General features: G+C 53.8%; 9 protein-coding genes and 1 pseudogene across 15 annotated transcripts; 8 read left to right on the top strand and 2 right to left on the bottom strand.

The window, feature by feature from the left end:
* The first annotated feature begins 4,815 nt into the window (after positions 1-4,815).
* On the top strand, positions 4,816-7,100 carry LOC144273739 (immunoglobulin lambda-1 light chain-like). The gene is made up of 3 exons (XM_077832437.1): positions 4,816-4,866; positions 5,269-5,634; positions 6,571-7,100. The coding sequence occupies exons 1-3, from the start codon at positions 4,824-4,826 to the stop codon at positions 6,900-6,902; spliced, it is 741 nt and encodes a 246-aa protein (XP_077688563.1). The 5' UTR covers positions 4,816-4,823; the 3' UTR covers positions 6,903-7,100.
* Positions 7,101-11,206: 4,106 nt separating this feature from the next.
* Positions 11,207-27,241, top strand: LPCAT4 (lysophosphatidylcholine acyltransferase 4). The gene is made up of 14 exons (XM_077831863.1): positions 11,207-11,340; positions 17,266-17,408; positions 17,537-17,757; positions 21,950-22,062; positions 22,162-22,222; positions 23,301-23,359; positions 23,442-23,476; positions 23,758-23,812; positions 23,924-24,006; positions 24,692-24,817; positions 25,021-25,144; positions 25,697-25,795; positions 26,230-26,386; positions 26,821-27,241. Exons 1-14 carry the CDS (start codon positions 11,251-11,253, stop codon positions 26,958-26,960), a joined length of 1,506 nt encoding a protein of 501 aa, XP_077687989.1. The 5' UTR covers positions 11,207-11,250; the 3' UTR covers positions 26,961-27,241.
* Positions 27,242-27,993: 752 nt separating this feature from the next.
* Positions 27,994-32,799, bottom strand: NUTM1 (NUT midline carcinoma family member 1). The gene is made up of 7 exons (XM_077831750.1): positions 32,342-32,799; positions 31,986-32,114; positions 31,736-31,872; positions 30,549-30,820; positions 30,005-30,121; positions 29,650-29,883; positions 27,994-28,359 (listed from the first exon to the last, which is right to left on the bottom strand). The coding sequence occupies exons 1-7, from the start codon at positions 32,797-32,799 to the stop codon at positions 27,994-27,996; spliced, it is 1,713 nt and encodes a 570-aa protein (XP_077687876.1).
* A 3,421-nt stretch (positions 32,800-36,220) lies between these two features.
* On the top strand, positions 36,221-37,126 carry NOP10 (NOP10 ribonucleoprotein). The gene is made up of 2 exons (XM_077831964.1): positions 36,221-36,379; positions 36,798-37,126. The coding sequence occupies exons 1-2, from the start codon at positions 36,326-36,328 to the stop codon at positions 36,936-36,938; spliced, it is 195 nt and encodes a 64-aa protein (XP_077688090.1). The 5' UTR covers positions 36,221-36,325; the 3' UTR covers positions 36,939-37,126.
* A 2,567-nt stretch (positions 37,127-39,693) lies between these two features.
* Positions 39,694-62,056, top strand: SLC12A6 (solute carrier family 12 member 6). Of its 4 annotated transcripts, XM_077831615.1 has the most exons (26): positions 39,695-39,855; positions 41,009-42,146; positions 50,645-50,689; positions 52,283-52,371; positions 52,815-52,946; positions 53,221-53,367; positions 53,777-53,831; positions 54,054-54,184; positions 54,345-54,586; positions 54,779-54,993; positions 55,425-55,583; positions 55,760-55,858; positions 56,078-56,135; positions 56,612-56,786; positions 57,284-57,402; positions 57,607-57,705; positions 57,887-58,006; positions 58,555-58,659; positions 58,739-58,907; positions 59,409-59,604; positions 59,687-59,856; positions 59,980-60,111; positions 60,337-60,444; positions 60,526-60,710; positions 60,945-61,078; positions 61,157-62,056. In XM_077831615.1, exons 2-26 carry the CDS (start codon positions 41,873-41,875, stop codon positions 61,246-61,248), a joined length of 3,450 nt encoding a protein of 1,149 aa, XP_077687741.1. In that variant the 5' UTR covers positions 39,695-39,855; positions 41,009-41,872; the 3' UTR covers positions 61,249-62,056. The 4 variants fall into 4 exon arrangements, with proteins under 4 accessions (XP_077687740.1, XP_077687741.1, XP_077687743.1 ...); XM_077831614.1 differs by having other exon boundaries at positions 39,694-39,855; positions 60,337-60,710; XM_077831617.1 differs by lacking the exon at positions 41,009-42,146 and having other exon boundaries at positions 39,697-39,855.
* On the bottom strand, positions 61,701-64,443 carry EMC4 (ER membrane protein complex subunit 4). Of its 2 annotated transcripts, XM_077831620.1 has the most exons (6): positions 64,335-64,443; positions 63,835-63,920; positions 63,302-63,416; positions 62,948-63,101; positions 62,417-62,577; positions 61,701-62,276 (listed from the first exon to the last, which is right to left on the bottom strand). In XM_077831620.1, the coding sequence occupies exons 2-6, from the start codon at positions 63,912-63,914 to the stop codon at positions 62,241-62,243; spliced, it is 546 nt and encodes a 181-aa protein (XP_077687746.1). In that variant the 5' UTR covers positions 63,915-63,920; positions 64,335-64,443; the 3' UTR covers positions 61,701-62,240. The 2 variants fall into 2 exon arrangements, with proteins under 2 accessions (XP_077687746.1, XP_077687748.1); XM_077831622.1 differs by lacking the exon at positions 64,335-64,443 and having other exon boundaries at positions 63,835-63,994.
* A 404-nt stretch (positions 64,444-64,847) lies between these two features.
* LOC144273135 (granzyme B-like) lies at positions 64,848-70,102 on the top strand. Of its 2 annotated transcripts, XM_077831618.1 has the most exons (5): positions 64,848-65,875; positions 66,177-66,324; positions 67,753-67,888; positions 69,402-69,662; positions 69,806-70,102. In XM_077831618.1, exons 1-5 carry the CDS (start codon positions 65,785-65,787, stop codon positions 69,953-69,955), a joined length of 786 nt encoding a protein of 261 aa, XP_077687744.1. In that variant the 5' UTR covers positions 64,848-65,784; the 3' UTR covers positions 69,956-70,102. The 2 variants fall into 2 exon arrangements, with proteins under 2 accessions (XP_077687744.1, XP_077687745.1); XM_077831619.1 differs by having other exon boundaries at positions 65,712-65,875; positions 69,402-70,102.
* Positions 70,103-73,536: 3,434 nt separating this feature from the next.
* On the top strand, positions 73,537-80,328 carry LOC144273627 (mast cell protease 1A-like). The gene is made up of 5 exons (XM_077832296.1): positions 73,537-73,922; positions 74,912-75,059; positions 75,826-75,961; positions 76,957-77,211; positions 79,880-80,328. Exons 1-5 carry the CDS (start codon positions 73,847-73,849, stop codon positions 80,024-80,026), a joined length of 762 nt encoding a protein of 253 aa, XP_077688422.1. The 5' UTR covers positions 73,537-73,846; the 3' UTR covers positions 80,027-80,328.
* A 4,303-nt stretch (positions 80,329-84,631) lies between these two features.
* On the top strand, positions 84,632-101,296 carry LOC144273628 (mast cell protease 1A-like). Of its 2 annotated transcripts, none has more exons than XM_077832297.1 (5): positions 84,632-84,701; positions 96,029-96,176; positions 96,945-97,080; positions 98,126-98,380; positions 101,037-101,296. In XM_077832297.1, the coding sequence occupies exons 1-5, from the start codon at positions 84,638-84,640 to the stop codon at positions 101,181-101,183; spliced, it is 750 nt and encodes a 249-aa protein (XP_077688423.1). In that variant the 5' UTR covers positions 84,632-84,637; the 3' UTR covers positions 101,184-101,296. The 2 variants fall into 2 exon arrangements, with proteins under 2 accessions (XP_077688423.1, XP_077688424.1); XM_077832298.1 differs by lacking the exon at positions 84,632-84,701 and adding an exon at positions 94,852-94,981.
* Positions 90,213-93,970, top strand: LOC144273760 (cathepsin G-like; annotated as a pseudogene).
* Positions 101,297-137,515: the final 36,219 nt, after the last annotated feature.

Genomic DNA, 137,515 nt, shown 5'->3' on the forward strand with positions numbered 1-137,515 from the left:
CTGGGTTGTCATTTCTCTACATGGTTTGGATTCAAGACTCCTGGGTTCCATTGCTATTGGAGAGGGCAGTGGGGTTTAGGGGTTAAAGCGGGGAGGGCCTGGGGGCCCAGACTCCTGGGTTCTACTCCCAGCTCTGGGAGGGGATCAGGGACTAGTGGTTAGAGCAGGGCATCTGGGATCCAGGACTGCTGGGTTCATCCCCACCACTGAGAGGTGAGTTGGGGCTAAGAGTCCTGTGGCACCTTATAGACTAACAGACTGTTTGTCTATAAGGTGCCACAGGACTCTTTGCCGCTTTTACAGATCCAGACTAACATGGCTACCCCTCTGAGTTGGGGCTAGTGGTTAGACCAGGTGGCAGTCACTGGGCACTGCCATCTCTCTGTGTGACCTGCTGCCCTTCCCTGTCCTGTTGGTGCCTCGCTCTCACCATATTTATTTCCCCGTCCCACACAGAGAGGGTCCGGCAGCACCCCTTGGGGCTCAGATCCTGGCTCCCCCCTCCTGGGGGTCCCACTCACAGCTCCCTGGGCTCTGTGCTGACCCCCTCACTCCCCACGACACTGAGCTGCAGCTTTGATCCCCACTCTCTGTGCCCCACAGCTCCATCCCACCCCACCCACCGCCAGGCGCAGGAGGGCACCTGCATGAGGACACACACACACACATGCTCCGGCCATGATACCAAGGAGCAGGTCTCTCCAAACTCCCCTTCCCTAGCCCTCTTTCCTTCTGCCCGATGGCTCCATCCCACCAGATGCAGTTACCCCCATGGGGTAGACTTAGAGCTGTGCAACACAGTCTCGGTTCGGGCACCGACATGGCTGAAGGAGCCCGATCTTCCCTGATACTTAGCGGTGGGGAGATGAGAAGGGTCCCCAAGTCTCAGAGGGGCCCAGACCCATGGACGGGCAGAGGGATAGTCCAGGAGGAACAACCTGTCAGAATAACCCCGAACATTGACGGGTCTGTGAGCTAGGGATCCTTCCCCCATGGGAATACACATGTGTCCTCCTGCTCCATTGGTGTCCATGGGAGTTTGGCCATTGCCTGCAGTGGGGCCAGGACTGGGCCCCCTGTGTCTGATCCCGGTGGCTCTGCAGACGTCCCTGTCCAAGGGGCCAGGGGGAGAATGTTCCTTGGGCTACAGATGGGTCTGAAACAACAACAGCCCAGAGGAAGGAGGAGATGCGGCTCAGTACACCCCGGGGTTATTAGCAATAACAGCACTGAGCACTCACCCCGCATGGTGCCCCTCCCCATAGCACGAGGACTGAGCAGAAAGCCAGCACAGCACCTGGCAGCCCGATACGGGACAGCTAATATCCATCTGTCCATCCGTCCGTTCTCTGTGGAATTATCTGTCTCTCTAGCTCTCTGGCTGTGTGTCTGTGAATCTATCCATCTGTCTGTTCTATGTGGAATTACCTAATGGTCCCCGTAAATGAACATCTATTTATCTATCTGTCCATACTATGTGTAATTACATCTATCTATCTATCTATCTATCTATCTATCTATCCCCATACCCCCCTATCTATCTATCTATCTATCTATCTATCTATCTATCTATCTATCTATCTATCCCCATACCCCCCTATCTATCTATCTATCTATCTATCTATCTATCTATCTATCTATCTATCTATCTTATGTGGAATTATCTCTGTCTATCTATCTGACCATGCTATGCAGAAATATCAATCCATCTATCTGTACTACATAGAATTATCTATCTGTCCATGTTCCTGTACTTGTATTTTTAGTATCTGAGTGAACATTTGCCTGGTGCTAGTCCAATTAATTGAAAACCCTGTCTCGCTTATTGTTCTTTTAATCCAATTGCTTTGTGTTGTATTTAGAGCTTTCTTTCTATGTAGAGATTCGTGTAACATTTCACAAGTCTTTGTAGAAAGATTACAGTCCAAATATTTCACTTAGGTATTTTTAGAATGAGGTAAAGGATGGTAAATGTTACGCAGTTCTTGTAAATAAATGTATATTAATAATGACTATGTTTATAAAGCAATCCTGTTCATATCAATAGCTTTGAAATCATGTCTTAATAGTTATAACAGTTATGAAGGAAGCTGTAGGTCTACATATTGATCTCTTGTAATCATACAAGATAACATGATACTATAACATCATATTATAAACCAGTAAAATAACATCATATTATAAACCAGTCAGATATTATTCATTTTCTTTATAAATAAGTTTCAGTAGCAACTGTATTGTTTATAAACCTAATACTTGATCACCAGTTTATATACCTTTATTAAAAATATCATTATCATTTAAACAATCTACTATTATTTCAAACTCTTTCTACACTAATAATAAACAGTAACATTTGATCTTTTACAAACACACACTGATAATAGGAATATATTTACAGAGTAATCTGATCTGACTTTCTCCTCCTTCTACGTAGCCACTAAGATCACTCCATTTTTCCTATATCTCTTCTGAAGTAAATATGCATCTCTCTATATGTATTTATGAATAATTATAATGTTGTATATGTGGCACATTTGCTTATACAGAAATCTCATTTTTCTTCATTCTCTATATGTTAACATGAATTCTTGTACAATTAATATGTATAAAGAGATCCTAATCACATTCAATGAAATAGAAAATACATTCAAATTAGAAAACTAAAATTTCAAGTTAACCTAATAAAATGTAGATCTCTTTTTAGTCTTACCACTTAGATTACTGTACGCAGATACCTTTCTCTTTAATTGTTAATGTTTATAACATTGTAAAATCAGGAGAAAAAAGAAAAAGAGAAAATAAAAATATTATTATTGTTATTATTGCTATTATTAAATAATGAAGAAATCACATAATAGCAAGAAGTAGATCATGCCTTTTTCTAAGCTAGCTCTTTCTAAATCACTTCAGAACAATAAAGATTCTATTAGAAAACAGATTTGGCCATTATTGTCTCAGCATCTAGCCGATACTATTTATTTTCAAAATCAAACTCTTCCCTGAGAGATTGGGATAAAGAGAGATGCACTGTGATCATTTTCACACAGCAGCATTTCAGACTGAAATTCTCTTCAATCGTTTATATTTCTCTTACACACAATGGAGTCAAAACTAACACATAGGGTCACCGATCTCTGTTAAAATTATTTTATCTGTGATCAGTTAATACTAATTGTTAATCATGATCTTTAACGCCTAATTACTGGTTTATTAAAGAAAGATAAGGCATTTCCCATCACGAATTCAAAACTCATATGCAAGTATTATTCAATAATCAAACTTAGTAATTCATTGAAATACATTTGGCATTTATATTCATACTTCGTAGTAAGATTGTTGCATATATCTGGCCCAATAATTCTATCTCCTATTCTTGATGTGTCTCTCATATAAGGGACGGAAGGGGATTAATTAATAATGATAAAATTATTATTAATAACTAACAAGTAATGAAGCATTCATAATTTTGTCATACTTTTAATTAAAACATGTTGGTCATTTACTATAATTTCCTGTTCTCAGTGACGTATACGTAAAAACATTATTATTATTTTATTTCACATTGATATGATATGTATATTATGTATTAGCTATTAATGAGGAGCTAATATTACCAATTATGATTAGTTACTCATTTATTAGCTATTAATGGTATTAGCCATTGTGGGTCTCACCCCAAGTGCAAGAGACAAGCAAGTTATGAACAGACACAAGGATCTTACACTCTTGGAACCCTACATACATCCCCAGTTTGACACCAGTTTAACTGACAACTATTTCAGCTAGTTCAAAGGGAGGGATTCCACCCTTGCCCAGAAAGTGATTTTGGCATTAAGCTGTGTCTCAAATGCCTTCTGGGGTTGAAGAGTGAGAAGATAATCCCTGGTTTGACATTGAAACACACTGAGGGGTTATAAACAGTGAGAAGAATTTCTTCATTTCTTCACTCTATCTGGTACCAATGTGCAAGGCTCATTAAAATCCCAACTACAGCATCATCCCTATGGGTCACCACACAACGGTGCTAGCTGCTCTTTAGTATAATAACAAAAACATTTATTGGGCTGGACGCCCAGCTGGCGTGAATTGGCCGCAGCTGGGTTGGAGTCAATGGACCAGATCCCCAGCTGGTGTCGATCAAAGCTCAGCTGAGTTACACCGCTTGAGGAGTTGACCCTATATTTTACACAGCACTTCTCGCCCAATGAATGCCAATGTGTTCCCGACAGGGACGCAGAGGCACCAAAGAAGTTATGTGATCTGCTCAAGGCTGCATCGGAATAGAGCCCAGAGGACCTGTCTCTCAATATCCCCTTCTCTAATGCATAGCCCCCCGCTGCGTTCCTGTGGGTGGGCATGGAACCCAGATGTGATGACTCCCAGCCTCCCTGCTCCACCCAGGAGCTAATTTCCCAGCTCATCATCTGGTATCATGAAGCCCGTTCTCTGCTCTCCAGCTCCCGGGGCAGTACCTTCAGGATCTCCTAAGTCCCCAGTCCTCAGGCTGATAACTCAGGTGACTATTGCTCCTCAACTGGAGGGTTACGATCTAAGCTCAAATACACCCAATGGCAGCAACAGGTCGTTTGTGGACATGACAGATGCAGACCGTCCAGCTCAGGCTGGGGGAACCCATAGGCAAATCTCCCACCCATGCCCTGATGCCCATTGGTTTGGCCGCTGCACCGGAGTTGCGGCCGAGCCAATGAGGAGCTTCCTCGTTTCCCATCGGCGGCTGGATTTGAATACGCAGCCTCATAAGACGCGGCTTCTCCCTGGACTGTCTCAGCTCTGCCCTGAGGACAGCGTGAAGGTCGGCCATGCATCCGCTCCAGGGACTCATCCTGCTGCTCTCATTGGCCTGTGAGTAACCCACACGGATGCTCCTGCTCCTTCCCCTGCCTGGAGGAGGCTCTGGACCATATGATCCAGAGCAACCAAGGAAATCTATCTAACTACCTAATCAATTTATCTATCTATACCCATGCATATCTGTCCCCCATCCACCCATCCATCCTGATGCACATCTAATCTATCTATCTATCTATCTATCTATCTATCTATCTATCTATCTATGTGCAGTATTTATTTTCCATCTCTCCATCTCCAGAATCTCTAGCTATCCATTCCACCTCTCATTGGTAGTATCTCTCCATTTCCATCTATTCTTCCACGCATCTACGGTCTCTCTGTCAGTCTACCAACCTACTGCTCTGTGCATGAGCAAAAAGGAGTGGAGATGATGTTCCGGTTTCTCTCATGCAGGTGGATGGTGCCAATATGCCTCCTTCAGCCAAAGCCCCTCTGAGATCTCAGTGTCTCCTGGACAGACGGTGGCTCTGGAATGTGCTGTGGCAAATGTCACAGCAGACAAGGTCAACGTCAACTGGATCCGGCAGAGCCCTGGACAGAAACCCGAAGGGGTGCTGCTCTTCAAAATAGATCTGTCCATTTACCGAGCTCCGGGGATCCCGGAGCGATACGTCCCCTCCAGAGACGCCTCCAACAAGAAGTTCCTGCTCACCATCCGCAACGTCCAGGAAGGAGACGACTCCATCTATTTCTGCTTTGCCTTCTATGGTTCAGCTGGAGTCCAGACGTGGGGAGAGGGGACCCGCGTGCGTGTGCTGAGTGAGTATGGAGCTGGTTGCTGCCATTAGAATAGAAGGATGATCCAGGGGTCAGGATCTGGTTTTGAAAGATCTGAATTTGATGCTGCTTCTGCCACTGCCTCCATGTCTAACCTTGGGCCAGCGTCTCTGCACCTCAGTTCCCCCTCTCAGCAATAGGGAACCAGCCCTTCCCTACCTCCCAGAGGTCACGTGGCTCAGTGAATTGGAGAAGCTCCGATATTAGGGTGATGGTGGCCAGACAGGGACCTGTCCCTTAGATGAGCACATTGAGGTTGGTGGAGGAGGCCCAGGTGGGTAACAGAGGCGTTCTCCATAGTGCCCACAGAAACCAGAGCAGGAGTTTCTGTTATGGACGGGGTTTCTCTTGCTCCCCGCCTCCCCCGAGGAGATGGGTGAGGGGGCCAGACTGGGTTGCCGTGGGAGAGGGTGGTGTGTGGTGCGCCATTGGTTCTTCCTACGTGTATTTTATCTCCAGACTATGTCACATGCTCTTCAGGGAACTGCTGGGTTTGTTTATTCCATAGTGATATTTTCAAAAGATGACAGAGGGGCTGGCTGGGGAGGGGGCGGGGGGCTCATCTACTGTTAAGTAGCCAAATCGAAATAAACTACACAAGTTAATTAATCGGAGCAACAATAATGAACCCATAACTAAGGGAGGGGAGATTGGTCTTGTCATGAAGACAAAGAATTGAGAGGCAAGACACTTGACTCTGGGAGGTGGGAGGGGTCTAGTGCTTTAGAACAGAAAAGGGTTGGGAGCCAGGACTCCTGGGTTCTATCCCTGGCTCTGGGAGGGGAGTGGGGTCTAGTAGCTGGAGCGGGCAGGCTGGGAGTCAGCACTCTATCCTGGCTCTGGGAGGGCAGTGAGGTCAAGGGGTGTGAGCCGGGGTTGCTAGCCGCCATCTCCAATGCCCTCTTTGTGTGTCTGCAGGGAGCAATCTGCCCCAGCCCCAAATCCAGCTGTTCCCTCCAGCCCAGGAGGAAATTGCCACCGGCTTCGCCACCCTGACCTGCCTAGTGAGCGGCTTCTTCCCCGGCTACATCGACGTGCTGTGGAGGCGAGACTGCCAGACCCAGGCCCAGGGGGTGAGAACGGGGCTGGTGGCACTGGGAGAGGACAAGACCTACTCGGTGAGCAGCTACCTGACGGTGCCGGCCAGCGAGTGGGGCTTGGGTGCCAGCTACAGCTGTGTGGTCAAGCACGAATCGCTGGCATCCACGCTGGAGGAGAGCATCAGTGCCAAGGACTGCAAAAGGCAGTAGCCCAGTGGGGAGCCTCTGCTCCCAGATCTCAGGGGCCCTGCCAGGTACAACCTCCCCCATTCCCATCTGCCAGGCTGGGAAACCCCCTCGGCTTGGAGGAATACGGTCCCTTGTCCAGAGCAACCTCCCCCTGCAACCTGACACTCCCTGAGATCCCACCCAGCAACACCCCTTCAACAGCAGCAGATCCACTTCTGCCTTGCTTTTGAGGGGGGCAAGGACCCAGCCTGCGCTGGGGGCAGAGCTGAACGCAAGATGCAAAGCTTCAGTCCTGGTTCTCCAGACCTGGTTCCTTTTGCAAATCTGTCGAGCCTACTATCCCTTCTCCTACCCCCCTGTCTGTCTGTCCGGCCCCTCTTGTTTCTTTTCACACGCACTCATCCCTCCATACACAGCCCTCCTCTCTCTCCATCCAGCCATGTACACCCCTCTCCCCATGGTTTTACGGATCTACGTATCAGTGCTGCTTGTTTCCTCTCTACCAATTCATCTCCCCCCACTATCGACCCAATGTACACGTCTATTTACCTACCAATCCGTTCATCCATCTAATCTCCACGCATGCTCCCTTCTCAGCAGCAGTTTAGTAATCCAGCATTTATAAAATGGTAGAAAAAGCAAAGACAATAAAAGAAAACTTGATACCAAATTCATTGCTTTGTACTTTTTTTAAAGCAAGACAAACATATCTGCAAAAGGATTATAATAAAATATGAATTAAAAGCATATCTGTGGGTTGTCCATGCTGTGTAATGGGCACTAGGGGGCAGCAGAGGGTGGGGGTGGGGAAGGGGCAGCTATACTGTATAATGGGCACTAGGGGGCAGCAGAGGTAGGGGTGGGGAAGGGGCGGCTATACTGTATCATGGGCACTAGGGGGCAGCAGAGGGTGGGGGTGGGGGAGGGGTGGCTATACTGTATAATGGGCACTAGGGGTAGCAGAGGGTGGGGGGGAAGGGGTGGCTATACTGTACACTGGGCACTAGGGGGCAGCAGAGGGCAGGGGCAGGGAAGGGGCGGCTATACTGTATAATGGGCACTAGGGGGCAGCAGATGACAGGGGTGGGGAAGGGGCGGCTATACTGTATAATGGGCACTAGGGGGCAGCAGACGCAGGGGTGGGGAAGGGGTGGCTGTACTGTATCATGGGCACTAGTGGGCAGCAGTGAACAGGACAATATTCGACTAAATAGCTTCCACCCATTGTTCAGACCCTTTAAAATAACTCTGTATGCTCCTATCCACCCTCAAACCTCCCCTGCCTAGGTCAGGATGGGCCCTTCCCCTAGGCAGAGCCATGAGACACACACACACACACATGCCCTGCGTAGCCCCATCCCCCAGGGCAGGACCAGCCCCAAAGGGCAAGTCCATCTTTCCCTAGGGAGATGCCCTTAGACCCCCCTTGGCCCTTTTGGGGCCAATCCCTTCTCTCCTCCTGACAGTCCCATCCTCGTTCCCATCCCACCACATCTCCCCACGGGAGTTCCCACCCCTCGGACTCCCACGCTGACCCTCTCTCGCCCATCACTTTGCCACCCCGCCTGTTAATTGCCCGCCACAATTATCTCCTTGGCTTGGGCCCCATCGGAGCAGGGTGCTGGCTGGTGCCTCCTGGGTGGGTGCTGGGACTGGCGAGAGGCCGGTCTGACAGCATAGCAGGGAGGGCCTGCCCAGCTCCCTGGGAACAGGTCGGGCCAGGTACCTCTGCACAGCACAACAGCTGCCATTCATGCAACCACCCTTCGTTCTCCTGGCTGCGTCTGCTTGACCCCCTCAGTCCGTTCAGCGTCCGTCTGTCCGGCTAACTGCTGCATCTGACCTCTATCTATCGATCTGTCCCTCATTCCAGCGACGCTATCTCCAGACCTGTCTGTCTAGACACTGTGTATCCATCTGTCTCAGCTCCATCCATCTGTCCATCCAAGCTGTGCCTAGCTCAGCGCCGTCAGTCCGTCCATCCTACCCCATATCCCATTCTCCAGCCCGTCCCCCCACCTGAGGCTGGATCAGAGCTCGCTCTCCTGTAGCCTATTCCCTGCCCCCTGGAGCCAGCCAGTCCCCCTATCCCAGGGCTGGATTTGAACCAGGACTCCTGGGTTCTATCCCCAGCACTGGGAGGACAACTGGGTCTGGTGGGTTAGAGAAGGGGGCACTGGGAGTCAGGACTCCTGGGTTCTGTTCCCAGCTCTGGGAGCGGCATAGGGTTTCATGGTCAGAGCAGGGGGGGAGGGGGCTGGGAGCCTGGACTCCTGGGTTCTATCCCAGCTCTGGGAGAGGCGTGGAGTCTGGAGGGTTAGAGCAGGGGGGGCTGGGGAGCCAGGTCCTGGGTCCTACAGAGGATACTGAATGACTCCAGCCTGGGCCCTGTGCAGGATGCACATTCCCAGGGCTTTCCAAGATCTGGTTTTCACCCCAGGCTGGCCACAGCTACGTAATAATTCCCCCACCCCGCTCGCGTGTAACCCTCCCCTAGCCTCAGTGCCATGCACCTGTTCCCAGCACAGCTCGCAGCTAAATCTAATCAGGCCAAGATAAAGACAGAGCAGAGTGTGCCTGGCTCCAGCATCCTGCCCAGCCAGGAACCAAGGACCAGCACGGAGCCTCCACTCAGATACCACTTGCCTGGGCACATGGGGCGGGGAGTGCTGGGGGTGTGAAGAGGACAGCCAGGGACACCAGCAGACAGCCAGCTGGGGTCAATCAGCTAGTGGCGGGCATGCTGGAATTGTAACCATCTAAACCTAAGCTTCCTGGAGGGGGTGGGGTCTAGTGGTTAGTGCAGGGTGGGCTGGGAGCCAGGACTCCTGGGTTCTACTCTTAACTCTGACCCTGACTCACCGTGTGACCCTGGTCCAGCCCTCTCTGTGCCTCAGTTTCCCCACCTGTAATAGGGGAGAAAATCTACCCACTCCCAGAGGGGCGCTCTCTCTTTAGGGCTGGCTGGAAGGTTGGGACTACATGGAGAGACCCAGTGGCAGGGTGGGGGGTGTTTATTCTGGGCAGACCAGATCAACCGGATAAACCAGGCTGGGATCAAGACACAGTTTGTGACACCACAGGCCCCTGGGGCAACAGATGCTCTCCAAGCAGCACTGGCTGCCACTGGGGAAGCTGGGGCAGGCGGGGAGGGGGGCACTGTGATCTGACCACTAGACCACACTCCAGTCTCAGGGCCCAAGGGAGAACCCCAGAGTCCTGACCCTTAGCCCCCTTCACTAAACCCCACTCAGGACTCCTGGGTCCCATCTCTGGCTCTGGAAGGAGAGTGGGGGGCTAGTGGTTAGAGCAGGGGTGGGGGGGCAAGGTCTCCTGGGTTCTATCCCCAGCTCTGGGAGGGGCATCGGCAGAGCTGTGGAAGGTGGGGGCAGGGCTGGGCTAGCAGGGGGCTGCAGGTCGCGAGTGAGGGGCACCCTCAAGTCTGGGTTGGGGGGACTGAAGGCAGGAGAAGGAGAGAGGCAGGGAGGGGAAGAACACGTGTGGGAGGAGGGGAGAGATAGAGACAGACTCCGGGTTTTGCCCCTTGCTCCGGATGGACAGACAGACAGGGGACTGGATGGACAGACACAGGGACGGACAGACAGAGGGGGGGGGCAGGGGCGGATGGATGGACAGACAAGCAGACAAATGGGGGGTCTGGAGGGACAGATGAAGGGACACACAGAGGGACAGATGATAGATAGGCAGACGGGGGTGGGGCTGGAGGGACAGATGATGGGCTGGAGGGACAGACTCAGGGACAGGCACAGGGATGGACGGACAGACAGGCAGACAGGGGGCTGGATGGACAGACACAGGGACACACACAGGGATGGATGGACAGACAGGCAGACACAGGGCTGGAGGGACAGATTGGCATTGATGGACAGACATGGGGCTGGAGGGACAGACACAGCGATGGATAGACACATGGGGATGGATGGACTGGGGTGGGGCTGGAAGGGCAGAGGCAGGGATGGATGGACGGACAGACAGGCAGACAAAGAGCTAGCTGGACAGAAGGGGCACACACAGGGATGGATGGACAGACAGGCAGATGCATTGCTGGAGGGACAGACAGGGGGCTGGAGGGACAGAAGGGGATGGATAGACAGACGTGGGGCTGGAGGGACAGACACAGGGATGGATAGACAGACAGGGGGGTGGAGGGACAGACAGGGGGGTGGATGGAGCGGTGCAGGAGTGAGATGCTGCCTAAACCAGCCCGTAGCCCAGCCCCTTGAGCCCGGGACACCACGCCCTGGTCCCGCCCCCCCCTTGTCCGTCTGTCCGTCCCTCCCATCACTTAGGCCCTGGCTCCGGCGGCAGCCACAGCTCCCAGCCCGGAGGGGGCGGGGTGGGGGCAGCGATGGAGGGGGGCAGCGGGGGCCGGGACGGGGGGGGCGCCCCCAACCCCTTCGTCCACGAGCTGCGGCTGACGGGGGCGCAGAGAGCCAAGGTGAGGGGCAGGGGGGTGGGGCTGGGGGGTGTTTGGGAGATGTCTGTGTCAGGGGCGGGGGATGGGGGCTCCCAGTCTCCGTGGGGGGATGGGAGGGGATGGAGGTGTATTGGGGGCATCCCAGTGTCTGGGGGGATGGGAGGGGATGGAGGTGTACTGGGGGGCTCCCAGTGTTTGGGGGGATGGGAGGGGATGGAGGTGTATTGGGGGCATCCCAGTGTCTGAGGGGATGGGAGGGGATGGAGGTGTACTGGGGGGCTCCCGGTGTCTGGGGGGATGGGAGGGGATGGAGGTGTACTGGGGGGCTCCCAGTGTCTGGGAGGATGGGAGGGGATGGAGGTGTACTGGGGGGCTCCCAGTGTCTGGGGGGATGGGAGGGGATGGAGGTGTACTGGGGGGCTCCCAGTGTCTGGGGGGATGGGAGGGGATGGAGGTGTACTGGGGGGCTCCCAGTGTCTGGGGGGATGGGAGGGGATGGAGGTGTACTGGGGGGCTCCCAGTGTCTGGGGGGGTGGGAGGGGATGGAGGTGTACTGGGGGGCTCCCAGTGTCTGGGGGGATGGGAGGGGATGGAGGTGTACTGGGGGGCGCCCAGTGTCTGGGGGGATGGGAGGGGATGGAGGTGTACTGGGGGGCTCCCAGTGTCTGGGGGGATGGGAGGGGATGGAGGTGTACTGGGGGGCTCCCAGTGTCTGGGGGGATGGGAGGGGATGGAGGTGTACTGGGGGCATCCCAGTGTCTGGTGGGGGGGGGGGCGGCAGTGTCTCGTGGGCTCGGGGGTGCGGATGCGGCAGCCTCCCTGGCTGGTTTTTAGCGCAGGCTGCGCTGGGGGGAGCCGGGCCCAGCGCAGGGGGGCCGGGACCGCCCCAGATCTGGGGGGCCCGGGTACTGGGGGGCGGCGGTCCCGCTGCCGGGCCGGGGGAGCCGGGCATCTGCTTCCATTTCCCTTTCTGTTTCGTTTTCCTCTAGTTTATTTACATCCTGTTTCTCTAGAGGCTCTTCCCGAGGCAACGCCCCAGCCCTGCCCGGTGCCCCTCACTCCCGACCCGCAGCCCCCTGGGATCGCAGCCCCGGCCCCCCCCCCCCCCAACACACACAGCCCCAGGGCTGGCAGGATATTCCCACAGGCTGTACAGTGGCCCCTCACATGGCTTTAGGATCTGTAGGCGTCAGTTCTGCTGGAGGGTTTGGCATCTCTGGCTTGGGGCCTCCTGTCTCCAGCCAGTGCACTGAGGGCCAGATCCCCGCGGGGGGGGGGGGGGGTGTCAATGGGCCCTGGCTGCACCCGGGTCCAGGGGCCGGTCTGGACCAGCTAAGCAGCTGTGTCTGGTTTACCTCCTTATTTTACTGTCACTATTAATTATTAATCATTAATCCATCCATCCGCGTGGCCCCATCTCTCTGTCTCTCTCTCTCACTGTACACCTCCTATGCATCCCATGAAGTGAGCTGTAGCTCACGAAAGCTTATGCTCAAATAAATTGGTTTGTCTCTAAGGTGCCACAAGTCCTCCTGTTCTTTATACACCCACTGCATTTATCAATCTTTCTCCATTCTCAGCCTCTCCATTTCCGCCTTCCAACTTCCCATATCCTCTCTGTCCCCCCTCACAGCCCCCCTTGTTGTACCCCCTGCCTTCCCCTACGGGAGAGGGCTTGCTCTGCTCTAACAGGCCCTCTGCTCCAGGGTTATTATAGGTCAGACCTTGAGGGGGGTCCCTTGGGGGGGATGCGGAGGAGCACATGCCAGGGATGCTGTATTCCTAATTAGTAGACTTAATATTTCTGTCTGGGAGTGTTGCTATGGGGCCTAAGGGGGTTAGGTGCTATGGGAGCCTGGATTATATTTGCTGGGAGCAGCCATCTGCCATTCCAAAGAATCCCTATTAGCAATAACCATAGATTATTATGAGCAACATATCAATATTATTCCAGAAAAAAATATTTCAGACATAAATAAATCAAATGTATTCATTTTGACAGCTTTGAAGCAAACCGTTTCAGTCTTTTCAGGATTCCCAGGGTGCTAGCTGCAACTGACAATCAAAAATCTCTATTAATCATAGCGATGAATACAATCATTAACTGTATCCATTCTTTTAATTTGCAGCCATTGGGATCAAGTCAAATCCTAGAGTTTCCATTATTAAGAAATTATAGAGTTTCCCTATTCTAAGCCCTAATAAACAGATTATTTCCACTTGCCATTAGCTGGGAAATTCCTCTTATTAATAAATAGGGTTAATATTCATACTGTTAGTCCATTTTTAGCAGACATGGGTAGCAAAACTCTGCTCAGATAATATTGAGGGCTAATCCTTGATTTCGAACCCACGGGGGCTAAGTCAAATCTAGAGATCCCCTATTAATGATGAATTAGCCTTAATACGCCAATTATTTCCATTTGGGGTCATCTAGGATCCCACTGTGTAAAATCCCTGTTAATAATCATTATTTCTCTAATTCATATTGCTGTTTAATTTTGAGTCATCTGACATTGACACTAAAGATGGATAATTATTCATTTGGTTTGCGTCTCTTGGGGTGACATGAATTATTATTTATTAGGTGTATTACGGTAGCACTATCAGACCCAGTCATGGACCAGGACCCTGTTGCGTCAGGCTCTGTACATTGTTTATTAGGTGTATTACGTAGGAACCCCAATCGTGGCCCAGGACGCCAGGTTCTGTTAATTATTTATTAGGTGCATTACGGTAGCGCCTAATAGCCCTGGTTGTGGGCGATCTCTGCCCCAAAGAGCTCAGAGTCAATGGTTCTTATCCAATGACTCGGGTTTCTGCATTAGTCATTATTAACCTTAATATTTGTATTACTGCAATTGGGCTTCAGCTGGCCTGGCGTGTCTCACTGGGCTGCTGTTAATGACAGAGAGGGAGGGTTGGAGCGTTACTGAGTGTTATTCATTCGTGTGGTATCTGCAGGAGTTGACCGGATGAAATTGCCCCAGAGTTATTAACCTCTCCTTAGCCCATCTCCCAACTTTATGCTAGGATGCCTCACCCTATTGACGAGCGTGGGGTGCCCACTTTCTGGAATATGACAATTTATCATTACTATTACAAGTGTTTATTTCCACTGCAGACACTTGGCCTCGGGCTCACCTTTGTGGCTGCTAGTAACGTCGAGCTCCTGTGTAGGTGCAGGCAGAATTCAGCATTTACTTTTGCATCCATTGAGTTTGAATACCGCAAGTCCTGGAGTGTCTCTAATCATAATTATTGGCCTCAATATTAATATAATTTCCATTTGCCATTAGCTGGCATAGACTGCCTCCTATTCTGAGAACCCTCTAGTATTAATAACTGTTTAACTTTGAATATTAGTATTATTATTATTATTATTAGGTATTAGCGTATTAATTTGTTAGTTTTGCAGACAGACAAACTTGTTACTAATCAATATCCTGATTATGAATTGTATTTCATTTTGTATTGGCTTAGATCAAGGGCGGAGACTCGACCTTAAAGTTAATCATACTAATTATTCTTGGTGCTAATTAGTTATGCATCTTCAGGGATCGAATGGGTCACATCCTGAAGTTTGTGTATTAAGAACAATTATCCGTAAAAAAAATATTTCCATTTGGAGTCAAAGTACCTTAGCCATTTCCTATTCTGATGAAACTGAACTCACAATATTTATCTTTATTACTAACATTATTAGTTCATGTTGTGTCAGGTGGGACTGGCCACAAAGATGCTGAGTTTATTAACTATTATTAGAGCTGGGTTTTCAGCTGAACCCTTTTTCAGTGAAAAATAACACTGAAATATTGAGTGGATTCATGTCGATTTGACCAAATTGTTTCTTATAGCAACAAACAAACTGAACAAATAAAAATCAAGTTGGGTTCATGCTGACGTTTTGGAAACACAATGTTTTGATTTTCTGGGTCTCGCTTTGAAATGTCCTTTCATTTTAGTTTCTTGTTTTTATTTTATTGTTATTTTAGAAAAGAGCCAAAAGTGTTTAACCATGGTCAGAATATACACAAAATGGGTCGTTTGACCCCCAACAAAAAGAATGGCCATTTTCGGTCTAATCGAACCAAATTACTTTTCCCAAAGAGATGCCCAAATCCCTAATTCTTCCCGTTGTAATTATTATTGTTAATCATTTAATTCAGCAACTGCTAGGGTTGTCTAGATCAAATTTTGATGTTTCTCTATGAAAAATGGACTATTATTGTTTATGAAATCTCAGTGCTGCAAAGGTGTATTCAAAGTATATAAAGTTCGGAACAAGGACGAGATTTCAGAGCCCTTAAAAATGTATCCTTTGGTGCCTCAGTTTCCCTCTGTGCCATCATTTAAGGTGTGCAATTTGAGGCAGTTCTGACTATTAAAATATAGGAAATGAAAAGTTATAGCAACGTAAAATACACAGCAAGTATCCCAGAGTAGGTTATATTGACAACATCTATTGTTTTATTATTAATGCTAATAAAGTTTTGTGTGAATTGGAGGTTGATCCAGTGATAGCCGAGAATTTCTACTTTAATAATATTTATGATGATGATTAGTACAGGCCTTGAATTAGCAAAGTACTGACGTAAGCATCTTGTATTATTATTTATTAATCATTAACTGGGGTTGCACCTGGCTGCGTAGGGGACTGTGTGGAGCTGTGATTAGTATAATTAGCATATGTATTAATAAAGATGCAAACGGACAGAAGGAGATTGATGAATCTGGCCCCGGATGTCAAATCGTTTTCAGAAAACGGACCACAAAACACAAACCGTGCAAAAAAGCCAAAAGAAACCCAAAAGAGCCCCAGATCAAATGGAATCAACAGCATCCCTATGTACCCAGTGAAGGAAAACACACATGCAAACAAGTACAGAAAATAAACAAACACACAAATAGTAAATCACACCATACACAACACACACATAAGCTGTTTGTGTACTAACAAACAGAAAATGACACAAAATATTCAAACACACAAACATCCACAGTACACAAAACAGCTAAACACACAAACAGGAAATAGCACAGTACACACAAAACATACACAATAAACACATGACAATAACAACTAAACAAGAAAACAGAAAATAACATAAAACATCCACAGTGCACCCACAACATCCATAATACACAAAACAACTAAAAATGCAAACAAAAAATAACACAATACACACAAATCCACAGTACACAAAACAATTAAACACAGAAACCGAAAATAACCCAATAAACCAAAAACATTCACTGTACATAAAAAATGAAACAAACAGAAAATAACATGACACACAAAACATACACAAACACACAATGTGCACACACAACAACTAAACAAACAGAAAATAACACAAAACATTCACAAGACACAAAACATTCACAGTGTACAAAGTACCTGCACACACAAACAGAAAATAACGCAATACACACACAAGACTTACACAGTGCACGCACGCACACACACAGAGCAACAGGCATGTGTAACCCAAGCTAACATAGCATGGCTCAAAATCACTGTGACTGTGTTACATGTACTCAGGCCTTTGGAACTCCCTGCTACATGATCACAACCCCTGCCCAATCCCCTGCTGACAGCTGCCCCTTGGCTGCCATCTTGGGCCTGTAACTCCTCCCTGGGGCTCCCCTTCTCTGCCCTGTGGGCGTGAGCCCCAGGACAGTACACACTAAGGAGACAGTGCTCTGTGTGGTGTGTTGTGGGGAGTCCTTGGGCTTGGTTCCTTTCAATGAGGCCAGGCCCAGGAAAACCTGCCAGGCTGGGTGAACTCTGTGTGTATGTGTGTGAGTGCGGGACCCTGCTGCCTCCTGCTGGTGGAGATAAGCCCTACAATGCTGACCTGAGGGGATCCTGTCACCCGCACTGCCCAGAGGCGCCCGGGCAGTCAGTGTTGGGGGGTTGATGTTTCTCCCATTGGTTTGCAGTTCTACCTACTGGGAACGGTGCTGGCCCCACTCCGCGTGGCCCTGGCCTTCATTGTCCTCTTCCTCATCTGGCCTTTCGCGCTGCTCCAGGTGCTGCACCGATCCGAGGAAGAGCTGAAAGAGCCGCTCATGGACTGGAGGAGGTAAGAGACCACCCGCCCCCTCACCCCCACCACACACTGCTGGTGTCCCTCAATCCTGACCCACAGCCCCCTGCTAGCCCAGCCCTGTGCTTCCCTCACATCCACCATTTCCATCTCTCCTGTTTCAGCTCCGTCTCCTACAGCTCCGTCTACCTCCTGAGCCGCTTGATGTTCTTCCTCCTCGGCTTCATGCAGATCCGGGTGCGGGGGCAGCGGGCATCACGCTTGGAGGCCCCGATCCTGGTGGCCGCCCCCCACTCCACCTTCTTCGACCCCATCATCCTGCTGCCGTGTGACATTCCCATGGTAGTCTCCCGCACGGAGAACCTCCATGTGCCTGTCATTGGAGGTGAGGGGCTGCGAAGATGGGCCATTCCCTTGCATGGTCTGTCCATTAGATGATGCCAATGGGCGACGTTAGGGTCATCGGATGGAAGGGTCCATTGGATGATGCCTGTTGGGGTCATTGGATGGACGAGAACCCTGGGGTGGGGAGGGGAGATGGGCCCTTCCTTTGCATGGTCCCCATGGAGCACGGTGGGGAGGCGGGCCCTTTCATTGCATGGTCTCCCCGTTGGATGATGCCATTGAGGGACCTTGGGGTCATCGGATGGAAGGGCCCATGCTAGAGTGGGGTGGGGATATGGGCCCTTCCATTGGATGGTCTCCCCATTGGATGGTTCCCCCCATGGGACCCTTCCAGAAGGAGCATCCCAGTCATGGGTGGGAATGGGGAGCAGGGTCCATGGGGCTCCAGCTACAGGGGGATGGGGCAGGAAGTGGGTGTTACCAGCGTTGCCTGTTAGTTTGGGGTATGCTCATTTATTAGGGTTACTCTTCTGGTTGGGGGTAGGGGGGTTCTCTACTTCTATCAATGTACTGCTTGTGTCACTTGTGTTCTCATACGGAGCTCTACTTCTCATACGGAGCTCCCTCCCAATGGAGCCATCCTGCAGGACCGAGGTTCCCCAGGGCTGGGTTCTTCCAGCCCCAGAATCAGACAAACACACACACACACATTAACAGAGCATTTCTGAGAGGACCAGGTTAATCAGCACTCCCAAGCCGACCCCTTATATGTCCCTGTACCTAGCAGGCTGGGTCGAGCAGCACTTCCAAGCTGCCACCCTCATACATCCCAGGGTCAGCACGTCTCTATCCCCACTTTCACATTACAATTGTTCTGGTTGTAACCCACTTGATGAGCAAACCCCCCCAGCGTTTTGGGCACTTCAGGGATCTTTTAGCTTAGGAATGAGGTGTGTTGCAGCAGAGCGAATGAGGAAACCAAAAAACACCCACGAGAGAGAGAGAGAGAAGCAACCAGTTTAACCATGGAAGTTATTAACCATAGGGGAGCCAAACAAACAAAACAGTTATAATATTAAATCTAACTTCATTTTGATTCTAAAAGTCATGTTTAGAAAACTATAACTGGTCACACAAGGCAGGGTCAGAAGGCTATACCTAGAGAGAGAGAGAGAGAGCTGGGTTCTCACCACTCCATGAAGTTGGAATCGATTGGGGGTCCCAGGTGTTGGTGGTAGCTGAGGGTCTGGAGTGCTGGAGACAGGCAGAGCCCCCAGGAGATCAGTCAGGAGACGATGAAGTCCCAGTGGAACTGCTACAGAGTTTGGATCCAGGCATCAGAACACTTACTTGAGCATGGGTAGGGGGTTTTGTAGAGAAACAACAATGGTTCAAGGGAGACACTAGATTTATGTGTAAACTGATGGCACAAGGGAGTATAAAAAAAAAAGAAGCTTACAAGAAGTGGAAGACTGGACAAATGACCGGGGAAGAGTATAAAAATATTGCTCAGGCATGCAGGAGTGAAATCAGGAAGGCCAAATCACACCTGGAGTTGCAGCTAGCAAGAGATGTTAAGAGTAACAAGAAGGGTTTCTTCAGGGATGTTAGCAACAAGAAGAAAGTCAAGGAAAGTGTGGGCCCCTTACTGAATGAGGGAGGCAACCTAGTGACAGAGGATGTGGAAGAAGCTAATGTACTCAATGCTTTTTTTGCCTCTGTCTTCATGAACAAGGTCAGCTCCCAGACTGCTGCACTGGGCAGCACAGCATGGGGAGGAGGTGACCAGCCCTCTGTGGAGAAAGAAGTGGTTCGGGACTATTTAGTAAAGCTGGACGAGCACTAGTCCATGGGGCCGGATGCGCTGCATCCGAGAGTGCTAAAGGAGTTGGCAGATGTGATTACAGAGCCATTGGCCATTATCTTTGAAAACTCATGGCGATCGGGGGAAGTCCCGGACGACTGGAAAAAGGCTAATGTAGTGCCCATCTTTAAAAAAGGGAAGAAGGAGGATCCTGGGAACTACAGGCCAGTCAGCCTCACCTCAGTCCCTGGAAAAATCATGGAGCACGTCCTCAAGGAATCAATTCTGAAGCACTTAGAGGAGAGGAAAGTGATCAGGAACAGTCAGCATGGATTCACCAAGAGCAAGTCATACCTGACTAATCTAATTGCCTTCTATGACGAGATAACTGGCTCTGTAGATGAGGGGAAAGCGGTAGACGTGTTGTTCCTCGACTTTAGCAAAGCTATTGACATGGTCTCCCACAATATTCTTGCCAGCAAGTTAAAGAAGTATGGGCTGGGTGAATGGACTATAAGGTGGATAGAAAGCTGGCTAGATTGTCAGGCTCAATGGGTAGTGATCAATGGCTCCATGTCTAGTTGGCAGCCGGTATCAAGTGGAGTGCCCCAAGGGTCGGTCCTGGGGCCGGTTTTGTTCAATATCTTCATAAATGATCTGGAGGATGGTGTGGATTGCACCCTCAGCAAGTTTGCAGATGACACTAAACTGGGAGGAGAGGTAGATATGCTGGAGGGTAGGGCTAGGATCCAGAGGGCCCTAGCCAAATTAGAGGATTGAGCCAAAAGAAATCTGATGAGGTTCAACAAGGACAAGTGCAGAGTCCTGCACTTAGGACAGAAGAATCCCATGCACCGCTACAGACTAGGGACCGAATGGCTCGGCAGCAGTTCCGCAGAAAAGGACCTAGGGGTTACAGTGGACGAGAAGCTGGATATGAGTCAACAGTGTGCCCTTGTTGCCAAGAAGGCCAATGGCATTTTGTGGTGTATAAGTTGGGGCATTGCCAGCAGATCGAGGGACGTGATCGTTCCCCTCTATTCGACATTGGTGAGCCCTCATCTGGAGTACTGTGTCCAGTTTTGATCCCCACACTACAAGAAGGATGTGGAAAAATTGGAAAGAGTCCAGCAGAGGGCAACAAAAATGATTAGGGGACTGGAACACATGACTTATGAGGAGAGGCTGAGGGAACTGGGGTGTTTAGTCTACGGAAGAGAAGAATGAGGGGGGATTTGATAGCTGCTTTCAACTACCTGAAAGGGGGTTCCAAAGAGAATGGCTCTAGACTGTTCTCAGTGGTAGCTGATGACAGAACAAGGAGTAATGGTCTCAAGTTGCAGTGGGGGAGGTTTAGGTTGGATATTAGGAAAAACTTTTTCACTAGGAGGGTGGTGAAGCACTGGAATGCATTATCTAGGGAGGTGGTAGAATCTCCTTCCTTAGAAGTTTTTAAGGTCAGGCTTGACAAAGCTCTGGCTGGGATGATTTAGTTGGTGTTGGTCCTGCTTTGAGCAGGGGGTTGGACTAGATGACCTCCTGAGGTCCCTTCCAACCCTGATATTCTATGATTCTATGATTCTACCAAAGTTGTTTTGTTCAGGCTAGACAATGGGAACTGATCATTCCTGGCTTTGGGCAGTGTTCCTTGGAGGGAGCTCACAATGCAGTTAGGGAGCTTCACTATTTTGGATACCAATAAAGGATTGATTACTAGAATTGGTCTGATAACTACCTAGCTGGGTATGTACAGGTGTGGGTTCATTAACATCTGGAGCAGAGATCCCCCATCATGCAGTGCGCTTCCCTGGTTTTCTGGTCCCAGAGTTCCATGCGGTTCTTGCCTTGGAATCTCTATTCTCCATTCTGTATGCTAATGGGGATGCCTCCCTGTCCCATCTTCAATGCAAATGAGGCTAGGGGAGTTTCCTTAATCCTGTTACCCTTATTCCAGGGGTTTAGGTGTGTCTCTCACTGCCTTTTCATTGCTTTTTATCTTTCTTCTGATCGATTTTGGTTCAAGCAGAGGCTGGCGGGGGGTCAGACAGGCTTGGTACTGCGCCCTGGTTCCCCAAGAACACAGAGCTGATAGGTAACAGTGGGGTACAGAGCTGGGTCCAGCGATATCTCATCCTCCCCATTTTGGTGGGTGTCTCCCCTAATGGGGACGGCACCATGGGTTTGGGGCAGGAGGGGGAGGGGTTGTGAAAGGAGGAGATGGGGAGTGGGTAAAAGAGGAGCTCGTGGATGGCAGCAGGGCAGAGGAGAGGAGGGAGGAGAGGGGATGGGGAGTGAGGGGAGGGGGAAGAGGCGGCCCCAGGGTGAGGACCTGTGGTGGATCCATTGGGGTTGGGTGGCAGCAGGTGGTGGTGGGTCTGTCCCCTTCCCAATGGCCTGCCCCCCTCACCCATTTCTCTGCCACCCTCAGCCTTGCTCCGGTTCAACCAAGCCATCTTGGTGTCCCGCCATGACCCAGCCTCTCGCAAGAAGGTGGTAGAGGAGGTGAAGAGACGGGCCACATCCCAGGGAAAATGGCCACAGGTGAGACTGGTCCCCCCCGCCCCCCCGCAATTCCCATCCCTTCCCCTGGATCACCCCCCCTCCCGGGTATCTGACACTCTCCCCTTTACTCTCCCCCAGGTGCTCTTCTTCCCCGAGGGGACTTGCTCTAACAAGAAAGCCTTACTGAAGTTTAAGCCAGGTATGAGGCATGGCAGCACAGCCTGGCTCACACAAGGGTGTGGGGGAGTAGGGCGACCCCCACCCTGGGACCTCCTTCCCGCTGGCCAAGCAGGGCCTGGGTGTAATGACTCTCGAGCCCAGAGACTCCTCCCTGCGGGGTTGGGCCTGGGGGGGTGAGATTGGCAGTTGGAGCTGCAGGAAACTCCAGTGTGAGCAGCGCAGTTGCACTGGGTGTGGTGGGAGGAAACGTCGTTGTGGAACACAGTGTAATCCCCTGTGTATGGTAAGGGTAAACCTGGAGTAATCTACAGCATGGATTGAGAGTAGCGATGCCATTTGAAGCACAGACTTAAACCTGGAGTAAACCTGGAGTAACACGCTGTGTGTATTGAGAGCGGGTGCTCTGTTTGAAGCACAGAGTAAACCTGGAGTAAACTTTGAATAACATGCTGTGTGAATCAAGAGCAGCAGCTCTGTTTGAAGCACAGAGTAAATCTGGAGTAAGATGCTGTGTTTATTGAGAGCAGCTGCTCTGTTTGAAACATAGAGTAAACCTGGTGTAAACCTGGAATAACTCACTGTGTGGATTGAGAGTAGCTGCTCTGTTTGAAGCACAGAGTAAACCCAGAACAATCATCAGTGTACATGTGGCCAGTCTCAGGGCAATTCTAGAGAACCAATCTATGTAAACTGAAATGTGAACCTCAATGTAAATGTAGAGCAGCCTTAGTGTAAATGCTGGCTAACCCCCAGTGTGTGAAGCTAGAAGAAGCAGAGAGTAACCTCAGTGTCAATCTAGAGTAACCCTCCAAGTAAATGCTGCAAAAATCCACTGTAAAGCTAGAATCAGTGTAAATCTGGAGTAGCCATCCAAGTAAACACTGTGTAAACTTAGAGTTACCCAAGTGTAAACCCAGAGCAAATGACAGTAACCCACAGGGTGAGTCTCAGTGGAAAGGCTGTTAACCTCTCTGTGCCTGACATAACTCCTTGCGTGCATGCAGGTGACTCTGTAACACCCTACACCTCTCTCTGCACCTCCGTGTAAATCCAGAGTGAAAGCCTTGGTGTAAACAGGTTGTCTCTCTCTCTCCCAGGTGCCTTCATTGCCGGGGTTCCTATCCAGCCCATCCTTGTCCGGTACCCCAACAGCCTGGTGAGCGTCTGGCAGGGATAATGGGCTGGGTGGATGGTGTGGTCGGGCCGCACAACCAACGCCTCTGTTCTTCTCTTGACAGGACTCGACAACCTGGGCGTGGCAAGGCCCCGGAGTGTGAGTTATGCATGGGGGAGGGGGTCTGTCTGTCTCTTGCCCCTTGCTGGAAGGAATGAGCCCTGCTGTGTATCTGTCTGTCTGCTGCCCCTTACTGGAGGAGATGAGCCCTGCTGTGTGTCTGTCTGTCTGCTGCCCCCTGCTGGAGGGCATGAGTGCAGCTGTCTGTCTGCTGCCCCCTGCTGGAGGGCATGAGCCCTGCTATGTGTCTGTCTGTCTGTCTCCCTGCTGTACTCTTGGACTGCTAACTTGGGGTGTCATGTCTCTCTCACCCTCGCCAGGCTCAAAGTCATCTGGTTGACGGCATCACAACTCTGCACCACCGTGGAAGTGGAGGTGAGATTGCACAGCACCCCCTAGTGCCGTTCCAGGGCAGTAGGGCCAATGCCCCACAGCTGAGCTCCCCACACACTCCCTGCTGCCCCCTAACCCCCTCGTCTTTTGCAGTTCCTCCCCGTCTATCAGCCCAGCGCTGAGGAGAGCATCAACCCCACCCTTTATGCCAGCAATGTGCAGAGAGCCATGGCCCGGTGAGTGGCCCTGTTGGGGGGCTGACTGGGCTCCCCTTGGGGGTCACTGCAGGGGGGCAGGATGGGGGGCCCCCATGGGGTTTGGCAAGGGATATTGGGATAAGGCGGTGGTGGGGAGGTTGGCGTGAGGCACCGGGGGGTGGGCCTAGGGTGTCTGGGTTATGTGGGGTGTGGCGTTCATGGGAGGGGCACGGCGTTCATGGGAGGGGCACATGGTACCAGAGAGTTGGTGTGAGGGGGCCGTGGGCAGCAATTGTCACAGGATCCCTGGAGGCAGGTGAGGGGAGCATGGGAGGGCATGGGGGGGTTGGTGTTTGGGGCCTCAGGGGATTGGCATGGCTACAATGTAGGGGATGGTGGGTTATCAGGGTACTCAGATGGGGTTGAAGCAGGGGATATGGGGGTTGGGCCATTTAGGAGTATGCAGATGAGTTGGCATGGGGGTCCTTGGAGGGGTTGGCAGGGGGGTTGTGGGGTCAGCATGGCCACATGGAAAGTTTTTGGGGAGGTTATGGGGGGTCAGTGCTCTGAGGGGTATGCGAGGGGTATGTATGAGGGGTTGGAGGGAAGTACATGGGTTGTTTGGGGTATGGGGGTTGGGGCACTGTAGTGGGGGGACACAATGGGGGGCTCGGTGTGGGGGGGAGCCCTCGGTCTGACCACTACCTGCCCTTGTCTCCCGCAGGGCGCTGGGCATCCCGGCCACCGAGTGCGAGTTGGTGGGGACTCTGCCGGTGCGGGCGGTCGGGCACCTGCGCGTGGCGCTGGAGCCCCGGCTCTGGGAGCTGGACAGGGCTCTGCGGAGGGCCAGGTGTGGGGCCGGGAGACAGAGGGAGGGAGGGAGGAGGAGGTGGGGGGAGGTTGGGAGAAGAGGGGAGGGGTGGCAATAGGGGCGGGGGAGGATGGATGGGCAGTGGGGAGGGACAGACAGAGGGACAATGCTATGTTGGGGGTGGGGCTGTGCTGCCCCGTGTCTCTGACCCCTCTCCCCCCCCCATCGGGATCCCCCTGCAGGTGGGTCACGGGGGGCCCCCTGCCTGACGGTGGAGCAGGGACTCTGGGGTGCCAGGAACTCGCCCGCTGGCTGGGGCTGCCCCACCCTGAGGCGCCTGAGGGGCTCTGTGCCTACTTCCAGCAGGTACCGGGGGGCAGGAAGGGAGCAGGAGAGAGCTGAGGAGGAGAGCTCCCCAGGAGCGGGGAATGGAAGGGGATTGCCCAGGGACTGGGGGAAATTGCCCCTGGGTGGAGAGGGGAGAGGAATTGCTCCAGAGGTGGGGGACTGGGATTGCTCAGGGGGCGGTTGTGGGAGGGGAATTGCCCCAGGGTTGGAGGAGGGGAGGTGAATTGCCCCAGGGGTTGGAGAATTGCCCCGGGGTCAGGAAGGAGAACTGATCCTGGGGTTGGGGGAGAGGGGGAGAATTGCCGGAGGGGGTGAGGAATTGCCCTAGGTGTGGTAGGGGAGAAGGGGATTGCCCCAGAGTGTGGGGAATTGCCCCAGGGTGGGAGAGGGGAGGGTGATTGCCGCAGAGGTGGAGAATTGCCCCAGGGGGTGGGAAATTGCCCCAGGGGTGGGGGAGGGGGAGGGAGGGGGATTGCCCCGGGGTGCATAGGAGTGCACCCTGGGCAGAGGAAGGGCTTGTGGGGGGCTCTGTGTCCAGAAGTAATCCTCATCTGTGTGTCTGTCCTCAAGGACCCAGGGGGTGCCGTGGATGCCCGGGCAGTGCGGCTGGCCCTGCAGGCGCTGGAGGGGGGACGCAGCCCTGAGGACCTCACGCTCCTGGCCTTCGAGGTTGGGGGCAGGGAGTGGGGGGTGGGGGAGGGGCTTTGGCAGGAATCGGGCAGGGATGGGGCTATGGGGGGATGGGTTGGGAGTATGGGGGGGAGGGGTCTGGGAGGGTATGTGTGGGGATATAGAGGGTGGGGGGAGGAGGCTGGGGTTGGAGGATGTGCAATGGGGGAGTATGTGTGGGGGATATGGAGGGTATCTGGGAGTGCGGGGGGATCTAAGGGCTGAAGGGAGATATGGGGGCTGTGGGTGAGGGTATCTGGGGGATGTGGAGAGGATGAAGGGGCTGCGGGGGGATATGGGGCTCTGGGTGGCGTATATCTGGGGGTCATGGGCGGGGGGATATGGGAGCTGTGGGGGGAGTATTGGGGGACTGGGGACATGGGGATTGTGTGCGGTCTTTCTCCCGCTCACACCATCTCTCCCCCTCCCCACAGCTGTTCTGTGAAAGGGGGGCGGGGCAGGGGCCCCCACGCCTGCCCCGGGAGGGTTTCTGTGCCATCCTGCGCCTGCTGCTGGGGACGCCCTGGGCCGACGGAGCCAAGCTCTACACTGCACTGGGCGGGGCTGAGCCCCACCACGGGCTGAGCATCGGTGAGCACCCCCGGATAGATGGGGGGCCTGGCAGACAGACAGATGGGGGTGGACCGGCAGACAGACAGCTGGGGGGACCCAGAAGACAGACAGACAGATGGGTAGACAGAGAAACTGACACGGGGGGAAGAAGAGAGAGAAAGAGAGGGAGGCTAAACATGCAAGGCAGACAGACAAACAGACAAGAGGATAGGGCAGAAAGATGGACAGACAGACAAGAGGGCAGATAGATGGACGGAGAGACAGACGAGAGGGCAGACAGATGGATGGACGGTCAGACAGACAGATGAAAGAGAGGGCAGACAGACAGAAAGGTGGATGAACAGACTGATGGACGGGGAAGGGGGCAGATAGACGGACGGACAGATGGACAGATGGGTGGCCGAGCCAGCCCAGTGGCTATTTCTCCCTCTCCTTCATTTTCTCCCTGCCAGGTCAGTTCCAGGATTTCGCCCTGTGTCACCCCGACTATGCTCCGCTGTTCAGCACCTACCTGTGCCTCCCGGTGCCCGCCCGCCGAGCCCACGCCCCCCATGCCAACGGCCTCTCCCCCGCCAAGAGTAAGGCAGACTGAATCACGCCCCACCCTCACCATACAGTGACACCCCTTCCCCAGCACACTCGCTACCCGGGACACACCCAGCAACTCAGGGCTTCAGGAAATGGGGAGGAAACAGCCAATTTTGGGGGGAGGGGAGGTTATTTTATTTTCATTATTTTGGAATTTATTTTATTTTTTGGAGTGAAGCGGATGGGCTGGGTTTTTTCTTCTGTTTTGTAAAATGCAAACAAATGCTATTTTATATATCAAATATCTATATCTCTATGAAAATATTATATATATATACACACACACTAACTTTTAAAGCAAAGGCGGTTTTGATCGGCGTTCCTTGGAAAAGAGGGTGTCGGAGGGCCTTGTGGCTGGGCCTTCACATTTAATACAGTGGTTTCAAGGTCATCTTCATGCCACATCGTGAAACTTCAATGGTGGTTTCAAGGGGGCCCCTTGGAACAATACCGAAGAATTTCCAAATCTAAGGTAATTACCCCGATCCAGCCCCAGGGCAGGGGGCTGGCTGGCTCGGGGGGGGGCGGGAAAGGGACACAGCCCTGGGTAGCCCCCTCAGCAGGACCCCAGTCTCAGGGTTGCCAGAGATGGAGCCGGATTCATGACATCATGATGGGGCCAAAATATTGATCCAAATCCCTTTAATCAACTCAGTAAATGACAAGGTTGCTCTGCCCCCGGCACCGTGTTTCCTAATGGTGGGTCCATTCAACAGGAAGCAAATCAGTGTCCTCTGCTTTACCTTCTACGCTCCAGGAGGCGGGACTTTGAGAGTTGGGAGGAGTCGGCTCCTCAGATGCCAAGGGATGGGGCGGTTTTCTAGCCAGTGAGGACTCTCCATTTCATCCTCAACGTTCCACAGGACAGGGGGATCAGCCAGAGTGCTCTTTGTTTCATCCTCAACATTGAAAAGGGTGGGGCTTGGGGGAGAGAGGGCCCAGCAATTGGCTGAAGAAGGAATTTAAGGCATCCACAAATATCCCTAGCTGGAGCTTTTCGGCCAATTGTAGCCAATCCTCATCATGGCCGCCCTCTCTCATTGGCTGCACAGGCGCTTGCTCCTCCTGGCGGCCATATTGTCGCTCCTCCTCTTATGGCTGCGCCGAACGCCTGTGTCCATGGCATGTGACCCGTCGAGCACCCCATCTGGGCACAGCCGTGTGGAGCGTCTCCTCATGGGATCCCATCTCACTGGCTCCCAAGTCGGGGAGAGGACTCTGCCGTGGGACCCCACTCGGTCCCTCGGGGCAGGGGCAGAGCCAACAGGTCCCTTGGGACTGGAGAGATGGAGTTTCGATGCCAACAGAGAGGAAAAAATGGACAGCTCTTCATCATCTCCATCATCATTATGATGTTTCCCAGCATCCTCCATGCCCCCCGGGGGAAATTCTGAGCTGGCCATCTTGGAAGGGCCATCGCCCATGGCTGAACTGGCCTCTCCAGCCTCCTTTCCATCATCCCTTGAACTGGTCCCATTGCCACAGCTCCTGGTAGCTCCTGCCTCACATTGTCCTGGATCTCCAGGTCTGGCCATGGTTCTGACTCCAGTGCCTTCACTGTTGCCACCATCTTGGAGGTGAGGCTGTCTTGACCCCATCTCTATTGCGAATCTCCATTCTAGCTCTGCTCGGTGACTGGACTCAGTGTCTGAAGCCACCCGGGCCTCAGTAGGTCCCTTCAGGCCACTCAGGCCAAGCAGAGATGGGTCAGGACGCTGGCCGTGAATGTTGGACACTGGTGGCAATTTACCCTCCCCTCGCCCATCAGCACCCAGAGGGTCAGCAAAGAGGCCTAAGGGCTGCCCATTGGACCTGCTGAGTAGTAACACTGTAGGGTGGCCGCCACCCACCCTAGACTCCACTTTGGTTGGTTGACCTGCTTGACTGCCATCTTGTTCTCCAGACCCAGTGGGAGTTGATGCTGGGCTTTCTTCTCCTTTCAGGTTGTTCCCACTCAACTTCATGCTCCCAGGCTGGAGGTCACGCTCTCTCAGGGTGGCTTCACTCCAATCAGCCTCCTTCTTGTTTTGACCTCTGACCTTCTCTTCTAGGCCACCATCTTGTTTTCCATGTGCATTGAGAGTTGACTCTAGAGCTCTTTGTTTCACCAGCTTTTCCCTGTGTGACCTCATCGTATTGGCTTGGCCTCTGGCACTTGGGATGTCTCCCAATGGTTGCCATCCAACCTGGGGTTGGCCTTTGACCATCTCTCCTTGACAGCAATCTTGTTGCCTATGTCCATTGAGAGTTGACTCTCGAGCTCCTGCTTCCACCAGGTTATCTCCTTGACAATTACACTTTGTTCCCATTGGCGCATCTCTTAGTTCTTCCCCATCAGCACTGGCTTCAGATTGACTTTTGACCTTCCCTTCTTGGCCACCATCTTGTTTTCTGTACCCGGTGGGAGTTGATGCAAGGTTTGCCAATCCTACCAAATTGTCCCCTTGTGACCTCACGCCCCAGGCCTGGCTGCCAGGTTGTATTGTGCCCAGGGGGACTGCTGACTCTTCCATTCGGCTTCCATCCTGGCCCTGCCCCTGAGGCTGCTGGGACACCCTCTCAACTCGACTCCTCAGTGAGACTAATAGTCTCCCTTCACCGCCACATTTGCGAGGGGACAGACATCTTGGAGCTGCCACGTCCCCTGGTGCCACATCTCCTGGCTGCCATTGGCATGGCTGGGATGTCCGTACAGGTGCAGGGTTGGGCACCTCTGGTGGCTCTGTCCCCAGAGCCCTGCCCTTGGCCCCGCTGCCCCTGGGGGGTGAGGCTCCGCTTATGGCCTGCCGACGGCTGGCTGGTCCCTTTTGGCTGCTGCCTTCATCCTCCTCTTCGGACTGGGAGGGGGTGGAGTCCGAATGTTGGGCGGGGCACGCCGGGGGGCTGAGCTCATCCTCCGAAAGGGCTAGGAGACGTTTCTCAACCAACTGTGGGGAGAGAGAAAAAGCGGTCACCGGCAGGGGGCGGGGTATTCTGTGTAAATGGGGCAGGGAGACAACTGCTCTCCCTTGGGTCTGGCTCCCCCTCAGTGGCCGTGTGGTGTGGTACCTGGCTTGGGGTGAGTCCCAGCTCTTGCTCCAGCTCCTCGCTGAGATCCAGGGGGTCACGTCTCTTCTCTGGAGAGAGCAGCTGGGCCAGGAATTGGGGGTGGATCACGGCTTCTACCTGCCGAGCCAATGGGCAGGGGAAGCGGGGTGAGAGCGAAGCCCTGGTGTAGTGCTGCCAACCGGGATGCCTGGGTCCCATCTCCTGTCCTAGTCTCGCCTCCTGCGGGGTGGGAGCTATGGGTCCCCCTTGGGATGAGCACCTTACACTGCTGACCTGGACACCTGGGTCCCATCTCCTGTCCTGGTCTTTCCCCATGTGGGCTGGGGAATATGGGGAACCTTGAGGGTGAGCACCTGGCACTACCATCTTGAACGCCTGGGTCCCATCCCTATCCTGCTCTCTACCCATGGGCTGGGAGCTATGCAGCCCTGCCGTGCCATCCCGGACACGTGGGTCCCATCTCCGTCCCAGTCTGTGCCCCCTGAATGCTGGGAGCTGAGGGCCCTGCGGGTGGGATGTGGTGCCCCCTAGGGGAGCCGCTCACCTTGCAGACAAAGCTCTCGTCCTCACAGAGCTGCTCGACGTACTGCAGGAGCGTGGGGTCTGGGAGCGCCCCCTGCGCCTGGCTCTGTGGCTCACCGCGCCCACCGGCCTCCTCCTCCCAGCTGGGCCGCAGCCCCTCCATGATCTCAGCGTACTGCCGCACGGCCTCAGGTGGGATCTCCCGCGGCTCCCCTGGGGCCGGCAGGCCGGGAGGACGGCGCTGACGGCGGCGGGGCTGGCGCCCCTTGGATGCCGCCTTCTTGGGGATGTACACTGCCAGGAAAAGGGAGAGCGCCGGGCAGAGACTATGGGGATGTCCACTCAGAGCACTGTGTCTTCAGGAACCCCACCCAGTGACCGAGCACCCTGTATCCCCAGGGACACCCCCACCCAGCGCCACCGTGGACCGCCCACCCAGCGCCCCCTGGTGCAGGGATGTAATGTCCTCCGTGACCTCCACCCAGCCAAAAGGAACATGCAATGGCACCAGGCTAGTAGGGAAAAAATGTACAAAGGTTCTCGGTCTGTGCAAAAATATCTTGTGCGAAAGTGCTGGATGTGTGCAAATGTTTTAAGTATGTGCAAAAACTGTGCAAAAGTGCTAGATGTGAACAAAAAAAAAACCATGCAAAGATTCTGGTCCACGCAAAAAAAAAAAAAAAAAAACAACGCAAAAGTGCTGGGTATGCGCAAAAAATGTGCAAAGGTTCTAGGTATGTGCAAAAACTGGGCAAACGTGCTGCGTACATGCAAAACCTGCAAAGCTAGGTAGATATGAAAAGTGCAAACGTTCTAGGTACTGTAAGAGGCGCAAAGGTTCTAGGTATGTGCAAAAACATGCAAAGATTCTAGTGCATGCAAATTAACATGCACAAATGCTAGGCATGTGCAAAAATTATGCAAGAGTGCTGGGTACACACCAGAAAACCCAGGCCAAGTCGCTAGGTACATGCAAAAACCTGCACATTCTACATTCTAGACATTCTAGGTACGTGCAAAAGCCAAAGGTGCTGGGTGTGTGCAAAAACCATGCCAAAGTGAAAGGCTTGTGCAAAAAAAAAAAATAAAAACAAAACCTGGGTGTGTGGGGGGAGCCCTGCAGTCAGTCAGTCAGTGACTATCTCCTGTCACCTGTGAAGGGGGGGTTCCCTCCACCCTTGGGTATTCTGGGGGTTAGAAGGGAAGTACCTTGCTGCTGGCCAGCATCGGGGGCTGGCGGGCTGGGAAGCTTGGGAGGATCGGTGGGTGGGGGCTGGAATTGGGAGCTGTTCAGGAGCTTCATTTTCTGGATCTGCAGCTCCTCTTCGGCCTCAAACTCCATGAACCTGAGGAAGAGGAGGAGGGTCGGGCTCGGAGTGGGGGCGACATCCCCAGGATGTCCAGCGCAGTACTCGGGGGGGGCGGGATCCCCAGGGCCAGCCCCAGGGGGAACACTCACTTCTCGGCCATCTCGTAGAAGATCATGCGCTCGAAGTTGCTGCTGCGCTCCCATTCCTGCACAGCACGTGGCACCCCCTCCTCCAGAGCCAGCTCGGGCCGCAGGCGGGTCAGCGACCGCAGGACAGGGCTGTGGGGGAGCCCAGATCAGCACCGGAGGGAGGTCCACACTCCCGACCCGCAGCCCCCTGCTAGCCCAGCCCTGGGCTCCCCGCCCAGCCCCAGCTCTGCTGGTGCCCCTCACTCCGGACCTGCAGCCCCTGCTAGGCCAGCCCTACCCCTCCAGCTCTGCCGGTGCCCCTCACTCCCGACCTGCAGCCCCCTGCTGTCCCAGCCCGAGTCTCTCCAGGCTCTCACATGAAGAAGCAGGCCAGCGCCTCGGCGTCGGGCGTGCCCGGGAAGTGCCGCCTGGCCAGGGCTTTGTAGCGCTGCCAGCGCCGATAGTTCTCGTAGACACCCTTGGAGGTGCAGGAGGCGGAGGGGTCGCTGGTGGGGGGCGCCCGGACCAAGGGTGCTGGAGGAGTTTCCCTGGGCCCTGGTTCCTCCCCGGCCTTGCTCAGCAGGACGGTCCTGATCCCAGTGGCCAGCTGGAGCCGGAGGGGAGCCCCATCCCGGCGCAGGGGGGCCCAGCCCGTCGGCGTCCCCGTCAGGATGATGGTCTGTGCCTGGGGCAGCTCCTGGGCCCCCTCCGGCTTCAGCTTGACAATGAGCTTGCCCCCGGGGACGTCGGGCGAGGTCAGGAGCAGGGCGGCACCAGGGAAGGTGGGCAGCAGGAGAGGGGGCAGCGGGGGGCCGTGGCGGGGCTGGGAGGTCATGGCAAGGAGGGGTGAGAGGGTTGGGGAGCATGAGGGGGTAGGGAAAGGGGAGGCCGTTCTCTGCAGAGGGTATCGGCAGCACCCGCCAGAGAGCAAGGGCTGCTGGGAAACTCAAACCCCAATCTGGCCCCGGGGCCGCTGCCCACCCACCCCCAGCTGCCAGCTCAAATCAAAACAAATCCGGAACCCTGAGACATTGGGGGTTCCAACCTGGGGGGGCATTCAGAACCTGATCCTGAGGTTCCCCTTCCCCAGCTCTGCCTGTGCTCCTCAATCCTGACCCACAGGCCCCTCCTACCAGACCTGGGCTCCCAGCCCCCCAGTTCACCTGGTACCCCCAATTCCGACCCACAGCCCCCTCTATTCCAGCCCTGGGCTCCCCATCCCCCAGCTGTCCCGGTGCCCCCCAATCCCAACTCATCGTTCCCTGGTTTGCTCCTATGGCTTTGAGGTGAACATTAGAGCAAGCAGGGCACCCTCCAAAAAATGTACCCAGCTGCCAGGCTTTCAGTGTGGCCCCCCGATACTAAGGAAAGGAGCTGCATGGACATACTCATGTCCAGACCAGAAGGAACCATTGTGATGATCTGTATTAGGGTCACTCAGAAAAGGTCCAGCCGGACCTATTTAAGGACATGGTGGGGCAGAGGGCGCGGACTTCTGCTGGCGCCGGTGAGTGCTCAGTCCCCCTCTGCCCTGGCCCTGCCCTGCCCCGACTCCACCCCTGCCCCACCCCCATTCCAACCCCTTCCCCAAAGTCCCTGCTCCGGCTCCGCCTCTTCCCCTGAGCACGCCGCATTCCTGCTCCTCCCCCCTCCCTCCCAGAGCCTGTTACGCTGCAGAACAGCTGTTTTGCAGCAGCAAGTGCAGAGAGGAGAAGCGAGGACTGGCGTGCTCAGGGGAGGAGGAGGAGGTGAGGGGGGGGGAGGGGAGCTTGGCTGTTGGTGGGTGCTCTCCAGCCCCGGAGCACCCACAGAGTCGGCGCCTGTGTGCTGTGGCCCAACAGATTTCACAGACCAAGGTGCTGACGCTTCGATGCATCTCTTTACCAGAAGACAGTTTTTCACCTGTGCAGAACATGTAGGGAGTCAGTCACTAAAGATCTGAAAAATTGAAAAGACTGAAAATTTGGTATAGAGCAAGTACCTGCATAAGAACGTCTTGAATGCATAGGACATCCATGAGGATCGGGGGGGAGGCAGAATGCTGGGAGATGGTGCCACCATAAACAGTAGAGCTGCTGAATTTAAGCAAGAGCGAATCAGCACAGAGGGTAAGCCAGAGTCAGGATGTCTCAGAGATGCCACTACACTAGAAGGACAGAAGAACAACAATCAGGTGCACAGTTGACTGAAGACTCGGGCACAAGAAAGGGGTCAGCAAGGCAGGTGCCCCGAACATGAGAGCACGACCTGATGTTTCCAGGGATAATCTGGAGTTTTTTGCTTCTTCAAGACAATGTGTCACCTTACATGTCCCAGTGGCCACAGCTAGCTAATGTGGCTTTCAACTGCTTCCCATCCAGCCTCTGCGGCAGATCTGGCTCCCTTAGATGTCCAGCTGTTCCCCAGATTGAAGAAGGACCTTCATGGGTAGAGTTTCAACTGTGATAATGAGGCGGTCGCAGCAGTGCAGGCATTTCTGGCCATGCACAGCAAGAACTTCTCCAAGAGGGGCCCATGCATTGGCATCAAGGGGAATTATAATAAAAATAAATAAACAGCCGAACGCAAATGGGTTTTTTTTTCTTTGTCAGGCTAAAAATTTCTGAATACCCCTTGTATTGCACTGGCCAGAGAATGTCCCCCAAATAATTCCTAGAGCGGATCTTTTAGAAAAACATCCCATCTTGAGTTAAAAGTCGCCAGCGATGGAGGTTCCACCATGACCCTTGGTCAGTCATTCCAGTGCTAATTACTTTCACTGTTTACACCTTCTTTCCAGTCTGAATTTGTCTAGCTCCAACTTCCAGCCATTGGATCCTGTTAGACCTTTGAGCTCATCATTAAATATTTGTTCCCCTTATAGGTACCTATATAATGTAATCGAGTCACCCCTTTACTTTCTCTTTGTTTAGCTACATAGCTTGAGCTCACTGAGTCTCTCATTCTAAGGCATGGCTTCTAATCCTTTAATCATTCACACACCTGCTCAATGACTATTCCCTATTTACAGTATAAGGCTAATTAAAAGGATTAGGGGATGACAACGCTCACAGTGCATTGGGATGCGGGAAATACTACAATTCCCAGAATGCACTGGATGTTAGACTACAACTCCCATGGATCAGTGGGAGCTAAGAGAATACATGTCCCAGGGTGTACTGGGGAGCTGAGAGACTCCAATTCACAGGGTGTAGTGGGGCAGCTGCAGAGTTTGTCTGGGGAGCTAAGAGGGGGCAAATGGTTTAGGTCGGGGTGGGCAAACTGTGGCCTGTGACCCATTTTAAGCCAGGGTCCTGGGTCAGAGGCTGCACCACGCGGCTCAGCCCGACTCCAGCCAGGGAGCAGGATCAAGGCTGCTCTGCGCTCCAGCTGAGGTGCAGGGTTGGGGGCTGCACCACGCGACTCCCGGAAGCGACGGCATGTGTCCCGCTCTGGTTCCTACGTGCTCCAAAGGGAGCTGCAGTGGCGGTGCTTGCGGAGGGGGCAGCGTGCAGAGCTGCCTGGCTATGCCTCCATGTAGAAGACGGAGAAGGGACATGCCACTGTTTCCGGGAGCTGCATGAGGTAACGGCCACTCTGAGCCTCTCCCCATGTCCCACCCCTGTTCCCCCTCCTGCTCTCCAAACCCCTTGATCCCAGCACAGTACACCCCAAACCACTCATCCCTAGCCCCATCCCAGAACCCACACCCCCAGCCAGAACCTGCACTGCTTCCTGCACCCGTGCCCAGCCCTGATCCCCCCCGCCCTCCAAACCCCTTAGTCCCAGCCCAGAGCACCTTCCTACACTCCAAACTCCTCAGCCCCAGCCCCAACCCAGAGCCTGCACCCCAACCCCAATTTTGTGAGCACTTATGGCCCACCATATAATGTCTATTCTCTGATGTGGCCCTTGCGCCAAAAAGTTTGCCCACCGCAGTTTAGGTCATGGGGATGGAAGAGCTATATTGGGAGCAGAGAGGTTAGAAGCCCAGAAAGGACATATCCCAAAATGCACTGGGGTGCAGGGCATGGGCGTGCCAGAGGGCTAAGAAACTACAACTCCCATAATGCACCGGGTTAGCCAAACAACTACAACTCTCTAAAGGTTTTGGGGGCAGAAAGAGAATGGCTCCCAGAGTTCATTGGCGCTGAAACACGCTACAACTCTGAGGGTAGACACCCTGCCGCTCTCTTAGGGCATTGGGGCAGACTGCACTACAACTCCCAGAGTGCACTGCGGGCAGCGGGCGGTCCCTCTCCCAGAGCGCATTGGGGCTAGAGCGCACTACCGTTCCCAGCGTGCGCTGGGGCTGGCCTCCTTCCAGCGCAGGGTCCCGGGGTTAGCAGCACGTGCGTTGCGGGGCGGTCCGGCTGTGCAGCATGTTCCTGCAGTATTATCTCAACGCGCAGGGGGACAGGGTCTACACCCTCAAGGTGAGTCCCCTCCTCCTTCCCGGGTGCAATCCGGATTGCAGAGCTGGGCGACTCCCGTCCAATCCGGAACCTTCCGAGCCTTCCCTAGTGCTCGCACTCCCGGCCCTGCCCCAGCCTACCTGCTGCCTGGCTCCAGGGCTCGGCATGCAGCAGCTGAGGAAGCCCAGGGCTGGGCTAGTAGGGGGCTGCGGGTCGGGAGTGAGGGGCACCGGCAGAGCGGGGGGCTGGGGGGGCAGGGGGCTGCAGGTCGGGAGTGAGGGGCACCGGCAGAACTGTGAGGGGCAGGGCTGGGCTAGCAGGAGGCTGCAGGTCGGGAGCGAGGGGCGCGGGAGCACAGGGCTGGGATAGCAGGGTGGCTGTGGGTCAGGCCCGGGTTGTTCTAACATGTCTTGTCCTTCCTCTGTCCCGTCCCTGGCAGAAAGTGGACCCCTCTGGCCAGCTGACCTGCTCCGCACACCCTGCCCGCTTCTCGCCAGATGACAAGTACTCCCGCCACCGCATCACCATCAAGAAACGCTTCGGCGTCCTGATGACCCAGCAGCCGCAGGCCATCTTGTGAGCCAAGCGCCCAGCCTGCTGAAGCTGCAGCTGAGCCGAGATGGGGTCAAGCCGCTCCCGGAATCCAGCCCCTGGCTCCCACAGACCCTGTGCTCTGCCCCCCTGTGAGAACCTGGGTTAGATTGCCCATATCGAGCTCCAACTGGATATGCTGTTCCTCTGGGGTGCAAATAAATTGTATTGATCCCATATCATCTGTCAGGTTTTGATCATAGACCCCTAGATTTCAAGGCCAGAAGAGGTCATCTAGTCTGGCCTCCAGGGTAACACAGGCGGGGGAACACCCCCAAAATAATTCCTAATAAACCTGCCTAGTGGTGATGCTGGGCCAGTCAGTTTCATGCTAGGGGATCTCTGCCTTATTTAGCAGGCAGAGATCCCCTTCAGGAGAAGGTGTAGGGGAGAGGGGGCTGATTTTCCATCTCTGGCGAACTTTAGAGGGAGACAGGGTTGTTTTTCACAGCAGATTTGCTCCAGGTAAAGCAGGAATTAATTTGGCCCGTGTCACCAGTAGGATTAGACCAATGGTTCTCAAGCTTTCGAGACTTCTGTAGCCCTTTCAGGAGTCTGATTTGTCTTGCTTACCCCCAAGTTACACCTCACTTGAAAACTACTTACTTATACAAGCATACATAAAAATACAAGAGTGACTTAGCACACTATTACTAATTGCTGACTTCCTCATTTTTACCATATCATTATAAAATAAATCAATCAGAATATAAATATTGTACTTACATTTCAGTGTATAGTATGTAGAGCAGTAAGAACAAGTCATTGTCTGTATGACATTTTAGTTTGTCCTGACTTTGCTAGTGCTTTTTATGTAGCCTGCTGTAAAATGAGGCAAATATCTCAATGAGTTTATGTACTCCCGGAAGACCTCTGTACTCCCAGGTGTACATGTACCCCTGGTTGAGAACCACTGTACTAGACAATCATCCTCTGTAGGAATCGCTGATCTCGGCCTCAAAGATTATAGAGACTGGCAGCGTGTGCGAGCAAATTTGAAACGGGAGAGGGACTGGCAGGGTAATGGGGCTGATTTGGGGAGAGGTGGCTGGACTGTGGGACCACTACGAGGGGATCTGTGGGGAACGCTACAGGCCTGCTGGGAGGGGAGGCTGAGGGGCGATTTGGATAGGCTCTCCAGCTCATCTTACTTAAATCGTGGAGAGAGGAGTAAATTCATCTCATCCCCAACACCTCTTGGGGAATGATGGCCCCTGGTGTCCTGCAGGGGGCAGCATCTGCCTGGCATAAATGGAGATGGGCATTTTGGGTGGAGCACCAATCGGGCAGTAGGAGGGTATGAAAACAAGCCCTGGGGTGCTGGGGACACAGGGCAGATTAATGTATGGCAGGGCACAGGATGCGGTAGAAGCAAGCACGGAAAGCCCTGCTTGATCCGCTGCGAGAATGTGGAGGGAACCCAGGAGTCCTGGCTCCCAGCCCCCTGAGCTGGCCAGGAGACCCCGCTCCTCTCCCCAGTGCAGGAAACCCAACTGGACACGTCCTACATGCTCTGTCTGCTCCCTCTGGCCCTGGGCCAGCTTTGCTCACTTCGCAGGCAGTGGCAAGGGACCAGGGCTTGGCAGAGGGTAAAGGGGTGTCACCTTGGTCCCAACGCCACGCTTGGCACTGGAAGGCTGCAGAGCTGTGGGGGAAAGCCCTGGGCTGGGATAGTGAAGGGCTGCAGGTTGGGAGGGAGTGGCACCAGCAGAGCTGAGGGGGAAAATCCCAGGGATGTGCGGGTCAGGAGTGGGACACTGCAGAGCTGCGTGTGGTGGGTGGGATCAGGGCTGGCGGGAGCTGTGCTCCCTGCAGTGCCTTTCACGGGGCCCCAGGACAAGCTCTGATGGCCAGCTGGAGCTGTTGGCGGTGGGTTCGATGCCTCAGGCCCCTCGGTGAGTGCCAGCAGGGGAGGCGGCATGTCAGTAACCCTGGTGCTGGCTCTGTGGGCTGTGCCAGTCCAGCTCCTGCCAGGAGAGGAGTGAGGGCGGCATCCATCCCTGGCACGAGCGGGAAGGGGCTCAGCCTGGGGCCCCTCACAGGACAGCTCACGTCTACAACAGCCTGATCCCTGGAGAGACCACGAGGATGGGGGCTTTGCTATGGGGAAGGGAGCTGGGGGCACCACTCCCACCTTGCTCTGGGGGTGGGGGGATATCAAAACCCTGTCAGGCTGGAGGCAGGAAGTTGGGGTGACCCCCAACTGCCTTCCCTTCCCCACACCCTGCTCCCCCCTTCTCTCAGCAGAGACTGCCAGCTCCCCAAGCCCCTTGGTTTGCCCTTCCCCTCCTCTGTCTCCCAGATAGCCCCTTCCCCACAGTTACCCCACCTCTCCCACTGCCCTCACCCCCAAAGACCCCCCTCCTCCTGCATTTGCCTTTTCTTATCCCTCAAATGCCCCCTCCTCTAATTTGCCCCAGCCCCTAATGCCTCAAATGCCCCTTCCCCCCACATTTGCCCTTCTAATGCCCAAACCCCGAATTTGCCCCTCCCCATGCCCCAAAATGCCCCCCACACTTGCCCCCATTCATCCTGACCCCTAATGCCCCTCCCCCACATTTTCCCCTTCCACATGTGCCGTTGCCGCTAGCTCGCCCCCTCGCTTAATTAAACTACGACTCCCAGCGGCCCCCGCGCTGTGGTATTTCCCCCCTCCATTTATGACCTCTGACCCCTCTCCTCCCCCGCCCATGAAGAACTAGACAGAAGCACAGGAAAAGCCCTAGCTCTCTGGTTCTGCGCATGTGCCGAGAAAGGGCGGGGGGCGGGGGAAGCGCGCTTCCTGCGGACCACCCCCTCCTCTACTGAAGCCGGCAGCTGACAGCGCGAGCGGCAGCAGGAGCTGCAGCCCCGGCACGCGGGGAGCCTGTGGAACGTTGAGGACCAGAGGCCAGCGCGCGCCTGAGGTAAACGGCTAACGGTCCCTAACAGCTACCCGGGGCTTTTCCCACGCTTTCGGGCGAGGAGGGGGCGCTGCGGGGCGGGGGGCTGCTGCGCACGCGCAATGTGAGCCCCCCCATACTATCGCACCCCCCTTGCGCCACCGACCTGGTCACAGACTCTTGCTCGCCCTTCCCCCCATTGCACTAACATGGGGCTCTCACACATCCCTTGCACCATCAGTTCCCCATATGTGGTTTGTGCACCCATTGCTCCCTCACAGGGCTCTTGCATGCTCCTCATACCGACGACCTATGTGTGGAGCTTTTACACACCCCTTGCACGATCACTTCCCCATATGTGGCTTGTAGGCCACTCGCACCATCTCCCCCCTCACAGGGCTCTTGTGCAGCCTGTGTGCCAATGATCTGCACAGGGGGCTCTTGCATACCCCTTGCACCACCGGTTCCCCCACGTGCGGCTTGTGCATCCCTTGCACCGTTGCTCCCTCACAGGGATTTTGCACACCCCTGCACTATGGACCTGTTCATAGGGGTCTCGTGTGACCTTGCACCACTAGTCTCCCACATGGGACTTGTGCACACCCTGGCACCAATTCACAGGGGGCTTGCCTGCCTTCTGCACCATTGGTTCCACTTATGGGGGTCTCGCAACCCTTCCAGTAGTGACTTGAGAGACCCACATCCTTTGCACCATTGTTTTCCTCACAGAACTCATGCATGCCCTTACACCAGTGATTTATTCATAAGGGTCTTACACATTTCTTGCACCATCATTCCTCCTCTTTGGGGATCGAGCACGGACGCCCCACTCACTAGGATTTTGTATATCCATTGCCGCCCCAACACACTGGCGGTCTTGCACCATCATCCCTGTCCTGCAGTGGGTTTGCATGCCCTTGCCTCATTGACACATTGGTGATATGTATGCCCTTGCATAATGGTATCCCCTGTATATGGACTATATGGGAGCTTCGCATGTTCTCATGTGGGATTTTCTCACCCTTGCATGACTTCACACCTTCATGTGAGTTTCATCAGGATCCTGTAGAGAGTTTGTGGGCCCTTGCCCTAGGATCCTCTGGAATAGGCATATTCCCTTGCGCTACTGTCTGTCCTTGCACTAGTCTGACATTTAATAGTTGTCTTCTCACCCCAGGACCCTGTTGAAAAGTTGCACGTTTTTGCAGCAGGAATATTCATGCACCATAACCCTACCAGGACCTCAAGAAATAGTTTCATATGTCCTTGCACCAGGACTCTGTGCAATAATCATCTCCTTGCATAAGGATACTCTACCTCCTTGTACCGGAACCGTGTAGAATAGCTGCCATCCTGCACCAGGACCCTTGAGCTCTTAGACCTTCATGTTACACCAGGATCACGTGAGATATTTGCAGCAGGACTTTTTGGGATACTTGCTTTCCTTGCACATTACACTAGAAACCAGCGGGTAATTCTTCTCGCCGTACCTGGATCCCTTGGTCTCTTCTGCCTCCATCGTTGCACTAGGACTTTGTAAAATTCTTTTGCCTCCTTGCACTGTCTCATTTCCATAACCAACAGACCCCTTGCTTGAACCACCTTCCCTGCAGGATATTTGCAAACAACTGCTTGCCCCAGGACTTGAGACGTTCTCCTTGCACATACTGTCCTTGCAGTGCGCTTCTCCAAGGATTGTCTGCATGCCAAAGCCTCGGGCTAGGGCCTCTGACAAAAAAATCATTGACTAAACTAGACAGCTGTGAAATATTTGCATGGTAAACCATGGGTCAGCTCCCGTGCTCCACCTTTAGCCACACCTGTGGAAAACTCACTTGATAACCATTGGGTGTCTGGGCACCACATTGCACCAGACCGCTGAGGATCCATGCTAGACATGAATCCACTCGGTGGTGGAGCCTGCTGTTACCCCACTCATTTCGTTACCCTCCTAAATTATCATTTCACTTTTATTTGTTATTGTTTCTGGACGATTAGAATTTAAAGCTTCCAGGAAGTTATTAGATTTCTCCACGCACGCATGCACCAACGCCAACGGTCTCCTGCCAAAATGGCTTCCGTCCGGTTCATGGTGACCCCTACGAAAATCGACGACATCCCAGGGCTCTCTGACACTAGTCCGGACCTCAGCTCCCGCTCCAGCTCCCGGGTCCGCTTCAGCTCCCGGGAGAGTGTCCCTGAGACAAGCCGCAGCGAGGGCATGAGTGATTTCTCAGGGGCCACCACCTCGGTGGCCACTGTGGCGGGCGAGCTGGCTAGCGACAGGACGTCCAACCCCCATGACATGGCGGAAGGTAGGTGGTACATGGCCGATCATGTGCATGAACATGAGAGGCTGGGAAGTCAACAAGATTCATGTGGCTGGTTTGGGCTGATTTGGGAGGGTGGAAGGAGACCTGGGTGCATTGGAGTTGGACATCTTGTGGGAGAGTGGCGAGAGACATGAATGCAATGGAGGTAGACAGTTTTTGTGCATTGGCGCTAGAGCGGGACATCTCCAGGGGATGTTGGATGAGTCCACTGCAAGTTACGGGTGCATTGGAAGTGGAGGAAGACACTATGGGTGCATTGGAGATGGCATACTCAACTTACAATACACCCATCTGTTGGCCAACTTGTGGTTGCGATGGACATGCACACCGCAACTGCTGGGTGTGCTGGAGATGGAAGGAGACCTCTTTCAGCTGCACTAAAGAGGGATGACTCAAGGGTTGTTTGGAGATGGAGGGGGATCAGTTATGGGTGACTCCACCATAATTCATGGCTGCAGTGGGGTGGGCCAGTTTATGGTGGCTAGTGTATCACCAGGTGCAGTTGTCTTGCCAGTTCTCTGTTGCTGCCTATTAGGTGCCTCCTAAATGCTTTGATCTTCCCATTTGCTCACAACAAACTGGAACACACTTCCAGCTTCCATTTTGGGGGCGAGGTGTCTTGGTTTCCAGCTTTAATGTAGGTGTGGCTGGACGGGGTGGTGTTTTCAGGGGGTTATAGTGCATTGACTCGATTGGTATCCCTGGCTCAGCCAGTACCCTTTTTTCTTCAGCCTTTTTCCTGCATGGGAAATGCTGAGCAAGGCTCAGGGGAAATGACTTGGGAGAATTGAACTTCCCTTTAATTGTGTTGATTCCCTTTTTCATGCAGACTCAGATGAGAGATGAGTCCTACATCGTGGCAGTGGGGCTTTGGTCACCACTGATTCAGAGTCACGGCTCCTCTCGGGGCCTCCCAGCGTGGGTTATGTTACAGGCCTGATAATGCTGTGGTCTGCTGTACGTGCACATAAATGCCGTGTTCGTCTCATAGGATGTGGGCGCAGGGATTGCTCACCCAGCACTGAAATGCGTCGACTTCTGGGGTGAAGCAGCTGCGTAACAGTGCATAATAATGATGCACAGTGCTGAGATGCAGCTGCCTCTGGTGTGGAGCATGGCTGCTGCTTTAACAGCCCCAAGAGTTTAGGACAGGAAGTGAAGGAGTACTTTGGATTGGGTTAAAATTGCAAGGAGAGATTTAAAGGAGGCAGAGGTGACTCTTTAGAGCTAGGATTTGCTGGGACGCTGTGGGTTCGTTCCCAGCTCTTGCAGTGAACATGAGTGTGCAATTGTGAGTCCGCCCTGGCACCAGGTCTGTTCATCTCCCGCTTGTCATAAGGGGCTCATGGATGGCCATGGTCCAGGGCAAAGCTGATCAGCCTGGGCTCAGGAAGGGAGAGCTGGTTTATGGGTATTGTCTGGCTCATACTCCCATACCTATGAGCCTTCTCCACTGGAGCACCCGGGATGATCCTGTGCTCCCTGTTCCCTCTGTGGGATCACTTGTGGGACAATACCCTGGTAAGGTCACAGATGTTTCACAAGACATCAAGGCCGCTGTGTTCCTCGAAGGGGGTCCTTTTGTTGCCATCAGAGGCCCGAAGCCCAGTGAGGCAGCAAAACAGGCCCTGCAGGAACTATAGAGCAGAAATGCATGTGTGTGACAGGCCTGCAGCAGGAGGACAGATTGAGCAGACAGCTAGTGTCTCGGGGACTTAATGTCCCCAGCACCTCAGCTGTTTATCTCCCAGGAGAGGCTGGCTGTGCCTTTCTGGACATCCTTTGTCCTTGGACACAGGGAGAGCGGATGGGAACTGGGGAGAAGGCTGCTGCATGACCTGATGTGACCCCAAGGCTGGGATGAGTGAGAACACGGACAGACACACACAACTTCCTTGATTTTTTCAGTACATGCACAAAGACACAGATGTACAAGCACACACGCGTGTATGGGGTTGACTTGTTTTCAGCAGCAGCTCATGCATACACAGAGACAGGTGCATAGAGCTTCTGTGATCTTACACGCCCAGGCATGCGTGTAGCGCTCTGCTGATGTTCAACGCACACTCCTGCATGGGGGCCCACTTGACCCACTAACATGAGTGCCTGCTGCCCTCCATGCTGTGCTGTCTCCCCACTTGTTTGTTTCACCCGCAGCCCCTGTCTCACGCAGCCCCCTCTTTCCCATCATCCCATGACAAATGGCCCTTTGCAGCTTCCGCCTACGCCTGTTCTCTGTTCCTCAAACAGCCATAGGGCTGGGAGAGCTCGCAGCCCGTGAAGGTGAGAGTGGAGTGGTGCCCTGGGCTCCCCTCAGTGCTAGGGGCTAGGTCCTGATCTCCCTTCCCCTCACCCCCGCTCCAGATGCTCACAGCTGCTCTCTGGCCCTCCCTATCCATTGATTCCTCTGTCCAAGCTAGATGGATGTGTGTCCTTTCTGTGCTGTGAACAAAATGGAGTCAGGTCTCCACTGCAGTCAGGTGTGACTCTGGGTTGACTGCAGGGGGAGCGGAGGCCTGGAACCAGTCCTGATTCTGTGGCAGCTGAAGAGAAACCCTGGGGGGTGACTCCAGTTCTGCCCCATAGTGTGTGATCCGACCTCAGCCCCCCTCTGCTCTGGGGCATCACGCTGCTGTGTGGGCGTGTGCGGCTGGGGCAGAGAGCGGAGGAGGAACTGAAAGGGCACAACTGGAACGGGAGGTGGGGCTCTGGGTCAGGACTGGAGGTAGTTAGCAAAATTACATCCAGCCCCCAACTATCCCAGCCCTGGCTGCTGTCCTCTCCCTCCCGCACAGCTCTGCTGGTGCCCCTCAATCCTGATCCACAACCCACTGCTATCCTATCCCTGGGCTCCCCTGCCTCTGCTGGTGCCCCTCAATCCCAACGCACAGCACCTGCTGCCCCAGCCCTTGTCTTCCCCCAACCCAGTAGTTTTGCTGGTGCCCCTCAATCCCAACCTGCAGCCCCCCAGCTATTCCACTTGAATGTATACGATGGTGTAAAGTGTGGTTTGGCCTTTTGATGGCGGCAGAAATAAAGTTGAAAGATGCCTGACAGGGGAACGCAAATTGTCCCTAATAAGGGAATTGAGGCCAGGTCTACACTACAGAGTTAGGTGGACGTAAGGCAGTTTACATCGACTTAATTATGTCTGAGTCTACGCTACAGTGGTGCTTCTGCCAAAATGAGTAGGCCTGCGTCATGACTCTACCACCCCAAGAGGCGTAGGGCTTATGTCGATGTAGTAAGGGTGATGCAGTGTCTCTGTAGACACTGCGTTACTTACGTTGGCTGTCAGCCCCAAACTGGGCTGACAGCTGTTAGCACCCTCCAGCCCTGCTGCCTCCCATGAGGTATTGGAGGGGTGGGGAAGGAGAGCATGATCCTGGCCCCCCTCCCCCAGTCTCTCACTGGGTCACAGCATGGGGGCTCCAGCTATCGGCTCCAGCTATCAGCCCCAGCAGTGGGGCTCGCAGTGGGAGGCTCCCCACCCCTGCCCAGCTGCTGACAGCCCCAGCTGTGAGTCTGTACCTGTCTGTTTCACAGCAGGGAGCCTGCCAGCTGGGAAATTGACATTCTTGTCAGTTTCACGGTTGGTTTTATTATTTCACATTTCCTTTCCATCTCTCTCTGTCAGCTCAGGGGGGAGGGGACTCCAGCTGTGAGCTCCCCACAGGCTGACTTCCAGAGCCCAAGCCAAAATTTGAAATAATAGCTGCCATGAAACTGATAAGACTGTCAATTTCACAGCTGTAGGCTCCCTGCTGTAAAACTGAGCCCCTTGTGGGCTCCACAGTCGGGGCCGTCAAGGCTGGGGTGGGGGAGTGGCCCCGCTGTGAGCCCGGCATCCGCCTGACAGCTGGGGGTGGGGCAACTGTGAGCCCCATGCCTACAGTTGAGGTTGTCAGGCCCAGGGCTGCCAGGCTCCAGCTGTTAGTGTCCAGCAATGTCCCTTTTCAGTCAGTGGATGCGCCCCTGGTGAGGATGTGCATTGCCAACAGAAGGAGCAAGTGTGGATGTGAACCACCGCTTTAAATACTGCGGTAGCTGTACATCCACTTAATTTAAATCAACTTAATTTTGTAGTGTAGACAAGCCCTACATTGCTCTGTTCCTAATCGCTTTCCACTGATCAGCTCAGAGCAGTTTGCAAAGGTAACTAATTCATCTGAGCCAATGCAGGGGGTGGGAAGCCTCAACAGAGAACTGAAGGGGCTGCTGTGCCAGGGCTCTCCTCTGCTTTCTCAAGGGGTTATTCCAGGGCAGGGGGAGGTGTGGCTAACCCCATTCTGGAGTGGGAAGTGGTGTGGGTCCAACCCAGCATTTGTGTGATTCACTCTGGCCTGGAGTTCCCCATTTAGGCATTTCCTAAACTGATTAAGACCTTTTCCCTAATCTCTGCTCCATTATGGTATAAATAGAGAGGACGGAGTATGTAGGGAAAAGACTACCATGCTCTGGAGTTTGCCCAGCTCCACCTCTCTTGCTGTAATCCACTAGACCCACTCCCCTCCTCTCCCCTCCCAAAACTAGGATAGAACCCAGGAGTCCTGCCTCCCAGCACCCCTGCTCTAACCCACTAGATTCCACTCCTCTCCCAGAGCTGGGGATAGAACCCAGGAGTCCTGATCTGATTCCATCCTCCCTCTCTGAAAGCCATGCTACAGCTCAGGCGGCTACAGACTTCTCCATCCCAGACAGTAGCTGTGGGGCTGTTACCCAGAGCTGGCTGCATCGCACTGCTGGGCCCGTGCAGGCCCCTGCCTCTCCCATGGTGTCTGCTACAGTTCAGCAGGAGAGTGAAAGCAGTTGTACTGTGGAGCAGTTAATCCTCTTAGTGCCAGTAAGACACACACAGCAGGGGAGGGCGTGTCCCCCCCACACCATCCCGCCTCTTCCCCTGGGGCCTGCCAGTCACCTGATCCCGTCACTTCCAGTCCCGTTCCTTGCCGGCGCTGGGGGAAAAGTTAGTCCAGAAAATGCCTCACTTCACTGTTACCAAGGTGGACGATGAGGAGGAGGGTGGGGTGGAAGAAGGGGCCCAGGAAGGAGCCAACAGGGCTGGCATCTGGATGCCCAGAGAGATCATGGTGTCAGGTGAGCCGTCATCTAAACACTCCGCATTAATCTGCTTTACCTGCATCTGTCTCTTGGCTGCTCCTCCCCTACCTGGCTGCCCCCTCTATCTTGGGGGTGTGTGTATGGGGGGCAGTGTCTCTTTATTGGCCCCTGCCTCCAGATTGTCGTCCGTGCCTCCCCCCCGATCCAAGCACTCTCTCCAGCCTGCCTTCCTCAACCATCGTAGCAGCCTCCCCTGGGCTCTTCCCAATCCCTTGCATGATTTTCAGTTAAACACCAACCACAGCTTCGCTACTGATTAGTGAAGGAAGTGCGCTCCAGTGGTTAGAGCCGGGCAGGGGGCCTGGGAACCAGGACCCCTGGGTTCTTCCTCTTTGTAGCTGTGTGCTTTCTGTGCTGGTTCTGCCCCTGCTCTGGGCCTCACTTTCTCTGCTGACTGTGGATGTGGGGGACCTGTGGAATGTGCTGCAGGGTCTGATCCTGAGCCCTCCAATCTCAGTGGAACCTTTCCATGGATTTGGATCAGGCCCAGAGACCCTGACAGAGAAGGGGCCGTGGGAATGCCCTGTGCTGTTACGCTGTACAGGGTTGGTGTGCATTTGGGTCCAGTGTGGGTCTGGACAGGCAGTTTTTGGGAAGAGATCTGTGGGGTGACTGTCCCCTCAGGGATGGGGGATGCAGCTGGGGATGGGCACTAGGGGCTCCTGTCATAGCGGGAGTGATGGGGGTAAGTAAAGGGGGGTTATGTGTTTGCTCAGACTCTAAACAGCTCTTGCCACCAAGAGAGAGGGAGCAAACCCCAGTGTCCTGGCAGAATTCAAGCTCTGGTGATTCTGCCCTGGTCAAGCCACATGGCACCCTCCTTCGCTGCCTGTCCCAAACCTACATGACAGCGCTGTGTGGCTGTTACCCAATTGCTCCCACCCCAGAGATGGCCATCTCTCAGTCCCAGGCTAGCCATTTGTGTGCAGTCTCGCTGTGTGATTGTTATGCAGCTGTCAATCCGCACACCAGAGGTGGCCGTATCTTGGCTCTGGGCAAGCAATCCCTGTGTAGCGTTGCTATGTAGCTGTTACCCAGCTGCCCCACCCCAGAGGTGGCTGCATCTCAGTGATCCCAGTGTAGTGTTTTTATATCCCTCCCTGCGGATTGACTGAGAACCTCATTAGATGGTGACCCTAGCCCCCGCATGCCCTCCACCCCGTGCTTAACCCTTTCCTTTCTGCCATACCCCCTGTGGTTCCTAATCAATAGTCAGTAACGCTCAGTGGCTGGAGCACTGGGTTTGCATTCTCCTTTGGCACAAGCCTCAGAGATTGGCCTCCCCTGTTGACCTAGAGGGTGCGCTCCTGGGAGAGGGTGAACGTTGGGGGAAACTCTTGCGGCATCTGCCCCTGCTCTGGGCTTGCACAGAGGAGCCGGGCGGTGCTGGCTTGGCTCTTTCCCCGGCAGGGAATTTCCTTCCATCTCTCTGACTTTTTCATTCTTTCTTCCTGTCTGACTTTTTCATTCTTTCTTTCTTTTCCCTGCCCCCTCCTGGCTAGACCAGGCTCTGTGTAGCCTGGTAAATGCTCCCCGCGGTATCTTCCACCCACTGTGCCCGGATCTCAATTGGGCATTGCACATGGCCAACATGACTGTTGTCAGCTGCAGCTGGAAAGAACAGTGGGGAGGGGGTTACTATACTACCCACTTCATACAAAGCCCCCGTGTTAGTCCAGCTCCCTAGTCAGGACTCCTGAGCTCTCACTATGGTGTCTAGTGGTTGAAGCAGGAGGGGCTGGAGAGGGCTGGGTGCCAGGACTCCTGGGTTCTATCCCAGTCTCTGGGATTAGGGAGGGGGGGGAATGTCCAGCCAGGGCTGGATCAGGGCAGGCGCCCCCTGGAGGGGAAAGGCCTCATGTTCCTAAGTATGTAACCACTCACCACCCCTGCCCCGCCCAGTGGTTGAGCGGGAGGAGGCCTCATGTCACACAGCAGCACAGCTAATTCGATTTAGCTCCAGCATGGAGGGCAGGCTGCAGCCTAGGCAGTGTCAGGGATTATATCCCAAGCCTAGCCCCTGGCTTCCTGCCAGTCTGCCCTCTGCTTGTCAGGGCTCATGCTGCCTGTCTGCTAGATGGAGAGGAGATGGCCTATGAAGGTACTCCCAGCTCTGGGCTGCACAGCTACAGCGACTCAGATGGCGTGCTGAGAGCCAGGACTCCTGGCTTCTGTTCCTGCTCTAGTGGTTAAGCAGGAGGGGCTGGGAGTCCAGACTCCTGGGTTCTTTTCTCAGCAGAAAGTATAAATACGGGAGAGAGGGTCAGTGACAGAAAATCTACCCAGCTCTGTGGAGTGGGAATGTAATGCAGCTCAAGCACTGGCCACAGGATCAAGAGTCTGTAAGTAGGGCTAGAACCCAGGAGTCCTGTATGGTGTCCTAAGGCACTGACCCCTTAAGGGACCCTTTTCCACCCCACAGGTGGTTCAGCTCCTTGCTTTTCTCTTTCCCTGCTCCCAAAACAGGACCACCTCTGGGGCAGTGTGTGAATTGGAGCGGGGCCAGTGCTGGGACAGATCTGTTCTCCGGGCAGCTGGAAAGGGCAGGATCCCAGCTGCTTCCATGTAATCCCCAATTATCCTGGGCCGTTCCCTGACCCAGCGAGCAGGGACAAAGCCCCAGTCTGGCGCCAGATGCTGCCTCATCCGCTGAACAGCAGGGTCAGGGGACAGACACAGCCGGGGGGAGCTGTGGGGCTGGACTCTTTCTGTCTTTCCCTTCTTTGTCTCTTTCTTTCCCTCCCGCAGCAAGTGGGCTGTGGTGAATCCTTGGGCTCAACAAAGGCTTGATTCATAGCCTGTCCCAGGCCAACCATCACCTCAGCCAGTCTCCCGCCTTCCTCAGTCACGTTGCTCTCTGCTGCTTGAGGGTTTAGGTGACAGGGAAAGATCTGAGGAGTGGAGTCCAAACTTGGTAGATTGGAGTCCAGCCTGCCGTGTGTGTGTCTGGGTGGGAGATTGACAAGTTTCCTACCCTGCTGTGTAGAGCACCCTAGAATCAGTGCCCACTAGAGGGAAAAGACCCCCATCTCCCATTCCTGACCCCTATGAGCCAGCCAGTCACCCGCACTTGGGTCAGGTTGGAGCTGGTGTCTCTTAGAGGGGAAAGGCCCCATCCCCACCTCCCTGAACTCTGCTATATAATTGCGCTGGTTTCTTTTTATATTATTGCAGCTCCTTTTTGGTTTTGAAATCATGCTCTAAAACCCCCAGAATCTTTGCTCATTTCCCTTTCTTTGCTAACATGTATCAGCAGGAGGAAATATATTTGATCAGAGTCTTTTGTTTGTTTTTTTTTTTCATTCCTTTTTTTTTTTCTTTTGTGATTCATTTTTTCCCATCTTCTGTTTGATTTTCAGACGTGAGTCAAACCTCCATCACAGGGGAACAGTGTCAGCTCTTAGGTACGGTATTGCTAAGGAGTCGTGCGTGTCTCTTTCTCCTGAATGAGCCTGTGTGTGTGTGTCCGTCCATTTGTGCCTACCGCCTCTTGCAGGAGGGGATGAGCCCTGCTTTGTGTGTGTCTGTCCCTGCTGCCCCCCACCGAAGCCCTGCTCTGTGTGTGCATGTGTGTTTCACCCCTCCATCAGACTGCCCTAGGGAGAGGGTAATTTACATACCCCTCGCTACTAATTCCCCTCTTACCCCGTACCCATCTGCTCTTCCTTGGATCATTGCAGGCACCTGCAGCCTGAGCATCAGGCCCAAAACTGAGGTGTCACTTTGTCCATGGTCCTTCTCAGCCCTATTTGACAGTCCGAGAGGCGGTCTGGCCTGTTGGAACTGGGCGACAGGACTCCACAGTTCTACTTAATCCACTGGGGTGTTGGGGAGAGTGCCCCTATGAAGCACCCACCCTGCTCCCTGCAGCACAGCGCCCCCAGGGGCCTGCACTGATTGGGAGGGGAGAGCGCCCCCTGCTGAGCCCCTTCTCTCTGCAGCACAGTGTCCCCTAATGCCATGCTGACGTAGTCTACCTTGGCTTTTCCTGCCGGGGAGCCCCCAGCCCGTGGATCGGGTGCTGTGGAGCTCGCTTGTTAGTGCCTCGTTCTCCCGCTGACTTTGTCCCACATCAGCGGTTGGCTGGTAGCGTGACTTTCCCTGTGCTGTGTACAAAGCAAACACTGAGGCCCTGCCGCCGGCAGCTGCACCACCAGCAATGCTCGTGGGAGGGTGACCTTACGCTGCCCCAGAGTGGTGCTAGGGGCACGATGCTTTAGGGAGTGGGGTGGGGGCTCTCCCCTGGCAGTCTGTGCTGCCCCAGGTCCCCAGTGCGGCACTGGGGGGCGCTGTGCAGCAGGGCGGTGGCGTGGGTGCTCTCGCAGCACGAGCCATGCCAGGCAAGCGAACCCTGGGCAGGGTTCTGCCAAGCGCCCCAGAGGCCCGGCCCGAGTTGTGGGCCTGGGGAGCTCTCGCGCCCCGTGCCCCCCAGGTAGTAGAGAGTGGTTATTCCAGTGCCGCTGGCTCCCGGCTGAACGTGCGGAGGCGGCTGCAGGTTCGTACTGTGCAGGCATCTACCTGTGATTCCACGGCCTGGGGGCCAGGCCGGGCAGGGCAGGGCAATAAAGGAACAGGTGGTGGTTCTGCCCAGCCCCGCTAGGAATCTTTCTCTGAGCAGGCAGCAGCCTGACTGTTGACTCACCTGTCGCCAAGGGGCAGAGAGAGGGTGAGACCTCAAGTTAGAGCAGGGAGGGGCTGGGCACCAGGACTCCTGGGTTCTATCTCCCCCCCCAGCTCTGGGAGGGGAGTAGGGCCTAGTGGGTTGCAGCAGGGTGGGATTGGGAGCCAGGACTTGATGCTGTGCCTCAGTCTCCTTCCATTCCAGAGGAATTGTAGAGGTTTGAGTGTCTGTAAATTGGTGCTGCAGTCCCCCTGCCAGGAGGGAGCAGTGAAGAGCTGGGCTCTTGGAGAACCCTGGTAAGCTGGTACCGGGCTGAGACCCCCCAGCTCACGGCACCTCACACTGGGTTCTCCCTTTCCCCCTTGTCTTTCCTCAGACCCGGTGCGCAAGAAAGACATCTATCTCAACAACACCAGCTACGAGGATGGGGATGAGTACTTCGACAAGAACCTGGCGCTCTTCGAGGTACCCCCGGTGGAATCTGCCCCCCCGTAGGCAGGATGGAGAAGACAGGCTCACTCCAGGGCAGTGTGGGGAAGGGGGGGGTCAGTTGCTGCCCCCCCGGTGGCCAGTGCTGGGAGGCTGAAACCTGGTTCATGTCCATCCAGGAGCTATGATGCAGCCCTGCCCCCCGATGGGGTAACAGGGCCTGGGGGTTTGCCCCTTCCCCCAGAACTAATCCAGCAGCCAGAGTCCGCTGTGCTCTTCCTCCGGCTGGTTCTCTGCTGCTGGGATGGGGGTGACGGGGCTTCAAGTTCACACCCCTTTGAGATGCACGTAAGCAGTTTACACCTCTTGGAGCAATGGACTCGGGCTGCATCCCAGTGACGGACTCAGGCTCTCTGCAGGCTCAGACAGCGTTGGTTGCACGAGGACAGCTCCCCATTTCACCCCCTCTCATCCTGCAGGAGGAAATGGATACCCGGCCCAAGGTGTCCTCCCTGCTTAACCGCATGGCGAACTACACCAACCTGACGCAGGGGGCACGGGAGCATGAGGAGGCTGAGAACATTGCAGAGGGCAAGAAAAAGCCCACAAAGGTGAGGGGCTGCTGGGCGGGATTGAGGGCCATTGGCCGAGCTGGGACCAGGCTGGATCCCAGGGTTGGGATGGCATGGGGCTGAAGGGTGGGATGGAGGGGCACTGGCAGGGTTGAGGGGCACTGCGGGGAGCCCAGAGATGGGCTAGCAGGGGGCTGCAGGGCGGGATTGAAGGGCAGTGGCAGGATTCCAGTCCTCTTAGTCTATCCTCTCCCAGCGCAGGAGTCCTGCCTCCTAGCACTCCTTGCCCTAATCACAGTCTCTCTCTTTGCAGACACCCCAGATGGGCACCTTCATGGGCGTCTATCTGCCCTGCCTGCAGAACATCTTTGGGGTCATCCTCTTCCTGCGCCTCACCTGGGTGGTGGGCACGGCCGGCGTGCTGCAGGCCTTCGCCATTGTCCTCATCTGCTGCTGCTGCGTGAGTGTCTGCCCCCAGTGGGGCACTAAGGGGCGCTGGTGCTCTGCCCTTGCGGGCAGTGCTGACCCTAGGGTGGCACTATCGGGCGCTGTGCTGCAGGGAGCATCCCGGCCAGAAGAGTGCAGTGAGCTCTCTAAGGATCGCGAATCCTGGTGTCCTACCCAAATCTGGCCACAGTCGATACAGTTCTGCCTCTCCAGGCCTCCCCTGCATCCATCGTTGCCAATGTCATTCTCCACCACTTCCAGTTCCAAGCTCTTGCTCCCTGCTCACCGGGCCTCTCCAGCTGCCTCATCCCACCCCAGCGGCAGCCGCGTTCAGTGCAGACGGTGTGAACCTGATGTCTGCTCCCAGTTCAGCGTGTTCCTCTAACACCACCCCCTGCTGTCCTCTTTTACCTTCTCCGCAGACGCTGCTAACTGCCATCTCCATGAGTGCCATTGCCACCAATGGAGTCGTGCCGGGTGAGTGGGTCAGGCCAGTCTTCTCTCCCGGATTGGCCAGCCTCCCTATCCCCTCAGCCCTGGGCCCATCAGCTAGGCCTCAGTTTTTCCCTGTGGTGGTTGTTTCCTTCCTGACCCCCATCTCAGGACATCTCCTGCCCTGGCGCCTGTGGATGGGGAGCCCTCGGGACACACGCCAGTCTCCCTAGCCACTCCCTGACTGCCTCTGTCCTCTCTCTCCAGCTGGGGGCTCCTACTTCATGATCTCCCGGGCGCTGGGCCCCGAGTTCGGGGGTGCTGTGGGGCTCTGCTTCTATCTGGGCACCACCTTCGCCGCCGCCATGTACATTCTGGGAGCCATCGAGATCTTCCTGGTGAGAATGCTTCCCCCTGGGGTCGGAGTGTGTGTGTGTGTGTGTGTGTGTGTGTGACCTGTCCCATTCCCCACCCATGTGAACCAGCCGGCCCCCCACCCTAGGGTGGCTTGGAGCCGGCGCCTCCTGGAGGTGACGTCTCTCTCTGCACCCCACACAGATGTACATTGCCCCCGAGGCAGCCATTTTCCGCAGCACTGATGTGCTGAAGGAGTCGGCAGCCATGCTGAACAACATGCGGGTCTATGGCTCAGCCTTCCTCGTACTCATGGTGCTGGTGGTCTTCGTCGGCGTGCGCTACGTTAACAAGTTCGCCTCGCTCTTCCTTGCCTGTGTCATCGTCTCCATCCTAGCCATCTACGCCGGGGCCATCAAATCCTCCTTCGCCCCGCCCCGCTTCCCGTAGGTGCCAAGGGGCTGGCAGAGGGTGCGGGGTGGCTTGGCACTCCTCGGGGGTGGGACTTGCTCAGGGCTGATCTCAGCTAGGGGCGCTGTGGGGGGCTCTGCGCTCCTGGGGTGTTGCTCAGGGCTGATCGCAGCAGGGGACTCTACGTTCTGGGGCACTGTGTCTATCTGCCTTCCCGCCCGGTGCAGGGTCTGCATGCTGGGAAACCGCACCCTCTCTGGCCAGCAGATCGACTTCTGCGCCAAGACCCAGGAACTGGGCAACTTGACGGTGCCCACCCAGCTCTGGGGCCTCTTCTGCAACTCCAGCAAGCAGCTGAATGCCACCTGCGACGAATACTTTGCTCACAACAACGTCACCTCCATCCAGGGCATCCCAGGCCTGGCCAGCGGCATCATCACTGGTGAGGGCCTAGCGCAGCTGGGCGGATCCGCCCACCAGCCGGTGGTCAGGGGATCCTGCCACAGCTGCAGCCCGGTGCCATCTGGGCACGAGCTCTGTCAGCTACGGAGCCCCTCAGCCCTCTTTCTGAGGCCCTCGGAGCAGCACTGGCCCCCAAGGCAGTCCAGTAGCTTAAACACAGGCACTGTCGCTCAGGAGATTGGGAGGGAGAATGGGACCCAGGCATCCGCGATGGCAGCGCGCTTCCAGACCCCCAGCCAAGGGATGAGCGGGGAGTTTTCATGGTACCGGCTAGAATTCCTGGGTTGTACAGACAGACGTCGGGTGCTGACTCAAGAGACCCTAGTGGCTCTGGGACGGGACAGTACAATCACCTGTGGCTTCACCCCGTGGCCCCAGCCCTGCTGACTAGCCACTTCTCCCTCCCTGCAGAGAACCTGTGGAGCAGCTACCTGCAGAAGGGGGAGATCATCGAGAAGCCGTCAGCCCACTCCGTCGATGTACTGGGGGCCATGAGCCAGGAGTATGTGTTGGCCGACATCACCACCTCGTTTACCCTGCTCGTGGGCATCTTCTTCCCGTCTGTCACTGGTAAGCACTGCCGCTATGGGGGATGGGGGACCGTGGCATCCAAGACGGCAGCACAGGGCAATCACCCCTAGGGGGCCCCGCAGGCTCCCACTGCTAGAGAAGAGGACCCTGGCGTCCGGGACAGCGGTGCAGGGTGCTCACCTGGCAGCTGTTTCTCCTGTGCCGATCTTTTGCAGGGATCATGGCTGGCTCGAACCGCTCCGGAGACCTGAAAGATGCTCAGAAATCCATCCCCATTGGCACCATCCTGGCCATCCTCACCACTTCCTTCGTCTGTATCCTGCGGGGGCTGGCATGGTGGCGGGGGATGGCACGGACAGGGCAAGGGCAGAGGAGGGACGTGCCTCGCTCAGGGTCAGAGCATGCCAGAGCCCACAAAAGGCCTGTGGAAAAGGGCCCCCACCACGGGGCGAGGCTGTGTGGGGGTGGGGGGATCCCTGACCACCCTGCTGTGACCCTGGGGCCACGGCCACCTTGACTCCACACTGCTATAGATCTCAGCAACGTGGTTCTGTTTGGGGCCTGTATCGAAGGGGTGGTGCTGCGGGACAAGTGAGTATTGGGGGGGTGTCTGCCCTGTCATGTCCCTGCCATCACCTGCTACTGGGGCTGCCCGACCTCTCCATAACGCCGCCTCCTCAGGGGGCGTGGGTCCCCCTGCCCATAGTGCTTTCTCTGGGGTCCCCCCAGAGCACCCCTCCACTGGGACCCCCTCCACTGGGTCGTTGTCCACTTAGGTCTCCTGGTACACTGGGTCCCCCCAGCCCATGACACCCCTCCATTGGGTCCCTGCATCCACTGGGTCCCCCTAGTGCCTCTCCAATGGGTCTCCCCCAGCCTATAGCACCCTTCTGCTGGGTCCCTATAGCTTCCCTCTGCTGGGTCCCCCCCAGCCCATAATGCCCCTCCACTGAGTCCCCATTGCCCCTCTTCTCATTGGGGCCCCCGTCCATGCGGTCCTCCTGTCTGTAGCCCCTCTTCCCTGTCTGAGGCTCTCCCCCAGCTGACGGTCCCTCTCCGGGCGGCAGGTTTGGCGACGCTGTGCACAGGAACCTGGTGGTTGGGACGCTCTCCTGGCCCTCGCCCTGGGTCATCGTCATTGGCTCCTTCTTCTCCACTTGCGGGGCTGGGCTGCAGAGCCTCACTGGTGCCCCCCGGCTGCTGCAGGCCATCGCCAAGGACAACATCATCCCCTTCCTGAGGGTAAGAGCGCGCTCCGCTTCCCTCTCCCTCCCACAGTACCCAGCTGCCCCGCACCAGAGCTGACTGCATCTTAGCAGTGGGCGAGCCATCCCTGTGTAGTGTTATGTGTAGCTGTCACCCAGCTGCCCTGCCCCAGAGCTGGCTGCATCTCAGCGCCAGGTGAGCTATCCCTGTGCAGCTGTCCCACAGCTGACCCGCCCCAGAACTGGCTGCATCTTGGAGCTGGGCAAGCCATCCCCGTTGCGGGGTTGCTATATGGCTGTTACCCAGCTTCCCCACCCCAGAGCTGGCTGCATCTTAGCGCTGGGCGAGCCACCCCCTGTGTAGTGTTATGTGTAGCTGCCCCCAGCTGCCCCACCCCAGAGCTGGCTGCATCTTAGCGCTGGGCGAGCCACCCCCTGTGTAGTGTTATGTGTAACTGCCCCCAGCTTCCCCACCCTAGAGCTGGCTGCATTCTTGCCTTTCTGAAGTGGGTTTCCTGTGTTCTGTCGCCCTAGGTTTTCGGCCATAGCAAAGCCAACGGGGAGCCGACGTGGGCTCTGCTCCTGACAGCTGGTATTGCCGAGCTTGGCATCCTCATTGCCTCGCTGGACCTGGTGGCCCCCATCCTGTCTATGTAAGGTTCCCGCCGAGTCACGTGGGGATGGGCAGGACTCTGTGGAGGGGGCAGATCCCCCACCCCCACCCCGGCCCCCAGCCGGGATTTGGCATCTGCATCCCAGAGTGGGGAATCCCGTGGTGGCCTGTCAGCCTGCACACCCTACGGGGAGCCCCCGAGGCACCACCCCCCTGACTGTCTCTTGTCTGTCCTGGTCCGTAGGTTCTTCTTGATGTGTTACCTCTTTGTCAATCTGGCCTGCGCCTTGCAGACCCTGCTGCGCACCCCCAACTGGAGACCCCGCTTTCGCTACTACCACTGGTAAGGGAGCCCAGGGGCCTGGGTTCTGTCCCAGCACTGGGAGGAGAGTGGGGTCGAGTTGTTAGAGTAGGAGGGGCTGGGAGCCAGGATGCTGGGGTTCTATCCCAGCTCTGGGAGGCGGCTGGTGGGTTGGAATGGGGGTCTGGACTCCTGGGTTCTCTCTCTTTCTCTCTCCCTGCAGGGCGCTCTCATTCGTGGGCATGAGCATTTGCCTGGCGCTTATGTTTGTGTCCTCCTGGTATTATGCTATCGTCGCCATGGTGATCGCCGGCATGATCTACAAATACATCGAGTACCAGGGGTACATGTCGCCTGCGGACCGGGCAGGGCCTGGCACCCCTTGGGCTGGATGGGCCACCCCTGGAACTCCTGGGTTCACCCATTTCCTCCCTGACCTTGGGGAGTTCCCCATCCCCTCTGCCTCGGCTTCCCCATCTCCTGCCTGCTAGGGAGCAGAGTGGGGCTTGGGCTCCATGGGGCAGGCAGCCCTCGCCTTCTCTGGGGGCCTCCAGCCAGGGGCCTGTGGGCAGCTGTGGTAATGGGAGACACCCCCTTCCCCCAGTGGCCACCCTTCTGGGATGTAGTGCTGTGGTTCTGTACAGGAAGCCCTATCTCCTGCGTTGAAGCTGGAAGCCAGGATGCCTGGGTTCTGTCCTAGCTCTGGGACGGGAGTGGGGTCTGGTGGTTGGACAAGGGTGTGCTGGGAGCCAGGACACTTGGGTTCTGTCCAGTCTGAACTTGGCCAGGTCCCGTCCCCTGCCTCAGTTTCCCCAGCTTACTCATGTGACCCCACCTCCTCGGTGTGGGGTGGACAGCTTTCGGCTGAGCACCATGTGTCTCCCCCCACAGAGCCGAGAAGGAGTGGGGCGATGGCATCCGGGGCCTGTCACTGAGCGCCGCCCGCTTCGCCCTGCTGCGCCTGGAGGAGGGGCCCCCCCACACCAAGAACTGGAGGTAGGAGAGCCCCCCCATGACCTGCTGCTCCATGGGGTGAGCCCCTTCTGGCCCCCATGTGACCCCTCACTCCCCGCAGGCCCCAGCTGCTGGTGCTGCTGAAGCTGGACGAGGACCTGCACGTGAAGCACCCCCGCCTGCTGACCTTCGCCTCGCAGCTCAAGGCGGGCAAGGGCCTGACCATCGTGGGCTCCGTCATGGTGGGCAACTTCCTGGAGAACTACGCCGAGGCGCTGGCGGCTGAGCAGGTCAGGGAAGGGGGGGAGAGCACCCCCTGCCGGGCACTCTTCCCTGCCCTCCTCCAGCACCGTGGTGCCCCGTGCCGAGCCACCCGGCCCTGCTCTGTGTGACACAGTTCCTCCATTCCCCACTGGCCGCCCTGTGCCCCCTCCCGAGCCCCTGCCCCCGGGCCCTTGCTCCGTGTGGCCCGGTGCCCCTTGCTGAGTCACACGCCACTGCATGACACCCCTTGGCAAGCGCCCCACCACCCTGCTCCGTGTGGCACAGTGCCCCCTGCTGAGAGTCTCCCCCATGCCAGCAGCACGGTGTCCCTTGCTGAGCCCCAGGACAGTACCCCCTGCAGAAGCCCCCTGGCCCTTGCTCTGTGTGGCACAGCATCCTCTGCTGAGCGCCCCGGACCCTGCTCTTTGCCCCCCGCCAAACCCCCACGAGTGCTGTGGCTTCCCTTGCAGAGGCTCCTGCCCCCAGCAGCACAGCGCCCCCTAGCAGCTCCCCTGTGTGTCTTGCAGACCATCAAACACCTGATGGAGGCAGAACGCGTGAAGGGTTTCTGCCAGCTGGTGGTGGCAGCCAAGGTGCGGGAGGGCATCTCCCACCTCATCCAGTCCTGCGGCCTGGGCGGCATGAAGCACAACACGGTGGTGATGGGCTGGCCCAATGCCTGGCGCCAGAGCGAGGACGCCCGCGCCTGGAAGACCTTCATCAGTATGTGGGGGCATGGGCTTGGGGGAATCCCCCCCGCTCCCCACTGGTGCCCTCTGACCTCCACCCACTCTTGTCCCCGTAGGCACCGTCCGGGTCACCACAGCTGCACGCCTGGCCCTGCTGGTGGCGAAGAATGTGGCCTTCTACCCAGGCAATGCGGAGCCCTTCGCTGAGGGCAACATTGATGTGTGGTGGATCGTCCACGATGGGGGCATGCTCATGCTGCTGCCCTTTCTGCTCAAGCAGCACAAGGTGCTGGGGGTGGGGTGGGGGCTTGGTGTGGGGAGGGGGGATTGGGGCGGCAGGACTGGGGAGCTGGGCTGCAGATGCTGACCGTTCCAGTGATTGGTTTCCCCCACAACCCTGTACCCCCAGGTGTGGCGTAAATGCAACATCCGCATCTTCACGGTGGCCCAGCTGGAGGACAACAGCATCCAGATGAAGAAGGACCTGGCCACCTTCCTGTACCACCTGCGCATAGAGGCAGAGGTGGAGGTGGTGGAGATGGTGAGAAACTCGAGGGGGCGGCTGCAGGGGAGAGCAGCAGCTGAAGAGTAGTCTCTCTCGGGAGCCCCCGATATAGGCCCCACCTCTTCATGTGGGACAGCTTTGTCCAGGGCTTGGAGCGGGAGGGAGCCAGGACTCTTGGGTTCTGTGCCAGCTCTGGGAGGGACGTGGGACAGGTTGCACCTCTGGTCTCAGCTCACCCCACCCCACACGTGCCCCATGCAGCACGACAGCGACATCTCGGCCTACACCTATGAGCGGACCTTGATGATGGAACAGCGCTCCCAGATGCTGCGTCACATGCGGCTCTCCAAGACTGAGCGGGACCGGGAGGTAAGTGGGGACAGGGGTGGGAGTGGGCCGCTCCCCTCCCCATTGGGGTACTCCCTCACTCACCCCCCGGTCTTCCCGCAGGCCCAGCTGGTGAAGGACCGCAACTCCATGCTGCGCCTGACCAGCATTGGCTCTGATGAGGACGAGGAGACAGAGACCTACCAAGAGAAGGTCCAGATGACCTGGACCAAGGATAAGTACATGGCGGCCCGCGGGCAGAAGGCCCGGACTCTTGAAGGCATGCAGGACCTGCTCAACATGAAGCCGTAAGCCCCTCCTGCTTCCTATCAGCCCCCAGGGACCACCCTCACCCCCCTCATCCTTGGAGGTGGTGGTGGAGGAGATGCCCTAACATGAGGCTAGAAATGCCATGCCAAGGGAGGAGGAGGAAAGCATCAGGACCCCCCATGGAGCCACCCTGCACTGTCTCACCCTCCCCAAGCTCTCCCTGCGCAGGGTTCCCCCCCAGTAGTCGCCCCTAACCCTCCCGCCCCCTGCAGGGACCAGTCCAATGTGCGGCGCATGCACACGGCTGTCAAACTCAACGAGGTGATCGTCAACAAGTCCCATGAGGCCAAGCTGGTCCTGCTCAACATGCCGGGTCCGCCCCGCAACCCTGCGGGCGATGAGAACTGTATCCTTGGCATGGGGAGTCGGGGGGGTGCAGTGTCTGTCTGACTGACTGGTGTTGGCTCCTTGACCCGCCCCTCAGATATGGAGTTCCTGGAGGTGCTGACCGAGGGGCTGGAGCGGGTGCTGCTGGTTCGGGGGGGCGGCAGTGAGGTCATCACCATCTACTCCTAGAGCGCACCCCCCCCACTGGCCCCTGCCACTTCATTCCACTGCTGCCCTCTGGGGCATGCCTCCATGGAGCACAGTTACCCCACCTCTCTACCCCTACAGGGCAAGAAAGGGGGATGCACCAAAGGGACTGGGGTATTAGACCCAACAGGGCAGAGTCACAATGGGGCAACCCTCACAAAGTAGGGATGGGAGAGATTTCCCATGGTGCCCATCACCACACAGTGCCAAAGCTGATTTGCTTCCTTTCCCTTTTAAGCTGCTGTGGAAGGGTTGGGGGCTTCCTACCCTCTCCCACCCCTTTGTGTACAAGCAGCATGGTTGCTATAATGGCGCCTGCTGGCGGCAGACCGGTGCCAGTCACTGATCCAACTTCCTTGGCCTAATGTACAGGGTGCCTGTTGCATGGGGCCAGAGGGGAGCTGAGAACTAGGAGAAACCACCAACTCATCACACATGTGGCTTAAGTTTTTATTTCACATTCACTTCTGCCCCATAGCCCTGGGGTTGCTGGGGGAGGGGGGGTGTCCCCACCACCCACCCCAGATGTTGTCTCTCAGCACTAATCATGGCAGGCTGGACAAGTGGTTTCTGGAGCCCCCAGGGCAGCCTTGAAACAGGCAAATCCAATCTCCTCTCCCTTTGCGGCTTCAAGTGGAAGACAGGGCCTGGCAGCCACTACTTGATCCTTGGGGGGTGGGGGGCTTTTAATTTATTGGGGATCAAGCCCTAGTTTACAGTGTTGGGGGTCAGGAGGGATTTTTTTTGCTCTGTACCAGAACTGTATAAAGAATAAAATTTTATACGTTAAGTGTGTCTCAAGGCCAGAGAGGGAGCACAAGGGCTGGGCTTGCCTAGGGGAGGGAAGATCCAGATTGTTCTTGTAGGGTGCACCCTGCCTCCCACCCCACACAGCAGGTTCATTAGCAGCCTGGGGGGTGCTAAGCTGGGGGTGGTGGGGCTGCCATCACTCCAGGGGCTACGAGAGTTGTGGGTCATAGCAGCAGCCCCCCACCTGTGTACTCCATCCGCTGCAAAGAGAGGGGAGAGGAGGTCAGCACAGCCCTTCCAGCCCCCACCCCATCTTCCTGCAGGCCCCACCCTCTGCCCAAAAACCTCGATGCTGCCCCCAGGAGCTGAGCCCTCCCCCCACCCTAGCCTTCCCCCTCACCTCAGGGGGCTCGATGAAGGCCAGCCAGTCAGAGGCATGGGTGGGCAGCAGCCCCATGGACTGGCACTTGTAGACAGCCAGCGCCAGCCCCAGCAGGTTCCCGATCAGATACACCAGCCCCTGCAGGAACTTCTGGCTAGAGCTCTCCAGAAGCTTGAAGGCTGGGTGGGGGGGCAGGAAGAGGACAGTCAGACTTGGGGGGCAGGAGCCACGGTTGCAGGGAGGCTCCAGCCACCAGCCGGGCAGGAATCTGGAGCAGGACAGGGTTAGGGGAGAAGAGCTGGGACTGCAGGGAGTCACTGAGGGGCCTGGAGTGCGGGAGGGTTGATACTCACTGGTGGAAATAGCCATGAGGACAGAGGAAGGCAGGTGGTGGGAGCAGTGGGGAGGGATACTCACTGGCAGAGATGGCCAGGTAGGAGTGTTGGGAGGAGATGGGGGATACTCACTAGTGGGGATGGCCAGGAGGGGGCGCTGGGAGCAGTGTGAGCCATGGGGGGCAGGGAGGGGGAGGAGAGAGGGGATACTCACTGGCAGAGATGGCCATGAGGGCCTGCAGAGGGCGCCAGGCCATCATACAGACCATCATGGTGGGGAAGATGGAGATGGTGTTCCCAGCCATGTACATGATGAAGAGGTTCATGGGGATCTGCTTCAGCGGCCCCAGCGCCACATCCCAGCACCGCTGGCGGGGGGGGGAAGAACAGATGTCAGAGGGGCCTTTCCCCACCTGCCCCAACCAGCATCCTGCTCTGAGCCCCCCACCCCACCTCGTTGGAGAGAACTGAGGTGTCCAACCCCCTTGCACCCCACACTTGCAGCCAGAACCCAGGTGTCCTGGGGGTTCCCATCCCCGCAGGCCCTTGTTCTCCACCCCCACAGTACCTTCTCCACCAGGATACGGTCGGTCTCCTGGACGCTGGTGTCAGGGACCTGCTTGTCTGAGTAGCCCACGGGATAGAGGGATTCACCTTGGCCACTGCCCCGGTCGCTGCGGCCCCTGGGGAGAGAGGAGGAGTCGGGAGCTTTGTGCACCTAGGGGAATGCAGCCAGCTCTGGGGTGGGGCAGCTGGGGAACAGCAACACCGGAGGGGTGCAGCTCGCTTGGCACTGAGATGCAGCCATCTCTGGAGCAGGGCAGGTTGGGAACAGCCCCTAATAAACTGGGAGGGCAGGGTCCCCTTTCCTAGCAAGCCACCCTGCAGGCTTGAGGGGATCCCAGCCTCTGGACCCCCAAGGGTGTTTCAGGCTCCTGGAGCCTGATCTGGGGTTCCTGGGCACAGACCCTCTACCTCGCACCCCCTCTCCGAGGGCAGAACTCGCTGCCAGCCGCCTGGCCCCATACCCGCTGTCCAGCCCTCCGGGGGCTCCCTGGCCGCCAGCCCCGCAACAAACCCCGGCCGGCTCCGGCCCCTCACCTGCCCCCGCTGCCCGGGCCGCCCAGCTCGATGGCCCACTTGAAGCGCCGGCCCCGACTGGCCACCAAGGGGGTCCCCATCTCCGCCTGCAGCCGGGGCAGAGTCAGAGACCGAGCCGCAGGGAGCCCAGGCCCCCCGGCCCCGAGCAGGGAGCCCAGGCCCCCCGGCCCCCACCCCCAGCAGGGAACCCAGGCGTCCCGGCCCCGGCCCCCGGCCCCGAGCAGGGAGCCCAGGCCCCGAGCAGGGAGCCCAGGCCCCCCGGCCCCCGCCCCCAGCAGGGAACCCAGGCGTCCCGGCCCCGGCCCCCGCCCCGAGCAGGGAGCCCAGGCCCCGAGCAGGGAGCCCAGGCCCCCCGGCCCCCACCCCCAGCAGGGAACCCAGGCGTCCGGGCCCCGGCCCCGGCCCCCGGCCCCCGCCCCGAGCAGGGAACCCAGGCGTCCCGGCCCCGGCCCCCGCCCCCAGCAGGGAACCCAGGCGTCCCGGCCCCCCGACGCTCTCACCCGGCCCGGCGCCCCCTTGGAAACAGCTAATTCCCGATTACAAGAAGCGACTTCCGCCTCGGTTTCTCACGTCACTTCCTGTTGCTGGGACAGGGGCCGCTCCTCCTCCGGGGCGGGGCGGTCTCGCCAGAGTAAGTCTGGGGAACCCGGAACCGCTCCGCCCCCAGCCCGCGGGCCTTAAAGGGAATGCCGGGGAATTAAAGGGGAGGTTGGGGGAGTTAAAAGGGAATACCGGGGGGGGGGGATTAAAGGGGAGGTTGGGGGAATGAAAGGGGAATGCCGGAGGAATTAAAGGGGAGGTTGGGGGGTTAAAGGGGAATACTCAGAGAATGAAATGGGAGGTTAGGGAATTAAAGGGGAGTGGGGAGGATTTCCAGGGCATTCGGTGGGAGTTTGTGGGGATTGAAGCGGAGGGTGGCAGCAGTTCAAGGGGCATGCGGGGGGTGTCACAGAGGAGGGAAGGATGCTGAGGGGATTAAGGGGGTCGAGGGTGTGATGGCCACTAACACAGGGTTGTTAGAAGACATCTGGGGGTCTGGGCAGGTTATCGGGCTCTGTACATGTGGGATGGGGGCATGAGGTGGTCCATGGGGTGTTTATAACCCTCCCACCCACGACCATATGGATCCTCCAGAGCAGAGACAGCACCATGATCCCACACACAAGGGGAGGCAAAGGGAAGGGATCAGGGGATGGGGGCACCTGTGCCTCCTGATCCAGCGCCACATAACACCAGGCGTCCCCTCCCGACAGCGGGAGGATCTCGGGGCAGGACACCTGGGTTCTCTCCTGGCTCTGGGAGGGGAGTAGGGTCTAGTGGTTAGAACGGAGAGGGGTCTGGGAGCCAGGACATCTGGGTTTGATCCCAGGCTCCGCTGTGTCATTTCCCCTCTGGTGCTGCACAGTCATAGCTCCCAGCTATACGGTGTCACAGAGGTTGCCACATTCCCTTCGCGTGGTCACAGACTCACCGTGGGGGCTTCTCAGAAACCCTCCTGCCACGGTCGCTGTGATCAGGGCTCATGATTGGTCTGCCCAGCCCCATCCTGTTCACAGTTGGGCCACTGTGAGAAAGATCAAAGAACCACGTTCCCACCCGCCACCCAGATCAGTCGCTATCACACCCAGCCCCCAGCACAGAGACATGGGCAGGGAGCTGAGCGAGGATGAGGCCAGATGAGTAAGAGCCCCAGATGTGCCCAGCTGTGAGCCCTCACCCGGAACAACCCTGGATTCTGCTGCACACATCCCTCCACCAGGGTCTTCTCTGTCCATCATCCATCCAATTGTGCAGGGACCCAGCTGCTGGGCTGACGCACAGCCTGTCCTTCCCCTCAGCCTGTGTGGTCGGCTGTGGTTGAACAGAGTCTGAACCTGCCATTCAGATGAGCACGTATATGTGACCTGCAGGTTTCCTGCTGGGTCTATAAATCACCAAGGGCTGAGGCAGATGCGCTGTCCCCTTCCCCGGATGGCTCTGATAATGCAGCCTCTGCTCCTGCTCCCCACGGCTTTTTTCCTGCCCCCCGGGGCTCTGGCTGGTGAGTACGGAGGGAATCAGGACCCGTTCAGTGCTGTTGTGGCTGTTTGCACATCCTGGGTCCTCCCCAGAGTCAGACACTTCTGCCTTGGGCGTTGTGCTCACCCTAGGACCCAGCTGGGATGCTATGGGTTGAAGAAGGCTGGGGCAAAGTTGGTGCCATTGCTAAAGTTGCATAGCCACAGGGGGAGATGCAGGGCCCGTATCCACATGGACACGTGTCCACATGTTGTTTGTGAGTCAAGCTAACCTGCCCAGAGGCTGACATTAATCATATCCTGGTGTGGGGATATCTCCACCAGGATGGATCACTGGTGGAAAGGAAGCCCGGTCCCACTCCAATCCCTACATGGCCTTCCTCAACATCAGCACGAAGCATGGGCACGAAAGGTGTGGAGGATTCCTGATTCAAAAGGACTTTGTGCTGACAGCTGCGCACTGTGACCTTGGGTAAGTGCCTGCTTCTTGACTCTCAGTTTCAAAGTTGTTGCCTCCTGGGGAATCCCCAAAGAGGGGTCAGCTGTGGCTTACTGCCCATGGTGGTAGGTGGGAATGTTTACACTGCCTGGGTGTCCACTAAAGTGGAATTAAATGCTGATATTTAATTTGTCACCATTAGGGTTCAGAGTTAACGGCCTGGCCAAGATGAACAGAGGCAGGGCTATCATTCCAGGCAGTCTCTGTGGGCGTAAATCAAGCTCATGGGCTAGCGTTTTAAAGTCACCTAGGGGAACTGAACAACCCATTCCCATTACACCAAACCAGAAGGGTCCAAATCCCCAAATCTCAGTCACAGAGTTCTTTGTCCTCCCAGTCCTAGAGAGGACCAGGAAGTGTTAATAAAGTGGGGGACTTAAGGATATCTTTGCAGCTGCTGGGGCTAGGTGGTTAAGTCTTTTTATAAATGGCACAGTTTGCTTGATCCTGCTGTTTCCTGATTTGCAGAACACCGATTGAATGAATTTTGCTTTCAGAAGAGATGAGACGAGATTTTCAAAGGTGCCTAATGGACGTGCATGGCCAATTCCCATTAAAATTAAATGTGGGGGTCTAAAAGCCCTTGACAGCTTTGCAAATCTCAGCCGATGTGAGGTTAATTATAATATTTAGCTCTTCTCATCTGGAGATCTCAAAGCACTTGACAAAAGGGGTTGGAATCATTATCCTGGGGATGTATAAACAAGGGGAATTTCAAGTAGGAGTAGAGGAGTTATTCTACCCCGGATTTGGCCCCGGTGCGACCGCTGCTGGGATCCTGTGTCCAGTTCTGGCACCCCACAATTCAGGAAAGATGTTGACAATTGGGAAAGAGGTCAGAAAAGAGCCACAAGAATGGTTAAAGGATCGGAAAACCTGCCTTAGAGTGAGAGACTCAAGGAGCTCAATCTGTTTATCTTAACCAAGAGAAGGAGATCGGACTAGATGATCACAGTGGTGCCTTGTGGCCTTGGAATGTACAAATCCCCATTCGACAGATGGGGAAACTGAGGCACAAAGAGGGGCAGTGATTTGTCCAAGGTCATCCAGCAAGCCTGTGAATAGAACCCAGGTCTCCTGAGTCCCCCTCTTGCACTCTACCCACTAGACCACACTGCCATAGGGTAACTCCTCGTGCATGACTTGACAATAATAGCTCCACCCTCATTCAGCTCCATGGAGATGTTAATTCTGAACCCTACTGACAACAATTCCTCTCTCTGTACATAACTGTTTCACTGCAGCTGCTTTTAGTGGCTTTGAAAATCTCTGCCTCTGGTTCCTATTTTAACACCCCAGAAGGTTGGGGCAGCATGGATGAGTTTTGGGTGGGGGAGGCCAGTGGGATCTAGGACCGCCCAAGCCTACCCCATTCCCAGCCACGACTCTCTGCATTCCCAGAAAAATCATGGTGTATCTGGGAGCTCATGATGTGACCAAGCGGGAGCAGAGCCAGCAACGCCTGGCTGTCCGACGGAAAATTCCCCACCCGAAATACAACAACAAGACACAGGAGAACGACCTCATGTTACTCAAGGTACCAATGACTGATTTTCTCCTGTTACATCCCTGTTAGTCTGTCTGTCTCCTCCTGGTGGCTCTTGGCTTATAGAGTCAGCTCTTTGAGGCATGGACTGTCGCTTCAATCTGTGTTTGCGCAGTGCTTGGCACAATGTGGTCATGGGTCGTGACTGGGGTTAGCCGTGTCAGTCTGTACCCACAAAAACAACAGGGAGTCCGGTGACACCTTAAAGACTAACAGATTTATTTGGGCATAAGCATTCTTGGGTAAAAAACCCACTTCTTGCGTCTGAAAGCTCATGCCCAAATAAATCTGTTAGTCTTTAAGGTGCCACTGGACTCCCTGTTCTAATAAATAATGTACAGCACCTTGCACAGTGGGGTCATGGGTCATAACTGGGGCCCTAGGTGCTACCATAATACACCTAATAAAGCATAATAATAATGACCCCATATTCAGAGTATTCAAATCTTGACTCAACATGACTTCTTTTTGTTTTTTGGTCAAAAATGGGGGGTTTGCCCCAAACTGGAACCTTCCTGAAGAAACGTAGCTTTTGCCTAACCATGCCTGTAAAAAAATATAGCAAAATGAGAAAATTGCTGAAGAAATGTGGGGTTTTTTTCTGTTGTTTTTTTTAAATGATGTTTTGAAACAGTGGAGGAATTTTCCACTTTTCACCAGTTTTTATTCCCCTGACTCCAATACTCAGTTAGAGATAAAAGATGAAAAAGTGCGAGGGAATGACAGAGAAATTTGTTTTCTCTCCCTTATTTATTTTTCCCCACTGGCAAAAAATAAGGAAGAATTAAAAAATAATAGACATGTTTTCTTTCCTCCTCTATGCTAGGCAAATGTGGGAAACGTGAGGTCTCCCCGCAACACATTCCCACACTTGGTTCCTTTTTTTGTTTCTTGTTTTGCTTTTCACTGCAAGAAAAAAGGTCAAAGCGACTGAAAGTGGGGAAAGAATCTCTGAACTTCAAAATGGGGTTTTTTAACTGAAAATTTTCATTTTGCATCTGATTTTTTAAAAAAATATGAAAAATTCTGAATGGTATGAAAAATTGTTTTTCTCCCTGTAAATTGATCATTCTCCTCTCCAGACATATACCGGGCAGGGATCTCGTCCCCTCCTGCAGAAGGGAGCGGCGTCTTTCTCACATACACACAGTCCCAAAACCAAAATCCTTCAAAAAATGTGGTTTCAGAAGTTATTTGTATTATGGTGGCATTTCAATCAAATTCAGGGCCCCATTGTGCCGGGCGCTGCACAGACCCCGACCGAGATCAGGGCCCCATTGTGCCGGGCGCTGCACAGACACAGTGAACCACAACTCTGCCTCAAAGAGCTCACACTATAAATAGACAAATGGTTGGCGGGGAAACTGAGGCACAGAGTGAGGCTGTGATTTGCCCAAGAGCATTGGAAGAGCCAGAAGCAGACCCCAGGTCTCCTGAGTCCCAGCCCAGTGCTTTATCCGCTAGGCCTTGCTGCCACCCTTTCCCTTGCCCGCTCTCCTTGCAGCTGAAGAGCAAAGCGAAGCTGACGGCGGCCGTGCAGCTCGTCCCCCTGCCCGAGGATGGTGAAGAGGTGATGCCAAGAGACATCTGCAACGTAGCAGGCTGGGGGAATACCCGGGCCAGGGGGTTTTCCCTGCCAAGCACGCTGCAGGAGGTCAACTTGATGGTGCTGGAGGCAAAGAGGTGCATGCGCTACTCCCATTTCATCCCCAACTCCATGCTCTGCGTGGGCGACCCCAAGGAATTCAATAAATCGTCCTTTAAGGTAAGTATCCCACCTGCCCTGCACGCATCCTCCCAGTTTGGCCCAGCACGGGGCGACGCTGAGACCCTGAGCTGTACCAAGGGACACGCACCCATGGGAAGGGCAGCTGAAACCAGCTTCAACACCTGGCGTTTATTTCGCAGGGCGACTCCGGGGGCCCCCTGGTCTGTGACGGGACGGCCCAGGGCATCGTCTCTTTTGGCAAAGTTGATGGGTCCCCCCCCAGGGTGTTCACCAGGGTCTCAGCGTACATCCCCTGGATCAAGAAAACAATGAGAAAGCTGCAGGATTAACCTTAGGCAAGCACCTTCTTTGCTCTCTGCCTCAGTTTCCCAGCTATGAAAGGAGCATTACAATCCTCACTTAGCTGTATGGATTTATCTCCTTGGAGCTGTGTCTCGAGCCCAGCCACTATGGTGATGGGCTCATGGTAAAGCCAATCAATAAATAGTGTCTTCTTGGTGTTTCCTGGTGCACATTATTTTAAAACCGTAAACAGGCCCAGTCAGACATTGTAGGTTTTAGCTTTAGAAACGAATCGCGAGGTCCCAGGATACTAGAGAGACAAGGTGGATGAGACAGGCTGGTCCAATAAAAGATCCCACCTCACCCGCCTTGCCTCTCTGTGATTCTGTAAAGTATTTTCTAGAAAGTCTGCCGATCTGTGTTTGAAAGTATCAACACCTGGAGGTTTGTTCTGGTGGTTAAAGATTTTTTCATTTAATTTTTTTGGTGATTGCCTCAAACGTTTGCAAAACCCTTCCCTCCCCACTTGGAAGTGTACTCTTTGGTCAAAAAGATGGGAAATTTCTGATCCGTTCTACAAACTGCTCGACTTGACCGAAAATCAAGGGGAAAAAAATGTCATGGAAGTTTTGTTCCTTTCTTTTTGGGGGCATGGGGGGAGTTACAATTTAAATTCCTACAAAGAATTTCATCCAGATCTGAAAAACTCCCACTGAATCTTCTTTGATGACATTTTCTCAATACTCCTATCAGGGTTCCTTCCCCTCTCTGAACTCTAGGGTACAGATGTGTGGACGCACATGAAAGACCCCCTAAGCTTATTCTTACCAGCTTAGGTTCAAAACTTTGCCAAGGTACGACCTTTGCCTTGTCCTTGAACAGTATGCTGCCACCACCAAGCATTTTAAACAAAGAACAGGGAAAGAGACCACTTGGAAACGTTTTCCCCCAAAATATCCCCCCAAGCCCTACACACCCCCTTTCCAGGGGAGGCTTGAGAATAATATCCTAACCAATTGGTTACAAAAACATCAAAGACCCAAATCCCTGGATCTTGGAACAGTGGAAAAATCAGTCAGGTTCTTAAAAAAAGGGTTTTATAAAAAAAAAAGAAAGGTAAAAATCATCCCTGTAAAATCAGGAGGGAAAGTACTTTACAGGGTATTCAGATTCAAAACACAGAGGATCCCCCTCTGGGCAAAACCTTAAAGTTACAGAAAACAGGAATAAACCTCCCTCTTAACACAGGGAAAATTCACATAAAACAAAAGAGAAACTAATCCGCCTTGCCTGGCTTACCTCTACTGGTTGCAGTATTGGAGACTTGGATTAGGAATGGTTGGAGAAGATGGATTTAATAATGCTCTATAAAATCATGACTGGTGTGGAGAAAGTAAATAAGGAAGTGTTATTTAATCCTTCTCATAACACAAGAACTAGGGGTCACCAAATGAAATTAGTAGGCAGCATGTTTAAAACAAACAAAAGGAAGTATTTCTTCACACAACGCACAGTCAACCTGTGGAACTCTTTGCCAGAGGATGTTGTGAAGTCCAAGACTATAACAGGGTTCAGAAAAGAACTAGATAAATTCATGGAGGATAGGTCCATCAATGGCTATTAGCCAGGATGGGCAGGGATGGTGGCCCTAGTCTCTGTTTGCCAGAAGCTGGGAATGGGTGACAGGAGATGGATCACTTGATGATTCCCTGTTCTGTTCATTCCCTCTGGGGCACCTGGCCTTGGCCACTGTCAGAAGACAGGATACTGGGCTAGATGGACTTTTGGTCTGACCCAATCTGGCCATTCTCATGTTCTTAATGAATTATATAAGGTTTATGTACTAGGAAAAAGAAATAACAGAGTTATTTCCAGGTTAAAGCAGGCAAACATAAACACCCCAATGAGTTACCATCTAAATCCGCAGAGTGCCAGAGCTGTAGTGGTCTGTCACTCTCTCAGAGCAACCCCTGGGGAGCTCTGGTGCCAGTTTGGGGTCTGTAGCCCACTCAGACGTCAAACAGCCCAAAAGACAGAAAATTGCCTTGTGGCTTCCTTTTATTTACGTCATTCAGCTTCCAAGCCCACAGCACTTCCTTGCACATCACATTTCCCAGCGGCCAGAGGGCTATTAACTAATTTTTTGTATTGTAATGGTCTGGGACGGCCCATCTCATTTTGATGGTCTGTCTGGATGGATGCCGGAAGGGGGGGCAGAGGATTCCCATGCCTGGGTTCCCAAGTTCAGAGCAAACACTTTCAATGTTATAAAGCAAAACGTTCATGTTTCCTTATAGCCTGTAACACAGACATTGCACGTGAGATTGATGAAGGCAGCAAGGTACAAGCATTTCATAGACTGTAAACACTGAATATGTTCTTGTAAGACTCCTCCCTCTTTTGAGTGAAATTAACACACAGGTGAACCGTCTGGTCTCCAGCTACGAGTTTGTTAGTTCTTAGTTAATGCCAGCTGCCTGGGCCTGCCGGCATCACACCATGTAGTCCATCACCAGCTAACCAGGGAGATCTGCCAGCTATCTCCTGTGTGAACGAGCTATCCCCCAACCATGAGATTTCCTGGATGGTCACTCCAAGCCCATGAACCATAGGTGTCAGGATAGAAACACTATCCCTGAATTAGTACCTGTACGCACGACTCACAGCGAGCATGAAGCTTGACAAGCTACCAGCTTTCAGTAGAGTCCTGACACACTACCCTTCAGGGCTAAACACCAGGGAATAGGTGTGTGAGGTGTAGTGAGTTTGTCAGGTCTGAGACAGGACTGGCTTGTGAAGGACAATGAACACGTCGTTGGATGACACCAATGGGAGGGGGACTGGCTGGATCAAGGGATGGGAAATTGGATGTGGGGCCTTTCCCCTTTTGGAGGTGCCGGCTCTGATCCAGCCCCACAGTTGGGGACTGGCTGGCTTAGTGGGGTGGGGAACTGGACATGGGGCCTTTTAAACCTGCGACATGGTTTCTAATCTGCAGTGATTACTGCCTCTATTTTAGGGCTCTGGGAGGGGAGTGGGGTCTAGTGGTTACAGCAAGGGGAGCTGGGAGCCAGGACTCCTAGGTTCTATCCCTGGTTCTGGGAGGGAAGTGGGGTCTAGTGGGTTAGAGCAGAGGGGGCTGGGAGCCAGGACTCCTGGGTTCTATCCCTATCTGTGCTGTGTCATTTACCCTCTGGTGCTGCACAGTCATAGCTCCCAGCTGTACATCATCACACAGGCTGCCACATCCCATTCACTTGGTCAAAGTCTCACCAGGGGGCTTCTCAGGAACCCTCCTGCCGCAGTCGCTGTGATCGGAGCTCATGGCTGCTCTGCCCAGCCCCACCCTGTTCTCGGCTGGGCCACCCTGAGAAAGATCAAAGGGCCACGTTCCTACCCACCACTGAGATCTGTCTCTGTCACCCACTGCCTGCACCACAGAGACATGGGCAGGGAACTGAGCGATGAGGGGCCCAGGTGAGTAAGAGCCAACAGATGTGCACGGCTGTGAGCTGGCAACCAGAAAACCCCTGGATCCTTCTAGACGTATGTCCACCGGGGTCCTCTCCATTCAGTGGTCCATCATCCATTGAGCTGTGGAGAGACCCAGACAGGCAGCATCCATCCAGCTATGCAGGCTTCCTGGCTGACACAGGGTGTGTACTTCCCCTCACCCGACGTGGTTGGCTGTGGTTAGAAACTGAGATGCCTGAGCCCTGCATTTAGATGAGTGTGTGGGTGACCCTCAGCTTTCCTGCCCCCAAGATCTCCCCCTGCTGAGTCTATAAAGCCCCCAGGCCTGAGGCAGATGCACTGTCCCTGCACTAAGAAAAGGAGTACTTGTGGCACCTTAGAGACTAACCAATTTATTTGAGCATAAGCTTTCGTGAGCTACAGCTCACTTCATCGGATGCAACCTGAAACCTGTCCCTGCAAATATGACTCCAAATATGAAGGTACAGATCTTGCTCCTGCTTCCCATGGCCTTTCTCCTGCCCCCCGGGGCTTGGGCTGGTGAGTACGGCTGGGATCAGGGGCCCTTCGGATTTTGGGGTGAATGGGGGGTCTCAGGGATTGGGTTCAGTGGGTGCTATCTAGGAGCCTGTGACAATCTATACCCATATGTTCACCTCTTTTACAGGACTATGATAAATTTTATACAAAGCATGCCTTGTGAGGTATTGTCTAAAATTCATACTTTGCTGATCATTACTGTCCTGGTAACATATGTGTGGCAGCTAAAGTTATAATATTCTACTGTATGGTTTTACTAAGATATGTTCCAAGTCTGGGGAGCAGCCACAGACCAGTTCGCCAGAGACAAAAGACTAGCGAATGCCTCAGCCAGGTGTCAATGTAATCAATTGGACTATCACCTGATTAAGTGGCCATTCTTGAGCAGGAAAGAGGACATGGGCGAAAAAATTACATTGTGACAAAGAAACAGCTTGGGGTTCCTGTTCACACACTTTCTGTATCATGAACCTCAGCTTGTGATGGTTCTTGTAGAGGAGAAACAGCTATAAGAAGGGTGAGCAGATGCCCAAAACGATCTCTCCCTGTCTCTTTACCCACGGCATTAACAACAGTGGAAGTGCAAAGGGAGCAGCATTAGACTGGGGGATGGAACCTGACTGAAGGAAATTTAGCCAGTAAGATTGTCAGTGCCCTTTTGGGGCTTGCCTGGCCTAATTTGGGGTGACCTTGGCCCTGAATGCCATTAACTCAAGGCAGTGCAATTACTGACCCACTCCCTGTGCATTTGGCACTTATTCTCCACCCAGCAAAGACAAATTTTTCGATTTACCTCCCAGCCCCATGGGGTGTCCAGTCTGGGGGAGAGCTGAGGGGACAGAGTTCCAGGCCCAGGGATCCCCCAGGGAGAGCATCATAGGGGGTGGGTTGAGGCTGTGGGGATTCCCCTTTGGGATGGGGAGCTCAGTCCCAGCCCGGCCCAAGGAGACGATGGGGTTCTTTGTATGAACCTGGTCTCCCCTCCACAGGTGAGATCATTGGGGGACAGGAAGCCCAGCCCCACTCCAGGCCCTACATGGCCAATCTGGAAATACGACTTGGAGACAAGAGCTATCGCTGCGGAGGGTTCCTGGTGAAGACAAACTTCGTGCTGACGGCCGCTCACTGCAAGGGAGAGTAAGCACCTCTGTGCTGGGGATGTCGGGGCAGGTCGGGCGTTAGCAGGTGATGGGGGAGCCGGGAGCTCTGGCACCGTGGTAGGTTGCAGGGAAGGAGCAGTTAGTAGGACAGGCTGGGAGAGCAGAGCCCAGGGGTCTGATCTGCTCAGGGGGCGTCGGTGTGTTTCTCGGGGCCTCAGCAAACCATGGTCCAGCTCCAGTGCTGGGTAAATCAATGGGGCTATGGCCATTGACACCAGCTGGGGTCTGGCCCATTGCCCAGATCAGGGCAGGGAGGGGCTCACAGCCCCAGGACAGCTCTGCAGGGCTCTGAGCTGGGGGGAGCTAGGCATAGACCCCTGTGTGGATCATGCTGGATGGGAGCTGAGACCCAGGGGCGGGGAAAACAATAAGGAGTGAAGCAGCTCAAGGGAACAGCACAAGGGACTAGTGGAGATAGAGGCTGGGACCCCAATGCCACTGGGCAAGTGTTTATGCTGCAACCAGTGCCCACTAGAAGGGAAATGCCCCTTGTTCCATTCCCCCTACACACACACACACCTCCAAACCAGCCAATCCCCAGCAACGGAGCCGGATCAGAGCTGGCAATGTGTATAGTGGTACGTACATTTTTGCTGGCAGAAGCTGACAGCCTCAGCCTGACAGCCCCAGGCTGCCCCGTCCCCTCCATGTCACTGTTCATGAGTCAGACCCTCATGTGCCCGTCTGCCCCTGACATACGCTCTTGCCCCTAACGCCTCATGGATTGCTCCTGGGTTTTACAGCGAGATCACTGTCACACTGGGAGCCCATAACATTAGACAATGGGAACGGAGCCAACAGAAAATACCTGTGAGGCGCCAGATCCTGCACCCGCGATACAACAGAGACACCATTAGCAATGACATCATGCTGCTGCAGGTACGGCCCCCATCCGATCACGCCGCCCCAGTGACCTCATACTCCTGCAGGTACCATCCCCATCCCATCACCCCACCCCAGTGACCTCACACTGCTGCAGGTACGGCCCCCATCCGATCACGCCGCCCCAGTGACCTCATACTCCTGCAGGTACCGGCCCCATCCCATCACCCCACCCCAGTGACCTCACACTGCTGCCGATACTGGCCCCATCCAACGTTCTCACTAATTATTACCATCCATGTGCAGAATGAATATTGTTATGTGCACCAATATGGAGGGAATGTGTGGCGGGGGTGGGGCCGAGGGGTTCGGAGTGTGGGAGGGGGCTCAGGGCTGGGGCAGAGGGTTGAGATTTGGGGGGTGAGGGCTCTGAGGTGGGGCCAGGGATGAGGGGTTTGGGGTGCAGGCTGCCCCAGGGCTGCAGCGGAGAGAGAGGACTCCCTCCAGCCCTCTCTCCCTGAAGAAGCACCTGGGCTGGGGGAGAGCATCTCTCCCAGCTGCAGCAGCTCCAGGGCTGCGGGAGTCCTCTCTCCCTGTGGCAGCCCCTGGGTTGGGCAGGGCTGAGAGGCGTCTCTCCCTGCTGCACCGCAGCCCTGGTGCTGGGGGAATTGCTGTGGCCCCGCATGCTCCAAGCTCCCCCATCACCACCCCCACCTCACCCCACACCCGTGAGTGCAATGTGCACACCTGTGCGGCCCTCGGTGGCCTGCTGCATGGCCGTGCAGGCGTGCAACTTACAAGGAACATAGTCGCCCTCCCATCACCCTGCCCCCAGTGACCACACACTGCTGCAGGTACCTTCCCCCTCTCATCCCCCTGCCCCCAAGGACCTCCTACTGCTGCAGGTTCCACCCCCATCCCATCACCCTGCCCCTTGAGTCTTGAGTTTCTGAGTTGTCTCCATCTGACACACACACACAGACACACACACACAGACACTCTGACTGCACTTCATGGGCTGTTTCATTCCCCTCCCCTCTTTGCCCCAACAGCTGCAACACAAGGCGCGTCTGACTGAAGAGGTGGGACTGATTGATTTGACTTCTGCTCATCGCAGAGTGAGGCCGGGGACCATGTGCAGTGTGGCTGGCTGGGGGAGGACTAGCCTGACTGATACACCCAACACCCTTCAGGAAGTGAACCTGTTAGTGATAAGCGATGAGACCTGTTACAAGCGGTACCGTTACTATTACCCCTCCAGCATGCTGTGCGCAGGGGACCCTGATGACCAGAAGTCAATTTATCTGGTAAGTGGCTGATTGGCTTGGGCTCCTGCTGCTGGTTGTCCTTCCTCAGCCGCATTGTGGGGTCTGCCGGGACTCACAGGGGCCTGGCAAGTGCAGTGGGACCTCAGCCCTATTGATTGTCTAGCCCTAAATGACTAGACCCTGGTAACGTGCCTATCCTACTGCAGAGCCTTCCACCAGGTCGTACAGTGACACCTTCAGCTCCTTATTGTCATGCATTGGCCAGGGGTATCCCGCGGCCCCTCCCTGCCTGATTCACACGCCATGGGAATGTGGGAAGAATGACACAGGGTGGCAGGGTCCAAATAATGACATTCATTAACAACATGCAACCCATGAGACCTGGCTCCCAGCCCAAGGCTGCTCTGCTCGGGTTCCGGTAACGTAGGAGACATAGGACAGTGTGAGCCCCACTGGAGGGCTCCCACGCGGTTGACAGGAACATCACCCAATTCCTGAGCACTACAGTCAGTGACAGCCCCAAGCTGGCTCTTTCAATCTTTCAAATCCTAGACGAGCCCCTCCTCGGAGTCATGGCATGGCAGAGTTGAGGCCAGACCAGACCATCCAGTCTGAAAATCTGCAGATCGCAGGCCACCAACCCTGCCCAGCATCCGCACACTAAAACCAACAGCCAAAATGTGACCAAGGCATCACGGCCCACAGGCAGGGCTTAACTTGTAATCAAAGAGGTGTCAGGACTTAAGCAATTAGGTGCCAGGACTCAAGCAATTTTTTACATTCGTACCTGATGCAGCAGGCCCAGAGGCGCCAGAGATATGGACGGTCAAGTCTGGCGATGCTGGGGCTCAGCCCGGGCACAAATTAAGGACTGCCCACTGGAGACAAACCTGTGGTGGCGACAGGCAGAGAACAGGAGGGACTGAGGGGCCACCAATGCCCGAGGCCCCACAGTGGCAGGAAATGGATTAGGAGAGATGTGCCCAGATTGTTGCAATGGGTGACCCATGCCCCAGAGGAAGGTGAACCCCCCTGCGCCCTGCAAGGTCCCCAGCACTCTGACCTGGGGGAAAGATTCCTTCCCAGCCCAGAACGTGTTGATCACTCAGACCCTGGCCGTGTGAGCAAGCTCCTGAAAGGGAGAACCCTCTCTATCACCTCCCGCGTCCCATCCTCAGCCCCGGCCACTTCGGAAGCTTCAGATCAACCCCCACCACCTACTCCCCGTTTACACAACACATCTTGAGTGACACATCTGGGATTGATCCAGGGACATCCAGAGCGAAAGGCATGAGCTGCCCCAGCTAGCACTGCAGAGCTGTTGGGTCCCACCAGCTGGCGTCGGCTATGATGATAAAGTCTCCATCACTGGCAATTTTAACATCAAGCCTGGATGGTTTTTTAAATGATCTGCTCTAGTTTAACCAGGAATTATTTCAGGACCATCCAATGGCCTGTGTCATGCCAGCCTAGTGTGGGTCACAGCTGAGAGTGCCAAATTCAGGACAGTCTGGTACAAAAACCAGGGCAGACACAACCCAAAACTGATGGCTTATTCTATAATTCGATTTCACCAGGCCAGTAACAAAAGTAAGCTTCTCTCTCACCACACTGATTAACAAGAAGCCAAAACACGTGTCCAGCCCTTGGCTTACCACCCAGGCAACTGGTCTTTATGCTGAGAGGTTACAGAAAACCAGATTCATCATATATAGGGATCTTCTAATCCCAAAGGATCAGCCACTTCACCAGGTCAAGCTATAGTTCCGCTCTTACCTCAAAATCATGCTTGTAGCCAAACCTTTAGTAACTAAAACCTAAAGGTTTTATTATAGAAATAAAAGAGACAAGACTGTTATTAAATGGTTAAAAGAATCATATACATTACAAGTGATTTTCAGAGTCTGTAGATCAGGTTCATAGTAGTGATGATAAATTGGCTAGCTTGCAAAAAGTTTCTGTGGGTCACCCAGACAGGTTGTGGGGTCATTCAGTCCATTGTTCAAATCTTCCTTGTTAGAAATCACAGTCCAGAGAAGTGAAGCAGGGATGAAGACAAAGAAGTGATGTCACCATCTCCACTTTTATACTTTCAGCCCAAGTGCATGGAAAGTTACTGGCAAAAGATGGAGTCTTATATCACGAGTCCTTATCCCATGTCCTTCCATGCCTTGCTGGGTCACTGGGCCTCCATTACCCATATGCTCTTTCAGGAGTCCTCTGAAGAGGTCCCTTGATATCCTTAATGGGCCATCAACACATGGCTGGCTAGTCCTGATGTAAATCTGCCTGGTGGGTGTCACCCAAGAGCAAAACATATTTGAGATAGACCTAGCCAATATTCATAACTTCAGATACAACGATGATACATGGATTTAAACAGGATAATCACACTTAACAGATTATAACCTTTACAAGGATACTTTACAAGACATGCTTTGTACAAGATTGATTGCAATTTTGTAACAATAGTGACTGACTTATTGTAACTAATCATCTTTATTTTTATACAGCATCACACAGGAGGTCAGACTAGATAATCACAATGGTGCTTCTGGTCTTAGATTCTATGAATCCCCCATCTTGGGCTTCTCAGTGCTAATTCATTTCTTTTTTGAAGATGCGCTGGCTTTAATGGCCCAAACAGTGATGTCCTGGAGTCCTGATCAGTGCTTTAAAACTCATCTCCCTGTTTATTCTGGGGCAGGGCGATTCTGGAGGCCCGATCGTGTGCCGTGGAGTGGCCGAGGGCATCGTCTCCAAGTGCATCAGGAACAGCATTGCGCCTCCTGCTGTGTACACACGGATTTCCCACTTCATGCCCTGGATCACTGACACCATGAGAGGAATCTAGCAACACAGAGCCCCTGGCCAGCCACAGCCTTCTGCTACACAACCTGCTCCTGCAAACATGTGATCAGACTTCCCTCTTAGTCTGGGCCTAGCTATTCATTGATTTATGATCAACATAGTCCTTGTAGCCAGATCAGAGATGGCGCCCTGTAATGGGGAAAGGCCCCGGGTCCCATTCCCCACCCCTCTGAGCTAGCCAGTCCCCACCCTGGGTCCAGACTGGAGCTGCCACCCCCAGGGAGACCACATACCACGTTTCTTTCTGCTTGTACCCTGGATAGTCTCTGTAAAGTGCTGAGGAAAATATGCAACGTTCCCTGCTCTGTGGGTCACAGATACAGCTTGTGATACACTAAATGGCTTTTTGCAGCAGCTGCTGTTGGTGTCTGGACTCCTGAGTGTTTCACTGATCATGAGAGGTGGGCTGCCTCTGAGTGAGGGTTTGGGTGTGGGCGTTGTGGGGTGTGAAACTACAGTTAAAGGGGACGTGTGGGGAGAAGGGAGAAGGGCCCCAATTCAGCCAGGCACTGAGCACATTCCGACATTGCAGCCCATGTGAGTAGCCCCTTTGCATCCAATCAGAATATGCAAGTGCTTAAAGTCAGACACCTGATTATGCAGATGCTAAATCAGAAGACAAATAGGAGAGAGAGAGAGAGAGGTTGGATAGATAGATAGATAGATAGAGGGGGTGTATGGGGATGGATAGATCGATAGATCAGGTCTGTCTTCACTGCAGAGCTCACCCAGGCTGAGCCCTAAGTTGCTACAGTCCACACACAAACCCCTGGAGGTGCTTTGGACCTGGACCAGGTGTCCTGACTGGGGTTGTCAGCTAGGACCCAGGTTTTGCTTGATCTCAGGCTCTAACTCACCCACTTTGGAGAGAAAACACAGGCTGGATCACTCAGGGCTGGTGCTTCTCCAATGTCTTCCCACGATTCCCCCCAGGCCTAGTCTACCCTTCCCCCAACTCCCTTCTGCACCAGATGTCACCCCCAGTTTCCTAGTGCCCTGGGTTGGCATTGAGCCCTTCGTTGTGCAGGGTCTGCTCCGTTTCTACCTCGCCCTAGAGCAGAGCTGCCCTCTGGCAAATCCTCTTGCCAGCATGCTGCTTCGTGGCCAGAGGCCCCCAGCCTAGCTCAGCGGGAGCACAACGGGGAGATGGACCCCACAGATAAGATCCCCAAGAGGCAAGCAGGGGAGAGGATGGAGCAGGTGGCAATTCAGTGGGGGAGGAGAATAAACAACCTGGAGGGTGCCTATGGCAGGGGAGTTGACACCAACGGCCAACCTGACCCCCAGCCTCAACCTGCTCCTGTGACAGGGATTGAGTCGATCCTGGCACCGCTCGGAGTGTGGAGCCCCGGCTGTGCGGGACAGGCTTTGAGCCCAGAGGTGTTAAGAACGGACCAGGGCAGAGCGGCCAGAGGGGCTGGGACAGACTCCGACTGCCTGCGGGAAAAGCTGGTACCTCCTGGGCCTGCTATCCCACGGGAGACAACCCCAGAGCTCAGGCAAGGGAGGACCCCACTGCTGTGGGGGATGGGACTGTGACATTCCCCAGGCTACAATCTGGACTGTTGGACAGTGTGTTCCCTCAGTTCTGCAACCTAGGGTGTCATTCACACTGCTTCACTCTGAGACCCACCACTCCCGGTCTGCTCACACCCAGCCTCCAGCATGTAAGTCTGATTTGTGTCCATTTATTCTGTTACGTAAGAGACTGTCCAGTTTGACCAATGTACATGGCAGAGGGGCATCAGACGTCAAGAATTATAACATTCAAAAACCAGTCGGAGAACACTTCAATCTCTTTGGTCACTCAATTACAGACCTAAAAGTGGCAATTCTTCAACAAAAAAACTTCAAAAACAGACTCCAAGGAGAGACTGCTGAATTGGAATTAATTTGCAAACTGGATACAATTAACTTAGGCTTGAATAGAGACTGGGAGTGGATGGGTCATTACACAAAGTAAAACTATTTCCCCATGTTTATTCCCCCCCTCCACCATTCCTCAGACGTTCTTGTCAACTGCTGGAAATGGCCCACCTTGATTATCACTACAAAAGGTTTCCCCCCTTCCTGTCCCCCGCACTGCTCTCCTGCTGGTAATAGCTCACCTTAAGTGATCACTCTCCTTACAGTGTGTATGGTGACACCCATTGTTTCATGTTCTTTGTGTATATAAATCTCCCCACTGTACTTTCCACTGAATGCATCCGATAAAGTGAGCTGTAGTTCACGAAAGCTTATGCTCAAATAAATTGGTTAGTCTCTAAGGTGCCACAAGTCCTTCTTTTCTTTTTGCGAATACAGACTAACTCGGCTGCTACTCTGAAAAGTGGTCTGCCAGAGCCAGTTGGTGCCTTTGCTCTCTCTTTCCTCAGCTTCCTGGGTTTTTAGCTCTAGGGCTCGCTGATGTCCAAACTCCTCAGCTTGCTTCTGAGCCCCTATTTCCAGTTCCCTTAGCTCCAAGATTTGGGGATGTTCTTTCTCTTTTTCTGCCACCTGCAGTCTGTACAGCTCCAACTTTGCAACTGCATCACTTTTGCCCATCTTTCTGCTTTTCCTGTCCCTATTTCCTTTCCCCAAAATAAGTAAACAGAAAATAATAAACCAGTAACCTTCTCTTTGACTTTTCTCAGCATCCACACTTAAAGTCTCACTTAAAAATCTCCACACCAGTGTATGAAGTGCAAATCTCACTCAGGACAACAAGCTGTGCATTTCACCCTGCTCGATGCACCACTGTGATGGGGTCTTTGGGGTGCAACCTGGCCTGTGGGACCTCTGACCCCTCCAAACACAACAGCCTGGGCTGCCTCTGACACTGTGATCCTGATGTCAAACTACAAGCCTCTGGCAGGCCCTGCACTTACACAGCCATCCACAGACCAGGACATACCCAACTGAGTTACATGAATACTCTCTCAGCCACTCATGAACCATCAATATGGAGGCTCTGGCTAATTCACCCCAGCTCCCCAGCCTTGCACCCCAGAACTGTACCATCTTGCACTGGTCAGAAGCCTGGCAAGTGTAAGCTCGTTGCCCAGTTTGCCTCTCCCTCGATATGGAGAGGACACACACTATCCTTTGTAAACTACGCTGAGATTTCCCAAAGACCCCTATCAAAACACCCTGTTTTAGGTAAAATAAAAGGCAGACTGATTAACTACAGAAAGGTCGATTTGAAGTGATTATAAGTGGGAGACATAAAGGTTAGAGAAGAAATAAATAGGTAAATATCCCTTCTATATCCTAAACTTTTAGACTAAGCAGGATTTGAATCAAACAGCTTTTCTCACTCTGACAGATGGTACAAGCAGGTTACAGATCATCAATACACAAACTGGACTCTTTTCCAGCCTGGGACCAAATTTCCCCTGCTCAAAGCCTTTGTCTTCCTGACATGATTCTAGGTGTTGAGATGGGAGGGCAGGGGGAGAGAGGCCAAGTGATGATGTCACTTTCCCTCTTTTATACTTTCAAAGATCCTTGCTATGATGTGGGTTAGCCCCAGGGAAATGATGTCTTAGGTGTAATGAGTTTGTCGGGTGTGAGACCTGAGTGGCTTGTGAAGGACAGTGAACACTTCATTGGTTGGCACCAAATGGGGCCTCTGGGTCACAGGGGGCTGAGAGACAGGACTCCTGGTTTCTCTCCCCAACTCGGAGATGAATGGAGTATCTAGGTAGGAGCGGTGGGGGGCCTGGGAACCAGAATTCTTGGGTTCTATCCCAGGCTCTGGAAGGTAGTGCTGACATCAGCCACAGGAATAACTACTGTGGCTGCAAATTGACCTAACAATTTTTGGTTTTTGAATGTTAACTTAAGATTGTAGTGTAGAAATGCCCATCAAGAAGCCCTCTTGCCATTGTTGCTATGATCGAGGCCAATGGCTGGTCTGTGCAGCTCCACCTTGCTCATGGCTGGGCCACCATGAGAAAGATCAAAGGGCCGTGTTCCCCACCACTGAGATCAATCAGTGTCACCCCAGACCCCCAGCACAGAGACATGGGCAGGGAGCTGAGTGAGGATGGGGCAAATGAGAAAGAGTCCCAGATGTGCCAAGAGCGGGGAGGGATAGCTCAGTGGTTTGAGCATTGGCCTGCTAAACCCAGGATTGTGAGTTCAATCCTTGACAGGGTCATTTAGGGATCTGGGCCAAAAATTGGGGAATGGTTCTGCTTTGAGCAGGGGGTTGGACTAGATGACCTCCTGAGGTCCCTTCCAACCCTGATATTCTATGAAGAAGCACTGATGTGAGCCTCCATCCAGAGTAGTCCTGGATCCTCCTAGACATATCCCCAGCAGGGTCTTTTCCATGCAGAAGTCCAGGGAGCCAGCTTTGTAGCCTCCCCAGCTAGGCAGCATCCATCGAGCTGGGCAGTGGTCCAGTTGGGCAACATACATCCAGCTCTCCAGCAACCCAGCCATGCAGTTTCCAGGATCCCCAGCTGCTGGGCTGTTGCACGCTCTGTCCTTCCCCACAGCCAACCACACAGGCTGTGGTTGGAGACTGAGACTCTTGAGCTCTGCATTTGGATGAGTGTGTGGGTGACCCTGAGGTTTCCTGCCACCGCTCCCTGCACTGACTCTGAACATGCAGCTACAGATCTTGCTCCTGCTCCCCATGGCCTTTCTCCTGCCCCACGGGGCTCAAGCTGGTGAGTACAGATGAAATCAGGGGCCCCTGGGGCTTTGGGATAAATGGGGAAGTCTTAGGGATGGGGACTCAGTGGGTGGTATCTAGGGGCCTGTGACACTCTGTACCCCAAGGTTCACCCCTCTTACGGGACTGTGATAACTTTTGTACAAAGTATGCCTTGTCTGGTATCATTCAAAAAATCATTATTGTCTGGGTAAAATATATGTGGCATATAAAGTTATAAGATTCTACTGTATGGTTTTACTACGACATACTCCAGATCTGGGGAGCAGCCACAAACCAGTTCTCCAGAGACAAAAGGCTAGGTGATGCCTCAGCCAGATGTCAACAAAATCAAATGGACCATCACCTGGTTAAGTGGCCATTCTTGGGCAGGAAAGAGGGTGTTGGCAAACAAATCTACATCTAGACAATGAAACAGCTTGGGGTTCCTTTCCATACAGACTTTATGTCTCGTAAACTTCAGCTGGAGATAATTCTCAAAGAAGAGAAAGAGCTACAAGAAGGTGGAGCAGACACCCCAAACGATCTCTTTCTTTCTCTCTACCCACGGCTCTCACAACACCAAAAGTACAAAGGAAGTAGCATTGGACTGGGGAAAGGATCCTGACTTGAAGCCAATTCACCCTGTAAGATTGCAGGAACATGTGATGAGAGACTTTTCAAACGATACCTCACAAGGCATATTTTGTATGAAATTTATCACAATCCTGTAAAGGGTTGAACATAAAGGTACAGGCTATTACAGGGGATCGGGGCATGTTGTCTCACCCGGCACTGATACTGATCAGTGTTAGCCACAGACCATTTAAGAAGATCTGCGGAAGGGCAAAAAGGGACTGTGACAGGAGGTCCGGGGTGACCTTGAGAGGAAAGACCCATGTCCCAGCTCCCCATCCCTGAGCCAGCCAGCCCCCTGACCTTGGGCCAGATCGAAGCCTGCCCTCCCTAGAGGGAAATGGCTTCCAGCAACTGAGGCACCAAATATTGGAAACATGAGGGCTAGTTGTGCTGGGCTCCAGATGTTGCATAGCTGGTGCCCTGTAGCCTTCTAAAGCATGATCTTTGCCCATCATTGATGGTGACAGGTGCCTGTCAACTAAACCCCAGGGGATCTCTTCTTCCCTTGATCTCCCGGTGCTGTGCTCAGGGGTTCGCATTTGCTAACTATGGGATGGGGGGACTTGATTGTCTTAAGGCTGAGACTGTCAGGGGTGCCTGGGAGATGTGGTCTCCCCATCCCCATTCATTTGAAAGCAGGGGTCCAGCGCCTGGGGAGGAGATGGTCCAATGTTATTGTTGGGGGTTGGGGCAAACCTTGTTCCGGGCGGGGCGTCTGCTTTCTTAGATCAATGCAAGGAAGTCATTTTAGCCATGTGGGGAACCCACAGCCATTGCACCCAACACACAGGTATGTGGAAAAGCTGTAGTAGATGCCAAACCACGTGGGTCCATTGACTTCCCTGGGTGCACCTAGCAAAGGAAGGAGCTGAGTCTTTGCTTGGTGGGACAGCTGTTCTCCACGTGCGAGAGACAGGAGGGGCGAGAAGTGGTGAGTTGGCGAAGCAGAGAGTAAAAGTGCTGGCAATGTGGCTATAGGAGCTGGACTGTGATGGCTGTTGTCTTCGCTGATACACCAGGGATTGAACTGGGGCACCTGCCAGAAATAAAAGCATGAACTGATTTAGAGCCCAGGGCCAAGAACAGGTCCTGGTGGGATCCCCTGGAAACCCCCTTTAATTCCCCATTCAACATTGCATTTTGCACGCAGTCAGCAAACCAGTTTCTAACCCATTTCACCTGGATTAAAATATGTTGATGTTACCGTGTCTCAATGAGGAAGTCATGCGGCATTTTGGCAAATGTCTTCCAGGAGTCCAAATCTCTCTCTTCCCTCAGCATGGTCGCCTCTATCAACCAGCCTTGTAATGTTGTCCAAGAACGACATCATCTTCATTTAACAAGGCCTGCTGTCCATGGAACCATATTGATTGGTATCAGTTTTATCGCTCTCCCTAAGCATCTCTACTGATGGAGTCCCAGCTCAGCAATTCCACCACTTTCCTTGGGATGCTGCTCATGGACTTGGCATGTCTGATAGATGAGGGATGGGATCCACTCATCCCCATACAGACCCACCATTGCCTATCTAGAGCCATTCCCGAAGTATTCGAGGTCTCTGCTTGAGCAAAGCAGATGCACAAATGTGTTGATGGATCCATTTCGGTCCATTCAGGATTCATCTTGTTGCCAGCCCCAGTGCCGAGAGGCAAAACAACAGCAGGGCTTCGTTACCCGGTGTGCTTCACTCAATAATCACAACGGGGTGGAGAAGCAGAAAAGTTTATTTGAAGCTTCAAAAAGGTACAGGGAGATTAGAATCTCAAATCCTGCACACAGAGCAGGAAGTTACACAGGCTTTTATACATTCTTTTTTTAGCATACTTATTCAATAGCAAGCTGCCCTAAGTATCCATAGAGCCAGCCAATCCAGTTACCAGCTAGTGCCCTTGTTTTCTGTATCATTTGCTAAACTATACATAAAGCTGCTTTATTCAGCATTGTTCTTCCATATCGGCCCTGTTTGGCCTTGTTTAGTTTCAGCAGTCTGACTCTGCAACATATTGTTGCAGATCCTCAGCATAACTGCTGCGAGTGCCTCCAGGTGGGGGGGCCAAGGACACTTGGGCCTAGTGCGAGGGGGCTTCATCGACACTCGTGGTCTTCCATCCCCTCGAGTTACCTAGTGGCCATGCCCCAGTGTCCCCAACAATCTTGATCAAACAATTCCAGTCTAGATCGATCCTCATCTCCATATACAAGTAGTTTATGTTGTGTATTTGGTTGTCATGGTAATAGAATCTTGTTGTTGCTATGGCACCTGCGTCAGATTATTAGGGATAGCCCAGCCAGTTTTGACTGGTTGGTCAGCTCAGTGTGTGGCAATAAATGGCTGTTTTTCAGGTTTACAGCTCTCTGTGTCTCACATGATTTCGTCCTAAAACTGCTGCCCGCAAGGATACAACAGTTCAGTTCTAGACTGATGCACACCCATGCCCATGCATTCTAGAACAACAGCACTAGGTTCTAGACCAGAGGTGGGCAGACTATGGCCTGCAGGCCACACCCGGCCCGCGGAACCCTCCGGCCCGGCCCCTGAGCTCCTGGCCAGGGACGCTGAGTCCTTCCCCCGCTGTCTCCCCTCCCCCGCAGTTACGCCGCCGCGTGGGCAGCAGGGCTGCGAGCTCCCGCCACTTTGAACGGCATGGTAAGGGAGCGGTGGTGGTGCACACGCGCGGGCGGCAGTCGGGGGGTTGGGTAGGGGGTCCCGGGGGGCAGTCAGGGGACAGGGAGCAGTTGGGGTGGGGGTCCCGGGGGGCACTCAGGGAGCAGAGGGCGGTTGGATGGGGGGAGGTTCTGCGGCAGTCAGGGGTCGGGGAACAGGGCGGGGGTTTGGATAGGGCGTGGGAGTCCTGGGGGGCCTGTCAGGGGGGTGGGGGTGGATGGGGCTGGAGGTCAGTCAGGGGACAGGGAGCTGGGGGGGTTGAATAGGGGGTGGGATCCCGGGGGGGGGGGGCGGCATTTCAGGTGTGGGGTCCTGGGAGGGGGCGGTCAGGGGACAAGGAGCAGGGGGGGTTGGATGGGTTGGGAGTTCTGAGGGGGGCAGTCAGGGGGCGGGAAGTGGGAGGGGGCGGATAGGGGGCAGGGCCAGGCTGTCTGGGGGGCACAGCCTTCCCTACCCGGCCCTCCATACCGTTTCGCACCCCGATGTGGCCCTCAGGCCAAAAAGTTTGCCCGCCCCTGTTCTAGACCCATCTCCTCATCCTGCCCGTGCTGGACCCACCCGCTATCTGGATCCTGCAGGTAGCTACAGTAGGGGCCACCAAATGGAATCCAAGACCTTCGGGGGGGTTGGCTGGAGAATTCAGGACTGGCCCCTGGGGAAGGCGGGATGGAGGATGGCTGGACCACTAATGCTCCCTTCTCTGTGTATGTGAATCCCCCAGGGGGACGGCACCTCCACTGACAGGGAGTGAGTGAGGCTGGGGCTCTCAGAGCACCCTGAGGGGTTGGGTGTCCCAGCCCCCACCGGCTCCTGTGGGACCCCTCTGCCAATCCATGCCTCAGACAGGGAGGCCGGCTGTGGGGCTAAGGCTCAGGGCTGGGACCCAAGAAATCTGGGACCAGTTTGTTGCCGGCACAGAGTGCCCGAGGCAAGCAAGAGCTGGGTTCGTTGCCTGGTATGCGTTGCGCCAATGACCACAACAGGGTGGAGAAGCAGAGAGATTTATTTGAAGCTTCAGATAGGCTGCAGGGAGACTGAACTGTCTCAAATCCTGCAGCCCCAAATGCAGATTACAGTATACAATTTATACCTTTTCCTATTTCACTACACAAGCTTATACAACCAATTACCTGTTGCCCTGTACAATACCATAGCCAATCAGCTAAAGCAGCCAGTTGTGTTTTTCCTCAGTAGCATTGCCCGAGCCTTGCCTTATTTGGGTCTACTTGTTACTAGTTTTTGCTAAACATTTCTGCCTTATCTAGACGTTTCCCAGGCCGAAGCTGGCCTTGGCTAGCGAGCTGTGTGCAAACCTGCCTGTTTGTGTGCTAGCTTCCTCAGAGTTGTGCAGGGTCACAGCAAGTCCAAGGAGCAGAGGGGCTTCAGTTTGTCTGGAGCAAGGGGGCTTCATTGACACTCGTGGTCTTCCACCCTCCCGAGTTACCTAGAGTAGTGCCCAGTGTCACCAGCAAGTGCCTAGCTCAGCCCAGGCTCCCTGTGGATTTCATGGGCCAGTCCCCAGGGCTGGGAATTTCATGGAGGACGGATGGATACTGAGCACCCAATCCCCTTAAACAGCTTTAGGAACAATCTCACTGTGCTTCAGTTTCCCCGTCTGTACCGTGAGAATGATTCTGCCTGTGGCTGTTTGAATTGGACACTCTTTGGGGGCAGGGATTTGGGGTCTGAGCAGTGCTCAGCACAATGGGGAGCCCTGATCTCAGTCTAGGTGCCACCCTAAAGCAAATAACAGCGATGTGTTAAGGTGCAAACTTTGACCAGGGAGCCAGGGGACCTGAGGCTGTGGTGGAGGCGGGAGTTGCTGGGTGGGTTCTGACTCTGGGGTGCCCAGGGAGGTCAGGCTGGGAGGTCACCATGGTCCCTCCAGGCCTTGAAATTTGTGGGTCTGGGTATCTTAGTGCAGAGAAGCCCAGGGGTGTTTTTTACACCTGTAGTAGGGAGGGGGCAGGGTGAACCACATCCGCAGCCAGGCTGGGTGGGCAGCAGAGCAGGAAACCCCCTGCCCTGATGTGGGCACAGCTGTGGCTGGAGGCTTCCCCAGTGGGCGTCTCTGCTCCTGGCCCATCCGGGGTAGAAGTTTCCGGGCAGGAGTGTACCTGCCTCTGTGGTTTCCAGGCTGGGCCCTCCCAGACCCCTGCCTGGTCCATATAACTCCCGGGGCTAAGGCAGAGGCTCCATGCCTGACCGTGGATGGCTCAGATGATGCAGCTCTTCATTCTGGTCCTGCTACCTGTGGCAATTCTCCTGCCCCCTGGGGCTCAGACTGGTGAGTGTGGGGAAGGAATTGGAACCTGTGGGGAGTGGCACCCTCACCTGGCAGCTGGAGCTGTGGGCATCAGTGAGGATCTCCCCCAGATCCTGCTCGGGCTGTAGGAAACTTGAAGCATTTCCTGAGTGTGGCTGGGGACCCTCAGGCTGTTTTGGGATCCCACTGTCAAGCCAAGCCCCAGGCAGGGGGGTTGCTCACAGGGCTAAGGCACAGGGCTGGGACCCAAGAAATCTGGGACCATTTCCCAGCTCTTCCCAGGCTCCCTGTGGGAATACTGGGCCAGTCCCTGGAACTGGGATTTTCATGGAGTCCTGATGGGAACTGGGCACCCAAACCACTTAGGAACAATCTCCCTGGGCCTCAGTTTCCCCATCTATACAATAAGAAAATTGTTTCTTCCTGTGTCTGTTTGAACTGGATACTCTTTGGGGGAGGGGTTGTGGGTCAGTGCAAGGCCTGGCGCAATGGGGTCCCTGATTTTGGACGGGGTCTTAGCAGCACACGGCATAATGGAAGCCCTGATCTTGGTCAGGGTCTATGCAGCACCTGGCATAATGGGGGGACCCTGATCTTGGCTGGGGTCTGTGAAGCGCCTCGCCCAATGGCGGGGACCCTGATCTTGGTTGGGGTCTGTGCAGCGCCTCGCACAATGGGGGGGACCCTGATCTCGGTTGGGGTCTAGGCAGCGCCTGGCACAGTTGCGGGGGCCTGACTGGGTTTGTTTAGTGTGGAAAAGAGAAGACTGAGAGGCGACATGATAACAGTTTTCAAGTATGTAAAAGCTTGTTACAAGGAGGGGAAAAAAAGGTTTGCTTAACCTCTGAATATCCGCCTCTTAATTGAAATGAAACAAGCACAGAAACTGTTTCCTTATCTTGCCAAATCTTTTTTTAAAACTTTCCCTTTATTGTTTTAAGTAGTTATGTTTAACACAGCGCTGTGCTGTTCTTGCTTCTTCTTCTTCTTACTTTTTTTGGTCTTTGCTGCTGCCTGATTGCACACGTCCAGTCCCAAAGGGGGTGTGTGGCTGACAGATCAGTTCCTAACTCTGGTGTTGGTGACTCTGAGGCTCTACTGTAACAGGAATTTGTTGAAGGTGGCCTTTTCCAACTCATCCATCCCCTTGGGTGGAGAATTGTTTGGAGATGATCACAAAAGGTGTTTTATTCTTCCATGGGAAAAACCCCAAAACTTTCTTTTACAGCAAGCAAAACCTGGAAACTTCCACCTAAAAATTACCAAAAACTGGGGGGAAAGAATCAGCTTCACAAGAAAAAATCAGACATGTTCAAGGAGAGAAAAGGCTTTTTGAGAACAAAAACATACCCTTAGTAAAAACTACAATTTTCCACTGGACCAAAAAATTGGTGGGTCAGTCTTGGAGCAGCCCTGGTTGGTCACTGTGGGTTGATGGAGAAGGAGAAGCGTCCCCAAGGGACCTCTCAGCGCCCTTCTGGGGGCTGCCTGGCCTAATCTGGGATGACATTGGCCCCCCCAACACTGTTAACTCCACGCAGTGCGATTACTGACCCACTCCCAGTGCATTTGGTACCGATTCTCCACCCAGGCAGGTCAGAGCTTTAGATTTACCTTCCAGCCCCATGGGGTGTCCAGTCTGGGGGAGAGCCGAGGAGGGGGCAGTGTTCCAGGAACAGGGATCCCCCAGAGAGAGCATCACAGGGGGTGGGATGAGGTTGGGGGACTCCCCTTCAGGATGGGGAGCTCAGTCCCAGCCCAGCCCAAGGAGACAATGGGGGCTCTTTGTGTCAGCCTGGTTTCCCCCCAGGTGAGATCATCGGAGGCCAGGAAGCCCAGCCCCACTCCAGACCCTTCATGGCCTGCCTGGAAATACAACGCGGAAACAAGCATTACAGCTGCGGAGGGTTCCTGGTGTCAGAGAACTTTGTGCTGACAGCTGTTCACTGCAATGGAGAGTAAGCGCCTCTGAGCAGGGGATGTCGGGGCAGGTCAGGGTTAGCAGGTAATGGGGGAGCCGGGAGCTCTGGTGCCATCGTAGGTTGCAGGGAAGGAACAGTTAGTAGGTAAGTCTGGGAGAGCAGAGCCCAGGGGTCTGGTCTGCTCAGGCGGCGTCAGCTTGTCTGTAGGGGCCATAGGCACCGACTCTGTGGGCGCTTCAGGGCTGGAGCACCCCTGGGGAAAAATTGGTGGGTGCTCTGCACCCACCAGCAGCCAAGCTCCCTGCCCTGCCCCCCTCCGTCCCAACTCACCTCACCTCTGCCTCTGCCTCCTCCCCTGAGTTCAATGCGTTCCTGCTTCGCCTCCCAGCGCTTGCCACTGCCAAACAGCTGTTTCGCGGCATAACAAGCTGTGGGAGGGAGGGGGAGGAGCAGGAACGCAGTGCGCTCAGGGGAGGAGACAGGGAAGAGGCGGGGCCACGGTGGGGATTTGAGGAAGGAGTCCAATAGGGGCAGGGAGGGGTGGAGTTGGGGCAGGGACTTTGGGGAAGGGGTTGGAATGGGGGCAGGGCAGAGGGCTGTGGGGGTTCGAGCACCCACCAGCGCCAGGAGAAGTTGGTGCCTATGGTAGGGGCCTCTGCAAACCATGGTCCAGATCCAAGGCTGGGTAAATCAATGGAACTATGGCCAGTGACACCAGCTGGGGTCTGGCCCAGTGCCCAGATTGGGGCAGGGAGGGGCTCACAGGGCTCTGCAGGGCTCTGGGGAGCAGGGCATAGACCCCCTGTGTGGATCTAGCTGGGAAAGGATCACTGGGCCGGAGGGGAGCTGAGACCCAAGGGCCCGGTAGGAGCACAACAAGGAGTGAAGAAGCTCAGCCCTTGTGCTGGTGGAGACACCTGATGAGACCCCAGTGCCACTGGGGAAAGGCCCTGTGCCCACCGGAGTAAGTTTTTCACCACAGAAGCGGAGTCCGAGATCTTGGCCTGAGAGCCCCAGTCTGCCCTGTCTCCCCATATCACTGTCCATGAGTCAGACCCACATGTGCCCATCCCTCACCTCACGTATGCTCCTGCCCCTACAACTCATGCATTGCGCTTGGCTTTTACAGCAAGATCACTGTGTCCCTAAGAGCCCATAACATAAAACAAGTACTGGACATAAAACGACAAAAGATCCCTGTGTGTGGAAAGATCCCGCACCGAAAATACAACAAGACCACCCTAAACAATGACATCATGCTGCTCCAGGGACCGCCCCATCCCATCCCCCCACCCCCCGTGACCCCACACTACTGTCTTTACTGCCTCCATGCCATCAGCCCGCCCCCAGTGACCTCACACTGCTGCAGGTACCATCCCCATCCCATCACCCTGCCCCCACAGACCCCATAGTTATGTGTTTTGCTGGGGTTAGGGGTGTGTCTCTGTGTCCTTGAGTGCGACCCTCATGTTGATCTTGTCTCTCAGCTGGCCAAGACAGTGAAGCTCAGTACAGGGGTGGGTACCATCTCCCTGCCCCGGGCCAAAGAGGTTGTAAAGCCAGGGACTTAGTGCAGCGTCGCTGGCTGGGGCAGCACGAGCACAGAGAGTGAATTGACCCCGGCCACGCTCCAGGGGGTAGATGCGGTGGTGATGAAGGATGCCAAGTGTCTGAGGAAATGTAATGACACATATCAATACTATGACGCCTCCACGATGATGTGGGGGGGGGGATCCGAAGACAAACAAAAACTGTGCAAAGGTAAATGTGCTCCTGGCTTCAAGCATCCTTGATAAATCATTATTATTAATGAGGCTGTTGGGGTTGCAGTCAGGCGTATGAGTGGCTATCGGAGATCAGGCCCTGCTGCACCCAGTGCTGTACAAATGAATGGGAAAATAACTTGTCTTTTCTCAGGGGGAGGCAGAGAGCCGCTGGACAGGGGAGGGGTGGGGCATTGAAACCAGCTGGGCTGTGGGAGGGCCAATCGGAGACTGGGGGGACATCAGGGGCTGACACTGAAGCCAGCTGCCGGGGCGGGGGGGGGAAAGGGGGTTGTGCAGTGTCACTGCCCATGAGCTGCCCATCAGCAAGAAACGACTCCCTGGGCTGTTCCCCATCTGTGGTTTATTCCATTTCACAGGGTGACTCTGGGGCCCCCGATGTGTGGGAAACAGCCCAGGGCACAGTCTCTTGGGGATCCAAGGATGGGATCCCCCCTGGGGTGTACACAAGTGTCTCCATCTTCATCCCCTGGATACAGGAGACAATGAAGAGGCTGCAGCTCTCAGCCGCTCCAGGAATCGCTGCACTGGCCGGAGCTGCGCCACTTTGGTCCTTTGGAGAGGCCCAGACATAGGGCCTGCTTTGCAGAAGGGCTGCAGCCCCCCCAGGCTGAGCCTCCCCCAGCCATCGCTCCGCTCAGGCAGCGCCCATCCCATGAGCATCAATGCAGGGAGCCTAGGTGGTTTAGGAACCAGGTTCAAGGCCTGCTCCTGTCAGCTCCCTTGTGTCCCCCGGGATCCTCTCCATTCAGTGGTCCATCATCCATTGAGCTGTGGAAAGACCCAGACAGGCAGCATCCATCCAGCTGTGCAGGCTTCCTGGCTGACACAGGGCATGTACTTCCCCTCACCCCACGTGGTTGGCTGTGGTTAGAAACTGAGATGCCTGAGCCCTGCATTTAGATGAGTGTGTGGACGACCCTGAGGTTTCCTGCCCCCAAGATCTCCCTCCTGCTGAGTCTATAAAGCCCCCAGGCTTGAGGCAGATGCACTGTCCCTGCACTGACTCCAAATATGAAGGTACAGATCTTGCTCCTGCTCCCCATGGCCTTTCTCCTGCCCCCCGGGGCTTGGGCTGGTGAGTAAGGCTGGGATCAGGGGCCCCTGGGATTTTGGGGTGAATGGGGGGTCTCAGGGATTGGGTTCAGTGGGTGCTATCTAGGGGTCTGTGACAATCTATACCCATATGTTCACCTCTTTTACAGGACTATGATAAATTTTATACGAAGCATGCCTTGTGAGGTATCGTCTAAAATTCATAATTTGCTGATCATTACTGTCCTGGTAAAATATGTGTGGCAGCTAAAGTTATAATATTCTACTGTATGGTTTTACTAAGATATGTTCCAAGTCTGGGGAGCAGCCACAGACCAGTTCGCCAGAGACAAAAGACTAGCGAATGCCTCAGCCAGGTGTCAATGTAATCAATTGGACTATCACCTGATTAAGTGGCCATTCTTGAGCAGGAAAGAGGACATGGGCGAAAAAATTACATTGTGACAAAGAAACAGCTTGGGGTTCCTGTTCACACACTTTCTGTATCATGAACCTCAGCTTGTGATGGTTCTTGTAGAGGAGAAACAGCTATAAGAAGGGTGAGCAGATGCCCAAAACGATCTCTCCCTGTCTCTTTACCCACGGCATTAACAACACTGGAAGTGCAAAGGGAGCAGCATTAGACTGGGGGATGGAACCTGACTGAAGGAAATTTAGCCAGTAAGATTGTCAGTGCCTTTTTGGGGCTTGCCTGGCCTAATTTGGGGTGACCTTGGCCCTGAATGCCATTAACTCAAGGCAGTGCAATTACTGACCCACTCCCTGTGCATTTGGCACTTATTCTCCACCCAGCAAAGACAAATTTTTCGATTTACCTCCCAGCCCCATGGGGTGTCCAGTCTGGGGGAGAGCTGAGGGGACAGAGTTCCAGGCCCAGGGATCCCCCAGGGAGAGCATCATAGGGGGTGGGTTGAGGCTGTGGGGATTCCCCTTTGGGATGGGGAGCTCAGTCCCAGCCCGGCCCAAGGAGACGATGGGGTTCTTTGTATGAACCTGGTCTCCCCTCCACAGGTGAGATCATTGGGGGACAGGAAGCCCAGCCCCACTCCAGGCCCTACATGGCCAATCTGGAAATACGACGTGGAGACAAGAGATATCACTGCGGAGGGTTCCTGGTGAAGACGAACTTCGTCCTGACGGCTGCTCACTGCAAGGGAGAGTAAGCACCTCTGTGCTGGGGATGTCGGGGCAGGTCGGGCGTTAGCAGGTGATGGGGGAGCCGGGAGCTCTGGCACCGTGGTAGGTTGCAGGGAAGGAGCAGTTAGTAGGACAGGCTGGGAGAGCAGAGCCCAGGGGTCTGATCTGCTCAGGGGGCATCGGTGTGTTTCTCGGGGCCTCAGCAAACCATGGTCCAGCTCCAGTGCTGGGTAAATCAATGGGGCTATGGCCATTGACACCAGCTGGGGTCTGGCCCATTGCCCAGATCAGGGCAGGGAGGGGCTCACAGCCCCAGGGGACAGCTCTGCAGGGCTCTGAGCTGGGGGGAGCTAGGCATAGACCCCTGTGTGGATCATGCTGGATGGGAGCTGAGACCCAGGGGCGGGGAAAACAATAAGGAGTGAAGCAGCTCAAGGGAACAGCACAAGGGACTAGTGGAGATAGAGGCTGGGACCCCAATGCCACTGGGCAAGTGTTTATGCTGCAACCAGTGCCCACTAGAAGGGAAATGCCCCTTGTTCCATTCCCCCTACACACACACACACCTCCAAACCAGCCAATCCCCAGCAACGGAGCCGGATCAGAGCTGGCAATGTGTATAGTGGTACGTACATTTTTGCTGGCAGAAGCTGACAGCCTCAGCCTGACAGCCCCAGGCTGCCCCGTCCCCTCCATGTCACTGTTCATGAGTCAGACCCTCATGTGCCCGTCTGCCCCTGACATACGCTCTTGCCCCTAACGCCTCATGGATTGCTCCTGGGTTTTACAGCGAGATCACTGTCACACTGGGAGCCCATAACATTAGACAATGGGAACGGAGCCAACAGAAAATACCTGTGAGGCGCCAGATCCTGCACCCGCGATACAACAGAGACACCATTAGCAATGACATCATGCTGCTGCAGGTACGGCCCCCATCCGATCACGCCGCCCCAGTGACCTCATACTCCTGCAGGTACCATCCCCATCCCATCACCCCACCCCAGTGACCTCACACTGCTGCAGGTACGGCCCCCATCCGATCACGCCGCCCCAGTGACCTCATACTCCTGCAGGTACCGGCCCCATCCCATCACCCCACCCCAGTGACCTCACACTGCTGCAGGTACCGTCCCCATCCCATCACCCCACCCCAGTGACCTCACACTGCTGCCGATACTGGCCCCATCCAACGTTCTCACTAATTATTACCATCCATGTGCAGAATGAATATTGTTATGTGCACCAATATGGAGGGAATGTGTGGCGGGGGTGGGGCCGAGGGGTTCGGAGTGTGGGAGGGGGCTCAGGGCTGGGGCAGAGGGTTGAGATTTGGGGGGTGAGGGCTCTGAGGTGGGGCCAGGGATGAGGGGTTTGGGGTGCAGGCTGCCCCAGGGCTGCAGCGGAGAGAGAGGACTCCCTCCAGCCCTCTCTCCCTGAAGAAGCACCTGGGCTGGGGGAGAGCATCTCTCCCAGCTGCAGCAGCTCCAGGGCTGCGGGAGTCCTCTCTCCCTGTGGCAGCCCCTGGGTTGGGCAGGGCTGAGAGGCGTCTCTCCCTGCTGCACCGCAGCCCTGGTGCTGGGGGAATTGCTGTGGCCCCGCATGCTCCAAGCTCCCCCATCACCACCCCCACCTCACCCCACACCCGTGAGTGCAATGTGCACACCTGTGCGGCCCTTGGTGGCCTGATGCATGGCCGTGCAGGCGTGCAACTTACAAGGAACATAGTCGCCCTCCCATCACCCTGCCCCCAGTGACCACACACTGCTGCAGGTACCTTCCCCCTCTCATCCCCCTGCCCCCAAGGACCTCCTACTGCTGCAGGTTCCACCCCCATCCCATCACCCTGCCCCTTGAGTCTTGAGTTTCTGAGTTGTCTCCATCTGACACACACACACAGACACACACACACAGACACTCTGACTGCACTTCATGGGCTGTTTCATTCCCCTCCCCTCTTTGCCCCAACAGCTGCAACACAAGGCGCGTCTGACTGAAGAGGTGGGACTGATTGATTTGACTTCTGCTCATCGCAGAGTGAGGCCGGGGACCATGTGCAGCGTGGCTGGCTGGGGGAGGACTAGCCTGACTGATACACCCAACACCCTTCAGGAAGTGAACCTGTTGGTGATAAGCGATGAGACCTGTTACAACCGCTACCGTTACTATTACCCCTCCAGCATGCTGTGCGCAGGGGACCCTAATGACCAGAAGTCAATTTATCTGGTAAGGGGCTGATTGGCTTGGGCTCCTGCTGCTGGTTGTCCTTCCTCAGCCGCATTGTGGGGTCTGCCGGGACTCACAGGGGCCTGGCAAGTGCAGTGGGACCTCAGCCCTATTGATTGTCTAGCCCTAAATGACTAGACCCTGGTAACGTGCCTATCCTACTGCAGAGCCTTCCACCCAGGTCGTACACTGACACCTTCACCTCCTTATTGTCATGCATTGGCCAGGGGTATCCCGCGGCCCCTCCCTGCCTGATTCACATGCCATGGGAATGTGGAAAGAATGACACAGGGTGGCAGGGTCCAAATAATGACATTCATTAACAACATGCAACCCATGAGACCTGGCTCCCAGCCCACGGCTGCTCTGCTCGGGTTCCGGTAATGTAGGAGACATAGGACAGTGTGAGCCCCACTGGAGGGCTCCCACGCGGTTGACAGGAACATCACCCAATTCCTGAGCACTACAGTCAGTGACAGCCCCAAGCTGGCTCTTTCAATCTTTCAAATCCTAGACGAGCCCCTCCTCGGAGTCATGGCATGGCAGAGTTGAGGCCAGACCAGACCAGATCATCCAGTCTGAAAATCTGCAGATCGCAGGCCACCAACCCTGCCCAGCATCCGCACACTAAAACCAACAGCCAAAATGTGACCAAGGCATCACAGCCCACAGGCAGGGCTTAACTTGTAATCAAAGAGGTGTCAGGACTTAAGCAATTGGGTGCCAGGGCTCAAGCAATTTTTTACATTCGTACCTGATGCAGCAGGCCCAGAGGCGCCAGAGATATGGACGGCCAAGTCTGGCGATGCTGGGGCTCAGCCCGGGCACAAATTAAGCACTGCCCACTGGAGACAAACCTGTGGTGGTGACAGGCAGAGAACAGGAGGGACTGAGGGGCCACAGTGGCAAGAAATGGATTAGGAGAGATGTGCCCAGATTGTTGCAATGGGTGACCCATGCCCCAGAGGAAGATGAACCCCCCTGCGCCCTGCAAGGTCCCCAGCACTCTGACCTGGGGGAAAGATTCCTTGCCAGCCCAGAACGTGTTGATCACTCAGACCCTGGCCGTGTGAGCAAGCTCCTGAAAGGGAGAACCCTCTCTATCACCTCCCGCGTCCCATCCTCAGCCCCGGCCACTTCGGAGGCTTCAGATCAACCCCCACCACCTACTCCCCGTTTACACAACACATCTTGAGTGACACATCTGGGATTGATCCAGGGACATCCAGAGCGAAAGGCATGAGCTGCCCCAGCTAGCACTGCAGAGCTGTTGGATCCCACCAGCTGGTGTCAGCTGTGATGATAAAGTCTCCATCACTGGCAACTTTAACATCAAGCCTGGATGGTTTTTTAAATGATCTGCTCTAGTTTAACCAGGAATTAATTCAGGACCATCCAATGGCCTGTGTCATGCCAGCCTAGTGTGGGTCACAGCTGAGAGTGCCAAATTCAGGACAGTCTGGTACAAAAACCAGGGCAGACACAACCCAAAACTGATGGCTTATTCTATAATTCGATTTCACCAGGCCAGTAACAAAAGTGAGCTTCTCTATCATCACACTGATTAACAAGAAGCCAAAACACGTGTCCAGCCCTTGGCTTACCACCCAGGCAACTGGTCTTTATGCTGAGAGGTTACAGAAAACCAGATTCATCATATATAGGGATCTTCTAATCCCAAAGGATCAGCCACTTCACCAGGTCAAGCTATAGTTCCGCTCTTACCTCAAAATCATGCTTGTAGCCAAACCTTTAGTAACTAAAACCTAAAGGTTTTATTATAGAAATAAAAGAGACAAGACTGTTATTAAATGGTTAAAAGAATCATATACATTACAAGTGATTTTCAGAGTCTGTAGATCAGGTTCATAGCAGTGATGGTAAATTGGCTAGCTTGCAAAAAGTCTCTGTGGGTCACCCAGACAGGTTGTGGGGTCATTCAGTCCATTGTTCAAATCTTCCTTGTTAGAAATCACAGTCCAGAGAAGTGAAGCAGGGATAAAGACAAAGAAGTGATGTCACCATCTCCACTTTTATACTTTCAGCCCAAGTGCATGGAAAGTTACTGGCAAAAGATGGAGTCTTATATCACGAGTCCTTATCCCATGTCCTTCCATGCCTTGCTGGGTCACTGGGCCTCCATTACCCATATGCTCTTTCAGGAGTCCTCTGAAGAGGTCCCTTGATATCCTTAATGGGCCATCAACACATGGCTGGCTAGTCCTGATGTAAATCTGCCTGGTGGGTGTCACCCAAGAGCAAAACATATTTGAGATAGACCTAGCCAATATTCATAACTTCAGATACAACGATGATACATGGATTTAAACAGGATAATCACACTTAACAGATTATAACCTTTACAAGGATACTTTACAAGACATGCTTTGTACAAGATTGATTGCAATTTTGTAACAATAGTGACTGACTTATTGTAACTAATCATCTTTATTTTTATACAGCATCACACAGGAGGTCAGACTAGATAATCACAATGGTGCTTCTGGTCTTAGATTCTATGAATCCCCCATCTTGGGCTTCTCAGTGCTAATTCATTTCTTTTTTGAAGATGCTCTGGCTTTAATGGCCCAAACAGTGATGTCCTGGAGTCCTGATAAGTGCATTAAAGCTCATCTCCCTGTTTATTCTGGGGCAGGGCGATTCTGGAGGCCCGCTCGTGTGCCGTGGAGTGGCCGAGGGCATCGTCTCCAAGTGCATCAGGAACAGCATCGCGCCTCCTGCTGTGTACACACGGATTTCCCACTTCATGCCCTGGATCACTGACACCATGAGAGGAATCTAGCAACACAGAGCCCCTGGCCAGCCACAGCCTTCTGCTACACAACCTGCTCCTGCAAACATGTGATCAGACTTCCCTCTTAGTCTGGGCCTAGCTATTCATTGATTTATGATCAACATAGTCCTTGTAGCCAGATCAGAGATTCATAGATAGATTCATAGATATTTAGGTCAGAAGGGACCATTATGATCATCTAGTCTGACCTCCTGCACAACGCAGGCCACAGAATTTCACCCACCACTCTTACAAAAAAAACCTCACACCTATATCTGTGCTATTGAAGTCCTCAAATTGTAGTTTAAAGACCTCAAGGAGCAGAGAATCCTCCAGCAAGTGACCCGTGCCCCATGCTACAGAGGAAGGCGAAAAACCTCCAGGGCCTCTTCCAATCTGCCCTGGAGGAAAATTCCTTCCCGACCCCAAATATGGCGATCAGCTAAACCCTGAGCATATGGGCAAGATTCGTCAGCCAGATACTACAGAAAATTCTTTCCCAGGTAACTTGGACCTTACCCCATCTAAAACCCATCACAGGCCATTGGGCCTATTTACCATGAATATTTAATTACCAAAACCATGTTATCCCATCATACCATCTCCTCCATAAACTTATCGAGTTTAATCTTAAAGCAAGATAGATCTTTTGCCCCCACTACTTCCCTCGGAAGGCTATTCCAAAACTTCACTCCTCTGATGGTTAGAAACCTTCGTCTAATTTCTAATCTAAATTTCCTAGTGGCCAGTTTATATCCATTTGTTCTTGTGTCCACATTGGTACTGAGTTTAAATAATTCCTCTCCCTCTCTGGTATTTATCCCTCTGATATATTTATAGAGAGCAATCATATCTCCCCTCAGCCTTCTTTTAGTTAGGCTAAACAAGCCAAGCTCCCTGAGTCTCCTTTCATAAGACAAGTTTTCCATTCCTCGGATCATCCCAGTAGCCCTTCTCTGTACCTGTTCCAGTTTGAATTCATCCTTCTTAAACATGGGAGACCAGAACTGCACACAGTACTCCAGGTGAGGTCTCACCAGTGCCTTATATAACGGTACTAAAACCTCCTTATCCCTACTGGAAATACCTCTCCTGATGCATCCCAAGACGACATTAGCTTTTTTCACAGCCATATCACATTGGCAGCTCATAGTCATCCTATGATCAACCAATACTCCAAGGTCCTTTTCCTCCTCCGTTACTTCTAGTTGATGCGTCCCTAGCTTATAACTAAAATTCTTGTTATTAATCCCTAAATGCATGACCTTACACTTCTCACTATTAAATTTCATCCTATTCCTATTACTCCAGTTTACAAGGTCATCCAGATCCTCCTGTAGGGTATCCCTGTCCTTCTCTAAATTAGCAATACCTCCCAGCTTTGTATCATCTGCAAACTTTATTAGCACACTCCCACTTTTTGTGCCCAGGTCAGTAATAAAAAGATTAAATAAGATTGGTCCCAAAACCGATCCCTGAGGAACTCCACTGGTAACCTCCCTCCAACTTGACAGTTCACCTTTCAGTAGGACCCGTTGTAGTCTCCCCTTTAACCAATTCCCTATCCACCTTTCAATATTCCTATTGATGCCCATCTTATCCAATTTAACTAATAATTCCCCATGTGGCACCGTATCAAACGCCTTACTAAAATCTAAGTAAATTAGATCCACTGCGTTTCCTTTATCTAAAAAATCTGTTACTTTCTCAAAGAAGGAGATCAGGTTGGTTTGGCACGATCTACCTTTTGTAAAACCATGTTGTATTTTGTCCCAATTACCATTGACTTCAATGTCCTTAACTACCTTCTCCTTCAAAATTTTTTCCAAGACCTTGCATACTACAGATGTCAAACTAACAGGCCTATAATTACTTGGATCACTTTTTTTCCCTTTCTTAAAAATAGGAACTATGTTAGCAATCCTCCAATCATACGGTACAACCCCTGAGTTTACAGATTCATTAAAAATTCTTGCTAATGGGCTTGCAATTTCTTGTGCCAATTCTTTTAATATTCTTGGATGAAGATTATCTGGGCCCCCCGATTTAGTCCCATTAAGCTGTTTGAGTTTCGCTTCTACCTCAGATATGGTGATGTCTACCTCCATATCCTCATTCCCATTTATCATGCTACCATTATCCCTAAGATCCTCTTTAGTCTTATTAAAGACTGAGGCAAAGTATTTGTTTAGATATTGGGCCATGCCTAGATTATCCTTGACCTCCACTCCATCCTCAGTTTTTAGCGGTCCCACTTCTTCTTTCTTTGTTTTCTTCCTATTTATATGACTATAGAACCTTTTACTATTGGTTTTAATTCCCTTTGCAAGGTCCAACTCTACTTGACTTTTAGCCTGTCTCACTTTATCCCTACATATTCTGACCTCAATAAGGTAGCTTGCCTTACTGATCCCTCCCTTCTTCCACTCCCTATATGCTTTCTGCTTTTTCTTAATTACCTCTCTAAGATGCTTGCTCATCCAGCTTGGTCTACAACTCCTGCCTATGAATTTTTTCCCCTTTCTTGGGATGCAGGCTTCCGATAGCTTCTGCAGCTTTAATTTAAAATAATCCCAGGCCTCCTCTACCTTTAAACCCATAAATTCTTCAGTCCAATCCACTTCCCTAACTAATTTCCTTAATTTTTGAAAGTCAGCCCTTTTGAAATCAAAAACCTTAGTTGCAGATTTATTTTTGTTAATCCTTCCATTCAGTTTGAACTGAATTAGCTCATGATCACTTGAGCCAAGATTATCCCCTACAACCATTTCCTCTATGAGGTCCTCATTACTCACCAAGACCAAATCTAAAATAGCATCCCCTCTAGTCGGTTCAGCAACTACTTGCTGAAGGAATCCATCAGCTATCGCATCTAGGAAAATCTGAGCCCTATTATTATTACTAGCACTCGTCCTCCAGTCTATATCTGGGAAGTTAAAGTCTCCCATGATCACACAGTTTCCATTAGTATTTACTTTATTAAAAACATTAAAAAGGGCTCTATCCATATCCAAATTAGATCCCGGCGGTCTATAGCACACCCCAAGCACTATCCCAGGGGAGGCTCTAATAGTTTTCTTCCCCAATTTAATTTTTGCCCAGACAGACTCAGTCATATCCATTTCATCGCTTCTTATTTCTTTACATTCTATCTCATCATTGATATACAGTGCTACTCCACCACCTTTACCTTTATTTCGGTCTTTCCTAAACAGCACATACCCTTCAATACCTGTAGCCCAGTCATGACTACTATTCCACCAGGTCTCTGTTATACCTATAATATCTGGTTTCACTTCCTGCACCAGTAACTCTAGTTCCTCCATTTTGTTACCTAGGCTCCTTGCATTAGTGTACAAACATCTTAATTTTTGCTGTTTAGCCTCACTCACATTCTGTACCCTACTAGGCACGGTTATTTTACTACCAGTATAACCTATTAGACTTGTATCTACACTGCCCTTCCTCCTACCTACAGCTGTATCCACTCTTACTTCATTTTCTTTCCACTCTATGCTTAATTCTGGCATGGAGATTACCTGGACATCTCCCAACCATCTCCCCCAAATTCCTAGTTTAAAGCTCTCTTAATCAGTTGTGCCAGCCTCCATCCTAGAAGTCTATTTCCTTCCCTACTCAGATGAAGTCCATCCCGAGAGAACTGTCCCCTATCCATGAATGCCTCCCAATGGCCATACATCCCAAAGCCCTCCTTATAGCACCACTGCCTAAGCCATCTATTGATAGTCATAATCTTGTCACACCTTTGTTGCCCTTCTCTAGGAACAGGCAGAATCCCACTAAAGATCACCTGAGCCTCAATTTCCTTAAGCGTCCTCCCCAGCCTAGCATAGTCTCCCTTAATACTTTCCAGCGAGAATCTAGCCGTATCATTTGTTCCCACATGAAGGATAATTAGGGGATTCTTTCCCGCTCCCTTTAGAATCCTTTTCAACCTCAGGTCTACATCCCGTATCTTAGCACCCGGAAGACAGCACACCCTCCTATTTTCTGGATCAGCTCTGGTTACAGGCCTATCTATTCTTCTCAGTAAAGAGTCCCCAATCACATAGACCTGCCTTTTCCTAGTGACTGTGCTATTCTCCAGTCTATCCCCTGTTCCCTCTGGCTGCAAGTTCTTTCCATTCCCATTCTCCCTTGTAATCCTTTTTAACCCATCCTGTATCCTCCTGGGGCTCATATTTGGTGTAATCTCCATTAACTCCTCCCCTTTTCCTATAGGACTAACCTCTCTTCTCTTCTTCCTTGCCCTGTCACCTTCAGTGACTACCTGCTGAGCCCCTTCCTCATTTTCCAACTCTGCAAACCTATTCTTAAGCTCTATTTCTCCTTCACTAGCCCGTCTTTTCCTCTGCCTAGTTCTTTTAGTCACATGCTTCCACTGACCACTTTCCTCACCCAGTCTCCCCTCAGAATTCCCTAGTCCTGCTTCCATCTGCAAGTCTGAGCTTTTCCCTTCAGATACCTCATGTCTTTGCTCCATAATCTGCTCAAACCCCTTCCTAAACTCTACCAGACTTTCCACCTGCATCTCCAAACCTCGGATCTTTTCCTCCATCAGCTCTATCAGACGGCACTTCATGCAGACAAAACTCTTACCAGGTGCCCCCTCCAGGATCATGTACATACCACAGCTTCCACATCCAGCCATCTTCATTGTGTCTTCTGCTACATGGGTCACTCCCACTGCCACCTCTGTATCTGTCATATCCTTCCCACCTAAATCCTGTTACTCTGGGAAACACAAACCACACCAAAACACCACCACCCACAGCAAAACCAAACCCAACACAAGCACCGCAAGACAAACTCCCCTTTCAAACTCCCACTCAAACTCCCCTGTTTACAGCTCTGTTTGCTAGCTCCTGTGCCGCTGCAGCTGTCTGTGCCGCTGCCTGACTGGCTGCTACCTTTATAGGACCCCTAGTCAGTGAAGCCCCGCCCCCTAATCAGGGCTCAGCTTCTCTCCCAGCACAAAGCCCCTACAAACCTCTACACATACAAATACTACCAATACAAAACCAAGCACACACAAATACCTTCTCCTCCAACAGAACTCCCACTCAAACTCCCCTGTTTACAGCTCTGTTTGCTAGCTCCTGTGCCGCTGCAGCTGTCTGTGCCGCTGCCTGACTGGCTGCTACCTTTATAGGACCCCTAGTCAGTGAAGCCCCGCCCCCTAATCAGGGCTCAGCTTCTCTCCCAGCACAAAGCCCCTACAAACCTCTACACATACAAATACTACCAATACAAAACCAAGCACACACAAATACCTTCTCCTCCAACAGAACTCCCACTCAAACTCCCCTGTTTACAGCTCTGTTTGCTAGCTCCTGTGCCGCTGCAGCTGTCTGTGCCGCTGCCTGACTGGCTGCTACCTTTATAGGACCCCTAGTCAGTGAAGCCCCGCCCCCTAATCAGGGCTCAGCTTCTCTCCCAGCACAAAGCCCCTACAAACCTCTACACATACAAATACTACCAATACAAAACCAAGCACACACAAATACCTTCTCCTCCAACAGAACTCCCACTCAAACTCCCCTGTTTACAGCTCTGTTTGCTAGCTCCTGTGCCGCTGCAGCTGTCTGTGCCGCTGCCTGACTGGCTGCTACCTTTATAGGACCCCTAGTCAGTGAAGCCCCGCCCCCTAATCAGGGCTCAGCTTCTCTCCCAGCACAAAGCCCCTACAAACCTCTACACATACAAATACTACCAATACAAAACCAAGCACACACAAATACCTTCTCCTCCAACAGAACTCCCACTCAAACTCCCCTGTTTACAGCTCTGTTTGCTAGCTCCTGTGCCGCTGCAGCTGTCTGTGCCGCTGCCTGACTGGCTGCTACCTTTATAGGACCCCTAGTCAGTGAAGCCCCGCCCCCTAATCAGGGCTCAGCTTCTCTCCCAGCACAAAGCCCCTACAAACCTCTACACATACAAATACTACCAATACAAAACCAAGCACACACAAATACCTTCTCCTCCAACAGAACTCCCACTCAAACTCCCCTGTTTACAGCTCTGTTTGCTAGCTCCTGTGCCGCTGCAGCTGTCTGTGCCGCTGCCTGACTGGCTGCTACCTTTATAGGACCCCTAGTCAGTGAAGCCCCGCCCCCTAATCAGGGCTCAGCTTCTCTCCCAGCACAAAGCCCCTACAAACCTCTACACATACAAATACTACCAATACAAAACCAAGCACACACAAATACCTTCTCCTCCAACAGAACTCCCACTCAAACTCCCCTGTTTACAGCTCTGTTTGCTAGCTCCTGTGCCGCTGCAGCTGTCTGTGCCGCTGCCTGACTGGCTGCTACCTTTATAGGACCCCTAGTCAGTGAAGCCCCGCCCCCTAATCAGGGCTCAGCTTCTCTCCCAGCACAAAGCCCCTACAAACCTCTACACATACAAATACTACCAATACAAAACCAAGCACACACAAATACCTTCTCCTCCAACAGAACTCCCACTCAAACTCCCCTGTTTACAGCTCTGTTTGCTAGCTCCTGTGCCGCTGCAGCTGTCTGTGCCGCTGCCTGACTGGCTGCTACCTTTATAGGACCCCTAGTCAGTGAAGCCCCGCCCCCTAATCAGGGCTCAGCTTCTCTCCCAGCACAAAGCCCCTACAAACCTCTACACATACAAATACTACCAATACAAAACCAAGCACACACAAATACCTTCTCCTCCAACAGAACTCCCACTCAAACTCCCCTGTTTACAGCTCTGTTTGCTAGCTCCTGTGCCGCTGCAGCTGTCTGTGCCGCTGCCTGACTGGCTGCTACCTTTATAGGACCCCTAGTCAGTGAAGCCCCGCCCCCTAATCAGGGCTCAGCTTCTCTCCCAGCACAAAGCCCCTACAAACCTCTACACATACAAATACTACCAATACAAAACCAAGCACACACAAATACCTTCTCCTCCAACAGAACTCCCACTCAAACTCCCCTGTTTACAGCTCTGTTTGCTAGCTCCTGTGCCGCTGCAGCTGTCTGTGCCGCTGCCTGACTGGCTGCTACCTTTATAGGACCCCTAGTCAGTGAAGCCCCGCCCCCTAATCAGGGCTCAGCTTCTCTCCCAGCACAAAGCCCCTACAAACCTCTACACATACAAATACTACCAATACAAAACCAAGCACACACAAATACCTTCTCCTCCAACAGAACTCCCACTCAAACTCCCCTGTTTACAGCTCTGTTTGCTAGCTCCTGTGCCGCTGCAGCTGTCTGTGCCGCTGCCTGACTGGCTGCTACCTTTATAGGACCCCTAGTCAGTGAAGCCCCGCCCCCTAATCAGGGCTCAGCTTCTCTCCCAGCACAAAGCCCCTACAAACCTCTACACATACAAATACTACCAATACAAAACCAAGCACACACAAATACCTTCTCCTCCAACAGAACTCCCACTCAAACTCCCCTGTTTACAGCTCTGTTTGCTAGCTCCTGTGCCGCTGCAGCTGTCTGTGCCGCTGCCTGACTGGCTGCTACCTTTATAGGACCCCTAGTCAGTGAAGCCCCGCCCCCTAATCAGGGCTCAGCTTCTCTCCCAGCACAAAGCCCCTACAAACCTCTACACATACAAATACTACCAATACAAAACCAAGCACACACAAATACCTTCTCCTCCAACAGAACTCCCACTCAAACTCCCCTGTTTACAGCTCTGTTTGCTAGCTCCTGTGCCGCTGCAGCTGTCTGTGCCGCTGCCTGACTGGCTGCTACCTTTATAGGACCCCTAGTCAGTGAAGCCCCGCCCCCTAATCAGGGCTCAGCTTCTCTCCCAGCACAAAGCCCCTACAAACCTCTACACATACAAATACTACCAATACAAAACCAAGCACACACAAATACCTTCTCCTCCAACAGAACTCCCACTCAAACTCCCCTGTTTACAGCTCTGTTTGCTAGCTCCTGTGCCGCTGCAGCTGTCTGTGCCGCTGCCTGACTGGCTGCTACCTTTATAGGACCCCTAGTCAGTGAAGCCCCGCCCCCTAATCAGGGCTCAGCTTCTCTCCCAGCACAAAGCCCCTACAAACCTCTACACATACAAATACTACCAATACAAAACCAAGCACACACAAATACCTTCTCCTCCAACAGAACTCCCACTCAAACTCCCCTGTTTACAGCTCTGTTTGCTAGCTCCTGTGCCGCTGCAGCTGTCTGTGCCGCTGCCTGACTGGCTGCTACCTTTATAGGACCCCTAGTCAGTGAAGCCCCGCCCCCTAATCAGGGCTCAGCTTCTCTCCCAGCACAAAGCCCCTACAAACCTCTACACATACAAATACTACCAATACAAAACCAAGCACACACAAATACCTTCTCCTCCAACAGAACTCCCACTCAAACTCCCCTGTTTACAGCTCTGTTTGCTAGCTCCTGTGCCGCTGCAGCTGTCTGTGCCGCTGCCTGACTGGCTGCTACCTTTATAGGACCCCTAGTCAGTGAAGCCCCGCCCCCTAATCAGGGCTCAGCTTCTCTCCCAGCACAAAGCCCCTACAAACCTCTACACATACAAATACTACCAATACAAAACCAAGCACACACAAATACCTTCTCCTCCAACAGAACTCCCACTCAAACTCCCCTGTTTACAGCTCTGTTTGCTAGCTCCTGTGCCGCTGCAGCTGTCTGTGCCGCTGCCTGACTGGCTGCTACCTTTATAGGACCCCTAGTCAGTGAAGCCCCGCCCCCTAATCAGGGCTCAGCTTCTCTCCCAGCACAAAGCCCCTACAAACCTCTACACATACAAATACTACCAATACAAAACCAAGCACACACAAATACCTTCTCCTCCAACAGAACTCCCACTCAAACTCCCCTGTTTACAGCTCTGTTTGCTAGCTCCTGTGCCGCTGCAGCTGTCTGTGCCGCTGCCTGACTGGCTGCTACCTTTATAGGACCCCTAGTCAGTGAAGCCCCGCCCCCTAATCAGGGCTCAGCTTCTCTCCCAGCACAAAGCCCCTACAAACCTCTACACATACAAATACTACCAATACAAAACCAAGCACACACAAATACCTTCTCCTCCAACAGAACTCCCACTCAAACTCCCCTGTTTACAGCTCTGTTTGCTAGCTCCTGTGCCGCTGCAGCTGTCTGTGCCGCTGCCTGACTGGCTGCTACCTTTATAGGACCCCTAGTCAGTGAAGCCCCGCCCCCTAATCAGGGCTCAGCTTCTCTCCCAGCACAAAGCCCCTACAAACCTCTACACATACAAATACTACCAATACAAAACCAAGCACACACAAATACCTTCTCCTCCAACAGAACTCCCACTCAAACTCCCCTGTTTACAGCTCTGTTTGCTAGCTCCTGTGCCGCTGCAGCTGTCTGTGCCGCTGCCTGACTGGCTGCTACCTTTATAGGACCCCTAGTCAGTGAAGCCCCGCCCCCTAATCAGGGCTCAGCTTCTCTCCCAGCACAAAGCCCCTACAAACCTCTACACATACAAATACTACCAATACAAAACCAAGCACACACAAATACCTTCTCCTCCAACAGAACTCCCACTCAAACTCCCCTGTTTACAGCTCTGTTTGCTAGCTCCTGTGCCGCTGCAGCTGTCTGTGCCGCTGCCTGACTGGCTGCTACCTTTATAGGACCCCTAGTCAGTGAAGCCCCGCCCCCTAATCAGGGCTCAGCTTCTCTCCCAGCACAAAGCCCCTACAAACCTCTACACATACAAATACTACCAATACAAAACCAAGCACACACAAATACCTTCTCCTCCAACAGAACTCCCACTCAAACTCCCCTGTTTACAGCTCTGTTTGCTAGCTCCTGTGCCGCTGCAGCTGTCTGTGCCGCTGCCTGACTGGCTGCTACCTTTATAGGACCCCTAGTCAGTGAAGCCCCGCCCCCTAATCAGGGCTCAGCTTCTCTCCCAGCACAAAGCCCCTACAAACCTCTACACATACAAATACTACCAATACAAAACCAAGCACACACAAATACCTTCTCCTCCAACAGAACTCCCACTCAAACTCCCCTGTTTACAGCTCTGTTTGCTAGCTCCTGTGCCGCTGCAGCTGTCTGTGCCGCTGCCTGACTGGCTGCTACCTTTATAGGACCCCTAGTCAGTGAAGCCCCGCCCCCTAATCAGGGCTCAGCTTCTCTCCCAGCACAAAGCCCCTACAAACCTCTACACATACAAATACTACCAATACAAAACCAAGCACACACAAATACCTTCTCCTCCAACAGAACTCCCACTCAAACTCCCCTGTTTACAGCTCTGTTTGCTAGCTCCTGTGCCGCTGCAGCTGTCTGTGCCGCTGCCTGACTGGCTGCTACCTTTATAGGACCCCTAGTCAGTGAAGCCCCGCCCCCTAATCAGGGCTCAGCTTCTCTCCCAGCACAAAGCCCCTACAAACCTCTACACATACAAATACTACCAATACAAAACCAAGCACACACAAATACCTTCTCCTCCAACAGAACTCCCACTCAAACTCCCCTGTTTACAGCTCTGTTTGCTAGCTCCTGTGCCGCTGCAGCTGTCTGTGCCGCTGCCTGACTGGCTGCTACCTTTATAGGACCCCTAGTCAGTGAAGCCCCGCCCCCTAATCAGGGCTCAGCTTCTCTCCCAGCACAAAGCCCCTACAAACCTCTACACATACAAATACTACCAATACAAAACCAAGCACACACAAATACCTTCTCCTCCAACAGAACTCCCACTCAAACTCCCCTGTTTACAGCTCTGTTTGCTAGCTCCTGTGCCGCTGCAGCTGTCTGTGCCGCTGCCTGACTGGCTGCTACCTTTATAGGACCCCTAGTCAGTGAAGCCCCGCCCCCTAATCAGGGCTCAGCTTCTCTCCCAGCACAAAGCCCCTACAAACCTCTACACATACAAATACTACCAATACAAAACCAAGCACACACAAATACCTTCTCCTCCAACAGAACTCCCACTCAAACTCCCCTGTTTACAGCTCTGTTTGCTAGCTCCTGTGCCGCTGCAGCTGTCTGTGCCGCTGCCTGACTGGCTGCTACCTTTATAGGACCCCTAGTCAGTGAAGCCCCGCCCCCTAATCAGGGCTCAGCTTCTCTCCCAGCACAAAGCCCCTACAAACCTCTACACATACAAATACTACCAATACAAAACCAAGCACACACAAATACCTTCTCCTCCAACAGAACTCCCACTCAAACTCCCCTGTTTACAGCTCTGTTTGCTAGCTCCTGTGCCGCTGCAGCTGTCTGTGCCGCTGCCTGACTGGCTGCTACCTTTATAGGACCCCTAGTCAGTGAAGCCCCGCCCCCTAATCAGGGCTCAGCTTCTCTCCCAGCACAAAGCCCCTACAAACCTCTACACATACAAATACTACCAATACAAAACCAAGCACACACAAATACCTTCTCCTCCAACAGAACTCCCACTCAAACTCCCCTGTTTACAGCTCTGTTTGCTAGCTCCTGTGCCGCTGCAGCTGTCTGTGCCGCTGCCTGACTGGCTGCTACCTTTATAGGACCCCTAGTCAGTGAAGCCCCGCCCCCTAATCAGGGCTCAGCTTCTCTCCCAGCACAAAGCCCCTACAAACCTCTACACATACAAATACTACCAATACAAAACCAAGCACACACAAATACCTTCTCCTCCAACAGAACTCCCACTCAAACTCCCCTGTTTACAGCTCTGTTTGCTAGCTCCTGTGCCGCTGCAGCTGTCTGTGCCGCTGCCTGACTGGCTGCTACCTTTATAGGACCCCTAGTCAGTGAAGCCCCGCCCCCTAATCAGGGCTCAGCTTCTCTCCCAGCACAAAGCCCCTACAAACCTCTACACATACAAATACTACCAATACAAAACCAAGCACACACAAATACCTTCTCCTCCAACAGAACTCCCACTCAAACTCCCCTGTTTACAGCTCTGTTTGCTAGCTCCTGTGCCGCTGCAGCTGTCTGTGCCGCTGCCTGACTGGCTGCTACCTTTATAGGACCCCTAGTCAGTGAAGCCCCGCCCCCTAATCAGGGCTCAGCTTCTCTCCCAGCACAAAGCCCCTACAAACCTCTACACATACAAATACTACCAATACAAAACCAAGCACACACAAATACCTTCTCCTCCAACAGAACTCCCACTCAAACTCCCCTGTTTACAGCTCTGTTTGCTAGCTCCTGTGCCGCTGCAGCTGTCTGTGCCGCTGCCTGACTGGCTGCTACCTTTATAGGACCCCTAGTCAGTGAAGCCCCGCCCCCTAATCAGGGCTCAGCTTCTCTCCCAGCACAAAGCCCCTACAAACCTCTACACATACAAATACTACCAATACAAAACCAAGCACACACAAATACCTTCTCCTCCAACAGAACTCCCACTCAAACTCCCCTGTTTACAGCTCTGTTTGCTAGCTCCTGTGCCGCTGCAGCTGTCTGTGCCGCTGCCTGACTGGCTGCTACCTTTATAGGACCCCTAGTCAGTGAAGCCCCGCCCCCTAATCAGGGCTCAGCTTCTCTCCCAGCACAAAGCCCCTACAAACCTCTACACATACAAATACTACCAATACAAAACCAAGCACACACAAATACCTTCTCCTCCAACAGAACTCCCACTCAAACTCCCCTGTTTACAGCTCTGTTTGCTAGCTCCTGTGCCGCTGCAGCTGTCTGTGCCGCTGCCTGACTGGCTGCTACCTTTATAGGACCCCTAGTCAGTGAAGCCCCGCCCCCTAATCAGGGCTCAGCTTCTCTCCCAGCACAAAGCCCCTACAAACCTCTACACATACAAATACTACCAATACAAAACCAAGCACACACAAATACCTTCTCCTCCAACAGAACTCCCACTCAAACTCCCCTGTTTACAGCTCTGTTTGCTAGCTCCTGTGCCGCTGCAGCTGTCTGTGCCGCTGCCTGACTGGCTGCTACCTTTATAGGACCCCTAGTCAGTGAAGCCCCGCCCCCTAATCAGGGCTCAGCTTCTCTCCCAGCACAAAGCCCCTACAAACCTCTACACATACAAATACTACCAATACAAAACCAAGCACACACAAATACCTTCTCCTCCAACAGAACTCCCACTCAAACTCCCCTGTTTACAGCTCTGTTTGCTAGCTCCTGTGCCGCTGCAGCTGTCTGTGCCGCTGCCTGACTGGCTGCTACCTTTATAGGACCCCTAGTCAGTGAAGCCCCGCCCCCTAATCAGGGCTCAGCTTCTCTCCCAGCACAAAGCCCCTACAAACCTCTACACATACAAATACTACCAATACAAAACCAAGCACACACAAATACCTTCTCCTCCAACAGAACTCCCACTCAAACTCCCCTGTTTACAGCTCTGTTTGCTAGCTCCTGTGCCGCTGCAGCTGTCTGTGCCGCTGCCTGACTGGCTGCTACCTTTATAGGACCCCTAGTCAGTGAAGCCCCGCCCCCTAATCAGGGCTCAGCTTCTCTCCCAGCACAAAGCCCCTACAAACCTCTACACATACAAATACTACCAATACAAAACCAAGCACACACAAATACCTTCTCCTCCAACAGAACTCCCACTCAAACTCCCCTGTTTACAGCTCTGTTTGCTAGCTCCTGTGCCGCTGCAGCTGTCTGTGCCGCTGCCTGACTGGCTGCTACCTTTATAGGACCCCTAGTCAGTGAAGCCCCGCCCCCTAATCAGGGCTCAGCTTCTCTCCCAGCACAAAGCCCCTACAAACCTCTACACATACAAATACTACCAATACAAAACCAAGCACACACAAATACCTTCTCCTCCAACAGAACTCCCACTCAAACTCCCCTGTTTACAGCTCTGTTTGCTAGCTCCTGTGCCGCTGCAGCTGTCTGTGCCGCTGCCTGACTGGCTGCTACCTTTATAGGACCCCTAGTCAGTGAAGCCCCGCCCCCTAATCAGGGCTCAGCTTCTCTCCCAGCACAAAGCCCCTACAAACCTCTACACATACAAATACTACCAATACAAAACCAAGCACACACAAATACCTTCTCCTCCAACAGAACTCCCACTCAAACTCCCCTGTTTACAGCTCTGTTTGCTAGCTCCTGTGCCGCTGCAGCTGTCTGTGCCGCTGCCTGACTGGCTGCTACCTTTATAGGACCCCTAGTCAGTGAAGCCCCGCCCCCTAATCAGGGCTCAGCTTCTCTCCCAGCACAAAGCCCCTACAAACCTCTACACATACAAATACTACCAATACAAAACCAAGCACACACAAATACCTTCTCCTCCAACAGAACTCCCACTCAAACTCCCCTGTTTACAGCTCTGTTTGCTAGCTCCTGTGCCGCTGCAGCTGTCTGTGCCGCTGCCTGACTGGCTGCTACCTTTATAGGACCCCTAGTCAGTGAAGCCCCGCCCCCTAATCAGGGCTCAGCTTCTCTCCCAGCACAAAGCCCCTACAAACCTCTACACATACAAATACTACCAATACAAAACCAAGCACACACAAATACCTTCTCCTCCAACAGAACTCCCACTCAAACTCCCCTGTTTACAGCTCTGTTTGCTAGCTCCTGTGCCGCTGCAGCTGTCTGTGCCGCTGCCTGACTGGCTGCTACCTTTATAGGACCCCTAGTCAGTGAAGCCCCGCCCCCTAATCAGGGCTCAGCTTCTCTCCCAGCACAAAGCCCCTACAAACCTCTACACATACAAATACTACCAATACAAAACCAAGCACACACAAATACCTTCTCCTCCAACAGAACTCCCACTCAAACTCCCCTGTTTACAGCTCTGTTTGCTAGCTCCTGTGCCGCTGCAGCTGTCTGTGCCGCTGCCTGACTGGCTGCTACCTTTATAGGACCCCTAGTCAGTGAAGCCCCGCCCCCTAATCAGGGCTCAGCTTCTCTCCCAGCACAAAGCCCCTACAAACCTCTACACATACAAATACTACCAATACAAAACCAAGCACACACAAATACCTTCTCCTCCAACAGAACTCCCACTCAAACTCCCCTGTTTACAGCTCTGTTTGCTAGCTCCTGTGCCGCTCCCTCTGAGCCAGCCAGTCCCCCACCCTGGGTCCAGACTGGAGCTGCCACCCCCCAGGGAGACCACATACCACGTTCCTTTCTGCTTGTACCCTGGATAGTCTCTGTAAAGCGCTGAGGAAAATATGCAACGTTCCCTGCTCTGTGGGTCACAGATACAGCTTGTGATACACTAAATGGCTTTTTGCAGCAGCTGCTGTTGGTGTCTGGACTCCTGAGTGTTTCACTGATCATGAGAGGTGGGCTGCCTCTGAGTGAGGGTTTGGGTGTGGGCGTTGTGGGGTGTGAAACTACAGTTAAAGGGGACGTGTGGGGAGAAGGGAGAAGGGCCCCAGTTCAGCCAGGCACTGAGCACATTCCGACATTGCAGCCCATGTGAGTAGCCCCTTTGCATCCAATCAGAATATGCAAGTGCTTAAAGTCAGACACCTGATTATGCAGATTGCTAAATCAGAAGACAAATAGGAGAGAGAGAGAGAGAGGTTGGATAGATAGATAGATAGATAGATAGAGGGGGTGTATGGGGATGGATAGATAGATAGATGCGGTGTATGGGGATGGATAGATCGATAGATCAGGTCTGTCTTCACTGCAGAGCTCACCCAGGCTGAGCCCTAAATTGCTACAGTCCACACACAAACCCCTGGAGGTGCTTTGGACCAGGGCCAGGTGTCCTGACTGGGGTTGTCAGCTAGGACCCAGGTTTTGCTTGATCTCAGGCTCTAACTCACCCACTTTGGAGAGAAAACACAGGCTGGATCACTCAGGGCTGGTGCTTCTCCAATGCCTTCCCACGATTCCCCCCAGGCCTAGTCTACCCTTCCCCCAACTCCCTTCTGCACCAGACGTCACCCCCAGTTTCCTAGTGCCCTGGGTTGGCATTGAGCCCTTCGTTGTGCAGGGTCTGCTCCGTTTCTACCTCGCCCTAGAGCAGAGCTGCCCTCTGGCAAATCCTCTTGCCAACATGCTGCTTCGTGGCCAGAGGCCCCCAGCCTAGCTCAGTGGAAGCACAACGGGGAGATGGACCCCACAGATAAGATCCCCAAGAGGCAAGCAGGGGAGAGGATGGAGCAGGTGGCAATTCAGTGGGGGAGGAGAATAAACAACCTGGAGGGTGCCTATGGCAGGGGAGTTGACACCAACGGCCAACCTGACCCCCAGCCTCAACCTGCTCCTGTGACAGGGATTGAGTCGATGCTGGCACCGCTCGGAGTGTGGAGCCCCGGCTGTGCGGGACAGGCTTTGAGCCCAGAGGTGTTAAGAACGGACCAGGGCAGAGCGGCCGGAGCGGCTGGGACAGACTCCGACTGCCTGCGGGAAAAGCTGGTACCTCCTGGGCCTGCTATCCCACGGGAGACAACCCCAGAGCTCAGGCAAGGGAGGACCCCACTGCTGTGGGGGATGGGATTGTGACATTCCCCAGGCTACAATCTGGACTGTTGGACAGTGTGTTCCCTCAGTTCTGCAACCTAGGGTGTCATTCACACTGCTTCACTCTGAGACCCACCACTCCTGGTCTGCTCACACCCAGCCTCCAGCATGTAAGTCTGATTTGTGTCCATTTATTCTGTTACGTAAGAGACTGTCCAGTTTGACCAATGTACATGGCAGAGGGCCATCAGACGTCAAGAATTATAACATTCAAAAACCTGTCAGTTCCCTTGGGAATCCCAACCCTTAGGCTGCCTCTTCACTAGGGAACCAGCTGGTTTATTTCCCCCAGGGTAAAGGACACGGGCCAAACCCTGGAGCAGACCCAGCGGTTTGTAGCTCTCACCCATGTCACCCTGTTGAGTGACCGTGTATGGGAGATCCTCGTCATTACCTGACCTGCTAAGTCGTGTTAAAACTGCAGCCTGCCCTGTCCTCACTGGGCCTTTCCCATGTGTTAGTTCCCCCTGGGGGGCCACTTCCCATTCCAAACACACCTGTTCCCAGTGTGGACAAGGCCAGTGGGAAGGGAACGCAGTGAAGGCTACGCTGAACGGATTGCAGATCAATCCCCAGCGCTGATCGCCTCTTTCCCACCTTCCCCGCCCCACCCTGCCATGCGGCCTGCTGCGTTTCATTCACTGCTACATTGCCAGCAATGAATAAAAAAAGTTTAAAAAAAAAAGTGATTCTGGGAGTGAGCGATCAACATGAGCCTCGATATCCAGAGCAGCTGCTGTATCTGCCAGGCCCAGGAGGGAATTTACCCCTATAGGGAAAGGTTGGGCTTGTGGTAAATGCACTGGCCTCGGACCTAGGACACTTGGGTTCAGAGATTTCACGCAGCATGTCATACCCCTGGGGGAATTCTGCGCACAACATTTCGAAATTCTGGATATTTTCTTTGTCAAAATAACAAAATAGAATCACACCTGTTTCAATTATTTTGAATGATATTGATATTGATATTTCAATGATTTCAAAATATGTGGCAGTATGTATATCTGTAACAATACAGAGACACACAAATTGTCCCCCAGCAGTAGAGAGTTAAAGCAACCCCTACGACAACCCAGTTCCTGTTTCTCTGCCCCCTCCTGCCCAGAGCCCAGAGCTGGGTATTCCCCCAGCCCAGACAACTGCACCCCCTCCTGCCAAAGCCCAGCTGCGTGGCACCCCCCAGCTCAGACTCCTGCACCCCCTACCCCTGGAGCCCAGCTGTGGGTGCCCCAACCCAGACACCCCCCCTTCCCCCCAGAGCCCAGGAATCCAGAGGGGGAGACAGCCTGATGCTGGGTCCCGGGCTTCTATGGAGTTTCCTGCCTGCTGCTGCCTTCCTCCAGGGCGTGCTGAGAACTGCAGCTGCCGGGAACACCCCAGCTCCCTCCCCTCCCCCGGGCCGTGTCTTCTTTGTGCAAGCGGGGCTCTGCGGGGTCCAGCGCCCCCTTTTGGAGGCCAGCAGCTGTGCAGCCCATTTCGGGGGCGGGGGGGGAGAAAATTCTGTGCAAACGATATTAATTTCTGTGCAAATTCAGCATTGGATAGTGATACAGAATTCCCACAGGAGTAAGAATGAGGATGTGGTGGGTGCCAGTAGGGAATTAGTCCCCTCAGGGCTGGAAGAGACCCTGCCTGCTGGGATAGAGATGCAAAGGGTATTTGAAAGCAGCCTAGCAATCAGCTCTCCTGACTCCAGAGGGTCAACTTCTGGGACAAAAGTGTGACAGGTTTGAAACTATTCTAGTGACAAAAAATCAAACTGCTTCTTACCATCCTCATCTGTCTATCTATCCCCATGTCTATTCATCCATCCCCATCCATCTTTCCATCTCTCTGTCTATTCCCATCTCTCTCTCTCTCTCTCTCTCTCTCTTTCTCTGTATCTGTTTATCTAACCCCCATTCATCTATGTCCCCATCTATCCATTCCCATCCATTTCCATCCATATATCTGTCTATCAATCCCCACCCCCATCCATCTATTCCCACATATCTGTCCATCCCCATTCATCTATCTTTCTATCCCCATCCCCATCTATCTATCAATCCACATCCGTATCTGTTTGTCTGGGTCTCGCCACGCTGCCATCCACCTATCCCCATACACACACACCTCTCTCAAGCAAGAGATGAGCTTTCGACACAGACCTCTTCTTCTGATCTGGGGAAAATTCTACAGCATGTCCAAGCAAAGCAAAAATCAAAGCCGGCCCCTTTCCCACACAGACGTGAATAAAAGCTATCCCCTCCCCCCACCATGTCTCTCTAATATCCTGGGACCGACACGGCTACACGAACATGGCAAACTACCCAAACAATTGTCCGGTTCCCAGTGATGCCTCCTACCTCTTGTTTTGAGGGAGTTTGAACCTGGTGTTAAAATGATGAGTCTGGAAAAGGTTTCAAAAACCCGTCCTAGGAGAAGAGGTGAAAAAAACTGAACATGTTGAGTCCTGAGAAAAGAAGACGGACGGGGGGACCTGAGAACAGTCGCCCAGTGTGTGAAGGGCTGTTCTAAAGGGGATGCAGATCAATGGCTCTCCATGTCCAGTGAAGGCAGGACAAGAAGTGATGGGTTAATTGGCAGCAAGGGAGATTGAGATTAGACATTAGGATAATCTTTCTAGCTCAAAGGGGAGTCTAAAGGAGGAGCTCCACTAGCTATAGTAGACTCCTATCCTGTTACATGGACCGGCCAGTAGAGGGAGACAAACCCCTCACATTCTGCTAGTGGCCTACAGCTCAGGAAAAGCTTTCTCATTCTGCCTGCTCCTCTAGGGTTAGTTTCAGTCCTTATTTGGGGGAGCGGGGAGGGGTCCATTGGCCCCAGAGCCCTTCAGGGAATGGGAGGGGAGTCCATTAATTTCAGTAGATGTTCGATGAGGCGCTGGTGTGGGATTTCCTTGTGGGTCTGCTATGGAAACTCTTCTCCTCTCTTCCCACCGAACTGCCCTGCCCAGCCCTGGCAGAGCAGACGACGACTCCACGGACCCTGAGTGTAGTGCAGAAAGGCCCTAGGGAGGGGGAGTGGTTGGATCATGGGATGGGAAATTGGATGTGGGGCCTTTCCCTTTTGGGGGTGTGGCTCTGATCCAGCCCCGCAGCGGGGGGCTGGCTGGCTCAGTGGGGGGTGGGGATTTGGACATGGGGCCTTTTAAACCCTTCAACATGGTTTCTAATCTGCAGTGATTACTGTGTCTGTCTTATGGGTCTGGAAGGGGAGTGGGGTCTAGTGTTTACAGCAAGGGGAGCTGGAACCCAGGACTCTTAGGCTCTATCCCTGGCTCTGGGAGGGGAATTATGTGGAATGGTACTTGGGGTTACCAGGACTGGGAGTGACCTTGTTACCCCCATCCTCCAGGTTAACAGCAGCTGCCCCCGAGTTCCTTGGAACAACTCCCCTGTTACACCCAGCCCCTAATGCTGGCTACTCACAGAAATCCCACTCCTCAGCCCTCAAGGGAACAGCGTACCCACGTCTTCCCTTAACCCACTGTGACAGTGTCACACCCAGTCTTCGTGTGCACAGCGAATAAAACCAAGAGAGGGTTTATTGTGTTTCCTCTGGAAACAAGAGACAGCGCTGGATTCCAATGGGTACAGGAGTAACCGAACTAGGATGCCAGCAGCTAGGGTGGACACTCGCTGATCGTTCCCATGCTTAGCTAACCAACAGGTTTCCCCTCCCAGAATTCAGCCCATTGCAGAGCTGGCTGGCACCCCAGGATCCAGGCTTTCCTGAAACACCCCCATGCCCCAAGACGTCTCCTCTGGGAAAGGCTGCAGAGGGTCTTCCTCTGCCCTGTTTTATGCTGAATCCACTCACTGTCTCTCGTGGCAGTCAGGGCAAGCACCGGCCAGTTACTATGGTAATCTCTGCCTCCATGTGGCTTTGATTGTTCGTGTCTGGCTTTGACTGGTTCCCGTGGACTGTTCTGGGATTGGGCGAGGGTGGACAATGGGACTTTGTGACACGCTGCCAGGAGTGGCCGTGGCCAAAACACGGCAGACCCGCCAGACTGGTGTTGTGTTCTGTGATTAAATTTCACAGCACTTGTACCAAGTGTGATTGCCTGGATCACTATACCAGCTTTACCATGGAGCCCCGAACAGTCCCCTTAGATGCTTTGGTCTATTTTGCCACCCAGACAAACAGGACTCAGTAATAAATGGTCACTGGCACCAAAACTCACCCTACATTCAGGGTGCTCCCTGTCCCAAGAGACCCGTTGTGACCCATGGTGCCTGGGGCAGTCTTCACTGGAAATACCAAGGTCAGGGCAGGCTGCAAAAGGGAGAGAAAATACTTCCAAGACTGGTGGGTAATACTGAATTTAATCTCCTCAACCAGTCACAAACTGTGCTTTTGATCCCCCACACTGGTTATCAAAAAGCAAAAAAGAAATCACACAGCCCCTTATTGCATTCCAGTTTTCTGGCTGCCAGTCAGCACCTAGGTCCAATACAGTGAGAAGTTATTTAAAAATTGTGCTCACATATACAAAAATACGACCCCAAAGGACCAGTCACGTCATCAGGTCAGTATAGGTTTGCATCTTACCCAAAATACCACACTGCCAGCCAATCCTTTAGTATCTAAAACTAAGGATTTATTATAAAGAAAAAAAAAGAACAAGAAGAGACATGTTAAATGGTAAAACAGTCAGAAACATATAGAGACTTCAAAGCCCATATATCAGGTTCCTAGCAGTATTGGTGAGTTTGCTGGCTTGAAAGTCTATCTGGAACACCTCCACAGCTGGGATGGGTCATTCAGTCCTTTGTTCAGAGCTTCAGTTTGTAGCAAAGTTCCTCCAGAGGTAAGAAGCGGGACTGAAGACAAAAAAGAGAAGACGCAGATGCCTTTAATAGCCTTTTGCCATGCAGGAAGCCTTAGAGTTCTATCCATGGGCATGTCCCTGCAGGCCTTGCTGAGTCACAAGGCCTGTCTGCCTTCTCTCAATGGGTCAGTTGTGTAGCTGATGGTCCTTAATGCGCCATCAAGCAGGCTAGGCAGTGCTGATGCCAAACTGCCTGGGGGTGTCATAGCACAAGTTCGAAATACAGACATACCTACATATCTATAACTCATAATACAAAGGTGATACAAACTCATAGATGAGATTATTATATCTGGCAAATTATAACATTTTTGCAGATACCTTACATGGCCTATCTGGCACAACTCATTGCAATTTTACAATATTAATATTCATAATATCCTCAAGTGTCCCCCAGATTCTATACAGCGTCACACCAGTCACTTAGGCCATGTCTACACTAGCGAGTTTACAGCGACACAGCTGTACCGATGTAGACATGTAGAGTCATGTAGCCGCTTGATGCCAATGGGAGAGAGCTCTCCTGTCGGCATAATAAAACCACCCCCAACGAGCAGTGGTATCTATGTTGTCAGGAGAAGCTCTCCTGTCGACATAGCGCTGTCCACACTGGCGCTTCTGTCGGTGTAACTCATGTCGCTCTGGGGGGTGGTTTTTTTCACACCCCTGAGCGGCATAAATTATACTGACAAAAGTGGGAGTGGAGACATAGCCATACTCCGGATCAACTGGTACCTAGATCTTACACCAAAGACAACGCCTACAGCCAATCCTGTAATCCATGGTGCTCTCACATCTGGAATCCTGCGTGCAGATGTGGTCGCCTCATCTCAAAAAAGATCTATTGGAATTGGAAAAGATTCAGAGAAGGGCAAAAAAAAAAAAAAGATGATGAGGGGGATGGAATAGCTTCCGTATGAGGAGAGATTAATAAGACTGGGACTTTTCAGCTTGGAAAAGAGACAGCTAAGGGGGGACAGGACAGAGGTTTGTGAAATCATGACGGGTGTGGAGACAGTGAATCAGGATGTGTTATTTACTCCTTCTCATAACACAAGAATTAGGGGCCACCAAATGAAATTAATAGGCAGCAGGTTTAAAACAAACAAAAGGAAGTATTTCTTCACACAACGCACAGTCAACCTGTGGAACTCCTTGCCAGAGGATGTTTAAAGACCAAGACTATAACAGGATTCAAAAAAAAAGAACTAGATAAGTTCCTGGAGGATTGGTCCATCAATGGCTGTTAGGCAGGATGGGCAGGGTTGGTGTCCCCGGCCTCTGTTTGCCAGAAGCTGGGAATGGGTGACAGGGGATGGATCACTTGATGATTTGTCCAGTCCCTCTTGGGGCACCTGGCACTGGCCACTGTCTGAAGACAGGATACTGGGCTGGATGGACCACACATCTGACCCAGTATGGCCATTCTTATGTTCTTAATGGATTATATAAAGGTTTATGAACTAGGAAAAAGGAATAACAGTTATTTCCAGGTTAAAGCAGGCAAACATATACACACCTGTCATAAATATAAAGGGAAGGGTAACAACCTTTATGTATGCAGTAACTTAAAATTCCTCCTAGCCAGAGGTACAGGCAGAGGTACAGAATCATTTTACCTATAAGGGGTTAAGAAGCTCAAATAACCTGGTTGGTACCTGACCAAAAGGACCAATAAGGAAAGAAGATACTTTCAAATCTGTGATGGGAGGGGAGAGGTTTTGTTTGTGCTCTCTTTGTTTGTTCTCTCTCTCAGACAGAGAGAGACCAGGGCAGGAAAAAAACATCTCCTATAAACATAGCTGAAATGAGCATCTAAGATTACAAAAATTGTAAGTAAGCAAGGAAATGCGTTCGATAATCTTTTCTTTTAGCTTGTGAATTTTCCCTATGCTAAGAGGGAGGTTTATTCCTGTTTTTGTAACTTTGAAGTTGAGCCTAGAGGGGAATCCTCTGAGTTTTGAATCTTTTTATCACCCTGTAAAATTACCTTCCATCCTGATTTTAGAGAGGTGCTTCTTTTACTTTTTTCTTTATAATAAAGTTCTTCTTTTAAGAACCTGATTGATTTTAGTGTCCTAAAAATAAAGGGTCTGGTCTGTCTTTTTATTAAAGGTAATTGGTTAGTATATTATTCTCAAGCCTCCCCAGGAAAGGGGGTGAAGGGACTTGGGGGGATATTTTGGGGAAATAGGAACTCCAAGTGGTCCTTTCCCTGAATCTTTGTCTAAATCACTTGGTGGTGGCAGCAGTACCATCCAAGGACAAGAAAAGGATTTGTGCCTTGGGGAAGTTTTTGACTTAAGCTGGTAGAAATAAGATTAGGGGATCTTTCATGTGGGCCCCCACATCAGTACCCCAGAGTTCAGAGTAAGCCCAATGAGTTACCATCTAAATCCGCAGAGTGCCAGAGCTGTAGTGGTCTGTCAGTTCAAAGTGTCTCTCAGGGCAACCCCTGGGGAGCTCTGGTGCCAGTTTGGGGTCTGTAGCCCACTCAGACGTCAAACAGCCCAAAAGACAGAAAGTTGCCTTATGGCTTCCTTTTATTTACGTCCTTCAGCTTCCAAGCCCACAGCACTTCCTTGCATGTCACATTTCCCAGCGGCCAGAGGGATATTAACCAATTTTTTGTATTGTCATGGTCTGGGACGGCCATCTGATTTTGATAGTCCTTCTGGGTGGATGCCGGAAAGGGGGGTGGGGTTCCCAAGTTCAGAGCAAACACTTTCAATGTTTTCAAGCAAAACATTCTTGTTTCCTTATAGCCTAGAACACAGACATTGCACGCGAGATTGATGCAGGCAGCAAGGTACAAGCATTTCATAGACTCTAAACACATCCTTGTAAGACTCCTCCCTCTTTTGAGTGAAACTAACACACAGGTGAACCATCTGTTCTCCAGCTAGGAGTTTGTTAGTTCTTAGTATCATAGAATATCAGGGTTAGAAGAGATCTCAGGAGGTCATCTAGTCCAACCCCCTGCTCAAAGCAGGACCAATCCCTAATTTTTGCCCCAGATCCCAAATGGCCCCCTCAAGGATTGAACTCACAACCCTGGGTTTAGCAGGCCAATGCTCAAACAACTGAGCTATCCCTCCCCCCACAGCTGCCTGGGCCTGCCACCATCACACCGTGTAGTCCATCACCAGCTAGCCAGGGAGGGCTGCCAGCTCCCTCCAGTGTGAAGGGGCTGTCCCCAGGCCACGAGATTCCCTGGATGGTCACTCGAAGCCCATTAGCCGTAGGTGTCAGGAGAGAGACATTATCCCTGAACTAGTACCCGTACACACGGCTCGCAGTGAGCATGAAGCCTGATAAGTTACCAGCTTTCAGAAGAGTCCTCACACACTACCCTTCTGGGCTAAATACCAGGAAGCAGGATCTGAGGTGTAGTGAGTTTGTCAGGTCTGAGACAGGACTGGCTTATGAAGTACAGCGAACACTTCGCTGATTGGCACCAATGGGCCTGTGGGTCACAGGGCACTGGGAGCCAGGACTCCTAGGTTCTATCCCTGGTTCTGGGAGGGGAGTGGTGTCCAGTGGTTAAAGGAGTGGGAGCCAGGACTCCTGGGTTCTATCCCTATCTGTGCTGTGTCATTTCCTCTCTGGTGCTACACAGTCATAGCTCCCAGCTGTACATCATCACACAGGCGCCACATCCTGTTGACTTGGTCACAGACTCACTAGGGGGCTTCTCAGAAACCCTCCCACTGCGGTCGCTGTGATCGGAGCTCAGGTCTGCTCTGCCCACCCCCACCCTGTTCGCGGCTGGGCCACCCTGGGAAGGCTCAAAGGGCCACGTTCCTACCTACCACTGAGATCTCTCATTGTCACCCACAGCCCCCAGCACAGAGACATGCGCAGGGAGCTGAGCAATGATGGGCCCAGGTAAGTAAGAGCCCCAGATGTGCGCAGCTGTGAGCCAGCACCGAGAGCAGCCCTGGATCCTGCTAGACATGTGTCCTCCAGCATCTTTTCCAGCTGTGCATCATCCATCCAGCTATGCAGGGACCCACTAGGTAGCATTCAGCCAGCTGTGCAGGATCCCCGGCTGACGCACGGCTTGTCCTTCCCCCCAGCCCGTGTAGTTGGCTGTGGTTGGAAACTGAGAGGCCTGAGCCCTGCATTTAGATGAGCGTGTGGGTGACCCTGAGGTTCCCCCCACCCCCGCCGATCAGTTGGGAGAGCAAATGAACATATGCCCAGTTTACCAAAAATGTCCAGTGCACCACCCTAGTGGGGCATGGAGGAATGTGTGTGTGTGGGGTGGGGGTGGCGACGTGAGGTGTCAGGCAGCAGGGCTTGGGGGGTCAGCCCCAACCCCAGGTAGAATGGAGCTTGGAGGGGTTAGGGGCCAGCCCCAGCCCCTGGCAGTGGCATGCGGAGCTCGGGGAGGTGGAGGTCAGCCCCTGGCTGTGGCATGGGGAGCTGTACGGGAGGGGTCAGCCCCAGTTGCAGATTTAGAGTTAGTTGGGCCCTGTGCTCAGCTTCATTTTTGGGGCCCCTCCGTGGGACCCAGCCAAGAAAAAGATCATTCGTTCTTCTCTCCCCCCCACCCCCATTTCTCATTCTTGTTTTCTTCATCCTCCTCCTCTAAGGAATAGCAAGTAAATGACAATAAAGTGAGGGACCTTGATTGTTGTTGTCGTCTAACTTCTTTTTCCACAGACCACTTGAAAATCGCTGGGGGGCTCAGCGGACCACTTAACGATCTTTCCGAATATTATTTGCACTGTTCGCTAATGAGTGTAAAGCGCTTTGGATTAGAGCACTTTATAAAAAAATGTAAAAAGAAGTTGGGGTGTGGGGTCTGGCCAGGACTTAGGGTGCGGGAGGGGGCTCAGAGCTGGGGGTGCAGGGTCTGGGAGGGAGCTAGGGTGCTGGAGGGGGCTCAGGGCTGGGGGTGCAGGGTCTGGGAGGGGGCTCGGGTGCGGGAGGGGGCTCAGGGCTGGGGCAGGAGGTTGGGGGATGGAGCACTTACCTGGAGCAGCTCCCATTTGTTGCGAGGGGTGCAGGAAGGGATGCGTGTGGGGGGTGCAGGAGTCAGGTCTGGGGGTTCAGGGTCTGGGAGGCAGTTAGGGTGCAGGGTCTGGCCAGGAGTTAGGATGCAGGAGGGGGCTCAGGGTTGGGGTAGGAGGTTGGGATGTGGAGCTCTTATCTGGAGCAGCTCCTGTTTGGTGCAAGGGGTGCAGGTGGGAATGTGTGTGTGTGGGGGTGTGTGTGCAGGAGCACCCGTTTGGTGCTCAGAGTGGGGGTGGGGGGTGCAGGAGTCAGGGCATGGGGTGTCAGGGGGCTGGGGATGTGTGGGGGTGCAGGAGTCAGGGCAGAGGGCTGGGGGTGTGGGCTGGGGTAGTGAGGGTGCTCCCAGCTCCGCAGCCTAGCCCCTTCCCTGAGCAGCTCACGGCGGGGGGGGAGGGTATGTGTAGGGGGAGTGTGAGGACCCCGCCTTTTCTTCCTTCCTGTCCCGCTTCCACCCACTGCCCCTGCCTCTTCTCCGTCTCCTCTCCTTAGTGCGTTGCAACCCCGCTCCTTCCCCTCCCTCCTGGAGTGCCAGCAAACAGTTGTTAGGCGGTGGGGTAAGCGCTGGGAGGGAGGGAGAGGAGCGGGAATGTGGCACGCTTGGGGAGGAGGCAGAGAAGAGGCCGAGGAGGGCGGAGCTTGGCTGCCATTGGGGGCAGGACAGAGGCGGGGGGCGGAGAAGGGCTGGCAGGTCCTTGAGCTGCAGCCCAAGCAGAGAGGGCCGGGGCCCCTTTGGAGCCTGGGCCCGGCCCCATGGCATCAGTGGCACCATAGTAAACCCAGTACTGCCAATCCTCATCCATCTATCTATCCCCATCACCAGGCATCCATCTCTATCTAATCTATCTGTCTATCTACACCTATCCATCCCTGTCCATATATCTATCCATCCCCATCTATCTATCTGTCCCTTCCATCTGTCTATCCCCTTCCCCATCCACCTATCTATCCCAATCCCCATCCACCTATGCATCCACATCCATATCTGTCTCTCTCCACACCTCCGTCCACCTATCCCCATTGTGGCGTGTTGCTCCCCCTCACATCTGGGATGACACCTGATATATTGGGGTCCTACTGAGCCCACCCTTTCCACCAGCCTGGGCTTACTCACCCTATCCTTGCTGTGCCAGGCCCTCAAACCTTCTCTAACACACACACACACAGGTAGGGCCATACCCAGCTGTAGACACAGAGACTGAAATCAGCTCTGAGTGGGACGATTCAGCTCAGGGATTTGCCCAGCATTAACGTTCACACCTCCTTTGGGGTGTAAACCCAAAATTGTATTCTCTTGCACTGTATAGAGTGATCTGTACAACACAAGCTCATAAAAATCACCCCCCCCTCAAAGTGGAGGGAGATATGCACAGCTTTTGCCCCCCCGATATGAATTGCACAACCTGGTTTATAGAAAATAAAAACAAGTTTATTAACTACAAAGGACAGATTTTAAGTGATTATAAGGGATAGCAAACAGATCAAAGTAGATTACTGATCAGAATAAACAAACATGCAAATTACGCTGAGGACACTAAAGAAGCTGGTTACAAATAGTAATTTCTCACGCTAAATGTTGCTTTAGGCATGTTGCAGAGTTCCTTGAACACAAACTGCTTTTTGCTTGCATCTTAAAGTCCCAGGTATTTCTCTTCACAGGCCAGACCCCTGTCTCAGTCTGGGTCCCAGTCCTTCTTCCCCAGATCAGTACCAGGTATTTCCAGCGGTCATCCTGGGCAGGGATTCAATGAAGAACTCATGACCTTGATTAACTCACCCTCCAGACTTAAACAGGATTTACATGTGGCAGGAATCTTTTATTTCCCTGTTTGATCCCCCCTCCTTCAGTGGAAAAGTACTAGCCAGTCAAGATGGTGTCCAGTACCAGGTGACCTAATCACCTGCCCCTGCAGTGTCAAAGCAGCATCCCAGGAAACTTCTCAAGAAGGAGTGAGATTAGCATTTTCAAAGTTCTATAGTTTTCCTTAGTGGCCCATCCAGGCTGTTTGCCTACTGTGTCGTGGGCATTCACCAGGTGAAAACACACTTGTAATGGTAACATAGTCAAAATTCCTAACTCCAGATACACAAATGATATATGCATACAAATTGGATAATCACATTCAGTAAATCATAACCTTTCCAATGATATCTCACAAAACCCATCTTGCATAAAATATATCTTAGTTATTCCATATTCATATCATAAGCATATTTCTATAAAGAATATGGGGTGTAACATCACACTCATACACACACGCCTCTATCAATATCTCTATAATTCCCCCGCTCCGTGTGATCTCAGAACCAGGTTTCATCTCTACATGGTGTGGGGACTGGCTGGCTCAGGGCAAGTTGAGAATCAAACACTTTATTTTCCCACATTCATCAAGGGGTCTGTGGTAAATGATGCTATCATAGATGGGGGTGTGACAGGTTGTCACCTCTGGGGTGCGATCTGGGAACTGCTGTGCTTCCTAACCCCCCAGCTGGGCAGGCCTCATTCACACTTCTCCGCTGGATATTCAGCCAGCCTCTCCAGGTCCTGTAGTTGGGGTTGGTCCTACTTTGAGCAGGGGTTGGACTAGACGACCTCCTGAGGTCTGTTGCATGATTCTATGATCATCCACCATGACAGCAGATGGTGCCACATACCCAACTGAGCTACCTGAGTGCTCTAGCTAAGCCACTCAAAGACAGAAAGAAGACACCAGCCAATTTCTCAGCTCCCCAGCCTTGCACACTTGCTGGAGTATAAACCCAATCTTATACCATCTTGCACTGCACAGTGATCTGTATAATGCAAGCTCACTAATATAGCTTGCTTTCCCCTTGACGTGGGAAAGATGCACAACAAGCCTGTGTTAACCAAGCAGAGATTTTCCCAGACACTTCACTCAAAACACACTGGTTAAGATAAAATATATAAAAAAAAATTATTCTCTACAGAAAGATCGATTTGAAGGGATTATAAGGGATAGCAAACAGATCAAAGCAGATTACTTAGCAAATAAACAAAATTGTAAACCAAGCCTAACATACTAGATAGATAAATTGATAATTCAAATCCTCTCATCCTGACTGATGACACAAGCCGGCTTGCAGATTCTTAAGGCACAGACTGCAATTGCTGTGCAGACTGGGTTCCCCTCCCCTCTTCCAAGTCCTTTGTCTTTCAGAGACTCTTTCAGGTGTTGAGTTGTGGAGGAGTGAAGACAAATCACGATGTCACTTCCCACCTTATGTAGTCTCCTTATGTGGTGGGAACCCTTTGTTGCAAGCTGAGTGCCCAGCCCAGTTTGTGGAAAAATACAGGTACCAAAATGGAGTTCTGTATCATGGTCTGGTCACATGCCCTTGCATGCCTTGCTGAGTCATAGCAGACATTACTTAGCGGCTGGCTGAAACATTCACAGGAAGGCTCAGCTCTTCCATGGTCCATTGTCTTTGTTGATGAGCTGTCAGCACTGTCTAGCTTCTTCATCGTTGTACCTGAAAGGCTAGTCATGGGTGTGACACTGCACCTCATATTCTTCATAGTGATATTATTATGATAGGATTATGACATAGTGTGATAGACCCAGGCCATTGGGTACAGCAGAGTAGCCCTATTGGGATCCAGGAAGTGGACAGGCAGATCCTGACCACTGCTAAAGGATCCCCCCACCCCCAGCCTAAGAGTGGGGTCCACAGGACCTGGAACCAAATAATTACGGGGGACAACTAATGAAACAGGGACAGGTGTGCAGCCAAAGGGCCAAACGAAGGGAACCAGATGGGGACACCGAGCAGAGAACCCCTGACAGCGCCCACTGCTCCTCGAAGGCATCAAGGGAGTCAGTGGATGCCACCCAGAGGAACTCTGCCAGGATATGGGAATGGACAGAGGATTGGAAATAGGCCCCACAGTCACAGGAGACTCCATTGGCCAACCTCCTCACCCTGGTTTTATAGATGGCCACTTTAGCCAGGGCCAGGAGGAGGTTGACCAGGAGGTCCCTTGACTTTGTGGGGCCATGGATAGAGAGTGCATAAATAAAAACGTGAGGGGAAAAGGGCAACCAAAATCTTAACAAGATGTCTAAAAGGAGCTGAAATAGGGGCTGGAGCCTGGCGCACTCCAAGTAAATGTGCACCAGGGTTTCCCTCACGCCGCAAAAAGTGCAGGTATCTGGGATAGGGGTAAACTGCGCCAAGTACACGCCCGTGCTCACGGCCCCGTGAAGGAGCCGCCAACTGATACAAACGGGCGGGCCTCAGGAACAGGGTGGAGTGTAGGCTGGCCCACCGGGGCTCCTCACCCTCTAGAGGTGACAGGAGGTCCCGCCACTTTGTGACAGGGCGGGGTGTGAGAGTGAGGACATGAAGGGTGTGGAGCACGAGCATGTATAGATGTTCTCTTGGAGCGGTGTGGAAGCGGACCGGCTGCAGATCATGCAGCTGGCTCACGGTGAAGGGGCGGGGGTCGGTTGGGTCCATGGGCCAAGGGCCTGATGAAAAGGTCCAGAGGGCCTGGGGTGGAGGGTGGGCAGGGACCACCCTCTCTTAGGACCCGGTTGAGGCAAACCCGAGCAGCGGGAGGCAAAGCGGCCCTCACCTCCTGAAGTACGCACTGGGGAGTACGAGGCAAGGAAAGCCCCATGTGCTGAGCGAGTGTAAGGGGATCCAGCCAGTCTCCCCGGTCGTAGTCCAGGAGGTCTCCGACTCTGGTGACTTCTGCCAGGACCAACCTCTGGCGCACCGAGGGGGACTCCGCCGCCTGCACACGGAGCTGGGGGTTGTGTAGCAGGGGCTCCGTGAGGAGATCTTCCCCCACGGAGGCCGCCACGAACCTGGTCATTGCGAACAGTTTCCAGGTCCGGAGGAGGTCCTGGTAGAAGACCGGCAGCCCGGAGAGGTCTCGCAGAAGACTCCTTGGATGGAGATAAAGGAGCTGCCGGTCATATTGGAGCCCTCGGAGGCGGCGCATGAAGGTGTGCGCCAATATGCTCCACGCCGGACTACCTGCACCATAAAGGAGCCTCTGCAGGGCCTGGAGGCGGAAGATATGGACCCGAGTGCGGAGACACTTCAGGCCCTGCCCTCCCTCCTCCAGGGGTAGATGGAGAACCCCTGCAGAGACCCTGTGCAGTCCTGACCAGAAGAACTCCAGACCAGGGTGTTGAGCATGTACCAGAGCGTGGACAGGACTAGTTGATTAAGCACCAGTGCTCTCCCTCGAAGGGAGGGGCACTGGAGTAGTCCTGTCCATTTCCAGAGCCACTCTCTCACCCTGTCATCTAAACTGTGCCAGTTCTCTGGCAGAGACGGATGCGTGGCAGAAAGGTAAATGCCAAGATAGAGCAGCGGACCCATGCTTCAACAGATGGCCTGATGCGTGGGTGGGAGGGAGCTCGCCTGACACCCGTCCCCTTCCACCAAGCCAGAGCTCTTGACCCAGTTGACCTGGGTGGAGGAGGCTGCAGAATAGATGGCCTGGCAAGCTTCCACCCACTCCAAGTCACCCAGGTCCTGGACCACGAGGAGCACGTCGTCCGTGTACACCAACAGGACCAGCCGTAGCTCTGGTTCTCGCAGCACCAACCCCGTCAACCTCCTACAGAGGAGACAGAGGAAGAGCTCTATTGCCAGAGCATACAGCTGGCCTGAAAGGGGACACCCCTGCCATACTCCTCGCCCGAAGCTGACCGGTTCGGTCAGGGTCCAGTTGAGCCTGACCAGACATTCTGCGGAGGTGTACAGTACCTGGAGAAAACCCACAAACTGGGGTCTGAAGCCAAACGCTCACAGAGTGCTCAGGAAATACCCGTGGTCCACTCTGTCAAATGCCTTCTCCTGATCCAGGGACAGGAGGGCGAATGACAGACCATCCCTACACACGAGTTCCAAGAGGACCCGGATCAGATACAGGTTGTCAAAGATGGTACGGCCCAGGATGGAGTATGTCTGGTCTGGGTGGACCACGTCCACCAGCACAGACCCTAGCTGCAGCAAGATGGCTTTTGCTACGACTTTGTAGTCTGTGCTGAGGAGCGAGATGGGATGCCAATTTCGTAAATCGCGGAGGTCCCCCTTCTTTGGCAATAAGGCAAGCACGGCTCGCCTGCACAAAAGAGGGAGGACCTCTCTCTGCAAGGACTCGGCCCAGACAGTGACTAGGTCTGGGCTGAGGATGTCCCAGAACACGCGGTAGAACTCCATGGTCAGCCTGTCCATGCCTGGAGATTTATCGGTGGGCATGCAGCAGAGGGCTTCCAAGAACTCAGCCAGAGTGAGAGGCAGCTCTAGCCGGTCTCAGTCGCCCACGCTGACCGTCAGGAGTTCATCCCAGAACACTCTGCAAGCGTTAGGATCGGTCGGATACGGGGAGGAAAGGCCTGCATAGAAGGCCCTGGCCCTCCTGCACATCTCCGCCGAATCTGTGACGGGGGTGCTCTCCTCTGCCAGAAAGCAGGCGATGTATTTTTTGGCCCCCCTCCTGTTCACCAGGGCATAGAAGAAGCGGGAGCCGCGATCCATCTCCTGAAGGAGGTGGATGTGGGATCGAACAAAGGCACCCTGGGCCCGATGGTCTTCAAGGGCCCTGAGCTCCTCCTGCTTCTCCCGGCATGCTCCGCAGAGGGGTGGATCCTCGGGACTGGCAGCCAGACGCCTCTCCAACTCTAAGACTTCCTGTTCCAACTGCTCTATCACCGCATCCCTCCGTCGGCTGGCGCCCCGGGTGTAGTCACGGCAGAAGAGCCGGGCGCGCACCTTCCCCAGATCCCACGACCGCTGCACCGAGGGAAAGGCATGCCACTGCCCTCGCCAGGCCAGCCAGAACTCCCAGAAGGATGCAATGAAGCCCACATCCTCCAGCAAGCTGTTGTTGAAATGCCAATAGGCCGGCTCCTGCCTCTCTGCACAGAGAGATGCCATCATGGTGGCTAAATGATGATCAGAGAACGGGGCTGGCCGGATGCTGGAGAAGTGGGCCCGTGAAAGGTGGAAACGTGATAAATAGATGCGGTACAACCGGGAGTGGCGTGACCGATGGGCCTCCACCAGGACAAAAGTGAATGTCGAAATGTAGTCTGGGTGGTGGTCGTGCCAGACGTCCACCAAGGAGTGATGTTCAACTATCTCCCAGAGGACATCCGCGGTGGCCGGGCACTGCTCAGTCCCTGAGCAGTCCCACTTCTCAAGGGTGTTGTTAAATCCCCACCAGGACCAGGCATTTGCAAGGATTCAAGGTACCGAGGAAGGCGGACGCCTGCTGATAGAAACGCAGCTGCTCCGGGCCTGATGTCAGGACATAGATGTGACGAGTTTGACCACAAGCCCCTCCATGCTGACCCGGAGGTGCAGCAGGCGACCTGGCACAGCCTCGGCAATCCCCAGCACCTCAGGCCGTAGGTACGGGGAGAACAGGGTCGCCACTCCAGCCGTACAAACTGTGAGATCGCTAAAGTAGGCCCTGTCCCCCCATTCCAGCCGCCAGCTGTCTTCGGCAGCCAGATCCGTATGGGTCTCCTGCAGGAAAACCACAGAGTATCCCCCCTCCCGAAGGAAGAAGAGAACCTGGCACCTGCGGAGACCCATCCTACAGCCCCGGGTGTTCAATGTTGCAAAGATTATAGGTGCCATGAGGAGGGCTGGGGGGGATCCTCACCGGCTGGGTTGCTCGCTGCCCCCGTTGGGCCATGCAACAAACCGTGACCTGTCCCATAGGTGAGCAATGAGTCATGGAAGAGGCGGACCCGCTGGTAGGCTGCGGCGGCCTGCTTCCCTGTCCCTTTACCCTCCCCCATGAGGGCCCTCACAGCCCAGAGGATTTGCTTGAAGTCCCCCCATCACTGGAGAGTGAGCTGCACCTTATTAGGGGAGCCAAGGATGTCTTCAAGGAACTCCCGCAGCTCTTCCCGCAGCGTATGGGGGGCTGGGGTCACTGGCCCCCGGCTATCCTCTGGAGGGGCCTCTGACACAGCCCTGTGGCCCACCGAGATGGGCAGACAAGGGGTGGACCCCTGACGTGTCACCCAATGTGCCGGCACCACGCAGCCTGCCTCAAAGCCTGGCTCAGTAGGGGGCAGTGGAGAGAAGATAGCAACCCCAGGTGGGTCGGGACAGGGAAATACAGAGGCCGCTCCCTGGGGGTCATCCTCTGGGAAATGGAAGGAGTCGGCCCCAGGGAGGTGGAGGGGATAAAGACGGGGCTGGAATCAGGGGCAAGGCAGGGATCAAGAGTAGGGGCAGGGCAGGGGTCAGGAACAGAGTCGGGGAGAGTGACAGAGGCAGGATCCTGGGCCCCAGTAGCTGGGCCACTGGAAGGAGGCCCCTCCCAATTGGGCTCAGGGATCTGGGTGGTGGGAAGGGGATGCCCAATGATGCCAGGCTCAGGGTCTATGGCAGGCATAGCAGCCACGGCTTCAGAAGGTGGACAGTCTTCAGTGGGGTCCCCACCTGGGAAGGTGGTCGGTAGCCCCACACCTATGGGGGATACCCCATGGGGCTCGGGTCTGAGCCGCATGGCACCGGCCGTTGCTGCAGTAGGATCAGCAGCCATCAGCAGGGTGCCATCTGTGGCCGGGCAGCTGGAGGAGCCCAAGGGACGCTCGGAGGTGGGAGCAGAAGCAGTGGGGCGGAGCATGGGGAAAGAGGGTCCAGGGTGAGGTCACTTAGATTGAGGCCCGCTGGCAAAGGGTCATCCTCCCTCTGGGTGAACGAGCTCAGACACAGGGCCTCGATCTCCTCATAAATGGAGGGGAGATAGCCTTCCGCTACCCGGGGTTCTCCTCGCTGGCACCTGAAGCGACAATCGCCGCGGGGCTCACAGGGGCTTCAGATGGTAACGGGGCAGGAGGGGCTCCATCGGGGGCCTCAGAGGGAAGGGAGTCCCGTGGAGGGGAGATACTGCCCTCTGGTGCTGCCACGTCTGCCCCAGCCGGCACTGGTGGATGGATCACACCTGTGGGCAAAGCGGAAGGCTCGGCATCGGTGCCCCCTTTATTGGTCTTCTGGGGGGCCTCCGCATCGGATGGGAGGAGTGGAGCTCGAGCCCTCCGCTTGCCCCGCTTCCCCTGTACTAGGGCCCAGCCCTCCATGACATCATCTGGGGGCTGGCTAGCAGGGGTCGGGGCAGGGGCAGGGGTAATGGCTCAGGGACTCGGGGGGGGGGGGGTAATGGTGGGAAAGCACGAGGGAGTGAAGATTCCCCCTGGAGAGGGCCCTCTCCCATGCCCGGCGGTGCCCCCACCACACCCTCCTCCACAGGCCCCGCCGGATTGCAGGCAGCAGAGGTGGGGCTCTCCTGCTCGTCTGGGCATAGTCGGGGAGGTGCCTCTCAGGCCCGAGCGGGATTCAGTGGTGGACTGGGAAGGAGGAGGGGTGGCTTCGGGTGCTGGGTAACCAGCGATGACGGGGCCGGCACCCTGCCGGTGCTCGGGGGTCCCGGATGCCCCTCCTTGTCAGGCCAAGGGGCAGTCCCTCTGGAAGTGCCCCATCACCTGGCAGAGGTAGCACCGGGCCTCCCTCGTAGAGTAACGCACCCGGTAATGGGCCCCCAGTAGGGGACCAGGAATGACCCCTCGAGCGCCTCTCCATCACGTGCCGCCGGTGGCAGTGGAAGCTGCACCTGCCGGCAAAACGAGAGGACGTGACGGAGGGTGGGGTCTTTGCAGCCCAGTGGGAGAGGGCTGACCATGGAGATGGGTTTTCCCAGGGTGGAGAGGGCAGGTAAGAGGGTGGCATTGGGAAGAAAGGGAGGGACGGACGTCAGGACTAGTCGGATGCCCAGGTCCTCTAGCGGCTCCAGTGGGATGAACATGCCCAACACCACCAGGCCCTTCTCCACCGCCTCCTGAGCGGCAGCCTCCAATACCAGGAACAAGACGACCTTGCCGTACATTTTAGAGGCCGCTATGATGGCAGTGGGCCCCACCACCCTAGCCAACGCTCACAGGTAGGTCTCCCCATGGGGCGAGGTGGGCACCAGGAGGCAACAGACGCCGTGTTTCCTGGTCAAGGTGGGGAAGGGGTCCTGGCCACTATAGATGGTAGCAGAGATGGTGGCTGGGAGAGATGACTTAGCAGCAGGCGGGGGGTACGCCCTGCAG

Source organism: Eretmochelys imbricata, chromosome 13 (genome assembly GCF_965152235.1).
Source record: "Eretmochelys imbricata isolate rEreImb1 chromosome 13, rEreImb1.hap1, whole genome shotgun sequence".
Taxonomy (NCBI): domain Eukaryota; kingdom Metazoa; phylum Chordata; order Testudines; family Cheloniidae; genus Eretmochelys; species Eretmochelys imbricata.

Coding starts and splice junctions, on each gene's coding strand:
- LOC144273739 (XM_077832437.1), top strand. CDS start 4,824: ATGCATCCGCTCCAGGGACTCATCCTGCTGCTCTCATTGGCCT. Junction 4,867..5,268: donor CCTGCTGCTCTCATTGGCCT/GTGAGTAACCCA, acceptor TCTCTCATGCAG/GTGGATGGTGCCAATATGCC. Junction 5,635..6,570: donor GACCCGCGTGCGTGTGCTGA/GTGAGTATGGAG, acceptor GTGTGTCTGCAG/GGAGCAATCTGCCCCAGCCC.
- LPCAT4 (XM_077831863.1), top strand. CDS start 11,251: ATGGAGGGGGGCAGCGGGGGCCGGGACGGGGGGGGCGCCCCCAACCCC. Junction 17,758..21,949: donor CCATGTGCCTGTCATTGGAG/GTGAGGGGCTGC, acceptor TGCCACCCTCAG/CCTTGCTCCGGTTCAACCAA. Junction 23,477..23,757: donor GCGTGGCAAGGCCCCGGAGT/GTGAGTTATGCA, acceptor CACCCTCGCCAG/GCTCAAAGTCATCTGGTTGA.
- NUTM1 (XM_077831750.1), bottom strand. CDS start 32,799: ATGACCTCCCAGCCCCGCCACGGCCCCCCGCTGCCCCCTCTCCTGCTG. Junction 30,821..31,735: donor CGATGCTGGCCAGCAGCAAG/GTACTTCCCTTC, acceptor TTTTCCTGGCAG/TGTACATCCCCAAGAAGGCG. Junction 28,360..29,649: donor AGGTGCCCAACCCTGCACCT/GTACGGACATCC, acceptor GGCCCTTCCAAG/ATGGCCAGCTCAGAATTTCC.
- NOP10 (XM_077831964.1), top strand. CDS start 36,326: ATGTTCCTGCAGTATTATCTCAACGCGCAGGGGGACAGGGTCTACACC. Junction 36,380..36,797: donor ACAGGGTCTACACCCTCAAG/GTGAGTCCCCTC, acceptor CGTCCCTGGCAG/AAAGTGGACCCCTCTGGCCA.
- SLC12A6 (XM_077831614.1), top strand. CDS start 41,873: ATGCACCAACGCCAACGGTCTCCTGCCAAAATGGCTTCCGTCCGGTTC. Junction 52,372..52,814: donor AGAACCTGGCGCTCTTCGAG/GTACCCCCGGTG, acceptor CTCATCCTGCAG/GAGGAAATGGATACCCGGCC. Junction 52,947..53,220: donor GCAAGAAAAAGCCCACAAAG/GTGAGGGGCTGC, acceptor CTCTCTTTGCAG/ACACCCCAGATGGGCACCTT.
- EMC4 (XM_077831620.1), bottom strand. CDS start 63,914: ATGGGGACCCCCTTGGTGGCCAGTCGGGGCCGGCGCTTCAAGTGGGCC. Junction 63,417..63,834: donor GGCCCGGGCAGCGGGGGCAG/GTGAGGGGCCGG, acceptor CTCTCTCCCCAG/GGGCCGCAGCGACCGGGGCA. Junction 62,578..62,947: donor CCTCATGGCCATCTCTGCCA/GTGAGTATCCCC, acceptor CCCCCCACCCAG/CCTTCAAGCTTCTGGAGAGC.
- LOC144273135 (XM_077831619.1), top strand. CDS start 65,785: ATGCGCTGTCCCCTTCCCCGGATGGCTCTGATAATGCAGCCTCTGCTC. Junction 65,876..66,176: donor GCCCCCCGGGGCTCTGGCTG/GTGAGTACGGAG, acceptor TATCTCCACCAG/GATGGATCACTGGTGGAAAG. Junction 66,325..67,752: donor GCTGCGCACTGTGACCTTGG/GTAAGTGCCTGC, acceptor CTGCATTCCCAG/AAAAATCATGGTGTATCTGG.
- LOC144273627 (XM_077832296.1), top strand. CDS start 73,847: ATGACTCCAAATATGAAGGTACAGATCTTGCTCCTGCTTCCCATGGCC. Junction 75,962..76,956: donor ATGACATCATGCTGCTGCAG/GTACGGCCCCCA, acceptor TTGCCCCAACAG/CTGCAACACAAGGCGCGTCT. Junction 77,212..79,879: donor ACCAGAAGTCAATTTATCTG/GTAAGTGGCTGA, acceptor ATTCTGGGGCAG/GGCGATTCTGGAGGCCCGAT.
- LOC144273628 (XM_077832297.1), top strand. CDS start 84,638: ATGCAGCTACAGATCTTGCTCCTGCTCCCCATGGCCTTTCTCCTGCCC. Junction 84,702..96,028: donor GCCCCACGGGGCTCAAGCTG/GTGAGTACAGAT, acceptor TCCCCTCCACAG/GTGAGATCATTGGGGGACAG. Junction 98,381..101,036: donor ACCAGAAGTCAATTTATCTG/GTAAGGGGCTGA, acceptor ATTCTGGGGCAG/GGCGATTCTGGAGGCCCGCT.